This window comes from Ceratotherium simum, chromosome X, assembly GCF_057802395.1.
Source record: "Ceratotherium simum simum isolate JZ-2026a chromosome X, ASM5780239v1, whole genome shotgun sequence".
In the NCBI taxonomy this organism is placed as follows: Eukaryota; Metazoa; Chordata; class Mammalia; order Perissodactyla; family Rhinocerotidae; genus Ceratotherium; species Ceratotherium simum.
Genome location: NC_141940.1, coordinates 2,838,908 through 2,948,816, shown reverse-complemented (window position 1 = coordinate 2,948,816; position 109,909 = coordinate 2,838,908). Strand labels below are relative to the sequence as shown.

Sequence of the window (109,909 nt, the reverse complement as noted above, 5' to 3'; positions counted from 1 at the left end):
CCTGGCTTGGGGTGTGGGGCGTGCAGCAGTGGGAGGCGGGTTGGGCTGAAGAGGTAGGCAGGGCCCTGGATGCCAAGCCAGGGAGGCTTAACTTTATCCTGTAGGCATGGGAAACCAGTGACAGTTTAAGCAATGGAGGGCAAAGATCAAGAAACTCATTCTGGCCACCCTACTTAGAGCCTGGGAGAGCAGATAGGAAGTAACCAAAGTCCAAGCAATGATGCAGCCATGGCGATAGAAATGAAGTCTTGAGTGGAAGTGCCTGGACAGGAGTCAGAGCTCGCTGCCTGGTTTCCTATGGGGGTGAGAGGGACGGAGGAGGCCAGCACAAAAGGAAAAGACTCCGCTTTCAGAGCTGCTGGGAGGAGGGTCTTGGGCCTGGATGAGGGAGGCTGGCAGACCTCTCTGAGGAGTACCAAGGACCAAAGTGCCCTCAGCTTCAGCCTTCTAGCTTTCTTGGGAAAATGCTAGCAGCTGCCGCCACAAAATATGTCCCTCGTGGGACTCCAGACTATCCAATCCATTCCTGTCTTCTAAGAAGAGATTTCTCAGGGAATCTCTTCTCCATTCGCCCATTTTGTTCAGCCATTCATTCTACATAGGTTTGTTGGATGCTGCCCGGGTTTCAGTGGTGAATAAAACAGGCACGGCCTTGAGCTGACGTTCTAGTGGGACCGTGCAAAACAACAGCAATTGGAAACTGTTAAAAATTTCAAAAAGGAAACATGCGGGATGCTGTGGGAGGAAGAGCAGGCTGCGAGTGGACCTGGCCCGGGTGGAAATGGGGGCTTCCCAAGGAGGCAGTATCCGCTGAGATCAGAAAGGTGAGACGGAGTGAATTAGGTGGCTGGGAGAGCCCTCCAGACAGACCCTGAGCCTTTGGCTGCTGCTCCTTGCTCTGCCCTGCATTCCTGACCCAGACTTATGTCACCCCCTACCCTTTTGGAGAAAATCTGACCACTGGGAAACCACATGCTCCGCAGCCCCCTGGGAACTTGTTAGAAACTAGCCCCCCACCCCACCCCAGACCTACTGAAGTGAGCCTCTGGGGGTGGGCCCGGCACTCTGTTCACAAGCCCCACTGATGGTTCTGAACCACTGAAGTGGCCTTCCACCAGGTCACTGAGCCCAGCTGGAACCTCACCTTTGCCACTGCAAGACTGAACTTACCCTGCTCACACGCCCAAGTCCCCGGGCCGCCCCAAGTCGTTCCTCTCCTGCCAGCTGACAGCCTTACAGCACACCTCCTGAAAATGCCTCCCGGAGAACCACCCCAGGCCTGCACCTCTCCCCTGTGGCACATCCACCTGTAGAATCGGACCCAAGGGAAGGCAGTTCTCTCCCAGCTTGGGGACAGTTCTGCATGTTCACTGGGGAGAGCTCTCATTTCAGGCCCTCTTTCCTCCCCATCGGCGCTGACCTGGTTCGGCCTCTGGCCCCATCTGCACCTGGGTCAAGTGTCCTGGGACAGCCAAGCTGATCTGTTTGCCGCCTCTAATCCAGCCTCTAAACACATCCAGGGTGTCCTTCCTAAACAGACCTGGATCCTGCCTCTCTGCCGAAAACGCTTTGCTGAGTCCCGACTTTCTCCTGAACACTCTGCAGCCAATCCATCATGGCCCATGCCCAGCCCGCCTTTCTGGCTTCTTCCACTGGGCTTCACACCTGCTGTGCTCCAGCCAAACTGCTCATGCCCATTCATCCATCCTCTTGCTCAGGTTGTTCTGGCTGCCTGCAATATCCTCTTCCCTATATGTCCCCAGGTCCAGAATGGCCAGCTCCTTTTCCACCAAAAAGCCTACCCTGATCCACTTGGAAATCGTCTCTTTTCTCTGGGCTCCCAGCCTGTGGCTCTCCATCTTTGCCTCATTTAACATATTCCTTCTGTGTGCTTTCTCTCACCCCCACCAGGCCAGGGGCTCCTTGAGGGCAGAGCCAACCAGTGTCCCCACAGTACAGAATGGGCGCTCAGAAAAGTGGGGTAACCATCTGGCTGGCCTGGAATCCTAGAGTAACAGTGGCAACAAAAGGAAACAGCCCAATGAGTGGAGGACAAAGCTTCCAGGCCTGGCATTCGTGTGTGAATTTGGGAGGTCTGTGAACTCATAAACTAGACACAGCCTTTGGGTCATCTGTGAGTGTGTGTCTTTTGGCAGGAGAGGGCACATAGCGGTAATCAACTCTTCAAAGATGGCTGTGGTCCAAAATTTGAGCCAGTGAGGTGGGGGCCAGCAACTGTGGGTAAGTTGGCTTTGCAGGGCGAGGGCAGGAGAGACAAGCTGAGGGAGCAGAGGCCAGAGTGGAGCTCCTAGGCTTCATCGGCATCCCCATCTGTGTGTGTTCCTGGACCAGGGGGTACCTGTGGCCAGCTGTTCCATCTGTGGGGTTCGTGACTCCAAAACAGGGAAGGACTGGAACCCATGCAGAGGCTGGCTCGGCAGACAGGACGGGAATGGTTGAGGCCTTTGTCCATAGCCCTCCAAGCTCTGGTGTGCATTTCTATCCACTGACGAGGAGGTCTAGGCTTCCTCTCTCCTTGCTATGTGAGACAGCCCTTGCTGGTAGTTCTCTTCGGCTGAACTGAAATACCTCTTGCTGCGACTTCCCTTGCCTTCCCTCCCTCTACCCAACCCCAGTAAGCTAGCTTATAAGCTCCTCGTGGCTCCTCAGCTGCATTCTCCTCTGCACGGCATACCTCAGGGTATCTGGTTCTGCTGGGCCCACAGTCTCCTCTTCTTTCAAATCTCATCTCCGACATCATTTCCTCCTTGCAGCTTTCCCCCACAAAATTCTCTCTCTTCTGGCTTCCTACAAAGCCTGGCCCACATCACCATCAAAGCACTTCCTCAACCATATGGTAATCATTGGCTTAGCTGCCCAGCTCTGTTGTGAGCTACTACACTTGTCAAGGACTAGGGGCTTTTGATTCATTTCTCTATCCCTGAAGTCCTGTGCGATGCCTGCTCCTGAGAAGGTGCCCAGTAAGTGTAACCACACTGGAAGGGCATTTAGAGGAGAAAGCCACCAGCACCTACATTGACCAGCTGGGGGAGCCCCAGAGAGAAGAAGCCACGGTCAAAGGCATTCCTGCAATTAGCAGAGCCAGGGCTAGACCACGAGCTCCCGATCCCCCAGGCCAGTGCGCCCCGCGTTCCCCATCTAGATCAGACAGCCTAACACAGCAAAGGTGCCCAGGTGGGGAGGAAGGGACTCAAGCTCTGATCCGAGGCTCACCAACGTGAAGGGCTCAAAGAGCACAAATAGATAGTTAAGAATGGAGAAAAAGAAAAAAGGCATGTTGGGAGACACTAGAACCTTCCAACACCAGCATGCCTAGTAACTGATCATAGAAGACTCCAAATGATGGAAGACCCAAATTAGAGCCTTCCCTTTGTCTTACTGAGCACCTACCGTGTAACTGGCCTTGTGCTAGGGGCAGGGGCACCATCTAGACAAGAGCCCTCGTGGAGCTCATGGTCCAGCAAGGGACGGGGAGGTACTCATTAATGAAAGAATCACAATTTATTACAATTGGGCTAGGCAGTCACAGGGAGGCTGCAGCATGAGGCAGAGAGTGCCATCCCAGTTGGTGGTACACTTGTGCCCAAAGCAGATTTCACATCCTGTTCATGAAACTCGCATCCTTCCTTCGTCTTCCCCTCCTTTGATTGTGACCTTCTCAAGGGCAGATTTTCTTAGACTTTGGGGACTCTTCCAGATCCTACCCAGACGATGCTAGTCATGCTGTGGACACTCTGGGTTTGTCAAATGGTTTTGGTAGGAGGGGACTGGAGAAATGAATGCCAAGCAAGATGACAGGAGTAGTGTTGCAGGGAAGAGGGCAGAGGGTTGGCTTTTGTTCAGCCCCTCCTCAGCCAGCACATTCCCAAATAAATGGATGGACAGACACATGGACTGGTGCTTTCTCCTTTGATCCTCACAACAAGCCTGTTGATTATCATCCCCACTTTGTACAGAGAAGCCCAAAGCCCTGAGTGGGGTGGGGCTTTCTCAAGACACACAACTGGTTGGGGCAGAACTGGGTCTCGACCCCAGGCTGGCAGCTCTCTAGCCCAGCATTTTTTCCCCCAATAGCCTTCCACTCTCCCAGGATAATCCTGAGTGGCCTGAGCCCCTTACCCCTGCACTGGATGGGAATACTGGATGTATGAGTTTCCTGTGGCTGCTGTAACAAGTTACCACAAACTTAGTGGCTTCAAACAATGCAAATTTATTCTCTTACAGTTCTGGAGGGCACAAGTCCAACATCACTTTTACTGAAATAAAGTCAAAGTGTCAGCAGGGCTGGTTGCTTCTGGAGGCTCTGAGAGGAAAACCCATTTTCTTGCCTTTTTCAGCTTTGAGTGGCTGCCTGTAAGCCTTGGCTTATGGCCCCTTTATCTTCAGAGTGCATCACTCCAACCTCTGCTTCCATCATCACATCTCCTTCTCCTCAATATGTGGACATCTTTGGGGGCCATTATTAAACCTACCACAGTGGCCAATGAGGTACATGAGATCTCGAAAGGGACCCCTCTGGGCTGGTGGTCAGCAGAGCAGGTCCTCTAAGGCTTGCCTGGCAAAACCAGTTAAGCACAAAGTTCTATCTGAACCCAAGTGCCAGATAGTGAGGTGACTAGCTGAGGCGGTAGCCAGGTAGAGTTGCATCTGAAGCCTGGTCACTATGGGCAGATGCAGGCAGAGGAGGGTGCTGAGCAGGCTGCTAAGGCATGGAAGGTACTGGGACCTGGGTACGAGTCAGGCCTCCAGCTGGAAGGGGGGCCAAAGGGCAGGCAAGTTCTGACAGGCTCAACAGCCATGAATCCAGTGTGGGGAAGCTCCTGCTGAGCTGGCTGGGAAAGGCAAGCCCCTGGATAAAGTGCCCAAGGGCTGCCTACCCAATGCTCTGACCTACCTCGGACAGGTCAAGGGCTTCCAGCAAACCATGCTGGATCCCTGCAGCCCTGTCTACCAAATGCTATTCAGATCATTCACTGGGCTAGTTTGGCACCAAGTGATGATTGCAAAACCTGTACAGAGGTCACTAATAGGAAGATGCTGAGAAATGTGGGTGGATCTGCAAGGCGGGTTCAGGAAGGCCTGAGAATCCAGTGGCCCAAGTGAGCCAGTGTTTGTCCCAGCACTGCCTCCAAGCCCAGGACTGTGACCTCTGATCTCAGGACTGGGCCTTGGGTCCCTGTAGGGGAGGGACCAGGATTTGGACACGCCTCTTTGGGCCCTGTTTGGGGCTGGGATTAGCACTGGGGGAGTGGAGCTCAGAGGCTGAGCTAAGACCACCCAGCCAAAGGTCATCTAGCCATAGCGAACCAAAGGTGCTCCCAACATGGGCCCAGGTGGCACCCAGACCGACCCTGCAGAGACTAGGCCCTGCAAGAGAGGCAGGGACAAGACCCAAGGAACCAAGGCACTGCAGGCTATTCAGGGTAGGGCGCCCCATGCCACTGCAGAACGAAGGGCTCCCAAGGTCCCTGTCCTCTTAACATGATTTCCTAATTGCTCCCTTCTCCAAAACCAGTTCTGGCTCCAACCACTGGGTGCTGAGAGGCTGCTTTGAGTGTGGAGGGGCCCAAGATAACCTTTGACGTCTACAGCCCCTCTGGGCTAAGAGCTCCACAGACAGTCTGCTCAGGAGTTTTAGAGGGACTCTCACTAGACTGGGAGGCCCATTGCTAATGGCAGTGTGTAGGGATCTCTCCCTGGAATGCCTACTGCCCTCTTTGCCTGGCTGACTCCTGCAAGTCTCTACTGGGCTGGCAGCCAGGCCAAGTAAAGCTCCCGCTGTGCCCTTCCCTAGGCTCCCACTGTGCCTGCCTGGGGCTTCCTCCGCTGATGACACTAGCCCAAGATTCCTGGCTCTTGTACCTGCCTCCCTCCAGACTAAGGAGTCCTCCAAGGCAGGGCATGCTCTGAACCTCCCTGTGACCCCTGCAGTGCCAGCACAGGTATTGGCACCCTGGAGCCTGCCTCTTCCCCTCCCAGCATGAGTGCTACACAGAGCTGAGCTGAATGGAACTGAAGGAAAGGCAGCAGCTGCCTTGGGGGTTAGCCAGAGGGGGCCTCCACTGTGGTAGGCCACTGGCATGAAAACCCAGCAATAATGAGAAAACAGTAATGACCCAGGGCTGAAGGAATCCTCCAGGACCCAAGTTCCATGGGTCCATGTTGGCCTGGGATTGCCTGGGAACAGTCAGGCCCTGCCTAGCAGCCTTCTGAGACCAGAGTCCAGCACTCCCTCAGCCTGACCTTCCTTCTCCAGTTTTTGGAACTAAGTGAGGGCACCTAGGCCAGCCCCCTCATTGCTCAGATAAGGCGGTAAGACTCAGGGAGGGCTGAGATTTGTCCAAGAAGAAAAGCCCATTCATGAAAGAAGAGCTATTACAAGGACAATCCCCTCCTAGGGTCTTCTGTCCAACTCCTTCTTGAAGCCTTTGGCCCTCTCAGTCACTTCCAGGTTCCCGTGCTGAGAAAAGGAGTGAGGGAGAGAAACTCACTAGAATGAAGCACTCATTGGCCACTGGAGATCATATGGGCACTGTTGTGGGTTGCATTGTGTCCCCCAAAAAGATATGTTGAAGTCATAACCACTGGTACCTGGAATGTGACCTGATTTGGAAATGGGGTCTTTGTAGATGTAATCAAGTTAAGATGAGTCATTTGGGTGGGCCCTAGTGAATTCTGATGGTGCCCTTATGAGTAGAGGAAATAGCGACACAGACACAGGAGGGAAGACAGCCACATGGAGATGGAAACAAATTGCAGCGATGTGGCCACGAGCCAAAAAACACCTGGGGCCCCCAGAAGCTTGGAAGAGGCAGGAAGGATCCTCCCACGGAGGCTTCTGAAGGGGCACAGCCCTGCCCACACCTTGATTTTGGACTTCTGACCTTCAGAACTGGGAGAGAAGAAAGGTGTGTTGTTTTAGGCCACCCAGTATGTGGCAGCTGCCACCCAGTATGTGGCAGCTCTCGCGCTGCTCTCTTAGCTTGCCACTTCCACCCCAGTCGTGAAGAGACAGCACTCCTCGGCTTCAAAGCACTTTGGACATACTAAGTAACTCTCAATTAATTGGATGAAATAATGTGAAGCTTTAGTGACATCATCTCCATTCTGTGCCCAGATCTAGCCACAAGTGAATTCTGGTGACTGCTGGGCTATGAGCCTCGTCTTGTGGTAACATGTTGTGCATTGCACAACCGTCCCACAGAACAGCGGTCAGGAGGCCCCTCTACTCCCTCAGCTCCAAGGCCTTCAGAAAAGGGCCAGCTGTGGACACTCTTGGCGAATTAAGCATGCACAGCACAAACGGTTTCTGTGGTTAAGTGTGTGTGCGTGAGAACCACACACCCCTGCGCTGCCCCACATGACTGATATAGTCTTACTGGCCATTCTAAACAAAAGCCTACAAAAACTCAGATGTACTTTCAAATATTCCACAGAATGACCCTCTTGGGGCTCTGTGACCCTCAGAGCTGGTGTACCCCCTACCTTGTAGAACCAAGAAGAATCCCTCTGCCCTTTATGTTCAGGACCCCAGTGGGTGAGCAGTACTTGAGCTGGGCAAGAAGCTGCTTGCAAGGCCTGGAGAAAGGAGCCTGCCCCGAGTCAGAGTGGGGAGAGACTCAGACCAAGGCCCACAGGGCATGGCAGGGAGGGGCAGGGCTGGGGCTGTCTCCACTGCACCAGGGTCTGCAGCAGTGGGCACGCTGTGGTGCATGGAGTCAGAGGACCGGGGTTGGAGTCCTGCCTTCGACTCTGCCATTGATTAACCTGGATGACAGCACCAGCCCCGTCCCAGGTCTCCCTGATTCCATGTGGGCTCCCCTTCCTCCCCCACCCAGCGGCCAGCGGCTCTGTGCACCAGGCAGGTCTGTTTTTGCCACTCCCTGCTGAACGCCAGGCAAAGGCTGCCTGCTGCCCTCACCTGCATGTCCCAGTGGGTGGGCTGGAACTCCTTTGGTGGTACAAAGGCCATCATTGTCCAACAACAAAGAAAGGAAGGCCATCCCTCCTCAATTCTCCTCCAATTCTTCAGATTATGAGGGAAAAAAATAAATAAGGATAACTACTATTCTGACATCTAGCAGCAGAGGCTAGCTTTGGCCATTTTTATATTTTAGATAGCCACCCAGCAGGTGCTCCTACATGTCTGGCTTCTCGCCTACAACCTTATGTTTGAGAGCCTCTTCTACGTGTTTGTAGCTGTAGTTCAGTCTCACCGCTGTGGAGATTCACAGTGGGTGGAGATACCACGGCTTACTTCTTCCTACTCTGATGGGCATTGGGGTCACTTTGGACTGACAAATAGTGCTGCTATGGATATGCCTTGTGTTGAGCATGTATATGCAAGTGTGTTGAGTGTATACCTGTGTTAGTCTGCTCAGGCTGCCATGACAAAGTCCTACAGACTGGATGGTTTAAACAACAGAAATTTCTTGTCTCACAGTTCTGGAGACTAGAAGTCCACGATCAAGGGTGGGCAGGGTTGGTTCCTTCTGAGGCCTCTGTCCTTGGCTTATAGATGGCCATCTTCTCACATCCCTCTGTGTGTGTCCGTGTCCTCATCTACTCTTCTTATAAGAAGTCATAGTGTAATAGGCCCCACTCTACTGACCTCATTTTTATTTAATTTCCCCTATAAAGACCCTAGCTCCAAATACAGTCACATTCTGAGGTATGAGGGGTGAAGACTTCAGTATAGGAATTTTGGAGGGATACAATTCAATTCATAAACAATACCTGAAACTGGGATTGCTGGGTCAGAGAACACACATACTCAGCTTTAATAGATAAGGTCAGTTTTCCAAAGTGGTTGTACAATTTACCCTCCCTCCAGCAATTTATGAGTGTTCTAGTTGCCCTACATCCTTGCCAACACTTGATATTCCCTGTCTTTTTAATTTTAGATCTCATGGTTTTAATTTGCATTTTCCTGAGAACTAACAAGACTGAGCACCTTCTCATATGTTGAACCATTTGTCTGTTTTCCTATTGGGTCGTCAATCTTTCTTGTTGATTTATAGGAGTTGCTTATTTGTTTATTTGATATTTTCTGGATGAGTATTTTGTTGGATTTCTGTATTGTGAAGATTTCCTCCCACATTTGGGGTGCCCTTTCCTTTTTTAACAGTGTGCTTTGATGAACAACAGAAGAGCCTCATTTTCATGTAGTTCAATTTATCAAATTTTTATTTTATACTTAGCACTTTTTGTGTCATGTTTAAGAAATCTTTGACTACCCCAAGTTCACAAAGATATTCTCCTATGTTTTTCCTCGAAAAGCTGTGTTGTTGTACCTTTCACATTTAGATCTGCAGTCAGTCTGGAACTAATTTTTTTGTATAATGTGCAGTAGAGATCCATAGACATTTTTTTCCATATGGGTACCCAATTAAGTGATGTTGTGTCTTTGTAAGGTATCAGCTAAATGATGTTAACTTTGATCACCTAGTCAAAGCGATAGCCAATTTCTCCCCTGTATAGTTAACATTTTTCCTCTTACAACTAATAAGCGATCTGCAGGAAACACTTCAAGACCATGCAAATAATTTTCAGCAAACTTGCCCCCTGCCCTAGATTTAGCATCCATTGATGATTCTTGCAATGATGATTGCAAAATGATGAGAAAGGTGTGTTGAATGTCATGTTACAGATAATATTTATTGGAAAGCCCATCCTTTTCCTACTGCCCTGTGCTGTGGTGCTAGTGTTTCATCAGATCCTCAAACACATGGTGAATCTTCTATTTTAACAATAAGAGAGCAGGCCTCAGCCTTTAAGCATTCATCGGGGAACAATATTGTAGATAATATGTCATATTATTTCCTTTTTGTTGTAATGTTTCTTTTTACAGTTACCTTATATTTAGGACAAATGATACTAGTTTTCCATTTATAATGGTAATATAACATTTACCTTTTATGTAACTCTATGTGAGTTTGAAAGAGTTAGTCAATTTAAATAACACATTTTAAGTAAATAATTGTACATGTGGTACTTGGATATGGCAAAAATTGGTGAAGATAGCACACAAATAACTAAAGGGTAGGCAATACTGACCTTTAATAACATGTCCTAGTTCCATAGTGAGACATTCAGTATCCTCCACAGCTCAACTCTCACCACCTTCCTAGGCTCACCTGTGGCAGGTGCCCCCCAAATACCATTCCTCATCAGATACATACTATAAAAGAGCTACATTTACAGTCATGCATCGCTTACCGACGGGAATATGTTCTGAGAAATGCATCTTTAGGCAATTCTGTCATTGTGTGAACATCACAGAGTGTACTTACACAACCCTAGATAGTATAGCCTACTATGCACCTAGGCTCTATGGTACTCATCTTAGGGGACCACTGTCATATATGTGGTCTGTACTTGACTGAAACCTCATTATGTGGCACATGACTGTATTATGTTTAAGGAAATGAATGAAAAACAAAAAATATCTACAGGGAACAGGATTGAAATCATATAGAGTATGCCTTCTGATGACAATGTGATTAAGCTACAAATTGACAACAAAAAGATAGCTGGAAAATCTTGGTATGTTTGAAAATTAAGCAACATGCTTCTAAATAACTATAGATCAAAAAATCATAATTGAAAGTTGAAAATATTTTGAGTATATTAATAAGGAAAATACTACATATCAAAATTTGTGGGATATAGTTAAGGTCATGCTTAGAGGGAAATTTTAGCCACAAATATGTGTGGTTAAAAAAAAGAAAAGGCTAAAATTCATGAGCTAAGTATCTCTCTCAAGAAATTAGAAAAAGAAGAGCAAAATAAACCCAAAGAGAGAAAGAATGAAGATAAGGACAGAAATGAATGAAAAAGAAAAAATGCAATAGAAAGCGTTGACAAAATCAAAATTTATTCTTTGAAAAGACTAATAAAATTAACAAAACTCTGCTGAGATTAATCTAGAAAAAAGAGAGAAAGCACAGAATGAAGAAGAGGCCATCACTACAAAATGCTATGGACTTTAAACAGATAATAAGAGGAAGTTATTAGCAAAAACAGAAATTTTGAAATAAAATACAAATTCATAGAAAAAAAATGCAACTCAGAAAAGTCCAAATAGTCTTATAACCCTTTAAAAATTGAATCAGCAATTAAAAGCTCCCCCATCCCCCCGGCAAATGATGGTCAATTTTACATGCCAACTTGACTAGGCTACAGTCCTCAGTTACTCAAACACTTTCCTAAGTATTGTGTGAAAGTATTTTATAGATGTGATTAAAGCCCATAATCAATTGACTTTAAGGGAGATTATCCTGGAAAATCTGGGTGACCCTGATTCAATTTGTTGAAAGGCATTAAGAACAGAGCTGAGGCTTCCTTGATGAAGGAATTTCTCCTGCCGATGGCAGCATCAGCTCCAGCCAGAAAGTTTCAGCCCTACAGATTTCAGGCTTCCTAGCCAGCCCCCACCATAAGTAAGGCAATTCCTGGCAGCCAATCTCTTTATATATATCCTACAGATTCTGCTCCTCTGGTTGAACCCTGACTGCTACACCTCCTGCTGAACAAAACTCCCAGGCCCGGATGGTTTCAGTAGTGAATTCTACCAACCACTCAAGGAAAAGATTCCAGTCTTACAAAAACAATACTTTCCAGAGACTAGGTAAAGAAGGAAGGCTCCCTGATCAGAACAGAATGGAAAAGAAAAATGACAGACCAATCCAACTTATGAGCATAAATGCAAAAAAAAAAAAAAACAAAAAACAAAACTCAACAGAGTATTAGCCAAAAAACAACTCAACAGAGTATTAGCCAAGTGGCCATAGTCAAAGTATGTTATATCACAACCAAGGGTGTTGGCACAGGGGTGGAATTGAGAACTATGTCTTGCAGGGCCAACTCATATTAATATAAATGATGAAATTCAACTTGAAAACAGTAGCATACCAACAGTCAAACTTTCGAATGAAATGTATTTTAAATCAATGTGCACATCCTTCAGTTACCTTCATATCCTTGGTATACTTGACGCCTTCGTGCCCCAGGACCCAAGGCTGAGAAACCGGGTTGAGGAAGGCTCCTGGCCCCACAACTGTTTTGGCTCCGCCCTTGCATTAGTCTCCTGAAACTCCCCTCCCCACCCTGCACGCCTCACTGGAGAGAGCTGAGCCGCAGTCCTCAATCTTTGGAGCACACCTGAGTCTCCAGGGACATTTGTTAAAAATGTGAATTGTCAGGGGGACCGGCCCAGTGATGTAGTGGTTAAATTCGCGCGTTCCGCTTTGGTGGCCGGGGGTTTGCCGGTTCGGATCCTGGGTGCGGACCTACTCACCGCTCATCGGGCCATGCTGAGGTGGCGTCCCACATACAGCAACCAGGAGCTACAGCTAGGATATACAACTATGTACTGGGGCTTTGGGGAGAAAAAAGGAAAAAAAAAAGAAGAAGATTGGCAACAGATGTTAGCACAAGGCCAATGTTCCTCAAAAAAAAAAGGGGGGGGAATTGTCAAACCTCTTCTCTAAGCTAAAACTTAGGAGTTCTGGGAGTGGAGCCTGAATTATGTTTCAAAGGGTATCCCAGCCCCTCTTGCCCCACAGCTTGAGAAAGGGTCCTCTCAAGATAAGCTTTGACCTCCAGCCTGACAAGGGAAGTAGAAACTGTCAACCATAAAGTCCCTCAGCACCCCACCCATGAGGGTGGGCGGCATCCACATATGTGTACTGTCCCTGCTAGGGCTTTCAGAGCCAGGCAGCTGTGTCTCCTTGGGGCAAGTTAGTGGGACTCAGCAGACATACTTTCCTAAAGGGCTCTGCCTGCCTTGGATTGCTGTCGAGGCTCAGCCACTCCTCAGCTGCATGGCCTTGGGCAAATGACCTCTTCACTCTGAGCTTCAGTGTCCTCATCTGGACCACAGGCATCCTAGCCTAAAGGGGAGGAAAGGGTCGCAGCTCCTCTGCCCTCAACGCAGGGTGCCAAATGTTTTGACGACAGCAGCCGGTGGGGAATGAGGGTGGATATTCTTTGGGCAGCCTGGGGTCCAGGAGACCAGCTCTGCCTTGCTCAGTCCCAGGAGAAGCAATACTTCTGCCAAGGGGCTCAGCAGGGCCCCATGACCAAAGACAGCCATGGGGCATTTCCTGGTGGGGGGGGTTGGCTGGTGAAGTGTAGTCCTCCCTCTCCTTGCAAGCAGCCAGATATTCAATGTCAGGCTGCCCAAATGCAAGTCACCCTCTGATCTTTCTAGAAATATCCTGCTAAAAGCCAATCACATGCTTTCTTTCAAATGCGGCGCTTTGCACAGATGTTTAAACTCTGGCATAAGCAGCAGTTTGCATCAGCCTCTCTTATATTTAAAGCCTGCAGGATTACAATAATTTAATTTTGATCAAAGGAAGAAAGCCTCCTTACAAAGTGGCAGAAAGAAGGAGGGCCGAGACCCCAAAGAGGATATTCCCAAGACACCTACTAACAGAGGCACTTAGCATCATGCCTGGCACATAGTAACCCTTCAATAAATATTAGCTTCACTATTGGTGTGAATTGCATGGCTCCCACAAATGCCTCCAGATTCCTGATTCTGCATGTAACTAGCTAATTGAGCAGTCTGAACCCAGTGGGGCAACAGATGTGGAACTTAGGAGTCCAGGCTTTAGAGTGAGACAGCGCAGCTTCACCAAATCCCAGCTTCACCACTCGCTAGCTGCGTTACCTTGGGCCTCAGTCTCCTCATCTGTAAAATGGGGATAACCAGAGTATTTACCTCTTAGGGATGCTGTGAGGATGGAATGAGATGATTCAAGTAAAGTGCTTGGCACAGTGCCCAACATAAAAAGTGTTAAATAAATGTCAGCTACTGGTGTACAGCTAATCACTTCCTTCAACCAAAAATCTTGAGCAGGTTTCAGAAGTTTCTTTTCTCTCTTGGCTGTTGAAACTCAGAGAAGACTAAAACATCAATCTCAGACTCCACTTAACCCCCGCCCCAGCCCAGTGCAGCGTCCCTGAGACCCTGGCTGCTCTGAGTAGAAGGCGAAGGGGCTGCTCTGAGGCCCTCCTGTAACTGTGCCCTCTTCCGGAAGATTAAGGGACTCTGGCTCTTTCATGGGGGAGTTGGGAGCTCTTTTGAAGGTTCTTTGGGGGCCTCTCCACTGTCAGGGTCCTGCCTTGGGCAAGCCAGCCCCTGCTCTCCTTTCTCCCCTGGTTGGGAGAGGAGTGGGACTAGAGAGGGGCTGAGGCAGTGGCTGGTGGCAGTGGCAAGGCCTGTATTGCCACCTTTTGTACATCCTGGTGGAAGGTATCTGGCCATGACTGTTGGTGACTGTGAGAGCACTTAATGCCTTGTGTTTTTAGCAGGGGGCTAGAATAGTGTCTGGCTCTTAGTGGGGATGAATCGTTTGCGAATGGCCTCTGGTGCCATTTTGGGAGCAAGCAGGTCAAACCCAGTGGGCATTTCAATCCCCCTCTGCCATGCTCACTCCCTCCCTGCTCAGGCTGGCTTGAATAGGTTTTCACTCCTTGCTTCTGGATGAGTCTTGACAAATGTGACTGCTGATGCCTGATCTCTGACTCCTTCTCCTCAGGCTCCTTCCTCATGGGGGATCCCTTTCAGTGTAGCTGAGCAGGGTCCTCCCTCCCCTTCCTTATCATTCTATGCACACTCCACTCTTCCCATACTGCCTAGGTGATGCCTTGCCCTCTGTCCCCACACAGTTGGCCTCCACCCTAGAGAGTCCCTCTGAGGCCCAGCCCCATAATATCTTGGTGTCAGCTTGTCTTCTCCACTTGGTTGTTGCATGGGCCCCTCAGTCTCACTATCTCCCAAACCAATTTTATTACCTGCCCCTCAGGATGTGCAGTCCTGAAGACAAGATTCCTACCCTATTCTCTTCCTCAATTATTTCACGTGACTTCTCTAATTCCTGAGTAAGGGCTCTGTGCAAGTAACTGAAGCAAGTAGGCATCCTCTCTCTCATTCCTAGCCCAAACTCCCTCTGGGCTAAGCCCACTCCTTGCTTTAATGCACACCAAACACCTACCCTTCTCTTTGTGGATGGGCCAAACAGTTTAGCACCCATCAAACCAAGGGAGGAGAGGGCTGGTGGGGAGCCTCCCTTGTCAAAGCTGGGAGTGGGGACCAGGGAAAGGGGAGATGAAAGTATATCCCAGCCACATATGAAAGTTTCTTCTGGTGCAAGAAACCTACATCAAGGTGGCCACAAGATGAGCTAATAGGAGACGGATGAATGTGACTCCATGTTTCCTTAGCTTTCTGTGTAGTCTTGACATCATAGGGATGGGCCGCCCTTGCCATTTTCCTGATCCCTTCCCCTCCTTCTCAAGCTCCTGGGGCAGGAGCCCCCCCAACATCCTGTCCCAGTTTAGGGTTGGTTTATGGCATTTGAGATTCTCATCTCTTTCTTCCATTATTTTGAAGCACACGCTGACCCTTTCTCCCTCCCCTGCCTTTTTCCCTGGGGAACTAGTATAAAGGAATAAAGACTTATTTGTCTTGAAAAAACTACTGTGAGTCCAACTTTTACAGGTAGGGAATAAACTGCAGCAAACCTTGATCAGATGGTGGTGTTTCACTGACAGATTTCCTCCTGCCTTCCCTCTCTCCCTCTCTCCCTCTCTCCCTCTTTTGCAAACATTGACAGAGCAGCCTGTATCCCCCATGGGCGTAGCCAGGGGCCAAGACCTGTGACCTGAAGGAGCTCTCAGCCCCCAAAGGAAGACATGGTTTCCCCTTCCACCTCTGCCTCCTCTTTCCTTGGAAATACCCTGTGATTGACTCTCCTCCAGTCTACCCTTCCCAGGACCATCTCTTTAAATTTTCCCCCAACAGCCCTCTGCCTTCTCTCTACTGGCTCCCACCCCATCCCAGTGGCTCTTCCTCCCTCTGGCACCAGTTCTCGCCTCAAGACTCAGTGACTTGTTAACCTTCTTAGGCATTTTTGTCTCCCCTATCAGACAGAGCCACCTGGGCCTGGGGACTGGCTCAAGGCAGGCACTCAGGACATATGTGAGGGCCACCTCCAGATGGAAACCTGCCTCCGGAGGTCATTTCCTTCTGTCCTGTATCACAGGGAGAAGGGCAAAGGGTGGGGCTCAGGGAGTACTTCTGGGGGAACTTCATACAATCCTATACAATTTTGGTATTTTAGAGGAAGTATATATAATTTTTAAACTGTAATTTTAAAAAGCACAATTTAACTTGTTTTAAAAACACACGAAGTATTTACTGGGCTCCTACTTGTGAATAAATATTATCCCCAAACAAACGTTAAGAGTGGCCAAATGCAGTAATCGTGCAAGGACAGCTAAAGGCTGGTTCTGCCTGCTGTCCAGGGTCGGCGGGGTGCTGTGAAGTCCCACCACTGGGTTTCAGTTTTTGTTTTGTGTGGCTGTTTTATTAAAGAGAAATATATTCGAGAGAGTGTCACCTTCTCCAAGCCACTCCCTGGGGCAGGACCTTGAGTTTTGAAACATGGGCATTTGCAAAATGGCATCGCCATTTTCTTTCTCTACTGGGGACGATCCCATGCTATTGGCCTAGCACTTACTGAGCCCACAGTGTGTGCCAAGTGCCAGGCCCGTGATGAAGAGGCGAGGGAAGAATGGGAGCCAGTTTCTAGAGCTTCTAGAAACTCACAGGCTGTGGGGCAGACAGCGGAAAACCACATGATGACCACATGATGTGCTCCGTGAAGGGACTGAGCTACGTGTGTTGACGTGGCAGTTGCCAATAGCTCAGAGGGACTACTGTGAGGAAGAAGCATCCCCTTCTGGTGGCCTTTGAGAAATTACAACTGTAGACAATTCCATTGTACATCCAGTCCCTGCTGTGTGAAATCTTTGTTTGTTTTAGGTCAAATTAGTTCTTTGTCAATTTGGGAGGGACCCCTGATTCTTCTGTACAAGTGCGCTGTAGATGAGTTCACATTCACCGTCACTACACCTTTCTGATTTTGTCGACTTTATTTCTTCCTAGCTCTGACTTTTACAGACTTAAAATTGCTTCATTAGAAAGACAGGTTGTTCACTCTTGGAGCCTTCCCACCTCTGACAGCTCCATGGCTGTGTTAATGGTTTCTCTCGGGCCTCACTTGGGGGCTGGCCTCTCCTTCCAGCAAAGAGGGTTGGGGAGCCCACAGCCACAGGCTTTATAGGGGTGACACATTGCTTTTGGCTCAAGGCAGCACCTAGAAGCAGGAGGAACTCTCTCCTAGGCAGCCCAGCAACTGGCCCTGGCTCCACAGTTCCAAAGCTCCCTGGCCAGAGGAGGTGTGGCATGACCTGATTGGGCTTCTTGTGAAGTCTCTGGGGCCTCAAGCATAGCTAGGTGGGCTGGGCTGGGCCAGCAGCCACGTGGGCTGGCAGGGCTGGCTTGGGTGTCAAGAATAGCTTTTTTTTCTTTTTTGTTTTTATTAGTGTTTTTTTTTATTATGAAAGTAATACACTGTCATAAAAATTCAAAGAGTACAGAATGGAATAAAGAGAAAACTCAAAGTACCTTCCCACTCGGCCCACACAAACCCACTGCCTAGAAACAGCCACTCTGATCACTTTCATGTGAAACCTTCCAGCTACTTTCTAGCATATACAAGCAGAAATATAAGAAGGTATTTTTTAATCACCTTTTTAAAGAAAAAAGAGATATGCACATTTTTAAAAAATCAAACATTACAGAAATTACAAAAAAAGTAAGTAAAGGCAGCTCAAAACCCATCTCCTAGAGATGACAAGTATTAACATTCTCCAAGATGTTTCTCAATGCCTTCAGACAATTCTACAGAAATGAAGTCACACTATACATGCTGTCATGTATCGTATGTAAACTGCTTTTCCCCTCATGTTCAACATTGTATTATAGGTATTTTCCATGTCCACAACTAGACACCTATAAATCATCTTGATCAGCCACATATTATCCTGTTATAAAATTTGAACATACCTACTGATGGAAAACTAGGTTGTTACCGGATATTTAATATCATAAACAATGTTGCAATGAGCATACTTGTCCTTATGTTCCTTCTCAGCCACCCAATGCATTTGCCACCTAAGGATAAGTGCCAGTATTACAACTCAGAACTGCAGTGAGCTAACTCTTTGTATCCACTGCATTGGCAACGGTAACACGTCTGACAACATCAAGTGTTGGCAAGGATGTGGAGCACTGGGCACTCTCACGCATTGCTGATAGGAAGGGAAGTTGATGTTCTTTCTGCTGTCAGGTCACACAGGCTATATCCTATGACCCAGCATGTTCACTCCTGGGTATAATATTCCCCAGAATTGTGGATCTCCAAGTGTGATTTCCCCACCGGTAGCATCAGCATCACCGGGGATCTTGTTAGAAATGCAAATACATTCTGAGCCAAATTGGGAACTCTAGGGGTGAGGTCCAGCACTCTGAGTTTTAACAAGCCCTCCAAGGGGATTCTGATGCCCACCAAAGTTTGAGAACCATGTATCTAGAGAATCTCTCACCAGTATGGTTGAGAGATATGTACAAGAACGTTCAGAGCAGCATTGTTCTTAACAGCAAAACAACTAGAAACTCACCAAATGGTGGAGGTGGGGAGAAGTGGCTGTATTTCTGGATCTATTGGGAAGGTGGGGTTGAAGGATTTCCTGATGGATTGGATGTGAGAAGTGAAAGTGAGGAGTCAAGGATCACACCAAGGTTTTTGGCTCAAGGCACTAGAAGGATAGCATGGCTATCAACTTTGGGGGGGACAGCTGTGAGAAGAAGGGGTTTGGAAGGGCTAATAAGGAGTTTGGTTTGTGACACCAAGTGCACTGCCTAATAGCTATTGTGGGAGATCAAAATTGACCACCCTGAAATATATCTCATTACTTTGATTATTTTCTCTGACGGACATTTGACCTCCCCCACTAACTGCCTAAAGGAATTTAACTCTGGGTATTGACAGACTGGCAGGGTCCTTGCTAAGCCCATTCTTTTCAAAGTTCTGTTTACCAAATATTTACATTTGTAAAGGTATCTCCCTCTGTGTACTGGGAAGAGGGGTGGATGACCTTATCTGTGAAAACTCTTATCAGGACGGAAGAAGAAGACTTAAATCTACATACTCTTGATTACTATAATTCCTGTCTCTCCCTTCACATTCTCTATAGGTGGCTCTGCAAAGCGTTGTCTGACAAATATTTATATTTCCCTCTTCATGTAAATTGTCTTCTTCCCCTCTGAAATCCAAAACACCACCCACCCCCAACATCCTCCTTTGTCTTTAGCTGAAGGTATTTAAGACGAGAATCTCTGCTATTGTGTTGAGAAACTCAGTTTCCGTGGTTTCTCCCATGTATACATGTTATTAAACTTGGTATTATTTTCTCCAGCTAACCTGTCTTTTAATTATTTGGCCAGCCAGAAGAACCTTAACGGAAATGGCAGAGGGGGATTCTCCCTCTTCCCTGACACTATGCAAGTGGAGATATTGAATAAGCCTTGGGATATAGGAATCTGGAACTCAGAGGAAAAACCTGAGTTGGAGATGTACATTTGGGAGTCAGCAGCCTTCAGATGGTGCTTAAAGACACGAGATGGATAGAAATCACCACTGAAAAGAGTACCGTAGAGAAGAGTTCCCCAAAGTTAAGAGGTTGGACAGGGTGGGGACAATGAGAAGGGGCCAAAAGAGACTTAAAAGGAGCCAGTGAGGTAGGAAGGAAACCAGGAGAGCAAAGTGTCCTGGAAGTGAAGAGAAAAGTGTTTCCAGATGGAGTGTTTCCTGTGTCAAATGCTGCTGACACGTCCAATCAAATGAGAACTGAAAACTGACCATTGGATTTAACAACATGGAGAGCATGGTGGTCTTGACAAAAGCCATTTCTGTGGAGTGCTGGGAGTGAGATAGAAGGAAAGAAGAAGAATCAGAGACAGGGAGTGTAGATAATTCTGTCCAGGATTGCTACTGAGAAGGAGAGAAGGGGAAATAAATGGAGAGTAGCTGGAGGGGAAGACATGATCAAGTAAAAGCTTTTTTATGGTGGAAGGAATTACAGTGTGTTTACATGCTGATCAGAATGATCCAGCCAAGGGGAAATAATTGATGACCCAGGAGAAAGGAGAAATGTTAGCAGGATGTCCCTGAGTAGGTGGCAGGAGATGGGATCAGGGGCACAAGCAGAGAAGTTGGCCTTTCATCCCAAGCCAGGACAGGTCATCCCAAGTACCAGGACAGAAGGCAGAAGGTAAGGATAATGGTGCTGTCAGGTGGGTAGATGCTTAGATGCATCACATTTTGTATAATATACATATATACCATCAGGTAATAAAAAGAATGTTTAAATGTTGGTGTTGCTGGGTCAAAGGGAGTCTTCATCATTTGTTTTGTTACATATTTCTAGATCACCATCCCAGAAAGGTGACAATAACTAATACCCACATCCGTAGGGCCCCTTTCCCACACCCTGGGTAACCCAGGCTTTCGCAGATCCATTTAACTTTTACATATTTGAGAGAGAGGTGGGAATAGTTGACTGCATTTGCATTTCATTCTTATGTTAATAGGCCCATTTTCCTATTGCTTGCTTTGAAAGAAGCCCTTTTTTATCTTAGGAAGAGTAAGCCTTTTGCTTTCATATTTGTACAAATAACTCATCCTCGTTTGTCTTTTGTCTAACGACAGTTATGGTGGGTTTTGCCATACAGAAGTTTTTGATTTCTCTGTCTTTTCTTTCATGGTTTCTGGTTTTCATGACGTACTTAGAAAGGCTGTCCCCACCCCAGGATTCCTTCTAGTACTTTTATGGTTTCATTTTTTTTACTTTAAATTTCTGAGCCATCTGGAGTTTATTTCAATGTGGAGTGTGAGGTAAGAAATCCAGCTTGTTTTTCTGCATGGCCAGTTGCTCCAACATCATCTATTGAATGATACGCTTTTAATCTGCTGATTTGAAATGCCACCTTGATCATACATTGCATTTGAAATTAACTTTTATCCCTTCCTTCATTCATTTGGCAAATATTTCTTGTGTGCCCACTCAGGCACAGTACCAGGTGCTTGGGTGAGTGGGTGAGCATGAGATGTGTTTCCTATATCCAGGAGGAAGGGAGGAGAGAGACAGGAGACAGTGACTCTGCAGGTTCATGAGTCCTGGGGCAGAAGGGCAGCTCGAAAGTGACACTCAACTGGGTCTTGATGGTTAGGGACGATTTCCTGCTAGAGGTGTGAGCATAGTAGGAGTTAACCAGGGCAGGGGACCTCAGTTAATACTAAGGTTTGGAGACAGAGAACATGGCTTATGTGGGGATCCTCAAAAAGTCCAATATGGCTTCAGTGTGACGGGAGCTTGGAGCCTGAGATTTGGGAAAAGAGGCTGAAGCCACAGCAGAAACGACACCTGGAGTGGGAGAGAGAAAGAGAAGTCTCAGATGGCACCTTAGTTTCCAGTTTGGACAGCCAGGGGAATGGAGTCTTCTTATCACTCAGACTGAGAGCACAGGGGGATATGGCTCTGGCTGGTTCATGGGACAAGAGTGGAAGCCGGGAGAGCAGGGAGTGAGCAAGGATGCTGGCTTGGACTAGGATGGTGGTGGCAGTGGAAGCAGGCAGAGCTGGTCAGGCTCTGGGTATATTTTGGAGGTTGAGCTGCAATCAGGACTGGCTGATTGATTGGATGTGGGAGATGAGAGAAGGAAAGAAAATCAAGTTAGCCATCTAGGCCTTTGGCCTGCACATCTGGGAGATGCCACTGATGGAGACAAGGAAGACCTAGAGAAGAGAGGTTTGGAGGGTGTGGAGTAGGAAACAAAAGCTTTGTTTGAGCATGTTTAGTTTGAGTTGACCCTTAGACATTGTAAAGGAGGAAAAATATTTCCTTAACCCTCTTAGGGTCTCTGGGTAGGTCTGAAAATTACAGTGACAAAGACAGATTAACAGGAGAAAAGCATACACATTTATTTAATATAAGTTTTATGTAACACAGGAACCTTCATAAGGAAATGAAGACCCAAAAAAATGGTTAAACCTGAGTGTTTTTATACTAAGTTTGATGAAGAATGGAAAGTCGTGGAAAGATATGATTGGACAAAGAGTTTGAACTAAGTGTAGTAAACTGGGGCAAACTTAGAGAGGCCTATTTGCTTGGATTCTTCTTGGTGTCCCCGTATCTTGGAGATAAGGATGCTCCTTTCCTCTGGGTGTGAGGAGGGAACCTCTAACATGAGGGTCTTATGACCTGCTTCAGGGGAGAAGGATGGGGGAGGTCGCAGAGACCTTCCTGCTTCTACCGTTTTCTCAAACTCCTTCATCTTAAAACATTCAAGGTGCCATGTTTGGGGTAGTGTGTCCTGAACCCCATCAACATCCGTGTGATTTCATTGGGCATTTCTCCATTCTTAGTATTTCTATGTGCTATCCCATGTAACCTTCACAATAACGCCAGGGTATTCTCACCTCTATTGTACAGATGAGAAATGAAAACCCAGAGAGGATGAATAACTTGCCCAAGGTGACACCGCTATTAATTGACACAGCCAGGATTTGGACCAAAACAGTCTGGTTCCAGAGTCTGTGCTCCTAATCTTCAATACCTCCAGATAAGTGGAGTGTCAGGGAAGCCAAGAGAAGTGTGTTTTTCCAGAACGAAGGAGTGATTAACTGTGGTTAAGAGGTTAAGTGAGGGCAAAGGTGTGAGCACCAGCTTTGGCAACATGGAGATCATTGGTAACCTTAACAAGAATGATTTTAATGAACTGGTAGGGTTGAAATCCTAATGGGAATGGGTTTATGAGAGAATGGGAGGAGAAGAAGTAGAGACAGTGAGTCTAGACAACTTTTTCAAGTTTTGCTCAATAGAGGAGCAGAGAAATGGGACACTAACCAGAGGTGGGAGTGGGGTCAAGTGAGATTCTTCTTTTTTTAAGTGTTGATGAGAATGCTCCAAATGAAATGGACATTCTTATGACACAGAAGAGAAAGGCATAATTACAAAGAGAGCAGTCCTTGTGAAGGTGAGAATGGGTGGGATCCAGGAATTTATATTGGCACCATTTTGCACAGTTGTGTGACCTTTGCCAACACCTTCATCACCTTGGGGCAGGCATGAAGAAAACAGGTGTTTAGATTTGTCCAGGTTTGATGCTGTGTCAGGTGGAGGTGACAGAGCGACAGTGGAGCAAGGAAGATGATTAGGATATTGACAAGAAAGCTGTTCAAGTGATGGACCATTGACGCTAAGCTAGTTAAGGAGGAAAGTGAAGAGAGAAAAGGGCTAATGGATGGGAAGAAAGTAGAGAAGTCAATGGATGGGAGGTCCCCATGAGCTGGAAAGACAGTTGTTGCTTTCTTTCATCAGAAAGTAGTTCTACAAGCCCACAAGAAAGAGAGGAGGTAGGGGTCAGAAAGTGGAAGGCCTGCAATAGAGATTCTGGAGGTGATGACAGGATGCAGGCTGTGCTTGTGGAAGGAGGTGGCTGCAGTGGAGTTGACAGGGTCTTTGAAGATGTCAAGGTCAAAGAACAGGGAGGCCTGAAGGTTAGGGATGGATGATCCACAGGCATGGATGCTGAACTCAGACACTCACTCCTCCACCTCGTTGCTATCCTGCCCCATCATCCTAAACACTTTCTCACATCCAGTGAGGTCTGGGTGGAAAAGAATAATGAGCCCAGTGCAAAGACTTGCCTGAACGTTGGATGGAGCCTCAAAGGAGGAGAGGTTTTCATCCAAGGGCAGAGTAGTCTATCCAGAGGTAGGTGAGGTGTGGGAGAAGGAAGAGCCTTCCCTGGGTGGGGCTGCAGGGGCACCTTGCTAAGTGGAGGTAGCCTGGCTTCAGTTAAGGAGGAAGTGGAGAGCTTTCCTCTAAGGAGAAGTGGAGCAGCTAGAGTGGCACTGTCCAATCGAACTTTTTGCGATGAGAGACATGTTCTCTATCTGTGTTGTCACGACAGGAGCCACTGGCCCCATGGGATTATTGAGCACTTGAAATGTGGCTATTGTGACTGAGGAACTGAATGTTCAATCTTACTTAATTGTAATTCATTTAAATTTTAATAGCCACATGTGACCAGTGGCAACTGTAATGGCCAGTAGAGCTCTAGAGATATGTGCTGGTTAGGGAGCTGCAGTCCTCAAGGTCGCAATGGGGGCAGATGGGAGAGGAAAGGGAGGGGTGGAGCCTAGCGCCATTTGGTTGAGTTCATAGTCCCCAAGTACAGGTTACTGGGGCCAAGTGGAATGGACAGGGGACAGGTGCACCCCCCCAATCCAGGCTGCTCTGATCCCTTGTGGTGAGAGCCAGCCCCTTCCCTCTGTGCTGAGACTTGAGTTTCCACCAAGGGAGGCTTTGGCCAGCAGCTCCTTGGTCCTGCTCAGATGGACAAGGAGGCAGCCTCCAAAGTGTTCTCTCCTCCAGTCTTTCAAAGGCTGCTCCCCTTGAGGAAATCAAGGCAGCTAAACACCTGGGGAGGTTTCTGGAAAAGACTAATAGAGAGGCATATATCCTGCAGGAGGTGAGTCACAGTGACCTGGCTCTTCTGTGTGCAGGAGTTTCCGGGATCCCCTGTGTTGCTTCTTCTCAGGTGGACATTGCCCAAGCGCAAGGGCGAGGCTTAACCCAAAGGAACAAATTAGCAGCTCTTGGAGCTGGACAGATTCTCAGGTTGCTGTGGCCTCGGCTACCCCAGCCAGTGGTTTAGCCAGACCGACCCTAGCAGGGCCCCTGCATGAGAGCTCCCTCAGTTGCCGGACAGATCGAGCTGTTCAGAAGTCAGTTTTTGGTGCAGCCCGCGGCCCCAGTCAGGCCTGGGGGTGCCACACAGACCCCAACACCAACTCTGGCCTTCCTGTTTCTTGAGCAGGTGGTGTCTTCCACATCTTTCCTCTTCTGGGTCTGTGTTCACAACGTCCACTGGGCATCAGTCCCAGGAGCCTGGGCTGCTTCTGGGGCAGCAGCGGGACCTCTGGAGGGTGGGGCTTGGGCCTGGCTCAGGGAAGGGGCTCCCAGCAGGGCCAGACAGCCTCCGGATCCCCCATGCTGCTGACAGGCCCGGACCCTCATCGTGGCCTCTTGCCGGGAGCCGCTGAGCTTGGGGGATGAGGGGTGCTGGGCAGGGATCTCACTGTTTCCTCCTCATGACTTCCCTTCCTCCTCATCCCAGGAGCCTCCTTGCTGGCCAACTGTACTAAAACTCCGGAAAACCATGGCGGGGAGGTTTTCCAATTAGAACATTCTTTTTCCGATCTGCGGATGATTCTTAAAGCAGCAAAAAGCCATTCTTCAGGGCATGTGGGGATTATCTGCCAGCAAGGCCTTGGCTCGGCTCATGCACTCGTGCTCTGGAGGCCTGGCCTGGGGCTGCTTCAGATCCCGAGACAAAAGGCTGTCTGCGTTCTGGGGTATCAGGTCACACAGGCCGAGACTGATGGCCGAATGTTTGCTGGGCTTATTCAAAGTAGTAGATTCAAAAGGCAGCGAGGAGTCCAGGCTGCAGGGGTGGGAGATGTCACCGTGGCCGGGGAGAGGCCTGCCTGCATGACCTCCCTGCTCCCAGTGGGGCCACTGTCCACAGAGCAAGAAATCCCCAAGCATGGATTCTGTCCCTTGGAGCTGAAGTGGTCTGCCTTCCCTACCAGACTGGGAGCTTCTCCAAGCCAGGACTGGGTCTGACTGGTCCCTGAGTGGGGCAGGGGTGGCATTGCAGTGGGGGACAGGAAGCCCAAAGGGGGCATTTGGTGAATGACAGTATGTGTGTGCACCAGGGAGGGGGACCAGCCCCTTAGTCAGGAGTGTGGGCTGAGGGTGGGTCGGGGGCTCCCAAAGGCAAGACCAGGCAGGCGGGGTCTCACCCCATGTGCTGAGGGGTTGGACCAGCTCCCAGCAACCTGGAAAGCTGGTTACAGACTCAGATTCCTGGCCCTGCAGGTTTGGGGCTCCGTAGGGGCCACTGTGGATGCAGCCATGCCTGGGGACCCCTGCCCCCAGGGGACCCACCCTGCTTGGAGCCATCAGAGTCACCTAGCAAGTGTAAACTGGTTAAAGAGCTTAGGAGGATGAGGTGGCAGGGTGGGGCCCTGGAAGGAGGGACGGGAGGAGAGGATTAGGGTGCAAATAGGAGCCCAGCCCTCTCCACATGTGAACCTGAGCACCTCGGCCTGGCAGAGGATACATCCAGAGCAAGTGGAGCCCTGAGTTTGGTCCCAGCTCTGCCTCAGACTGGCTGTGTGGCCCTGGCTAGATGCTATCCCTCTCTGGGCCTCTGTTTCCCCATTTGCACAATGGCAGAGTTTGGGTCAGTTGTTCACCTTCGGTCCCCTCCAGTGTGGGGACACTCTGCCTAGATTGGTTTTGGGGCCTGACAGCTTTCAGGGCACACCCATTGTCCCCCTCCCTCGCCTGGGAACTCTTTGGCTAGACTGACTTGCCTGAGTTCTGTTCCCAGCGCTGGAGATCACAATGGGGCCTCCCTGGAGCTTAGGAGCCCTGCTGGCCAATTCTTTCCAAACAGACACCTGCCCACCTACTCATCTGCTTGCTTCAACCTGGCCTCCCAGAGACTCTGTCTCCATTGCCTACTCATGGACTATGGCCCCCCTTGGCATAGGGGGTCACCACCTGCCCACTCCTGCCTCTACCTTCCAGGCCTCTTATCTCCCTACTTAGAGGCAACACCTGCATCCTCTGAGCAGAGCCTTGCTGAGGGCCTGCTTGTCGGTGGGGAGACTGGGGGCCTTCAGGAGGACTCTGCCAGTGCCTGGGGGCTGGCCAGTCTTGGAGATGGAGATAGGCGCCAAGGCACAAGAAGAGCTGAAAGTAGGGAGGGATGGGGCCAAGCTCAGGCCAGGCAGGGTTAAAGGCCAATCTGGGGGCAGCCAGCAGCCACAGGGGTTTTGGCCATCAAGTTCTAAGCCAAAGAGAAGTTTATGAAGGAGTCAATGTTGTGACTGAGAGTGGGTAGGAAGGTCACCACCAAGGGGACATCTTGTGCAGGGGCCCTGTGGTATGAGAGCACTTGGTGTGTCTGGGTTCAGGTGCCTGAGGGCAAGGAGTCAAAGAAGAGGCTGATGAAGTTGGCAGGGGCCTTGAAGCCTGGCTGAGGTGGCTGGGGGTGGCCCTGACGGGGGGGTAGGTTCTGTTGGGGCAGTGAACAGGTGGGCAGGGCAAGGTAGGGCAGGGCAGTTACCATTCGAGTCAAACCCGTTTGTAGGCGAGCTCAGCTGCAGGACCTGGCAGCCTGGCAAGGCGGGAGGAGTCGAGGAAAGGCTGGTCCCTTTGGCTGGCTCTGTTGTGGTGGATCTGGCCTGGGCAGGGGCTGAATCACCTAGGGCGTGGGAAGAGCTCTGGACCCCACTCTTGCCTGTGCTCTCTAGCTGGCCTACCCAGACTTAGGGCTCGGGAGTGAGCTTGCCCTTTCCCACTGATGGCCTTGGAAGGGAAGGGCCACCCTCTTCCTCACCCTTACATTTAATCCATCACTGTGTCCTCTACAGTCTACCTCTTTAACCTAGGGACTCTCGAAGGGCTTGAAGGGGGCCCAGAGATGGGGTGTAACACACCCTAAGTCATATAGTAAGTATGTTTAGGAGTCAGGATGCCAAGGCAAATTCATGGCCACCAGCAGTGTCACCAGAAGGCATTAGATGCTGGCCACCAGACTGGAAGCAGAAAAATGCTTGTGGGCAAGAGACGGAGATGAACTGAAGTGACTTTGTACACAACCTCCCCCTCTACACCACACATATTCATGCAGACACAGGGTCACTTCCTCTCTACCTGACAAAGTCCAGGAAGAGAAGGACAAGGACAGCTTCCAGAGTCTTAATCCCCCCTCAATCCCCTCCGCTCCTCTATGCTGGTCTCCATGCCCTCCCGGAGCTCACTGTCTAGAACAAGAAATGGCGACGGCCGCTGTGCTGGATCGATGCCATCACAGAGAACTGGGGGAGCACGCAGACGGAAGTGATCCACTTGCCTGGGTGGCCCGTGCAATCAGGAGAGGATTGACGGACGCTTGAGCGAAGTTTTGAAGGATAACTAAGAGTTCACCAGCCAGGCAAGGGGACAAAGGACATTTTAGGGAGTCTGAGTGCCAGGAGCAAATGCCCCGAGGAGACAGGACTTGTGGTGTATTCAGAAGGCGGAAAGAGGCCAGAGAGGCTGCAATGTAGTGAACCGAGAGAGAGTGGCTGGCCCTGCTGAGAGAGGTGGTTGCAGCTGATCCGTGGGCTCCCTTAAAGAGTCTGGCTTTTATCCTGAGAGCAATGGGACACCATTGAAGAGCTGCAAGCAAGGCAGCACCGTGTAAACTATTAAACTGATTTCCGTGCAGAGGCTGGATGGGAAGGAAGGTGAGACCAGAGGCAGGGAAATCAGCAGGAGGCCGGTCCTGTGGCCCAGGTACAAAAAATAGCTGGTGGCAGTGGGCGTGGAGAGAAGTGAATGGATTGAAGGGCCCTTTGGGACATAGACTTGGCAGGACTTGATGAAGGAGGACCTGTTACCATCTCTGGAACTGGCTTAACCATCCCTCACCTGGGAGGCTTCCCCTGGCCCCACAGGCAGAGTTAGGGCTTCTTTTGATGCTTCCTCCATCCTAGCCCCTAGCTCAGTGCCTTGCACTTAGCAAGTTCTCAGTAAGCATGACTGAATGACGTAAGTACTCAAAAGCACGAATGAATGACACATCAAACTGCACCGGCCCTTGGGGTCTGGATGTGTCTCCCCGCCGAGCCAGTGAGGTGGCCCAGCTTGCTGACAGGTTGCTCACTGCTGTGCCTTGGGAACTCTTAAGTCCCCCTCAGATGGCCTTCCAGCGGCCAGGGAGCGGGCTCCCTCGTTTTCTTCTCCTTCCTAGCCTCCGGGACTTCCTGCATGATCTCAGCCGCCAGCACCCCTCCCTCCTCCCCACCCCTGTCTGGGATCTCCATCTGTAAAATGGATCTAGGAACAGTAGTTCTCGACAGAATTAACCCGCAGCGTCTGTGGAAGTCATTGGCTCCGAGCGGGGACCAGATCGCGTCGGGCGGGCGCGGTCAGGGGCACAGCTAGGCAGCCGGGGCCCTTCACGTGGCGGAGGCCTCCCGGCCCGGGGCCGCGAGCCCGGAGGAATTTGCCTGGAAGTTTTCCACCGCGGCAGAGGCTTCTGGAGCTCGCTCTGGGCTCGGCGCGGGGAGCCCCGGCCTTGATTTCTCCAGCAGCCCTGCGGGGCGGAGCCGGGAAAGGGCAGGCGGGCCGAGGACACTGGCGGGAGAATGTGCGGAATGTGCCAGGCGCATCTACCTACCCCAGGAGAGGGCAGAGGAAGGGGGCCGGCCGAGGGGAGGGGCGAGGGGCGAGGCTGCGGGCGCCCAAGAAAACCTGTTTGTTCTCCTGTGGGTGGAGACCAGTCCTCGCCTCCTCGCTGCCTTGCGTGCTCCCCGCCGCGCCCCGCGCCCCGCGCCCCGAGCTGGCAGTCCCGGCCAGGCGCTGCCCACCCGAGGGAGCCCGCACTCCGCACCCGCCCACCCAACCCTCTGCCCGCCCCCACGAGCCGGGCATCTGTGCCAGGTAGGGCTGTCGCGTCGCCGTCGGCGCGGCCCAGCAGAGAGGCAGCGGGGGCACCGAGGCAGCGGGGCGGGGGGTGAGGGGGGGGTGGGGGTGGACTGGCCCGTGCCCAGCCGTGTGACCAGGACAACTCGGAGTCTCAGTTTCCCCATCCAAAATCCTTATCCACTCCAAGCATCCTTCCTGGGCTTCCACCGGGAAGGCAGTGCACTTGGTTTTCTGGTTTTCACTGTGAGCTAAGAGACTAACAGGGAGAGGCAGAGAAGGCTGGCTTGGTGCCTCCGTCCTTACTCTTTCTGGAAGAGAGTTTGATTGTTAGTAAATGGCCTGGGGCCAGGGTGCTCTGAAAGTTGATTGCAGGCCGCAAGAATTGGGGAATCTCAGATCAGCTAGTTCAACCCGTGTCCATGTTATAGATGAGAAAACTGAGACCCAGAGGCTGGCTCATCCTGGGGTCCCAAGCAGGAGGTTTGCAGGTTGCTTGTGATGAGCATGTGCTGGGCACAGGGTGGTCTCCTGGTGGGCCACCAGGAAGGTAGCTCCTCAGACAGAAGGTGCCAAATCAAGTGTCACTGGATGTTATCGATGGACGGGATCTGCATGCAGTGAGCCCTCTGTAGCTGGATTGTTCTGATGAGGGCAGGGGAGCCAAGATCCTTGTCCTCTTTGGAAAGGCAGACTGATACCTCACCTGAGAGCTCAGCTCCTCTGCCTGCTCGGCTGCTTTCAAGCTGGAGACACCTGGGCAGCTCCATTGGTCCAAGGGGGTGACATGCCAGGCTGCCTCCCACCCAGGGACATCTGAGGTGCGGTAGGAATTGTGTTCTCACTGAGCCGTTTGCACTTATCCTTGACATTGTGGAAGATGATGCAGCCACATCTCAGGACTACACTCTGTGAGCTCTGAAAGAGAGAGCCCCTTGCACCCTACTCAGCAATGGTCAAGGCCTCTGACACCAGGACCCAGTCTTGCCTTCGTCTCATGGCCCTTCAAACTTCTGGTCGTGGTTACCCAGCTGGGGATGGGGGCAGGGTCCCATGGGCTGATAGGCCTGGACAGTGGGGAGCGGTCTGGGTTCCCGCTTTCTCCTCAGCAGCTCACATGGAGCTTTGAGGGAAGGCTGGGGATCCTGCCTTCCCAGGGCCTCCACTGCCTCATCTGAAAAATCAGAGGCAGCTCAGAGGCTCTGCCCACCACTTAGAAACAAGAGGCCAGGACACAGATGCACAGATCAGGGGCCAGCTGTTGGCCTCATCACCCCTGGGCCACCCTGGGATGGGAAGGAGCAGATACACTTCACCAGCCCTACCCCCTCCTTCCATCGATTCCCAGCCCTAGCCCTTGTGACTTTCTGGCCTGGCCTTCGAAAGCCCTGGCCTGGCTGGAGGCTCTATACTCAGCTGTGAGGAGCTGATGGAAGGTAGCCATCGCAGGGCCAGGCTTACAGCAGGTGCTCCAGATATGTTCATTTCCACCTTCTGGACATCACAGGTCAGCGAGAGAGGTGTCCCATGACCATATTGGGTGCTGTGGCTCTGAGTGGAGTAAGCACAAGGGGCTGTGTGAGCCTGGAGCAGGGGAGCAGCCCTGGTTGGGAGGCTTAGGGAAGGCTTCCTGGAGAAGGAGGGCTTGGAAGCGGGAGGAGAAGCTCAGCAGCTGCCAGGTCAAGGTCCGCACATCCTTTGGGGCTGCTTGAGTCTAGCCTCCCCCTTGTTCCCAAAAGACAAAAGCCGGTTCTTCTTAAGCCCCTGTATGTTCCACCCAGAGCTGGGCAGTGGGGGCCTGGAGAGAAATCAGATGCAGGCCTTGCCCCAAGGAGTCACAGTCTAGTTGGGGAGACAGGCCACTCAGTAAGGAGCTGCCACCTGCATAGAGATTGTCCACCTCACTTCCTCCTCAATTTGAGGCCAGATTCCAGACAGAGCTCCCCACCTGAGGGCAGTGACCCCAGGAGCAGCCAGCGCTTCACCTCAGCCTCCTTCAGCCTGCCTTATGCTCCTGCGTTTGTTTCTGTCTAGTGCTCCTGTAGCCTCCTGAGATCTAGCAGGGAGAGACTCCAGGCCCCCAGCAGTGGGCCCAGGACCTGGCCGCGGTCGGCATGGGCACCTGGTCCCTGAACTGTCCTCAGTCTCGTGTCAAGAAAACTCCCAAATTGGGCTCAATGCATTCTGGAAGCTGGAAGCCCACCTTCTTCCTTCGCCATTCAGCCTCCATGGGTAACCTATCCCTTTGGTTTGGATCTTGCTTCAAGCCACAGTCTATAAGGTGCCAGCTCGTGCATAATACCAGCTTGCTTTCTGCCTCCTGAACCCTGAGGCTGCCCGCACTGCCAGGCCCTCCTGGCATGGGACAGGACCATGGCAGGGGAAGAGGAGAGCAGCAACCCACATGGCACCCTGGACCTTTGGGCCCCTATGGTTGGGATCCACTGGGATCTGCATTCATTCCCACTGTGCCCGCAAAGAGCTGGCTGATGCCAGGACAAGGGCAGCGCACCCAGGAGACCCACATGCCCGCGTGATGCTCAGGAAAGGTTAGCATCATTACTTTCAGGGTTCAGAGATCTGGCAGGGGCTTGTGAAGCAGAGTAGGGTGTGTGGTGGGACAGGGAGGTGCCTCTACAGCCTACTGTAACTCGGAGGTTAGACTGGGTTCAAACCTCGGTTCAGCCACTGTCTAGTTGTGCAAACCTGAGCACATCACACAACCTCTGGAGGACTTGATCACCTGTACAGAGGGGTGGCTGCAGCCAGGAACACCTGTGGCATAGCTGCAAGTAGCTGGCACCTGGCACAGAGGTGGTGCTCTGTCAGGGACGTCAGTTGAGCCAGGACCAGTGTCCTCCTCCAGGAGCCATAGTGGCCAGCGCTGAGGTGGGACCAGGTTGGGAGGGGTGTGGGCTCTCCACCTGAGGAAAAACAGTTTAAAAATCACTGCTAGTCTGTGCTGATGATGCATATGGTGTCTACCCATAGTTAAGTGATTTGCCGCAGAACACTTAATTCTTAGGTCATTTCTGGATACCTACTAAAATCCAATTTGCTTTCTCTTTAAATTTTCACTATTTTTATTTTTAACTTTTTATATATATATATATATTTTTTTTTTTATGAGGAAGATCAGCCCTGAGCTAACATCCATGCCAGTCCTCCTCTTTTTGCTGAGGAAGACTGGCCCTGGGCTAACATCCGTGCCCATCTTCCTCCACTATTTTTTATATGGGACACCACCACAGCATGGCCTGACAAGCGGTGCGTCGGCGCGCGCCCAGAATCCGAACCCTGGGCCGCCAGCAACAGAGTACATGCACTTAACCACTACACCACGGGGCCGGCCCCTATTTTTAACTTTTTATCTTGGATTAATTTAAAACTCACAAAGATGTTGTAAGAATGGTACAAAGAACTCCCTCAAAGCCACCTCTGGATTCCCCACTGTTAACATTTCTGATCGTTTTCCTCGGGAAGGGGGAGCACTGTGTGATAGTAATCTTCCACGAAGGAGTGGCTGTGGAGGTCAGGAGGTGTGCAGGGCTGGTTCATTTTTCCAAAGGGAAACTGAGGCACAGAGAGGAACTCACTCAAGACTCATTTGAGGATTAGGAATGGAGCCAAGTTACCTTATCTCTTAGATAAAAACGTATGGATTCATTCGTGTTTTCTGATTACTTGCCCATGTTGGGTGCTGGGGCAGAGATGACTGAGAACTGAGAAGGGCAAGGGTGGGGGGGTGGGAGGGGCAGGTCTGGGTGGAGAAGGGAGTGGAGAATTGAAGGACAAGAGGCCCTATGGGTGTCATTCTCAAACTCTAGTGTGAGGAGGCAGGAATCTGCAGTTTAAGCGCACGTCCCTGGGGATCCAGAGGCCACTTTTGGAAACGCTGTCTAGGCCTTTCCCATGTGGAGCATGCTCACTTCCCATTTCAAGAAAGAGCCAGGAACTGGGGCCACTGGTGGTGGCTGCTGAGATGGCTGCAGAGCTCTGTGGCCACACCCTGGGTCGAAGAGGAGACCTGGCCTCTGAGGCCAGTGGTGGGCAGGCCTCATGGTGCTGCCGGTTGCTGCTGTGGGAACACCTCAGGCACTGGGTCTGGCCTCCTTGGGCTGGTCCCTGTGATTGTTGGCTCAGCACGCCACTTTCTGATGACTAGGTCAGTTTGCCAGAGACCTTGATGTGGCAAAGTGTTGCTATGGAGAGAGCAGGCACAAGGATTCCAATCAAAAGAACGGCCATCCCTGAAAATGCTTAGATCAGGCAGTGCCTGGTTTTGACTGAAAAAAAAAAAAACCAAAACAGGTCTTGCCTCACCCCTTCTACCTGACAATCTCCTACTCGCTCTTTCGTTATTTCCCAAGGGCCCGAGCCAAGGGTCCCTCCTTGGGAAACGCAGGGCTTCAGCAGTGCCTTACAGGGCTGCTCTAGGCTCCTGTCTGTCTGTCTGTCTGCCCAGCACCCAGCCTGGCGTCAACTTTCTGTAAAGACTTGTTGCATAAATGAAAATGTGGCCTTGGGCAAGTGCTTTCTCCTCCCTGAGTCTCCATATTCTTGTCCAAAAACGGGGACAGTGATAAGAGGTAGGGCTAGAGCTCAGGGGACTCTGGGTCTGGCGTGGACAGGAAGGTGAGAAAGTGGTCCTGGGAGGGGAGAGGCCCACTGGGGTGGGTGGTATTGGGTGGGGAAAGGAGCCTGGTCAGTTTCGTTCTTCTTGAGCTCACTTGTGATCACCTGTAACTAGGACAAAAAGAATTAGCTTTGGCCAATGTTAGTCAGGGGCAAATGGGGTTCTTCCCTGTCATGGGCCTGCTTTGGCAAAGGCTGAATGAATGGCAGCAGTGAGGGTACAGGGGTATTCATTGAGGGGGAGAATTGGTTGGGGTGGAGGTGGGCTCCATGACTCCTCCGTCCCTTTCAAACCCCTGGGCTGTCTGTGTGCAGGTGGGGATAGCATCTCTGTCACACTAGGAGGGGCTTCAGACCGCCTTGGTTCCCAGGCTGCAGAGACAACAGGAGTTCCAGGGGGTGGGGGACAGAGCTAGCCCAGGCCCCACAGGAGGGCCCCAGGGTTCCTCTGGGTCCCTTCTCGTGCTATAGCAGGGAGGCGGAGGCCCTGAGAACAACAGGAATAGCTCATGTAGGTGGCTCTGGCGAGGGATCCTGTTTGGGGTGAGGGCTCATGGGTCCTGCTGTCCCCAGCATGTTGGCCCTGCCCAGCCCCCTGGCCTCCACAGAGACATATCAGAGGACCCTGCCCAGAAGCTCTCAGTGGCCCTTAAGGCCAAGTCACCTTTGAAATTGCCCAGTTATCCCAAGCAGTCACTTGTATCTAGCCTCCGGAGAGCTGGAAAACGGGTGCAGGAGAGCCTGGAGGAGTCCCAGCTCCTCAGCAGTGGCCGTGGCTCACTTTGGCACCTTGAGAGGGAGCTGGCCCACCTCAGACGTCTGCCTCCCAGGGCCACTCCAGCACTGACACGGAGAAATCTAGATTGTGGGATGTTGGGGGTGGGATGGGGGAAGGTGAAATTCTAGACTTTCATGCGGAAGTCATTTACGTGTAAATGTCATTTACATTTACAAATACTGGCCCCCGCCATGTGGTCTTTTTCTATATTACATTTTTTCCCTCTACAACCCAAGTCTCCCCCAGCTCTTTTTTCCACGGGGTGCGCCTCCTTCCTGCTTTCCCATTGGCCTCCAGGTGGGAGCCCCTGGAGACTGGAGCATCACTGGCAGCTCAGGCGCTTTGCTCAGTGAAAGGAGCTGGCCACGGCTCCTGGGAGCTGCATGCTGAACAGCAGACTTGGGGGCTCAGATGTGCCCCAACTGCTCAGCCATCCCTCTGGCAGGCCTCTGAAAGGCCCCTTCCCCCTAGACTGCTGCTGAGACCCTCTGAATCCCTGGAACCCCTGGAGCAGCAGCAGCAGCGCCTGCTCCACCCCTCCCTGGAGGAGAGCAACCTGTCTGCTGACTGTCCTCTTGCCAGCTGCTGAGACCGGGAATCAGGATGTCCTCATTCACAAGACCTGGCCCCAGGAAGCTGCTTCATAAGATGGGACATTTGATCATTCCAGCCCTTTTGGCCTGGGAAATCAGGTCAGCCTGGGTTCAAACTTAGGAAGTCGGCCAAGTGCGTGCCTTGAGAAAGGACTGGATGAGGGCACCTGAGCAGGAGGTGGAGGTCGAGCTCCCTGACTTTTAGCATGCCCAGCCTCCTGCCTGGGGCCTGAGCCCTGCCTCCTTCTTTCCTCTCTGAGCCAGGTGTTTCTCAGCCCGGCATGTGGAGTGCATGCCAGCTCATCCTGTACTTCCTGCTGCAGCTCCCTATGCAGGCTCCTACCTTCCCACAGCCTGGGCTCTCCCTATGATGCTGGGCTCTCTCTATGTTGCCCTCCAGGGGATGTTCCAGAGGGAGGACAGCACAGGGAGGGAGGCTCCGAAAACCGCACTGCATGGGGTCCTGTGGCCCTGGTGATGAGCAGAGGGGCTGCACTGAATCCCACACCTTCCCCCCATGACCAGGTGCAGGGATCCTGGAGCTTTGAGAATGGGGCTTCATCTTCAGCCAGAGAGATTAAGTGACATGCCCAGTGACTTGTTCTAACAGAGCTAGGACTTGGACTCCTTGTCTAGTGCTCTTTCTTTTCACCTAAGTTGGAAGACACAGCATGGATGAGTGGCTTAATGGCCTTGATGAAGTCCTCCATGTCTCTGACAGCACCAGTGTGTCCCTCCTGTGAAATGATAGATGATGGGCCCAGCTAGCTCATCTCTGAGGCCTTCTGAACAAGCACTGTCTCCCATCGCCTTCTCAGCTTTGGTTTCTGCTGCCCACTTCACGCTCAGTGGGCTGCCAGGCTGGCTGCAGAGGGAAGCTCTCTAAGGAAGGACAGGCTGGGAGAAGGCACCTGCTGCCTTTTGGGTAGCAGGTGGGGCTCTCCAGCAGGCAGGCTTTGACTACCTCAGTGTCACCCTTCCCCTGGTAACCCTCATCCTGGGACAGCTCATTACCCTGAAGGAGCTTGAGAGGGGCCTCTCATGGGCATGTACACACAAGGGAGGACCCTTACCTTGATGCTCAAATGCATTTGCTTGAAACACACCCAAAAAGGACCCGGGTGTCTATTCCAGAAGGTGGCTCTAAGGCATGGGGTCTTTTTTTTGAGTCCTTTCCCCAATGCTGGGTCCACTGGAGCCTCTTTGTCCAAAGGGAATATTTACAGTGAGAATGGGCAGGAGTCTCACCCCCATGCCCATCCACCCCCCATTGCCAGGGCAAGTCTTGCAGCGAGTCGAGCTATCAGACAGGTGAGGAGGGGCACAGTCTGGGAGGGTCGTGCTGAGGTACCCTCACTGCCTTTCTCCCAATCCTTTGTCGCTGGTGATGGCAGGCCCCAGGTTGAGTTGGGCCAGAAGGGAGGCATGGAGGGACTGTGGTCAGGGAAGCTAGGGAGCTCTGGTCAGGCTCTGGCTGCTTGGAGCCTCAGGGTTGTAGAGCCCAACTCAGGCTATTATAGGAGGGCCAGAGTGGGCAGGTGTGACAGCTGAGGTCCCCCTTGCAGGCTTTGTTTTTCCATGGTTGAGTGACTGAAACCCTCACCCAATGGTGGGGAGCCAAGGCCCCATGGGACAAAGGAGTCTTCTTCCCGCCAGGCCAGCTGTCTTCTCTGAGACCCCCTGGCAGCACCCAGCTGAAGCATCAGAACTGGCTGGCTGCACCCATCTTAGGAACAAGTTGCTGGGAGACGGGGGCCTTTTCATCACCTCAAGTCTTCTCTCATGACCCAAATGGGAGCACTTACATTTCTGATGAAGTGATTGAGGGAGGCCATATTCTGGGGCTCTGCCTCTGTTAGGGCTCCCTGCCCCAGATCTCCATGAAAATGCTCACAGACAGAGCCTTACTAAAATGTAGCCTGAGGTTGGCCCAGCAACCAGCCCCTGCACTAGCAGCCCAAGGCCTCGTCACTTGCCACGTCTGTATTTGGTCACTGGGCAGTGCTCTGGGCTGTGCCCTCTTGCCGTGTCCCACTGCTTCCTCACGCCAGCTCCTGACCCCCACCTGAGGGGTCCACCCAGAGCCAAGCTGTGGGCTCTGCTTCCAAGAGACAGAACTGCGTGTGATCCCTGTGGGCCAGGAGGTCTGTACACGTGTCACAGCTCACCTCTGGGAAGGAGGCCCTGCCCTCTGCTCCTCCGCCAGTGGCCCGCCCAGTCACACTTGCTCACAGTGGCCAGCGCCCAGCACATACACTCAGACAAGCCCCAACACCCGTGCCCTCTGGCTGTGGCTCCTTTGTATGCAACAACATTCAGTGCTCCTGGAAGGCAAGGCTAAAGGTGCTTTGTTCCTCTTCCCTCCCACTTTACTTAGGAGTTCCCTGCCTGGCATCCATCAATCCCCATTCCCCTGCCACTCAGGGCGGGATAAGGGCAGTTGCTCAGCCTGCTGTCTCCTTTCACACAAGCCTTTGCCACAAAGATCCCAGACTGGGGGCCTGGGGGCTGGGGTGGGCCCAGCGGGACCAAGGGCCAGGCTGCCTGTGTTCTCAGGCCCAGCTGCCTTGCCCCTCCTTGGGGTTCATCCAGTTGTCCAGAAGAATCCAGCCTATCCCAGCTGTGGCAGAGGCAGCTGGGGAAGGGCACTCCAATCCTGGGGCAGGCTGGTGTGGGGGTGGCAACACCAGAGTGAGGGCCCCAGGATGGGGTGACACTCAGGGGCCAGAGGGGGCCCCCAGGGCAGATGCCCCTCCATGGTTGTACCCATGCCTGTGCCTGCTGCGGTCTCTGCCTGAGGTGAGCTCTGCACCTCTACACCTTCCTCCTCTCCTGTGGTTCCCTTTTCCTTTCAGGCTAGTGGAAAATGGAGACATTTTTAGTGCAGTGTGACCAAGAATGGGACCAGGCTGTATCCCTGAGCCAAGGGGATGTGGGACTTGAGGGCTCCTCTGGGCGATGCCTCTTGGGCCGAAGCTCAAGGCCATTCGGCAAGGAGGTATCTGCAAGGGCAAAGACACAGAGGCCTGCTTGGGAAGGGGGGTATCCACACATGGGGACTCAAGCAGGGTGGCAATTCTAAGAAACCTTCTCCGACTTAGTCTTCTCATCTTAGAGGCAGAGCATGTCCTCGTGGGGGATGGGGCACCCCCTCCTCCTACTGCTTCTCTCTCCATCTCTGTCTCTTCACGCATCAGCCAAGCATTTGCGTCACTGTCTTCCGACTCCCCCAGCTCCCTCCCTCCCACTAATCTGCCTGCATCAGCTCCTGCACGTATCTGCTCTGACTCCACTCCCTGAAGGCCTCTGATGACACCAGGCTTGCTGTGGCTGAGGGAAAACAGGCCCCTTGCACCCCCTTATTGGATGCTCTCTTCTCTCTTTCCAATCAGGGCCAGAGGCCCCTTCCATGGGAGGCTGCTGGGCAGCCTTGAGAGGCTGCTGCAGCTGGGAGGAAAGTGCAGAGGCAGCATGCCTATTGGCATTTGGAGGCCATCTGTATCAGGGAGGGCCTGACACCCTCTCCTCCACCCAGCCCTGCCAGGGACACTCCCCCTGCCTGCCCCAAGAGACATCTGTAGGCTAATGTAAGAGGGAGAAAGAAAGGGGTGAAGGGCCAGGAGGGTGGCTGGCTCAGAACTTGGACTTGGACTTGGTCATGAACTGCCCTGAGACAGGCTGGTGTAGTCGGAGTGTGGGGCCACATCTAGTGAGGCTCCAGGGGTGTGCCATGAGGTACAGCTCAGGTGGAAGGTGGCAGATAAGCCACTCGTTCCTTTGGTAGCCCAGGCCAAGTCCCTAAGCAGGGTGATATGGCAATTTCTAAGGAACCAGAAGACTTTTCCCTATCAAGGTAGAAACAGGGGCCATAGTACTGAAAAGCTGCACAGAGTGGCTGTCCTAACTAGAATTGTGCTCACATGGGCCATTTGGGAGGAGAGGACACCCACCATCATCAAGACACCAAAGCCATGAGATGGAAAAGGGATGGTGCCAAATTCCAGGGAGAGGTACATGCTCTGGCTTAGGGGTGTCCTGCCAGAAAGAGACCCAGCAGACGGGTCCACAGGCTTGGTGGCTCGGCAACAATTTACAGATGAGGAGATCTAGGCTCAGAGAGTGGGATAATGTCACAATCATGTGAGGCCACTTAGGGACAAGGAGAAGAGATGTGAGTAGAAGCCAGGTTGGATGGCTCTTCTAAATGGCAGGGCTCGTGGGCCAGGGGATTCTAGGAGGGTTTGGAAGAAGCCCATGTGCCCAGAGGAAGAGGAAGACTGGAAGGCCTGGGCAGGCAGGAGGTCTCCTGCCCCAGTTTCAAAGGTGGCTGGAGATGAAACATTCCAGCGATCCTGTGTCCATCTCACCTCTCTGTGGTGGCTCTCTACCTTCTCTGTGGGGTGAGTGAGGAGGTGCAGGGGCCCCAGGGAAGTTTCTCTCTTTCCTTGACTTCTTGAATTTTGTCTGCATCTTGCATCTCAGGTGCCAGCCCTGGAGCGTGAAAGATCTTAGGGTGTTGTTCAAAGAGGGGATAGTGAGTCTGGGGCCTGCAGGGGTGTGGGCTGCCCTCCTTGGAAGGGGTTCTGGGGTCAGGTGCTTGGAGTCGGTAGTGGCTGGACGGTAGCAGCCAGGCAGGCACTCTGTGTATGGCTGGCCCGAGTCCGGGAGTTCCCTCCTCCAGCCGTGCGAGTCGGCTGGTGGGGCCAACTGCTCAGCTTTGGAGGAAGCAGACAGGTGCTGGTGGTGGTGTGCCTGGGCCACCTGGACGCTGGCCCTTTGCTCTGAAGAGCACTCACATGGTGTCGTGTGTGGGGTCAGCAGGACTACTGCACAGCCGGGGCTCAGATTCCGGCTGTGCCGGCCACCCTCTGGAGGTGTTGGATGTCTGGCCTGGGGCCAGTAGTTGCCTGGCCTCCTGGGCTCCGGAGGGTTTGCTGTGCTCCCGATGAAGCAGGAACAATGGTATACTTACTGCCCATGGGTTGCAGACCTGCTGCCAGGCTTGTGCGTCCTGACACCTGGACTGGGCGCTGGCCTTGGTGTCCTGCTGGCAACTCACGTCCCGGGGCCCCATGGAAGGTCAGGGCCGAGGCTACAGTCAGCCAGGCCGGCTGTGTGTGGGGAAATCTTCCCCACCTGGCCCGAGTTCTGCTCTCCCCAAGCAGGGGGAGGGAGCGGGGCCTTCAGTGCCCACGTGTGCAAAGTACAGCCTTCTGTCTGTACTGTGCCCCTTGCGTTTTAGAGCAGAAGCCGGCCTCCTGCTCCCGGGGGTGCTTCTGCCTGCATCGTGCTGCCGAGGCAGCTGCTGCTATGACCTCCTGTCTGAGATCAGACCCGAAACGCACTGCCTGCTCTCCCTCCCACCCTAAGCTTGCGGGCAAAGAGCACGGAGGCTCCTGGAGGAGGCCGTGTGTGCCTGGGCACGGCAACGCACAGCGCGGCACAGCGCGGCACAGCAGATCCCTATAGGCCCAAGGTATCCCCCTGGCCCCTGGGGTGTCCACCTGGCTGGCCGGCAGAAGGGAAAGAATTCCCGGGGCTGCTGCATCCATTCACTCTCCTCCCTTCTCTGTCCCTCCTCAGCACTGCTCACCTGGCATCAACTTTTGAGGCCCGTCATTAGCTATTCATCAGCCTCAGCTCCCATTTCATTTGGTTAAACCATTGTTTACACTTCATCCCACAGGCAATACGTGTTCATGATAGGAAAATTAGAAATACACAGAGGAGCAAAAGACTTGAGTATATATATCCTTTCAGATGTTTCTCTGTGCATTTTTATGTAAATATATTTTAAGTAAATGGCACCATCCTGCGCATCTTGTTTTAAAAGCTGCCTTCACTTAATGATATATGGAAACCATATACGTGAAGGCTTGTTAAATATTGTATCCATCAATATCATTGATAATGGCTGCATAGTATTTGCTTGGATGGTGATAGATCATAATATGTTTAAATACAACTGTTGGGAATTTAGATTATTGCCAAATTTTCGCCATCACACTCAGCACTGGCATAATGCCCCTCTTGTACACTTTGTTCTACTTACCCAGTTCTCTCCCTAGGGGACATTGCTGCGAGGGGAACTGCTTGATCAAAAGGCTTGCCCTCTTTAAGGCTTCTGATACACATGGAGACTTGTCCTCTAAAAAGATGCCCCAGTTGACATGCCCACCAACAGTGTGTGAGGTCTGCCCAGGAAACGCCCTCCCGAGTGGTCTGCCTTCCATTCTCCAAAGCTGCTCCTGTCTGCACTGAGGGTTTTCCTGGCTGCCCGTTGACTGGGTGGCCATTCTGCCCTGTTCTCTGAGAAGGGTCAGGTGAGGGGAAGGTTGGTGGGTCTGAGAGGAGAACTGGGCCCAAGGAGGGGTGGCAATGTTTGGTAAATCAGAAGCATGGCCCCTGCCAGCCTCCAGCCCAGCAGCAGAGGTAGTCAATGTGGGCTGTGTGCTGGGGGTGCTAGGGGGGTACCTGGGCTCTGTCCTCACTGAGGCTGGTGGAGGGGGCAGGTCTTGTCTGGGAAGACTTGGGTTAACAGTACCAAAGTGCTGAGGTCAGATGAAGGGAGACCCCAGGAGGAGTAGGGGCAGGCAGGACAGGCAAGGCCCTGAGGGAGGGGCAGGGCTTAGCTCAGTAGGAGGAGTTGGATGGCATCCCAGGGGCCAGCATAAGCAAAGGCCACCTTCCAGGGATGCTGAGGCACATGATCTACTTGGAGCACAGTGTTGACATTGAGGGGGTTGGTGAGAAAAGTGGCTGCATCAGGGCACTGGGGAGTTTGCCCCCAGTCTTAGAGACAGTGCAGAGCTGGCGGAAGCTGAGTGAGAAGCCAGGGCTGATATGGGCCAAGTGGGATTAGGGGCCGATGAGTGCTGCTGGAAGGAGGCACAGATGAAAGCAGGTGGACCAGAGAGGAGGTCAGAAGTGACTGTGGCCTGAAACGGGGCTGTGGGTGTGGCGGGAGAGGAGGGAGTGGTAGAATGGAGGAAGAAGCCAGGTGTCTAGCTGGGACATAGATTCAAATCTCACGTGTCCATCAGTCTGGCTGGGACTCATCACTTGAAAGGCTCCTTGTCCCAAAGAGCTGCCTTCCTCTTCAGTCCCTGGGAAGATGCTTCTGCCTGATTCTTTCAGATTAATTGTCCCATCAAAAAAAGACATTTGATTTTTGAGATGAAGCATCGGCATTCCTGGTCTTTGCCTGGTGAGGTAGAACGTAAGCCCTGAGTCTTCTGACACTAAAGAAATGAGGCAGCATGGGGTTCCATGCCAACTGCGCCCTCCCTTGCTGTGGGCTCTTGTGTGTGTCTCTGCCCCTTTGGCCTGGGAGTTGCCAATGGTCCCTCTGTCTCTGTCATTCTGCATGTGAGTAAGTCTGTCATAATTTTGGAAGTGGCTTATTTGGTTCTGATTTGACAGAAAACTTCTAGGCAACGTGGCCAACAGGTTTGTCAAGGGAAACAGATGAGTTCCTGAAGGAACCTAAAGACCAAGTAGTAGAAGGTCTTGAGCTGAGGCCCAGAGGAGGTGAGGGACTTGCCCAAGGTCTCCCAGTCAGTCAGCAGCACCAGGAGGCCGAGGGACCAAGATCTCAGGTGGAGACTCTGTCTGTGTGACCCGCCCGGTTGGACCACTTCATGGGCTGCTGGGACAGGACAGTTGGGCCTGTACAGTCTGAGGATCACCTGTGGAATGAACTCTGATGTGGCAGCCTTGGTGCAGGGGCTGGGCATGTGGGGCTTCCATTCCTGGTGATGAGGTGCTGTTCCTGGCACACAGCGGGCTCGGGCCTCCTGGGCTGCTCGTTCAGTGCAGTTTATGGGAAAGTTCTTGCTGACGTGGCAAATTTGCTTTGATCTTGGCCCCCTGTCCTGCCTGTTTTAGTGTGCCCCTGACCTCCATGGAAACATGTCCAGGCCTTGCCAGTCAGCAGCAAGGCCTGGTTGCTCAGGGCCTGGCCCTGGAGGGGCCCAGAGGGTGGCAGGCCCCTAAGAGGGAGGCTGCTCTGCCTCAGGACTGTACCAGCAGATCCCAGGCCCCTGCTCCCTATCGTGCCCACTCCCCTCACCCTCCAGTGCCTCGCTTGACGCCCAAGGGGCCGGCTGTGGTGGTTCAGGGCTGCAACTAGACCCACGACATGGGCCTTCCGTCTCCCTGCAGCCTGGAGAGCCAGCTTCCTCACGCCCGCTCCTCCTGGGGCAAACAGACTTCATGGTGCTGTGAAGGCCTCAGAGACCTCACTAACACCACGGCCCACCCCTCACTGGCCACAGGAGGGCAGCATCTGGCTCGAGGGCAGTGAGGAGGCCAGGAGGGAGAGCAGGGCGAGAAGGCAGAGAAAGGAAGAGAAAGCAGAGCACAGACTGTCCCTCGCTTCCTAGATGCCCACCCTTGTGCGGTCCCTGAGGGTCACTAGGAGTTGGCAGTGGGGCTCCAGGCTTTCCCCACTGGAGATGGAGCCAAGCTCTGAACCACACAGGCCTGCACACCCCCAGCCTGTGCTTTCCTGATTGAGGACCACCGACAGTCCCCTCTCCCAGTGAGGGCAGGTTGAGAGTCACTGCTGCTTGGCTCCTATCCAACTGCCCTGCGATCTTTGCTGTGCCAGGTGGTTCTCAGCACTTGCAAGAACACTGGTGCATTTTGTCTTCACAGCAGTCCTGATGGGTAGATTTTTTTAACTCCTATTTTACAAATGAGGGCACTGAGGCAGCCCAGAGAGGTTAGCTAACTGGCCCAAGGTCTGTCAGACAGCTACTAAGGAGTAAGAAAGATGGGCTAACCCCAAAGCTTTTGGTCCCCCAGCCTCTGCCCTACCCCAGTCCCTCCTGAGTGCACCATGCTGGCCCCAAGGGAGCCTGCTGTCTGTCTGCATGGCACTTTGGAGGCTCCCCTGCTGCCACTCTCTCCCCCACACTCACCAGGGCCCACAGTCCAGCCATCAGAGTTCTCTAGGAGGGCTTATGGTCTGCCCTTCTCGGCCATCTCTTGAACAGACATCCCTTGGCAGTGCAGGCCGTGTTCCCCAGGAGAGTGGCCCTGGGCAGAAAGGGGAGGTGTGCCATCCAGTAGTGGCACATCCTGCGAGTGCTTGCTCCCTGGCCTCTGCTCACCACCCAGGACTCCACCAACTCTTGCTTCCCGATGCCCAAACAGACAGTCTGGATGGTCTTGGTGTGCCAGGGACCACGTGGTGACCCACAAACCATTATAAATGCATGAAGTGACAAGCCATGTGCTTGCCTTTGCCCCCAGGAGCCCTCTTGAATCAACTGAGAAGGGACCTGCAGAGCAAACGCCATGAGCATCTCAGCTCTTGGAGGCAGCACCAAAGGTGAGGCCTGGGCTCCCTCTTGTGCCGGGCTCGGCACGTGGCTGCCTTCTTCCAGGCCTGCCCTGCAAGGGCCACAAGCACTGCCTGGGCAGCAGAGTGAGAACGGCATATTGGGAGGGCTGGAAAGGAGGCCCCAGGATCCTGTAGCTGGGCTTCCTTTCTGAGGCTGTCTGGTCTTGCCCCCTCCAGGGAAGCCTCTCCCACCGGGGGAGGAGGAACGCAATAATGTCCTCAAGCAGATGAAGGTGCGAACCACGCTGAAGGGGGACAAGAGCTGGATCACCAAGCAGGATGAATCAGAGAGTCGTACCCTGTAAGTCCACGAGGCCAGGAGGACTGGCAGCAATGGGGTGGGGACGGGGTTGTGATCCACGGGGGCCTGTCCATACTTGGAGATGCCGAGGGGCTTCCACCATTCAGAGCTGAGCCAGGCCATGTGGCCTCAGGCCAGCTGGGGAGGGCAGAGCATGAGAAAGCAATCCAGGAGAGGGCGAGACTTGACCAAAGTCACAAGGTGGGAAAGCCCCAGGTGCGGCACATGCCTGTGGGGTGTAGAGGCTGGCTGGAGAAGGAGAAGGGGAGACGGCAACGGTGGGCCAAGTTCCTGGTGTGCATATACTGCACCCCACCTCACCTGCCTTGGGGCCCCGCAGACAGCCTCTAGGGTGGAGGCTGCAGGGTGGCAGATGGCAGGGAGCTTGAGAGCCACTCTTTTGGGACCCCTCTTTCCCCAGCGAGCTGCCCTCTGGCCGGAGCCGTGCCACATCTTTGTCATCAGCTGCCAGGTAAGAGGTGGTGCCCAGATGGCTGGTGGGCGGGCCTCTTGCTGAAGTCCTCAGGGAAGGGGGAGGGAGCCTGAGCCGAGAAGGTATATCAGGGTCTGCAGTGAGTCATCTGAAATCCACAGGGAGGATGGGCTTTTCCCGCTTTGCTCTCTCTTGGGAAGGGGAAGCAGGATTCACAGGATCCAGGTCCCGGGCCTTGCTGTGTGGCCTTGGGGCTGACTGCCTTCCCTGCTGGGCCTCCATGGCTCCAGCTGTCAACTGGGATCGAAATTGTCGTTGAGACTCCCCATGCAGAGAGTGAGACCATGTCTTTGAGGTGCTTTGGGTGGCTTCAGAGTCACACATGACTCCCTCCTGTAGGTACCCTGCTTGCTGAGTGCACTTGGTAATCAGCGTGCCGGGGGAGACTCACACGTTTGCTCCAACTGTCTCCCAATTCAGGATGACAAATTTTGACAGCTGGCTGAGGGGAACAGCCCATCCCCTCTCTATTTCAAGGACTTTTGCATAGTGGTGTCCAGAGAGGCTCTGAAGCACGAACACCTCCGGCCTGTATCTGGAGGAACTGCTGCTGAGGAGTAAGGGGATGGGGACCTCAAAGTGCAGGCTTGATTCTTGCTCCAGACAGCCGGCAGCTGGCAGCTGGCAGTGAGCACAGGGCCCGAGCCTTCCTCAGGTGATAGTAGAAGCAGTGGCAGCAGCAGGAAAGGAGGGACCAAGTTCACTCCTAGCACAGGGGCTGCCTCCAGTAACTATGGCCTTGCGCATCATCCCTCAGTGACTCAGTGCCCACTACCTGCCAGGTCCTGTGCTGGACACAAAGGACACAGCCCTCTCCTCAGGGGACTGACATCCTGGCAGGGAGCAGGGGCATGAGCCAAGTAGAGAGATGAACAAGAAAGAGAGTGGCGGGTTCCGAGAGCTGCAGTTGGCAAGGTTGGCAAGGGCCTGAGGACAGTTCAAAGAGAGTCTACACGTTAGGGGGCTTGTTTACTTTAGGGGGGATGCAGTTCTCACTGTGGGCTTTGGTTTGGGGGTGAATTTGGAAAGCACATTCTGGGATGCTGTGACTCAGGGCCCAGAGCAGGAGTGCCTGGAAGTATACATAAACCTTGGGTCTCATGTCTCCCAGAAAGGGTCCAGAGCCAGCCAGGGGCCATGGCCCAGCCTCCTCAGGCCATAGGTATTTCAGTCACAAGTGCTTGTGTGGCTAGAAGAGGGATAAGTGACCTTCATTTCCCAGGTCCTACCCCAAGTGTTCCTGCAACTTGGTCACCTCCAGGAGGCTGTCCACTGTTAAGGACAGGCTCTGTGGGGATGGAGAACACTGAGGCTCTGCGCTCCCCTTCTTGCCTGCCTGCGTGAGGTCCCCAAGCTCCTCTATTCCTGGACAGAAGGGCCATCTGCCAAGTCCTTGTCTCCTACCCCTGAGCCCGGAACTCACGGCCATGGCTGCCCCGCACTGTCAGCTCTTGGCTGTCCCCCCATCCTCCGCAAGTACTCAGAGCCCTCTCGGTTGCTTGGTGGCTCCCAAGCAGGAGGCATCTAGCATATGGAGCCTAATGATTTCCAGCCACTGACCAAGCCCTGGCTATGCTCTCCAAACTTCCATCAAGACTTGGGATTTGGGTGTCCCAGGAGCTGGAGGAGGGAGTCCCCAGAAGAGTGGGAAGGGAGGGGCGGTTGGCCTTGGTTGGCTCATGCCTGGGCTCTGCCCCTTGGGCCCTCATGAACCTTCCTGGAGGAGGCTGTGGGGGGCAGGGAGCAGGCCATGGCCTCAGCCCCAGGCCTCTGACCATGGAGCCTCCAGCCTGAGCTGGATCAGCTCTGAGAGTAGAGGCTGGGAGGCTGTCAGCAATTCCAGAAGAGCTCTTGCTCAGAGGAGTGCTGGGGCCTGGCAGGACAGGGAGAAGCCAGACTTTGGAGGGGACACCTCTGCAGCAAATGTCAAGCCATGGAACACACCTTCCTGGGCACCTGCTGTGAGCAAGAGCCGGGCCAGGCTGGCCCCAGAAGAATCAGCCACGGGTACTTTTCCTGAGGAGCATGAGGGAGACAAGCAGAGCAGAACTGGCAGCCCAGCTAGCTGCTCTTGCGCCCCTTGCTCTGACCACACTGGGACACCCACTAGCCAACCCGCTTTGCTGTCACCGGGAGCAGGAGAAAGTAGGGTAGCCTGGGCCCTCCAGCGAGGCCTCGTTTCACTTCATCCCTTCTTTTCCCTTGGCAGGCCTCCGAGCACAAGAGCTCCCACTGGCTATATCATCCGGTAGGTGACAACAGGACCTGCTTCCCCTGCTGTGCCTGCTTCCCCACACCTGCCCACACCAGCCCCTGGCTTCTCCCAGGGGAGCTCACCGGGCTGCTTATTCTGGGCTCTCTTTTAGGGGAGTGTTCACCAAGCCCATAGACAGCTCATCCCAGCCCCAGCAGCACTTCCCCAAGGCCAACAGAGCTCCGAAAAGGTTTGTCTGCGCAGCACTGGCCAAGCTCACGGCACAGAGAGCACTCTTCCTGTCACTGAGGGGTGGTGGGTGGCAACTCTCTTCCTACGTAGGGCAGGGCCCTGGAGAGCAATGCAGGAGCCCCCAGGCAGATGCGTGCTCCGTTAGGGCACTCTGGTCTCCCAGCAGCCAGGCCTCTGGGAGACCCTGGGCAACTACTGGTGCCCTGGCCCTTAGGCCAGTCCTGAGTAGCCCTGGTCACTGGAGCAGAGGTGCAGGGAGGAGGCTGGGAGGGGCTCACAGCCTTGACCTGCTGACTGACTGTGCCGAGCTGCATGCTTTAGTCTGCTTTCTCCCGGCACCTTGGCGTCAGGCTGCAGCTGGGGTCCATCAGGAAGGCAGGGCCCCAGGGGCTGGGTCTGCCTATGGTAGGATGCTGCCCTGCTCAGGGTGGTGCAGATGTTCCAGGTGTCGGGCAGGGCTGAGAGCAAAGAGGAAAGGCCACTAGTGCCCCCTCATCCACCTGCCACGTACCTGCTGGGCCTTGTGGGCAAATCTGGAAGCAAGAAGGGGCTTGCAGGTGGGCATATGGAATCTCCTTGCCTCTCCAGCACTGCAGGTCTGGTGAGAGCAGCTCCCGCTAGGCCTCCCCACCCCTCCTCCTCTGGCTACAAGATGACCACTGAGGATTACAAGAAGCTGTAAGTATGCAGTCACAGACTCAGCTCAGTTCCTCCAAGGGACGAGCCCAAACACCAGGCCCGCTGAGGGCATCTGGCTGCTTGCCTCTGAGCATGGCCTGGCAGTGCAAGTCTTGCTGGCCTGATATCCCTGCCAGTTGCCACTGTGGCCGGGAGCCTACCAGAGGATGACAAGCCCCAGAAAGTTGGACAGCTGTGCACATTGCACTTCTGATCGAAGGCAAAGCAGGGGCTGTAAGAAGCTTGTAGAAGGGGCTGGTGGGTCTGGAGAAAGCGTCATGGCTGTGTTTCTTGGGCATGGCTCTGTACCCTCTGGGCTGGGCCAAGCTGGGCTGGGGCCTGATGATCCTAAGCCTGCTGCTGGCCCTGACAGCCTATCAGTTATAGGCATTTTGTGCCTAAATCTGACCTGCTTCTTGGATATAAATCTTTGGGGTTCCCTCTGGAGCTCCCCCTTTGACCCCTTTCAAAGGCCCCCTCCTGCATGCGCATGGAGAGGGGCTCTGGACAGAGGTGTTGGTTGTGTCCACAGTTCCCAGGAGCCCTACACTTTTATATTGCTTGTTCCTTGTCACCATCATCCAGTGACACAGAGCAGCTAGGGAGTCTTTCTGGAGAAGGGGTGAGGCTTGAACTGGGTCTTGGGGGACAGTTAGGGTTGGAACAAGGAGAGAGAGGAAGGCTGGTTCTCGAGGAGGAAGAAGTGGCAGCGATGCCAATGTGTGTTATTTTTATAAGTCAGGAAGCTAAGCTGCTGAGAGTAGCAGCCTATGACAAGTAGCAGAGGCAGAGGTAGGGGGAGGAGGGGCCATAACCGCCAGCGTCCTCAACCCCTCCCCCTCCCCCAGGGCACCCTACAACATCAGGCGCAGCTCAGCATCAGGGGCCGCTGAAGAGGAGGAGGTGCCCTTCTCTTCTGATGAGCAGAAACGGAGGTAACAGCGCCTGCCGGGCATCCCATGGGCAGGGCAGGGTCTCAGGTCTCCACAGACCAGTGAAATAGAAATTGTGCCAGAGGGGGTGACGAAATGCACAACATATAGAATACATCAGCACTGGCGTGTTTGCTGGAGGAGTGGCTGCCGGCAACAGGTGTCATTCTTTGAGTCCCAGAAGCACCCATGCAGTGCTGGGCCAGCTCAGGGGACCCTCTTATGAACCTTCTATGGGGAAGAACCTAGGTCATAAGGGTCTAGGGGAAGCCTCATCTGTGGGTGGACAGAGGGTGGGGAGGGAGGTGCTTCAGGACTTTAGATCAGTTTGTTAAAAAGGGTCCTGAGCAAATTGGAGGAGCCCTCTGTGTGTGCTGTGTGTGCCTGGGGGGCAGGGCCAGGCTCCAGAGGTGACAATGCCCCTCGCCCCACAGTGGGGCCCTGAGGAAATGAAGCCCCCTTGGGCTCAGCCTGCCCCCAGTCCCAACATCTGCTGGCCCCTCTATGGCTTAGGAAACACAGCAAAGCCCCCGTGTGGAAGGCCCAGCAGATGGGCAATCCTAAGGGCAGAGGGCCCCGGGCCTGGGAGCTGCAGAGGATGAGCCAGGATCTCCAGAGCCAGGCTGCCGGGCATTGACTGCCTGCTCTGCCACTGGCTGGGGGTGTGGTCTCAGGCAAGTCACTAAAGCTCCTCATGCCTCAGTTTTCTCAGCTGGAAATCATGGGTGATACTGGCCCCTACCTTCCTGGATAGTAAGGAGTCAATGAGGCAGTGTGGATTGGCAGCAGCCAGTGCAGGGCTGGCCCCGCAGCCCTTCCCTTGGTCTCTGCATTTCCTTTGAATTGTCCTCAGAGCAGACACTAATCAGGCTTCACCCCCTTGCCTCCCTGGGGTGGCCCTGAGCCATCCTGAGTCCCTGCCAGGCTCGGCTGGCAGAGCGAGTCCCACCCTACGCCATCAGATGCCCCCTCCCTGTGCCACCCCAGGTCAGAGGCTGCAAGCAGTGTGGTGAGGAAGACAGCTTCCCGGGAGCACTCCTACGTCCTGTCAGCGGCCAAGAAGAGCCCCAGGTGAGTTGCTTCATGCTCTGGGACAGTTCCCTTCCCCTCAGGGCTCCCGTCTTCCTCTGGCTGGTGAGGGGTGGGTTGAGAGGGCCCTCCCAGCTGGACCTTCTGGGATTCTCACATGTACTTTCTGGAAAACTGAGAGGTCTGACTGCTGCTATCAGGGCAGGCAAGGTGTTGGGAATAAGAGAGAGGCCCAGGACCCTCTGAGGCAGAGTAGTCATCATGTCACCTGTCCACGGGTTCTGCCCAACACGTCGCCTTTCTGTCTCCTTTCTAGCAGCCCTGCCCAGGAGACACAGGCCCCATTCATTGCAAAGAGGTAAGTGTCAGCAGGGGAAGCCTTGGAAGACTGTTGCTGGCCACAGAGAAGGCCTCCTGTCAGCAGGGGTGGGGTGTGGGCACTGGGGAGAGCATGCTTGGGGTGGGATAGGGCCGCTGTCCCTGAGCAGTGGTAGTTGTGAGGGGGTGGTATCTTCTGTCAAGAGGCCAGGTGAGCATCTGGGTGCCTGTGGTGGCACATGTGGCCCTGGTAGCCAGTTCTGTATAGGCAGGAGCCTGGCTGAGAGAACACAGCTTGTGGCCAGAAACGTCCATTTGCCAATGGCTAACAGGGCTAGACCCCTGATCCAAGATGGAGCTGTAGTGTCTCCAAAGGCCTCTGAGGTTTTGAAGCAAAAGTAGCTACCGGGGTACAAAGGAGTTGTTTCCTTGCCCTCCCTCCCACCCTACTGGGGATGGGCTGGACAATGCCTTGGCAGGAAGGATCACTGGGCTGGGGCCCAGACGCTTGTCATTGGGAGCCCCTGCCTGGCCAGGCCCTTGGAAGTAACCATGACATTGGAGATGGGCCCTAAAGGGTGAACAGGGTTCAACAGGGAATGATCAGGACATTAGGACATTCTAGCTGAGTGAGGGAGGGGTGTCACCATTAGTTGAGACAGGACATCTTCTGGGAGAGGAGAACATTTGGGGAGGACAGGAAAGAAACTTCTAAAAAGTTGGATTTAGGGGTATTCTGTTGGATAGACAGAGAAGGCATTCATGATGTGGCATAGCGAGATGAGGACTGAAAAACAGGATGGAGCTAGCATGCTTAGTGTTCCAGGCAGAGGGCCCAGCTGGTGCAAAGGCCCAGAGGTGGGAAGATCAGAAAGGCTGACTGGAATACAGCCAGCAGAGGGTGGGGGCAGCATGAAGGAAGTGACAGATAATGGTGTGCTCTTACTGGCTATATTAGGTTCCTGGGGCTGCTATAACAAAGTACTGCAAACTGCATGGCATAAACCCCAGAAACGTATTGTCTCCCAATTCTGGAGGCCAGAAGTCCAAGGTCAAGGTGTGGGCAGGGTTAGTTCCTTCTGAGGCCTCTGAGGGAGAAGCTGTCCCAGACCTCTCTCCCAGCCTCGGGTGGTGGCTGGCAGTCCTTGCGTTCCTTAGCTTGTAGACGCATCACTCCATCTCTGCTTCTACCGTCACATGACCTTTCTTTTATCTATGTGTCTGTGTCCAAATTTCCCTTTTCTTATAATGACACTGGTCATTGGATTTAGGGCCCACCCTACTCCAGTACAACTTCATCTTAACTAATCACATCTGCAAAGACCCTATTTTCAAATAACGTCCCATTTCCAGGTTCCAGGGGCACATGAATTTTGGGAGGACCCTATTCAATCCAGTATGCTGTCCTTATCCCAAGCTGGAGTTGCTGGGCCCCCAGCCTGGGCTACCTCATGGCCATAGACTCCACTGAAAGAAAGCATGTCCTTCAGGGGGAGCAAGCTCCAGGGCAGCTGAGCAGGCCGTGAGCACCCCGGGACAGTCATCTGTTTCTCTTCTTGCCCAAAGGGTTGAGGTTCTGGATGAGGATGGGCCTTCTGAGAAGAGCCAAGACCCACCTGCTCTGGCAAGATCTACTCCTGGATCGAGCAGGTAATCAGTCACTCATCTGTGCATGGCCTCAGGGTCAGTGTCTCCATGTGCCCAGTGACAGAATGGGGCACAGAAATCAGTAAGGGCCTGTCTGGCTGGATGTCCTAGGGCTACAAGGAGAAAAATAACCTGGCCTCCAGGGAAAGAGCGGGTCGCTCTTGTCTGTTTAGTGTTTATCTGTGTCACTTTAACCCTTGACCACTGAGCCCAGTGGTGGCCACAGCATCCTGAGAAAAAGTACCAACTGTGGGGTTGGAGATGGCCTACTGCCGGGACACCAGCCCTGCCATTCTTAGGCCTGTTCACAGTTCTCCCGTAAGTTGGCCGGATTCAACCTGCCAATGCTGTGCTCTGCCTCCTGCCAGGGACGGGGACTCACAGTCCCCAGCGCTGCTCACAGCTGTCTTCTTTGCCAGTGTGGATGGAGGCAGAGCCAAAGTGTCTTGGGCATGTAGATTGAGCGCACACCGAGTCTACCTAGCCTGGGAGCTGGGAGCCCAGGTGGGTGCCGACAACTGGCTCTGGCCTATAAGCCGGTCAGGTGGGAGAGTCTGGCAGTAGAGTGACAGGGGAGGGGCAGGCTGAGTGCTGGTGATCTCACTCTGGATGGGGCCCTGAATTGCCCTGATTTCTGAGCCCTGAGTGTCTGGGCAGATAATGGTGCTCTCTTGTCTGCGGATGAAGAACAATCAATACCTCCTTGTACTTTGTGCTGAATTGTGCTAAGTCCTGCCGAGAGCGTCACCACCCTGTTGTCACTGTTTAAAGCACCTGCCTGGATTGGGAGCTTTGCCTAATCCAGATCTGCTAAGAGCTGTGCCTCTGACACTCTTGGAAGACCTCAAGGACAGAGGGGCAGAGCACCTGACCCTACAGGTCACTTTCAGGGGCTCTGGGGCTGTTCTGGCTCTTGTAATGTCACTTCAAGCCCCCTACTCCCCTCCCCAACTCAAGCCCCACAACCATTTGTATGTGACCATGGTCCTCAGGGCCACCTCCTCCATGCCGGGAGGGAGACAGGACTGCCTGCTGCAGCACAGACTGGTGGAGAAGAGCGAGGCTGCAGAACTTCTCTGCCCAGAGGGAGCCAGGAGTGCAAGGCCAGACCCAGGCCATGGCCAGAGCAGCAGGACTGCTGGGCTGGGGAGGAGGTGGCCGAGGCCTCTCTGCCTGGGATGCCCCTCCTCTTCACTCCCTCCCTCCCTTGATCCTCCTTGTTTGTCTGAACTTTTGTCTGTAAGAAATTTTGAACAAATGGAAAGATTTGAGAGCCCTTCACAAAGCAGCAATGATGGGACTCAGTGATTGCTGGGATATGGGGGCTGCCATAACAAGTGACCACAGACTGGATGGCTTAAACAACAGAAGTGTATTTTCTCCCAGTTCTGGAGGCTAGAAGTCTGAGATCAAGGTGTGAGCAGGGTTGACTTCTTCTGAGGCCTCTCTCCTTGGCTTGTAGATGGCCATCTTCTCCCTGTGTCCTCACACGGTCTTCCCTCTGTGCGTGTCTGTGTCCTCATCTCCTCTTCTTATAAGGACACCAGTCAGATTAGATTAGGGCCCCACTATACTCCATTATGACCTCATTTAACTAGTTACATCTGCAACAACCCTATTTCCGAATGTTCTGAGGTCCTGGGGGTTGGGGCTTCAACATGAATTTTGGAGGGGACATAATTCAGCCCAAAACAGTATACATCTCTGATTTCTCCTTATTTCCCTTTTAAAAAAAAAGGAATGAATAGTTTCAGATGCTTTTTAAAAGAGGACATAGGAGGAGAATTAGGTTGTGCAATGAGAGGGATTTTAACATTTATTCCAGAAAATTTGGGGGGATATTTTATACTCATCATGTGGCTGTCATAACAAGGTGGCTGTCTTAGTCTGCTCCGGCTGCCGTAACAAGTACTCCAAACTGGTGGCTCAAGCAACAGAAATGTATTGTCTCACAGTTCTGGAGGCCAGAGGTCCGAGATCAGACTTGCCTGTGAGGCCCCAGGAAACAGAACTGGGACCAGATTATGAAATGTTCCAGATACCAGAGATGTCTCACAATGGGGCACCTGCAGTGGGAAGGAAGGAGTGCCCTCATCAGAAGTGTGCGGTAGGTGCTGTCAGGGAGGCTCAGCAGGATGCTTCTCACAGTGCTGCTTCTCTCAGATTCTGCAGTCCCAAAATAGCTGGAACTCACCAGGCAGCTTCCAGGTGAGCTGCTGGCTGGTCCTGGGCAGCCTTCCTCACTGGGTCAGGCAGCCACCATCAGTTCCCCATGCCCAGTTCCTGTCTGCCTGGCTCTCTGAGAAATCCAGGTCTGGCTGTGCCCTTGAAGGAGCCCAGCCCCATGGTGGGGGGGGGGGTGACTCAACCAAACCCTGGGTCACGCAGCACCTCAGAAAAAGCTGGTTTATGGCGGAGTGGAACAGGAGAATATCACAGCCTTGTCCCCAGGCTTTGCCCTGCCGGAGCTGCCCCCTTCCCAAGCCTGCCCCTGCCCCGTCCCCCTTGGCTCAAGCCTGAAGGTCAGCTCCTTGCCTCATGCAGCAGGCCAACCAGGAGGGGCAACCCTGTCTTAGGTGCTAAACTCTGTAGGGACTTCAGGGAGGGCTGAAATTGTGGGCCAGAAAGAGTGCCGCACAAGGATGCACACAGGCTGTGTCCTCAGGGCTCTTCAGCAGGTTCCTCCTTCCTTCCACTGGAACTCCAATCCTGCTCCAGACTCCAGACCTGCCTGGGTGTCCCAGAGGCCCCTCAGCTGCAAGCGTCCACATCTGAGCTACTTGTCTCCACCGTCAACCCCAACCCGACACTGCTCACCAGTGGGAGGGACTCTCCCTCCATGTACCCTGGGGCCTGGTTTCTTGGGTTCATCTCATGTTTCCCCTCTTGTTGTGGGACAACTCCTGCCCACCTTTAAAACTGAGCTCACTGGGATACCCTCTACCAGAGAAGCTTGCCTGCTTGAGGGCCCCCAGGCCTGGCTGCTGCCTCCATCCCAGAACTGGTCAAGCTTCCTTGCCTCTCTGCCTCACCCGACCAGGGCAAGGCCTGTAGGCTGTGCCCAGCATGCTGCCTGGCAGAGTAGCTGGAGAGCAGTGAGTAAAAGCACACCTTCTGGCACAAGGCAGAACCCTGGCATTGCCCTATACTGGCTGTGTGACCTTGAGCAAGTCACTTCACCTCTCGGTGCCTCAGGGTCCTCATGTGTAAAATAGGGAGTAGTGATACCTACCTCCTGAGGCTGTCCCAAATACTAAATGGGATAATGCATATAAAGTCCTTCACGCAGTGCCTGGGTGCTGGTATCATCCAGTGTTCCCCACTACAGGCTTGCTGATTTGCAGGGCCCTCTTCACGTGAAGAAAGAGACCAATATTGCCACCTGCTGGCCTCTGAGGGACACGTGGCTGTGGGCACAAGAGAAGAAGGTATCCCTCCTCCCTCCCCTGCCACTCTCCTTGGTTTAGCGGGATGAGTCGTACACTCTTTGGCAGAGGCCACTGTCACTGGCGTTCCCACAGGCAGCTGGGGCCACACTGGATGAGTGTTCCTGGACTCTAGAAGCTCTCAGCTTAGCTGAGAACTTCAGATTGGACTAGAACTATCTGTGATTGGGGGTCTGGAGAGGTGGCAGGGCTGGTGGGGGGCTGCAGAGGGGGAGAAGCTGGAAGGCCCCTGTATGAATTTGCTGGGGTGGCCATAACAAGGTACCAGAAACTGGGTGGATTAAACAACAGAAATGTATCATCTCACAGTTCTGGAGGCCAGAAGTCCTAAATCAAGGTGTCAGTAGGGCTGTGCGCTCCCTCCTAAGGCTCTGGGGGGATCTGTTCCAGGCGTTCATCTTAGCTTCTGGTAATTCCAGCAATCCTTGGCATTTCTTAGCTTGTAGATCTATCACTCTAATCTCTGCCTCTGTCTTCACATAGCTGTCTTCCCTCTGTGTGTCTGTGTCCAAATGTCCCCTTTTTATAAGGATGCCAGCCATTTTGGATCAGGACCCACCCTACTTCAGTACGACCTCATCTTAACTAATCACATCTGCAATGACCCTATTTCCAAATAAAGCCACATTCACAGGTACAGGAGGTTAGGGCTTCAACATATCTTTTGGGGGACACAATGCAATCCACAACAGCCCCCTGGATGAGGTTCCATTTGAGCTAGGTCTTTAAGAAGGAATTGCTCAGGGGGATGACAAGGAGGAGGAAGGCATTGAGAGAGAGGCGTGAGTTTGGGCAGGCTGGGGCAACGATTGTTCCTTTTTCCTCTGATGTAACAAGAAACGCCAGTGAGAAAGTATGTTTTACTTGCCTGTGATATCCCCAAGTGCTTTAGATGGGGCAGAGTAGGGCCAGCGGCCAGGGGCCTTATCCTGTCATCATCGTTATCACGGGAGCAGTCAGGTGGAGAGCAGAGCTGCTTTCATGTGGGGAGAGGCCCAGTCCCTGGCAGCCCTTCCATTTCCCTCTGGTCATCTCTAGTGCATCAGGTCTCAGCCAGGTCCCAGGAGAGACCGAGATGAGCAGCCCACTGACCTGGCCTTCCACGGGCTCCTGGTCTACATTGGAGTCAGAAGCCAGGGTCAACCCCAAGGTGACTGAGAGCAGCAAGGCCACCTGGGCTCAATCAAAGCAGGGACTACCCACCTCCCACCTTCACCCTGGCCCCTCCAATCTCTCTTCCTCCTGGGACCCTGGAGTGGCCTCTTTACAGTGCTAGTCTGATCATGTCAAGCCCCTCACCCTCCGCTTCAAGCCCCTTCCCTTTGCCACACCAGATCTGGTCTCTGCATTTAAGACCCCTGCCAGCCTCCACCTCCTCCCCGCTCTCCCTCCAGCTGGCCTGGCCTGGGCTACACCTCCACAAAGCTGCTTGGGTACCCTTGGGACAGGATTAGTGTATGGTCCTACAGCTTTGTAGAGTCAGCACCCGTGCCACTCTGCCCCCATCCTGCCCCTCACTGGGCTGGGAGATTCACTAGGGCAGGCCTGGGGCCCACCCTGATCTCTACCCCAGGGCCCAGCTCAGTGCCCAGGGGCAACTGAAGGAAGGAGTGGCTGTATTGTGATCTGGGCTGGGTCTTGAAAGATGGCTTAGGCCTCACTCTATTGGCCTGGGGAGGTCTGGTTTGGGATGAAGGGTACCCCCATAAAGCCAGTGAGCTCTAGATTCTCTCCAGCCCTGGCCATCACCACAGCCTGAACCTGCTGGGTGTCAGGCCCTGCAGTGGGGCCAAAAAATATATCGGACTTGGCGAGATGTGTGTGGTCACCTTCGGGCCAGGCTTTGAGCACAGGAACCCTCAAAGAGGCCCTCTGAGCACTGAGAATGTCTGATCCTCCATGGGCTCCAGTTCACGGGCACCTGGTCACATGCCCTCACCCCCAGATTCTCCAACATCCTCCTACCACTGGCTCTCAACTCCAAATTTGGTCTGTAGGTTTCTTGGCTTCTTGTTCATCATCAGTCCCCATGAGCCTACGAACTCAGAATTCCCACTGGCCTCACAAATAGCCACTTTGGACACTGCAGTGGGACCACAGGCAGGGCTCGCCTCTGCAAGTGGTTGGCGACAGCTACAGACAGTGTGTCGGGGCTGGGCAGTCCCATTTCCACCCAGAAGGCCCCTCGCTGTGCCTGAAGGGGGCTGGGCTTGAGGGTGGGAGATTAGCTAAGGGGTCCTTCATTCCCCTTCCTCTGAGGCCTGGAGGTCAGTGGCTCAAGCTCAACTGCAGCACAAAGAAGGCTCAAGGCCCAAGAGGAGACAAAAGCAAAAAAAAAAAAAACAAAAAACAAAACCAAGCAATGGTGTGAGTGTCCTGCTGCACTAGCCAGGGAGCTCCTGAGGGAGAACACCCTTGGACCATCCCCACAGGTGGGGAAGGGGGAGGCTTTCCTTTCCAGCAGCTCTCCGGCTCTCTCCTTTGGCTGCAGCACAAGAGGCAAGGAGATTGTTGGCCTGCAGATCATGACGCTTTATGGGGGGACTCTTCCTCGTGGCCCCAGACTTGGAAGAAATGAGGTATGGGGGCCCTGCTGCTGTCTGGGCTCCTTCCACACCATTCTAGAGGCCGGGTCAGCAGGGCTGGGATGCAAATGATGAGGCTGGGAGCTGGTGGGTGGGAGACATGGTTGACCTGGTTTCTCTGCTCTTATCTTATTCTTTCACTCTACGACTCTTGGGGAGCGAGCGCTTGATCCATGTGAGGCCAGACCCAGCCCTGAGGACCCAGTGGTGACAACTCCCTGGCCGGAGTTGCTGACTGTCTGCCTGGTGAGGGAGGCAGATGCAGACACGAGTGAGGCCAGGACTGAGATGCTGACAGTGCAGTGTGCCAGGAACCACCTGGGAAGTGATGGTTCAGCCCAGCCGAGCTCTGAAGATGGGACCAGACAGCCGTTCTGGGTGGGGACACAGGGTCTGCAGAGGCCCCTGAGGCTACTGGGGCAGTTGCCCTGCTTGTGTGAGAGGGCCACCAGGAACTGAGTGAGGTCACTGGGTCAGCCTCGACAGCTCACGGTGCCATCGTCCTGATGCCGTGTAGGGCGAGGGACAGGGGGGCCGTGACCAGCAGGGAGCACGGCAGGCCCAATCCCTGCCCTGAGGTAGGGGGCAGACAGCCAGGTAACAGGCAGGCAGGATTCGGGGGTCTGGGAGCTGAGCCCCAGGGAAGCTGGGGTTGGGGCAAAGGGAGATCTGTGCAGGGCAGGCTGAGGGAGGAATGCCTCCCTGCTTTTCTGCAGCACTCCATCTCCTGCTTATTTAGCTATTCACTCAACTAACATTTACTGAGCCCCTGCTGCACACCTGACATCTGTGCCAGGGCCTGCAAGGCAGCGGTGAAGCAGCCAGACTGGGACCCTGCCTCGTGAAGCCCATAGTGGGGGGAGGGAAGCCAGAGTGTGTGCCCAAGATAATCCTTGGGGCAGTGGGAGCTCTGAGCAGGGGCCTCTCACTAGCATGGGGTTGGGACGGTTGGGAAGGCTTCCTGGAAGAAGTTACATCCAAGATGAGTCCTGATGGATCTCTAGGTTCCTTTACTCTGCTCCTCGGCTCTTCCCTCTCTATACCTCTGCCCTAGTCAGGCACTGAGCCTTCCATTGTATTTTAGAGATATTTCTGTTGCTACTGCCCGCCCCACACCACACCCGGGTCTGGACCTCCACCATCACTCGCCCAGCTATCTGCAACCTTCTCCTATTGCCCCGTCCCCAAACCCTCCTCCACATCTCTACCTGGGTGACATTTCTAAACGGCAGAAGTAGTCATGCCAGCCCCCTGGGGAAAACCCTGCAATGACCCCCCCTCCCTCCCATTCAGGCTTTGCAGCCTGAACTTGCCATCTTGCCTGGCAAAGCCCTTCCCCACGGGGATCCCCTCATATACCCTCCCTCCCTGGATCCTCCACTCCAACCTCCCGGGCCTCCATCTGTCCCCCAGTACCATTCGTCTGTGCAGGCTGTAGGCTCTGCCTGGGATGCCCTTTCCCTTCTGCATTTTTCAGTCCCACCTCAGATATATCCCCTCTGGGGCACCTCTCTCTCCTGCATTTCTTTCTGAGGCAGCCATCTGTGAGGGGTTTTCCTGGCTGAGCTCACACAGTGCTGTGTTCATACCTCCACCAGCGAATCATCCACACAGAGTCACAGTTGTCCACTCATAGATTGCTCTGCCCCAAGAACTCTGAGCGCCTGCAGGGCAGGGGCTGTGGCTAAGCTGTTCCCTACATTCCTTTTGGGCTCCAGCACAGGGCCTATCCCAGAACAGGAGTGCAGGAGCATTTGTTGCTGGAATGATCGAGAATCATACAGTGTGACGGTGTCTTTAATAAGGCAACATTGGAAGCTACTTTGTTGGTTTCCTTAAGGTGACTAGTCTCTGAGAAACGGGGGCAAAGTGACCTGAGAGATGCTGGAGGAAGCCAGGCTGCCTCCGAGGAAGGTCCCTGCTGTGTCCCCCTGCTTCCAAAACCCACAAGGTCCCTTCTGCAGATGAGGAAACTGAGACCCTGAATGGTTAAGTAACTTGCTTAAAATTGCACAGCCAAGAGCAGGCAGATCCAGGACTCCTACCCAGGCTACCTGACTCCCACTCTGCACCTTTTGTTCCCTAACTCACTACACTAGTGAGGACCGGAGGGAGGGGGCAGGGAAGGGTGATATAAATACTTAGTATTTTTCACATGAATATATGATGAGTTTATTTGTAGGCATCCAAGTGCAAATTACCAGGAGGCATTTAAAGGTTTTGTGGTTGAGGTTTGGGAGAGATGTCAGGGCTCAAGAGATTTCCATGTTATATGCAGACAGATGAGAGCTGAAATAATGGGGCTCAATGTTGATGTTTACATGGGGTACAATGTTGAGGGAATTGAGGAGAGAGGGGCTGGCAAGCTGGGCACAGACCCCAGTGTAGTGGTGTCAGCTGCCTGGTCATCCCCCTGAGGGCAGCTGGGGGAGGGTGGTCAGTTCTGGCCATGTTGAGTGTGAGCTGCCTGAGGGCCAGTCCAGGAGGCAATGGGGGTATGGGTCAGGAGCACAGAGGAGAGGTGGGAACAAGCAGAGGTCGTTGGCTCGAGTGTGGCAGTTGATGCCATGGAAGCAGAGGAGGTGGCCAAGGTGGTGGAGCATGCAGATGGAGAAGAACACTGGGAACACTGACATTTAAAAGGCAGAAGCGGAGAAAAAGGCGAAGGAGACTGGGAAGGTGTGGCAAGGGAGATAGGAGGTGGTGTCACAGAGTCTTGATGGACGGACCGGGGAGAGAATGCGGGAGTGGCCCACTGGGTCAGTGGTCTTGAATGGTAATAATCATGGGAGTGTCTCCATTGGGTTTGACACCATGGGGCTCCCTGATGACCTAAGAGAACCGAGGGAGGTTGAATTAGGAAATTAGGATCAGTCTTACGCCACGGAGGATTACATTCCAGAACTCTGAAACCAGAATGCTTGAGTTCAAATCCCAGCTCTTCCCCTTGTTACCTCTGGAACTTGGGGCAAGTCACTCGGGCTCTCTGTGCCTCAGTTTGCTCATCTGGAAAGTGGGCATAGATAATAACAGTGCCCATGTCCTGGGGTTGATGTGGAGAGTTAATGCATGCAGAGTCATGAGAATGGGGTCTGACCCTCAATCAACAGTAGTGTTATTAGCCATTAGTAGCATTAGCTAATACTAATTAGTTAGTAGCTATTAGTCATGAGATTTTGAGAACTGGCCAATCCTGCAATATCAGATTTTAAACTCCTTGGAGACATCTGGCATTTGGGGATGAGGTAAGTGCCCCCACCTGAGTGTGTGTGGCTGCTGGGTGATTAACTTATGTTTCTTTCCTCCATAGGTCTTCCCCGGGCTCCAAAGATAAGGAGGTCCTCAGCCCCAGAGAGCCCGACAGAGACTTGGCTGGTGAGGAGGCCTTTAAGAGCCCTGAACCAGACCCTGAAAGGTAACTCAGTGCAGGGAAATGGTGGCCATGTGGCCCCTGATCCAAGGTCAATGGATAAAGCTGGGACCAGGACTGTCCCATTCCCTGCTGTGTCCCCAGTGCCTGTGGCAGTGCACGTCCTCAATGAATATCTGTTGAAAGAATGAATGAAGGACTGCATGAGGCCTGGAGAGGGACAGGCTCCTGCCAATATCCCTCAGGGAGCCAGTTGCAGAGGAGGACAAAACTCTTGGCCCAGCCTCACTGTGGTTTTACTCCATTGAAATCAGCTCTGCCCATGGCCAGGGCAGGCAAGGCTGCCAAGCTGGCAGTTTGGGGAAGTCAGCAACCAAAGGATGCATGGGCCCCAGGAGAGCATCTAGCAGGGACTTCCAGGATGACCCGAGTACAAAGGGAAACATGGAGGGGACACAAGGATAGGAGGTGGAGCCATAGTGGGGGATTATAAGTCCAGATGGGATGGTTGTGCCCAGCCACCAGGGTGTGGTGAGCCGTGGCTGAGAGTTGGGCATTTCCTCAATGGGAAGCCGGCAGCCAGTAATGGATAAGAGCTCACAGCCTTGTCTGCCTGCCACTGTCTTCTCAGTGTGGAGCCCCAACCCCCAGTTGGCACTCAGCCCTGGGAATGAGGGAGAGGGCTCCAGGATGGCTGGGGAAGCCTTGTCTTGCCCTGGGCTCTGTGGTTTATTAGTGGCCCCAAATGCCTTGCCCCTTGTTCTGTTGGCCATTGGCCCCCCATCATGCCAACCTCCTCCCGAGTTGCCACCTTGCTCTGTTTCTTAGCTCCACTCTTGAGTCCAGCCCATCAGGTTTGGAAGAAAAGCAAAAATACTTGCTGATGTTGGCTTGGCTCCAATCGGAGGAGTGCTCGGTGGCAGCTGAGGGCCTGGGCTTCTGGTCCTTGAGGGCTGCTCTTAGGACATCTAAGTTAGATTAGATCAAAACCCAATCAGAGTCAGAAAATGCTTCTTTTCCCATAACAGGTCAAGTTCACAGTCAAGTGATGGAAATGTGGGATCTGGAGCCTCGGGCTCCCCACCTGAATGCTTGGTTGGAGCACATATCAGCTCTGGGAGAGGAGGGTGAGCTGCTTGCGGGAGGCAGGTGGCCCCAAGGTGTTGATTCTCTCATGTCCCTGGTGACAGCCCAGGGTCAAGCTGCCAAAACTGTTTGGGCTGCTGGGGGCAGAGCACTGGTCATTGCCTGTAGTCCTGTCTACTGCTTCTGCCATCTCCAGTACTTCTGCCCCCACCACATCCTTGTCCCTGGGCTTTCCACTTGTGGGAATTACCTATGCTTCAATCTTGCTCCTTCTCTTACCCTATGCCATTGGCTCTCAGCTCCTCCAGAGCTGGCATAAAGGGCCACTCACAGCTGGAGGCCCAGCCCTCGCCCAAGTGGGCTGCAGGCAGGTAGGATGAAAGTGTGGGGAATGAATGAAGGAACAAACTAACAAGTGAATGACCGAATGATGGATGAATTGGTGCCTTCTTCTTCTTGGCTGAAATCTGAAGACAAGCTAGAAGGAAGTCCTTCTTCCCTGCTTTCTCCATTCCCTTCCAGAAGCCCCAAAACCTCCTTTTCCTGCCTCACCCTCCTCCCCGGCCAGCTCTGCTTTGAGGTTCAGTGAGAGGAAAGGTAGCAGACCCAGTGAGACAAGCTAGGAGATAAGTGTGTCCAGCTAGGCTCTGAGTTCCTGGATCTGGGTGGAGTCAGGGGCCACTTTTTCAGGTGATTTGGGAGTGGCAAGGTCCCACCTGTCCCCAAGTGGTTCCAAACCAAGCATGAGTCATCCTTGGGGACAAAGGCTAGGCATGCAGATGTTGGCACAGATAGTTCCACTCTAAGCTGTGCTAGAGTCCTCATGGTTCCGAGCAGATGGCCAGAGAGGAATGGCAAAGCCAGGGTCTGCAGAGACCCGTGAGCACATGCTGCCACCCAGCATCTCTGCCCTCCAGCAGTCTGGCCAAGGAAGGAATCCCAAGGAGGAACCCCTGCTGACAGCTTTCCCGACTGGCCCTCCCAGCTTCCCCTGCTTCCCCAAGCCTATGGGGGGCCCCTTGCCCTCACTCAGTTTAGTACTTTGCAGCTGATGCCTGGACCCAGAGTCCCAACTTCCAAATCCAGGAGCACAAGCCAATACAGGAAGGGGACAGCAGGCCCCAGCCTCTCACCGCTGTGCCTCAGCAGGTGTGAGGACAGGCCACTAGAGGGGAGGACTGTGCGAGAGCCCAACACCTGCAGGCTGCATCACTGAGTGCTGGCCAGCACAGTCGTGCAGCTTGACTCAATTCGCTGGTGGCTGTTGTGGAAGACTTCTGGTCCAATGTGATTGGGTCTGGCTCTTGACTGCTTCATCTTTGAATATTCATCCAGATCATCCTTCTTGCCTATGCACTCTCATAAAATGAAGTCTTTGCTTTCCACTTTCAGTTTCTTATAGTGAAGTCAAACCTCAAATTAACTTGCAAAATAATCTGAAGAATCTTCTAGCTTTTATGATTTTTAACTCAGCCTTTTACGTTGTCTTATCTATACCTATTTTGATAATGATTTTTGAGAAACTTGCCTATATTGTTTTTCCATAGAAAAGGTTGTTTCTCTTGGAAAAAACAACCACTTTCCATTCATTTTCATGAGTTTGCTTAATAATTGAATTTAGCGATTATGGTTACAAGTACAACTGGCATAAATGGAGAATATGGCCTCCCCCTGGGAAGGCTGGGTAAGAGAGCACCAACTCAACTGGTGTCAAGTTGATGGATACAGATGGATGGCAAAGGGCCACAGGGCCCAGTAATAATAACAGGAACACTTTAGCAGGTACTAGGGCACAAGCATCATCATCATCATCATCATCATCATCATCATTATTATTAAAAGTATTTGGCATCTATTAACTCATTTGCTCTTCTCAGGAAGCTTGTGAGGCAGACACAATTATCACCCCCATTTCAATGATGATCAAACTGAGGCCCAAAGAGGTCAGGTGATGTGCCCAAGGTCACACAGCTGGGAGGTAGCAAAGCCGTGATTTGAATCTGGGCAATGTGCCTCCAGGGAGCATTCACTTAAACACTAGACCACACTGACCCAGTGTTGGGCAGCCATGGGATATAAGTGAATATTGTGCCCCAAGCATCCGTCAGGGACAGAAACCATCCTCTTGTGAAGGAGTAGACATACAGACACAAGTTCCTGAACCCAGACCAGGCTTCGCCTCCTTCCACAGGCTATGCTCAGCTGCTGGCTTCACCCCTCTCCCGGATGATCAGAACGTGCATGGTGCCAACTCTCAGCTTTGCAAGCCTGGACCAGCAGCCACCAGGTAAGGGTGGGGTGACTGCCGGGTGACCAATGCCATTACCAGACAGCATTCAGGGTTCAGCCTTGGCTCCAGCGCCCCAGGATCCCCCTCGCACTTCTCAGCTCCATGCCACCTTCACATCAGCTGATCACTGCAGGAGAGGGAAGGCTGGGAGGGGAAGAGGGGGAGGGGGAACAGGTGATAAGTCAGGGGACCCAGACAGCCCAGCACCTATCCACAAGGACTCAAGCTGAGGTGGCAGGGGGGAGGGCATCAGGAGTCAGAGCTTGGGAAGACACCCTGCCAGGAGATCTCAGTGAACCTCTCTTGTAGCCACTGCAGCCCAGCCCAACAAGCAGGAGCTAGGGGGAGGAATCCCAGGGACAGCCAGTTGGCACTAGAGGGCTCAGTCCCAGGGAGCAAGTGGAGGCAGATGGGGAGGGCACATGTCTCCAGGGGCACAAAGATGCAGTGGGAGGGCCATTTTGCTGTGAGTGTGTGGAGCGTGTAGTAAGGAATGATCTTTCTGGACTCCCACTGAGCCTCAGGAGGTAGAGGTCAAGCAAGGGTATTAGAACCCCAAACCAGGAGACTTCTCTAGGGACCCTGAGCTGGTCAGGGCCAGTGCTTGGTCTTGAGCTCAGTGTGCTAAGGACACAGCCAGGGCTCACAAGATGTTATCACACACAGTGGCATCTGTGCCACACTAATGGTAGGACTGAGAGGCCAAACTTTACTGACAGACGTAGGTCTCCCTTTCCTGCGAGAAGGCAGCTGGGAGGGGGAAGGTGTAGGACCCCAGTCTCCTTAGGTCTGAGGCCTCAGTGGACATGTGTGGTTCCTCCCTCAGCTCTGGTGCCACTTTGGCCTCTGCTGTCCTGGCTGACAGGAAGAGTGACAGCCCAGCAGACCTGGAGGACATGAAAGCAGACCCAAAGGGGTAAGGCATCAGCCAGAAGCTGCTGAGCTTCTGCAGTAGAGAGAGGCAGCTGAGGTGTGCATTAGCCTTTGGCTGGGAAGGTGAGGCCAGCGAGGCCTGTGAGCTGGCCTGAGGCACATGGAAAGGGACAAAGCCCCATTTTGAACCCTCTGGCCTCTGCCTCTGGAGCCATGGAGCCTTCCACTACTCCTTGTTGCCTCCAGCCAGGAAGTCCTCCATAATCAGGAAGGCATCCTCTCTTTCAGTCAGCAACCACTTGGACGGCACCTGTCCTGTGCTGCGGGCTGGAATACACAAATCAGACGTGGCTGATGGGGGGCAATGCCCCACCCAGACTGGAACATCCCATCATTGCTAGGGCAGGGGAAGCGGGTATCCAGGACAGCTTTGTGGGGCAGGTGGCTTTTGAGCCGAATCTTGAAAGGTGAATAGGAGTCCTCCAAGCAAAAGCAATAGGATATACAAAGGACTCCAAACAACCTGGTGTTTCCTGAGGGTCCTTGTGGGGAAGTGGTGGAACAGGAGGCTTGTCAACGTAGGCAGGGACTGATTGGCCTTTAACACGACATATTGTTAATGATCACAACAGCTACTTAGCTTTGGGGCATCTACTGTGTGCACAGCCTTATACTCAGTGTCTCATACAGCCCTCCCCACGCTCCTGTGAGGTTTTCACCTAATTACAGTGAAGAACAAAGGCCGGGGACCCAGGTCTCTGTGCCTCCTGGAAAGAACAGTGCTCTGAAAGAAATAGGCAGGGTTCTGAGATAGAGAGTGATGGCAGTGAGGAGGGCTACTACTTAGATGGGTGGAGGTGGGCGACTCAGGCAAGTTCCCCTAAGGAGAAGGAACCAACTCTAGGAAGAGCAAGGAGGAAAAGGTTGCAGGTAGGAAACAGCAAACCTAAAAGCCCTGTGGTGGGAATGCGCTTAGCATGTTCCAAAGGATAGAATGGTTGGAGCCTAGCTGGTGAGGGGGACCAGAGATGGAGGAGGGCCTTGGTAAGCCATGATAAGGACGTTGAATCTTATTTCAAGTTTTAAGCCAAAGAGGAACATGGTCTGATTGAGGTGTTTAAAAGGTGAGTGCATTTTTGTATTTTCACACCACATTGCAGCTACTTTTTCACATTTGTGAAATGTGAAATGCACTTAAACTGGGCTGCGGAAGGTTGGGGTGGGCAATGGACTTTTTTGTTTCAAATTGTACTGACAATTTTAACAGAGTGAAAACAACTGACACCTATAGTGCACTCTGCTAGGTGCTCTACAATCTTCCCAGCAACTCTGTGAAATGGATAAGATGGGGAAACTGAGGCATAGAAAGGTTAAGTGACTTGTCCAAGGGCTTACAAGTGGCAGAACTGAGTCCAGACACAAGAGGTTCTAAGAAAAACTTTAAAAAGCTAGTTTATGAAATTTGTCCTTTGGAGCCTATTCTCAAGACCCAGAACCAGTAACTCAGCTGGTTAACGTGTAAAGCATGCTGTCTCCGTGATCTCATCTAATATTCCTGAAACCTGGGGAACGATTTGGCTTATTATTCAATTTGACAGTAGAGGAAACTGGAGGGCTCCTGTGAGGAGAAGAGCTAGGAATAGAGCCCAGATCTGGCAAACCCTAAAGCCCAGGCTTAGAACTACTTTCCTCAGATGTTTAAAAGTTTGCAAAATCGGGGCTGGCTGGGTGGCGTAGTGGTTAAGTTCGCATGTTCTGCTTTAGCAGCCCAGGGTTTGCGGGTTTGGATCCCGGGCGCAGACGTGCACACCGCTTATCTATGTGCTGCGGCAGCGTCCCACATATAAAAAAAAAAATAGAGGAAGATGGGCTCAGATGTTAGCTCAGGGCCAATCTTCCTCAGGAAAAAGAGGAGAATTGGCAACAGATGTTAGCTCAGGGCTAATCTTCCTCACTAAAAAAAAAAAAATTGCAAAATCAATACAAACCTTCTTGATCACAGTGTTTCACTGTCATCTGGCTGCACTTGAGAATCACCTGGAGAAGTGTTAAAAAAAAAAAAAAGCTTCTTGAGCCCCACGCAGAGATTTATATTTAATTGTTCTGGGGTGAGCCTCCACTATCAATGTCTTTTTTTAAACTCCCAGTTTATTCTCATGTCCAGTCTAGGTTGGTAACCATTGTTCTAGGGTAGTGGTTCTGAACCAGGGGCATCTCTCCCATCTCCTCACGCCCTAGGAGTCACTTGGCAATGTCTGGAAACACTGTTGATTGTCACAACTGGGAGGAGGGTGCTACCGGCAAATGGTGGAGACCAGGGATGCTGCCCAAGGTCCTACACTGCACAGGACAAGCCCCCAACACAGAGTTATGCAGTCCAAAATGGCATGAAGGGCGAGGTTGACAAACCCTGTGCTGGATCTTTCACGATCTCCGTGGGGAGCCAGGAGACTCTGGATTGGGAAGAAAGAGGGGTAGGACAGATTCCATTTGTCTTCCAGGGATCTGGGCATCTGGCGCAGAACATGTGCGCGTGCGCGTGCGCCTGCTCCAGTGCACCCCCAACTCGCGCGCACCTCGCCGCGTTTGCGCCTAGTCGGGTGTGAGACCGGCCTGTATGCGCCTGCGTGTGCGTACCCCGGGCTCGTGCGCACTTGCGTCCGGCGTGTGTGCGCCTGCGCGCGCCGCCATTTCCTGCAGCCGCGAGCTGGGGTCGCAGTGCGTGTCGGGAAATGCGACCGTTTACAGAACGAAATGGCTGATCCGCGTGAGCGGGGCCTCAGCGCCTCTTCTCCTGCGGCCGTGCCCGCGCCGGCCGCCAGATGGCGTTCGAGGATCACAAATGGGCCAGGCTGCTCATTTCTGGCCGCTCCGGGCTCCTGCTGTCCTTCCCCTGCTGGGCTGGGCCCACTGGCCTTGGGGTGAAGCAGGTCCCGTGACCGCGTTCGGACCATCGCCATAGTCCAGACGCAGGCGGGAGAGAGGAAGGGAGCTGGGTGCTCGCAAGGAGCCGAAAGGGGCTCCTGAGGCCCGAGCCTGTTGGGCAGGGTACCCTGGCCTCAGTCGTGTCTGGACACTGGTCTTCAGAGCTGCCCGAGGGCAGGGCCTGTGGACACCGAGCCCTCCAACCGCGAGGGACCCCCGGGTGGACCTGCCTGTCCGGGTTCTGGGGCTCCGTGGAGAGGGGCTTAGTTCCTAAGAGTTGGGTGAAGAAGGGTGTGGGGGCTGGGCCGGGAGATCCTGCAGAGCAGTCGAAGTGTCCCAAACTTGAGGAACCCTGCCTTACTTTTAACTTTTTCTTCCTTCATCACACGTACAGGAAGAGGTGGTATATAGTATGGTGATTAAGAGCATGGACTTGGGTTCAAATCTAAGCTCTGCCACTTGCTGTGTGGCCTTGGGTGTCTTACTCATCTCCTGTGTGCTTTCATTTTCCTTACCTGTAGAATAATGGTATACATGCGTGTAGGACATTTCCTAGCACAAAGTACTATATAAATATGAAACTCTTCTTTTATAAAAATCTCAAGCTAAATAAAGCCGCCCCAGAGGAATACCTCCTCCCACCAGAACTATTCAAGGACACTTGCAAAGCTGGCCTCTGCTCCCCTTTACTAGCTTTATTGGCATGATTTCATTTAGTGAGATAACAGAGTAGGTCATCCCCTCTCCACTAAACTTTTATTAGACTTTACATCTAAAACATATGCTGTTTTCCTCTTTCTTATGTTGCAAGTCTGGGCTTTGGGGGTTTATGTTCTGTCTGCACGAGGAACAGGTGAACTTGAAGCACATTTATTCGCTGTGGACAACCATTGTCAACCAGTGGAGTCTAGTTGAGGTAGTGCAAGAATGGAAGGGGGTGTTGTCTTCCATGTAGAGAGTGTGATTTGTTGAAAATTGGAAGTAGCTGTAGTATGCTACTGGATCTTTGATCTAGTTACAGCCAGAAGTGTTACCTTGCCTGTCTCTGAAAACTTGACTTCCAGGCAATTCATTAGGAGCTTGGAAGACGTCTGGGATGTTAAATTGGTCAGCAAGGCTTCCTGTGACTGTTTTAGTAAGATTTCCTTTTGATAGGTCTGATGGGTTACACCTCCTATAATTGAAATGACTGCTCTAAGGCCTAGAGTGAAGGAGCCTTATTCAATCACTTGTCTCTGTATTGCAGTGGGTCCCTAAATTGCTCTTTGCAGAGAATCTTGGCTTTATTCACAAACTTGGTGAGGATAACCTCTATTACTGTAATTCTATAGAGGACATGGGATGGGAGAGGATTCTGATTAAGTCCATGGTAAAGCTAGCGCAGGGCTCTTCTAGGTTTGTCTTTAGCTCAAGTATATATGTCACAGGCAGAAGTGAGGTGGGTGTATTGGGGCATCCTGCTGGCTATGGGGCTGGCATTATCTGAGCAGACCACTTTTGGTATCTGGCTGGGCTGCAGCAGACCATCAGGGTAGAAGTGGCACAATGAGGCACAGCACCCCCTTGCCTGCAGATCTGCCAGATGCAGCTGGAGGCGGTGATCGCCTTGTTGTCCCTGCTGCAGGATTTTGGTTCCTTCCCCCTGAGCCTGAAGAATCACATTGCTTTCAGGACATACTCTCCGAAAAGTTTGGTCATTGCTCCTCTTGTTATTTCAGCTTGAAGGCAGGGAGACTGACTACTATGGGATTAACTTCCATGAATAAAGAGTCCCAGGGATAGAGGTAGCTGGTGGTGTGGGCTTCTTGTCCTGGGATAGACCCACCAGCAATTGGAGGCAGGCTGCTGATGCTGGGAGGGTTGAGTTCAGGAAGAGCCAGAATCAAGGAGATGATGAGCTAGATTTTCATTTTCTGGAATTAAAATGGCTGGGCTTATGCTGTCAGTAACCTGACTCAGTCTTTGCTTCTGGCCTAGTGGGCATATGACAACTTTGCTTCCTGAGGCTGCCAGGCCATCACCATCACCATCACATAGGATAGAGGTTCTGGAGGAGGCACCAGCAGTGAGAAGCACCTCAGGGTGGGTATGGAGATGGCAGGCCAGGGAGGAAGGAAGACTTCCCAAAGAGCTCAAGGCCTGGGACAGCTGGGAAGCCATTCCCTCCTTGTTGGATTCAGGGTGTGGCAAAAGCATTGGAGGCTCAGGCTTCATCTAGCACATGTGGGGACTGCCTTTGCTAGAGGGAAGGGAGCAGCGGTTCTGGAGCCCTCCCTAGGAGAAGACAGACTCTCCCCAAGATGGGGGCAATACCACGCTCCTCTCTGCCCCACCCTCCAGAAAAGGAGCGTGCTATAGCCACAGAAGGTGACATCAGTGTGTACTGGATGAGCAAGGACTGGTCCCACAGCACTCACTCCATAAGGGTGCTCATTCTTCCTCAGTGCCTTGGCTGGGTCTGAGGAGAAGATTGTGGCTGCCAAGGTGGGAGAGGCCTGGCAGGAGAGGCCCAAAACCCCGAGAAGTGACGAGGGAGACCCAGCTGCAGCCATCCAACAGCCTGCAGACCCCAGCACCTCCGAGTTGCAGAGCAGCCACAGAAGACCTGAGCAGTTTATGGAACTGGACAGCCAGGCCAGCAGGTAAGGACTGTGCTGTGCTGGGCCAGGCTCCTGCCTGCCCTAGCCAGAGTTTTGTCAGGGCCCATGACCCAGGTGGGACCCTCTTTCACCCCATGTCCATGCCAGTGCCTGGCACATCGTACACCTGGGTATTCATGTTTCTGTGTCATGAGTGGGGTTAGGATGGTGACTCCCTGGGCGTGGAGCAGTGTCAAGGGGCTTCCTGTGGTGCAAGGAGCTGGGATGGGGCCTGCGATGGGAGCATGTGTCTGTCACCAGAGGTAAGAAGCCCTGGCTAATTCCTGACTTGTAGAGCAGGAAGGAGGTCTCCCAGAGTATAGGTGCACTGCAGTTGGGGGTCCCAGGTAGGGTGAAGGCTGTTTGTGTGTATAAAATGGTGGTGTCAGAGAATGACAGAGAGAGAAAAAGTGAGAGAGTGCAACAGGGTGAAGCAGAGAGAGAGAGAAGGTCAGGATGAGAGGAAGAGAGCATGAGTGAGCAGGTATTAGAGAGGGTGACAGTGGCAGCGAGGGTGGCAGAGGGATTGTGATCGGTCATGTGTTGGTGTGTGTCAGTGTTCATGAATGAGAGGGCAAGTGTGACTGTGACTGGAGGTAACTGTATGGTGTGCATGTGAGGTGTTCAAGTCAAGGCTCTCCTGACAGCATCTGGCCTGCCATGCTGCATGCCCTATACAGCACAGACATGTCTACAGATCGTTAAAACGCAGAAGGCTTGTATTACTCGGAGATTTCAGGGAGAGCAAATGAAAGCACTTACCACTTCTGCAGATCCAAGCAAATGGTTTCTCGCACAGGACAGAAATTCTAGAAGGGGAGAGCTGAGATCCTCACTGCCCCAGGAGACAGGAGATGGTATCTTTGGCTCCTTTTGCAGGGATAAAATAAAAATGTCCATCTACCCTCACGATACTGGGATTCTTAGACCATAGAGGTTCCATAATTATTTAGGTAGGAGGCTATTTTTAAGGCCAGGCTTACCTATTAGATAAGACATTTTCTTATTTAAGAATATCCAACTCGTCCTTGACCCCTCTGCCCATCCTTGACCCAGGCCCTGTAAGGGCCCAGACCAAAGATACTGAGCAAACAACTTTGGACTTCCTGCCACAGCATGTGGCTTCCTATACCACTCAGCATTCCATCCAGCAAGAGGGGGTGTAAGAAGTGCAACCCATAGGTGAAGAAGTAAGCGATGGGGTTTCTTTTTGAGTAGAGGGTAGTGTCAGGAGAGGTTTTCTTTACAGGTGAGATGAGGTTGAAGCTGGAATATTTTGCCACACAGACACACCATGAAGGAAATATGGAGTCAGGGTGACTGCAGTGAAGGAAGGGTTAATTGGTGGCTTGGTAGGAAATGTTGAGAGGGGACTGGGCAGGCACCTGCTCCTAGGCTGAGGAGTGTGACCCAGCTTCTGAGGACCCCAGGGGCCACTGAGAGCTTTCACACAGGAGAGTGTGATGACCAGACATAACTTCTAGGGAGATTCCCTCCAGCTGCTGTGTGGAGGATCAGGCCAGGGGGTATACAGTAAGACAGGGCAGGAGACCAGTTAGGAGACTGTTTGCTCAGCCAAGGGAGAGGTGACGGCTACAAGTCTTGTTGCCTTACTAATGGTAAAGGTGAGGGAAAGTGGTAGCCAAGGCTGCTCTTAAGATTTCAGGGTTGGGCAACTGGGTGAATGGTGATGGCCCCAAAGTGTGTCAGGAACTAGCTGAGGGCTCGCAAGGAGGTTGAGGGCTGCTGGGTAGAGATATGGTAAGGTCATTTGGGTCATGCTGAATGTGAAGTGCCTGTAGGGAATCCGGGCAACAATGTCTAGTAGGCTTTTGAGTAAACAGGCCTGGAGTTGAGTGAAAATTCGACCAGGGCTAGAGAGTGGATGAGGTTGCCTGGAGAATGCCAGTTGAGCAGGGAGGTGCCGTTTCCCTGCTCTCTTGTTTAAACTGTCGGGGGAAGAGGGAGAATCTCTCTCTGCCCTTTCCCTTAAGGTTCTTCTGGCTGGCCAAATAATCAACAAGACAGGTTAGCAGGAGAAAATAATACCAAGTTTAATAACATGTATACATGGGAGAAAGCAGGGACACTGCGTTTCTCCACACAATAGCAGAAATTCTCATCTTAAATATCATTTTCAGCCAATGACAAAGGAGGATTTTGGGGGTGGGGGGAGTCAGTTATAGGAGATTACCACTAAAGCACAGTAAACAAGAGTAATGTTATTATGCAGCCCAAGGCCTCACCTTCCACATTGATAAGTTACTAGAAATGAGCTCACCCCCCACTTTTCCCAATACAGAGAGGGAGATACCTTTACAAATGGAGACTTCTCTTGTAAATGATTGTCTGACAACTCCTCGCAGGGCCATCCAAAGAATGTGGCCAGAGAGACAGAACTCCCGATAAGATGGGCTTGTTGGTGCCTTTTCTATTGTAACCTCTATGCTAAATTATCTTTTATAGCAGTCATGATAATAACCCCTTCCTAAAACAGATTTTTTGGTTTTAAATTCTTTAGGCAGTTTGGGAGGGGAAACTCAAATATTTTTCTTGAGCTCTCTGAGTCCTTATTGTCTTCAGCTCGAAATAATCTGCATACCAGAGTGGTGCTTCCTGGGGCAGCTTGCCCTGAGCACCATCAGTTCCCTCCTCTGAAACTTCCCTAGAAGTGTCACATATTAAAAGCTGAGCTGGTGACTGTGGAGAGAGAAATCGAGTTAGTACCCGAGTGATAAGAAGTCTGCAAAGAGAGAAAAGAACATAGATTAGAATGAGGATGAACAAGCAGAAAAGAACAAATCGGAGCACATTTCCCCACACTCCATTAAACCAGTCTCCCAATCCTGGAAATAAGTCAGTCCAATAAAATGTGTGAGCTTCGTTTATCTGATGAAAAATGTCAATCTTTTCTTTTAATAGATTTAAGTTAGATATTACTTGACCTGTTTGATTCACATAAAAGCAACATTTTTCTCCAATGATTGTGCATGCTCCTCCTTGTTGGGCAGTGAGTAGTCCAGAGCACGTCGATTTTGGAGCACCACAGATGCTAGGCTGTTAATCTCTGACTGGAGTATGTTCAAGGTTTGCATGGTGGTGTTGAACTCTTGCTCCATTACCATAGGGAGATTTAATATTGCCTTTTTCAACTCATAATCTCTAAAGCTGGGGAATAGGACTCTCAAGGCTGAAAAGAACTTGGAGTTGTGATACACAAATGGATTTTCCACGATTTCTCGACTGGCACCTTTATGTGGCACAATCTTATGAACAAACGAACCCAAGTTTGTAATTTGGCTAGCATTTAAGGTGGAGTGTTTGGTGACAGAAGGAGCCAGGTATCCAAGTCCGCATCGTCTTGACCAATTAGGTGGGAATCCTTTATACACTTTGTTGCCGCATAAAATGAAAAGACTAGTGTAGTTTAAAGACAAGGTTAGAATTGAGTCTGTAGTTTCCAGGATCTGGACTATTTCATGATCTGTGCCACTTGCACTGTTACTACCTAAACATCTCCATTTCCCATGAGTTTCTGTCAGTCTGCGAGAACAGAATAGATTGCGGAATAGCTGGTACAGGAGGCCTGTAGTCTGATTTTGGCAGCTATAAAGCCTGGTCTTGTCACCTGACCAGGTGAGTCCAGATTTTTGATCTACCCATATATAGTCTGTGGCATTGGGCAGCCTAACCATGCGGATAGCTGCGATACCCCAAGTTGCACACGGGTGTCTCGTAGGCCATCTAGAGCACTTGGTGATTTGGCAAATGTTTGTGCCAGGGGGAGTAGTGATAGAGTCACTTATAATTCCCTTGAGAGTTCTGAAGATGCCACCTGTGGAATCAAACCACAGAGTTTGACTGCAATATTGTCTCGGTATGTCACCCAGGAAAGGTCTAGCGCCATGTTTGCTTTTAATGCAGAGGGAAAAACTTTTACCTATTGCTTGTACTTGGGCAAGGGACAGTCCTTGACCTTTTAAGTAGTCTTTCTGGGGTCCAAGTGACTCACCAGGAGAAGAAGCAGAGTGAAGTTTCTCTTGTTGCGGATACCATACTCTGTTATTTATCCATTTTCCGTACTTAGTCTACCAGGTGTTCATATCAGCAGGAACAAAGACTAGTTAAGTTTTTTTTTGCACTATCTAGCTGTTGACATAACCAACAGTCAGATTGATTAGTTAGCGTGGCTAGGGCTTGGTAAACTGGCATAAGGGGGTGTTTGGTCTGTGCCCGACCTGTTGAAAAGGAGAGGGTTAGTAAAAGCAAGACACAGATCGGAAAAGAGCCCATAGCGGAGACTTAGAGAGGGAAGAGGGACAGATAGAGACCAGCACTCTCCAGTCAGCTTTCTAATAAATGATTTAAAAAAATATATATATATATCCACTAATAGTTTGTGTGTGTGAGTGTGTATATATATAGGGAGTTTTGAAGCAAGGGGGAGGAAATGGGTCAAAGTAGGTTTTCTCGATCCGTGATCTTGGGAAAAGCTGTCTACTTCGTGATGTCGGCTGCTTCTGGGGCCTGGGTTTTGGCCCTCGAAATCCTTAGTTTAAGGTCACCTGTGGGGATTATCTCCCAGTTGTCTTGAGAGCGATGTTCTGGGTCTATTTTGGCGTGGCTCCCATGGATCTAGGAAGATTTTTTCTTTATTTTGATGGCAGTGCAGGTCGTCAGTAAGACTTTATAAGGTCTTTCCCAGCGAGGTGACAGTGTGTGTTTTCTTCTAAAGACCTTGATGTACACCCGGTCTCCTGGTCGAAAGGGATGGCAAGGCTTGTCAGAAGGTGGTGGCCATGTCTCTTTTACCTGTTGATGATATGCTTCAAGTATACTAGTTAATTTTTGTATATAACAAGTCATAGCATCAAATTGTTCACTTAAGTTCCCCTAATATTCATTTAATCCAGGAATTGAAGGTTTAGAGACGCCAGTAGGCATCGGACGTCCAAAAACTATTTCAAAAGGAGTCAATCCATGCCTTCTATTTGGAGTATTTTGAATCTTCATAAGGGCCAAGGGCAGAGCTTCTGGCCATTTAAGTCCAGTTTCTTGACAGATTTTTCCTAGAGTTCTTTTTATATCTAGATTTTTACGTTCCATTTGCCCTGATGACTGAGGGTGATATGGGGTATGAAATTTTAATGAATACCCCAGAGTTTTTGCAAGCAAGTGGTTTATCTCTGCTGTAAAATGAGTTCCTTGGTCTGATTCAATCCATAAAGGAATGCCAAAGCGAGGAATAACTTCAGTTATTAATTTCTTTACCACTGTTGTGGCATCTGCATGTCTGGTCGGATAGCATTCAGTCCATCCACTAAACATGCAGACAATAACCAAACAGTGAGAGTAACCTAAAGCTGAAGGCAAGTCTATAAAATCCATTTGGAGTGCCGCAAAAGGCAGCGTGGGCCTGGGAGGACTTCCTGGATCACACTGATTTCTCCCAGAGACTTGGTAAGATTTGCAAGTTGTGCACTGGGAGGTGATTTGGTCAGAAATTTTATGGATGCCAGGGCAAAACCAATTGTCTTTCAGTTCCTTAACTATCCCCCGTTTGCACATATGTCCCATTTGGTGGGAGATAAGTGTAAGCCAAAAAGTCAAAAGAAAAGGAGCTACTGGAAGTCCATTTGGTCCAATGTATAATCTATCTGATAATTGTTTGGCACCCTTTTGTATCCAATTGTCTTTTTCAGATTGTGGGGCATTTGCCTGATAGTTAATAACATCAGTCAGGGATAAAGGCAGATTTAAAAATTGGGTGGAAAACGGATAAGGGGGTCCATAGTGAGCTGCATGTTTAGCAGCTCTGTCAGCCCTGTCATTCCCTAAAGATATGACATCAGTCTCCTTAGTATGGGCTGAACAATGAACAATGGCAATTTTTGAAGGAAGATGAATAGCTTGTAATAAGGCTGTAATTAAGTGTCCATTAGCAATAGGAGTTCCTGCAGAAGTTAAGAATCCACGGGATTTTCAAATTGTGCCAACAGCATGGCAGACTCCAAAAGCATATTTGTGTAAACGAAAGAAAAACAAGGTTAATGGTTAGAGCAAATTGTAAACCAGTTTTTGAGTTCAGAGGACAGCCAGTGAAGAAGAATTTTAGATGTCAGCGTCAAAGTATCTTTTGCAGTTTAAAATGTCTCTGATGGTGTCGTCAGGTCATCTCTTAAGTTTATATCAAGTTCATCAGCTTCAGTTTGTAAGGCTTCAGGAAAAAGGGCAGGTTCAGGTCTCAGTGATTTCAAATGAAAATGATGGAAAAAATCAAAAACGTTAGTTTGGACATCTGTAGCCAGATATTTTAGGAGACTAGAAGAAATCAGGATCCAGTCCCGTCAACAGATATAAAACAAAAACCTCAAAAGACAATTAACAAAACTAGGATCTAATATCCGCAAATGTATACTATAGTTTTTACTGAAACATAATTTTTTCTCTAAAATCACCCTCATTTTTATCAAAGATAGATAAATTAAAACTAACTAGTTTGTAAAATAAGTCTAGTTCTAATAGAGTTGGCCCAATTATTTACATAAGTACAGCAAGAATAGCAATTGATCACATAGGCTCTTTTAAATCTGCTTTGCTGGAACTTTTTATAAGGAATCTTACATTGAACTTTAAAGGTCTCTTGAGGCCAGGAAAGCCAAGCCAAAGATTTTGTCATCAGACGTTGCCTGCAATACCTACAGATTTGGGTGAATTCCTCTCTTCCGAGGTTTCCCCAAAATATTTTGAGGTTCCTTGTACCTGCCAGATAAGTGACATTCTTTACTTATCCTGGTAAGTGCTGCTTGGAACATAAGGTACCAGGCCAATATTTCCACGTGGCTTTATTCCATAAAGTCGAATCTTCATTGTTCAAAAGCTGTATGGTTATATCGCAAATATGATGTTCCAGTCACAACCTTGGTAATATAACCAGTGTTTCCAATTGTGTCCTGTTATAAGGAGAACAGATTCTTATTGAACTTATGCAAATAACTATATTGCCATGAAAACAACAATATTCACTTACTAAGAGTTTTTAAATTCGAGGGATCAGGTAGAGAGAAAAAGATAAATATTTTAATTTTATTTACAAAAGTATCATTTACCAAATTGCTATAAGTCATAGCTAGCTCAGGAGAAAAGAGAAAAAGTTTTCTTTAAATCTGAAAAAACAAAACATTAAAAATTCAGCAATACTTCAAATGAAAAATCATAAAAATTATAATCATCTTTATCAGTTCATTCAGTCCTGTGTAATCCATTTTTGATCTCAATCTTTTTGTTAGCAGCTTCATGAAGTTATCAGTCTCTCCATCAGATTTCTGTAATTTCTTTACCCAGTTCAGTTTTATGATCAGAAAATTTATCAGAAGCCTGTACTTTAGTGTAAATGTCCGAGTCCTTTCCATGAATTTTTTGAAGTTGAAACATTTTGCAAAAGCATTAGAGCAAAGAAACTTTAAGTCTGTAAACAACAAGACCTCAAAATGGCAATTGACAAAGAAATTTGGTTAATTTTGTGACATACAACACTTTAAAATAATAATAACCAGAATTATGACTGATAATCAGGACAGATCAGCATTTCAGTAATGTTATACAATTTTAAAACACCTATGTCAATAACATTTGCCCACATAATAGCACCTAAGCAGGCTTATCATCACTTGTCTGACAATGTTTTCTATGTAATTTAACATACTGAATAAGCCTAATAAGTTTAGTATCTTTTTCCTTATAGGAAGAGAGCAAATTTCTTTGAGAAGTTCCAGGGCCCTTTGAAAATTTTCAAAGAAAAAAAGTAAAAAAAAGACTTTATTTAAGATATGAATTTTGGGGAGCTTGTCAAAAATATAAAAAGTCAAAGCAAACAGAGCATTAACAGTCCAAAAAGCCTTAATAGAGAGACCTCAGTCTTTTGAACACAGGAAATTATTTTAACAGTTTTTTTTTTTCTGTCTTTTAGGTAGACTTACTCAAAGGTAAAGAAAAAATCTTTTGTAGCTTCTTTATCAAGTTTAAGCAAATTATCCTTTTAAGAGACAGAAGACCAAATTTTAATTTTGCACCAGCTTATTTCTGCTATTAAAACTTATTTACTTAATTAAATTTATTTCAATCTTAGGCAACTTGACCATTCATAAAACTCTTTTTCCAGAATTCCTCTTCCACAAACCTTCTATAACTTTCCTTTTACATTCAGAATTTGTCCCATGTCTTTCTTTTCCCTCCTAGTACTTGAGGACAAATTTGTCTTTCTTAACCAAACAAAATATTTCCATTCTTTGTACCTTTATACATCTTACTTCCCTTGTACACAGACATATTTTTCTTAATTTTTAGTAGCTTCAATCACATATATTAATTAGGAATTTTACCCCGTAGAAACCTTAATTTGTAAGTAAAAACTAAGTAAACAATTATAAACTTTTTTTTTACATTAGTATCTTGTGGCTTGGAAAATTTATAAACACTTCATAACTTCTGGAAACACATTACTTTATAGTACAATCTTTTAATAAAACACGTTTTTACCAATAGACCCAAAATATCTTTTAGTTTTCCTGTAATGAAAAGCCAAAAGTAGACAAATGTACATTTAGCAATCAATGTCTAATATCTTATCTTATTTGGAAATGATGATACTCAGAGAATTTTTATCATACAACTTAGCAAAACTCTCAAGTTTTAAGTCACCAAAAAGAGTTTGGAAGCTGTAACCACCATAACACATAATTATTGTTTAAAGTTCATCCAACATTCATCTTTTTTACAACTATTTAGTTACTTATTTCCAATAATTATTTAGATTGCCTACAAGACTTCATAAGACTTCAGATAAAATTAGCCATCATTTAAATTACTATTTTTGTTAACCAGTTCTGTAATAGAAATAACATTAGTTTTTTTCTTACAAAATTTCATGTAAATTTCGTCACCTCTTATACCTTTAAACATAATTATCATTAAGATTTTTATCAATAGGTCTTGGTCTTCTAATTTTGGACAAGAGAAGCATTCTCAGTCAGACATTTTAAAACATACTCAGGCAAAGTTGATGTAACCTCTTTGTATAAAATTAGCTCAAACATTCTAACCTTTATAATCTTATCAACACTTACACTTTTACATGTTCTCAATTCAATTGTAACCTGAGTCAAGGTCTTAAAACTAGTCAAATTTTTCCCTTCCTTTTTCTGGCCTTAATTCTTAGGTACCAATTAAGCAATTATGTGAGAGCTCTCAAACATTTTTTTTCCCCCAATTTAGAGGTTTTTCCAATTCAAAGGATCCGTCGTCTGGCCATTGACGAGTAGGATCTTCATTTGTATATTTATTCCAATAGTGACTCGAACCAATAAGCCTTTTTAAGGAAAGACCCAGAGGTAACTTTCCACGCTTAGAATAAATCTTTCCCATGGACGCACGAGGCGTCCCTGGTGAGGGCGCAGATGATGTAGCCCTCATGATCCACAGAATTCACTCCCAAAGATATTCAGACTCCCCTGAGAGCTTGGCACAGCCGGACAGAGACAGTTCGGAACCCCAGTCTACTCGACTGGCCACCAAGGTGCACCCCGGTAAATGCACCTTCCGTATGGTGGAGACCAAGGAGAATATTCTCACTGGTCACAAAGCCAAGTTTTCTCAGGACACAGAACAAGACAGAAGGAAAAACCTCATCCGGTTTTTTTTTTTTCTTATGTGCACAATGACAGCTTTAGCCACGCCTTAGGTCTCTTGGAGCCAGAATAATACCTAGCGGGGGAGGTGCCGCGGGGTCGGGGACTGTGTGCTTTACAGAGTACCTCGTTGTTGCACGGACATTTTCTTGCAGTTGGCGGGGGACCTGTGTCATCTACCCCGTTCCGTGATCCAACTTATCCTGTCACGGGAGTCTTCTGAAAGTGGCGAGCGCCCTAATGGCTCTTAACTGCTCGACCCGCGCCCACTTAAATTTGCGGCATTTTTGGCTTCCAAGATGCCCTTGGCAATGGCCTTCACTTCATGTGCATAATAACCCACAGCAAAGTTTGTAGACGCCGGTCTGGTGAGACCCGCAAACTCACCAGTCTGTGGGGCCGGCCCGGACAGCAGGCTTATAGGGCCTATGCCTGCGTCCTACCCTATGGTATTTCCTTCTTATGACAAAAGACACAGACAAAAGAGAAAAACAGAGACTACCTTTGGGAGGAAAAGGGATCAAGATCAAAAACCAAGAGTACTCTACCAAATTTAAACCAAGAGTCACTAAAAGCCCAAGAAACTAGTTTCCCAAATATTTTCTCCTGCCAATCTAAATTTAGAAAGAGAAAAATATTCTCACCACTTCCTTCCGCTGGACTCCGCAGATAGAGATTCCGGGAGACTGACGTGGTAAGAAGTCTTACCTTTTGCCGGCTTTCATCAGGTGTTCCCGTATCTCATCATCTGCAGCAGTCCAGGGAGAAGGCAGGTCTTCCAGCCAGAGAAGGCAACTTACCAGCCAGTGCTTCTCCTGGCTGGCTCGCCAAAACTGTCGGGGGAAGAGGGAGAATCTCTCTCTGCCCTTTCCCTTAAGGTTCTTCTGGCTGGCCAAATAATCAACAAGACAGGTTAGCAGGAGAAAATAATACCAAGTTTAATAACATGTATACATGGGAGAAAGCAGGGACACTGCGTTTCTCCACACAATAGCAGAAATTCTCGTCTTAAATATCATTTTCAGCCAATGACAAAGGAGGATTTTGGGGGTGGGGGGAGTCAGTTATAGGAGATTACCACTAAAGCACAGTAAACAAGAGTAATATTATTATGCAGCCCAAGGCCTCACCTTCCACATTGATAAGTTACTAAAAATGAGCTCACCCCCCACTTTTCCCAATACAGAGAGGGAGATACCTTTACAAATGGAGACTTCTCTTGTAAATGATTGTCTGACAACTCCTCGCAGGGCCATCCAAAGAATGTGGCCAGAGAGACAGAACTCCCGATAAGATGGGCTTGTTGGTGCCTTTTCTATTGTAACCTCTATGCTAAATTATCTTTTATAGCAGTCATGATAATAACCCCTTCCTAAAACAGATTTTTTGGTTTTAAATTCTTTAGGCAGTTTGGGAGGGGAAACTCAAATATTTTTCTTGAGCTCTCTGAGTCCTTATTGTCTTCAGCTCGAAATAATCCGCATACCAGAGTGGTGCTTCCTGGGGCAGCTTGCCCTGAGCACCATCAATACTATTGGCCTCCCTCCTCCTCTTCTCTTGGGGAAGAATGGCTTATTTGGTTGCCAAGTTGGGAAAAGGAACTGCATGGACCCCACTTGGCCCCTAATTCCCCCTGTCTTTGGAAGCAGATGACTTCAGATGTACAGCCTAGAAGGTTCCCCTGAATTCTCTGCTTCTCTCCACAAGCTCCCAGGCCCAGTTGTCCAGCCAGGCCCGTGGCTGGGTGAGTAAGTGCCTGTGCTTTGGAGATGCAAGGGAAGCCTTCCTTTTGGGCTCTTCACGTAAAGCCGTCTGCTTTATCAGCTGACATTTATCTCCATTTTCTGCTCTTCTTTTGTCTCAGAAAGAAAAAAAGGGAGGTATTAATTATTGGCCCCTAAAACTCTAATGGAGTATATAAAATGAAAAAAGGAAAAATAAGAAACAAAGGCAGATGGGTCGGAATTCTGGAAAATAATACTGAAGGGTCTTGTAGAGGAAGAGGAGCTCAGGGGGTGGCTACCTTGAGGGGGCAGGTTGGTGGAGCAGAAAGGCTATGGTTGGATTATGGTGGATTGAGGACGGAGTGGGGGGTGAGGAAGTACAATTGGTGGAGGTGCACAACTCTAGTTTCTAAAAAGTTGCCCATGAAGTGATGGATGTGAGAGGGTTGAGTGGATAAACAGCTACGAGATGATGGGGAGGGCCTTCTAGAGTGCGTGCTTATATGCCAGGTAAGGAGAGTTTGCTGTTCAAAAAGAGAGTGAGCAAGGCCAGCCCGGTGGCATAGTGGTTAAGTTCACGCTCCACTTTGTCGGCCCGGGGTTCGCAGGTTCGGATCCCAGGCACAGACCTAGACACCGCTCATCAAGCCACACTGTGGCGGTGTCCCACATACAAAATAGAGAAAGATGGGCACAGATGTTAGCTCAGGGCCACTCTTCCTCACAAAAAAAAAAAAGAGAGAGAGAGAGAGTGAGCAAACGTGAAGGTGAAGGGTCACTGAGGTCATGGTGGGAGCTGCGGGGTGGGAGGTTCCAGAGCCTTGTGCAGGAAGGAGAAGGCTCTGTCTCTGAGACAGGAGGGAAGGCTGAGTGTGCTGTGTTTCTGAGGTGGGCAGCAACACCCTGGAAACTCCTTTTCTCTCTTCCTCCTAAGTAGTCCACCTCCTGGAGCGTGCTGGGGTGTGGCTGTGGACAAATCCCCTTCCCAGACCTGGCTGGGTTCTCTATTTCCAGTCTTTGGGTCCAGTCACTGGCATGGCATCTCAGTAGACTAGGTTCATCAGGAATCTGTGAGTGTGAATTTTGGAGTCTGTGAGCCAAGGGATTAAGGACCACTTACTGCCAATAGTCCCAAGTAGCAAGCAGTCCCTCAGCCACTGGGCATGTGCCAGGAGGAAGGCCAGTTGGTGCACTCTGCTAGTGGGGGAGACTTGACTAGCCCAGGATTCTAGGAAGTGCAGAGGGAGGCAGAGAAAGAACTGTAAGGATGTAGGCAACAATAACAGCAGAATTGTGAGGGAGAGTCAATGGAGGATAGGAAAAATCCTTGTTAGTATTTTAGAATGTCTGAATTGACCAAGTTAGAATCTTCAAGAACCCAGACAGAATAGGGAATTCTCACATGTGGGCTGGTTATCATTTCACATGGGGACAGTTGGTGTGACCCAGCAGGAGAGGATCAGGTAAAACATTAGGCCATGGTAAATTGAGTTTTTCCATCGGTTTAGCAAGGTTTAAGTTTTGTAGTCCATTAGCTCTGTCATTTCAGATGACTGAGGACAAGGACAATATAATTTGGGGTAAGAGGAAGAACTTGCTGGATTTCTTGGATGACTTAACTGGTGAAATGGATTCCTCAGTCATTTGCAAGAGCCAGAATTCCCCATGTGGGGATACTTGTTCTAACAAAAGTTTAGCAACATAGCGGTTAAGTGCGCACACTCCGCTACTGGTGGCCTGGGTTCGGATCCTGGGTGCGCACCGATGCACTGCTTCTCCAGCCATGCTGAGGCCGCATCCCACATACAGCAACTAGAAGGATGTGCAACGATGACATACAACTATCTACTGTGGCTTTGCGGAAAAAAAAAAAGGAGGAGGATTGGCAATAGATGTTAGCTCAGAGCCGGTCTTCCTCAGCAAAAAGAGGAGGATTAGCATGGATGTTAGCTCAGGGCTGATCTTCCTCACAATAAATAAATAAATAAATAAATAAATAAATAAATAAATAAAAGTTTAGCAACAGTAGTGGCAATGGCCCTTTTAAAAGGGAAACCTTCAAGCCAATGAGAGAACACACATATGGTAGTAAGAACATATTTAAAACTATGAGATTTAGGAGTGGAATGAAACCAAATTGCCAATGAAGAAAAGGCCCTGAACATCCATATATTAAGAAAATTCCATGGGTAACTGATATGAATTTCAAATAGAAAACCACTAGCCTAGAATACACTGGATTTAAATTTTAAAAAGTAAAATTGCAACTAAGTTAACATTTAAAAATAATTGAAATTATGACTGACAACACTGTGCTGTTGTTGTTTAATATCAGGCAAACCAGCACCAGGACTCTGAGAAATAGAAGCATATCATGGGCAGTGAGGGTGATACTGAGCAAGGGCTCCATCTGCTCGCGGCAAGATAAAAGGCCAAGCAGGCAGTGGTGGAGAAAGAATTTGAATAAGCGATAAGCTAGCGTATCGGAAGACGGTGGACTACCATCCTAAAAAACCCATCTTAAAGGGGAACTGATTGGGGAGAGGGCTCAAATGTCAGGCGATGACCGCAGAATGTTGGGCACTTTCTGTGCAGCAGATCTGTGGAATGCAACATTCCTGAGGAATCTAAAAAACCTCAGTTACTTCTTTATCTGGGACAGAAGGAACAGTTTGGGCAGAGGACATAAATTTGCTGCTAACAAGTTATTCTTTCTACCGGTCACAGATTAGTTTGCCTACATGCAGTTCTAAGTGTTTTTCCAAAGCACATTGTGAGAATAAGACTGGGAGGGGAGCATGTGGCCTTGGGGGTGAAGTTCTAAGAGTCCTCTGCGCACAGGTGACTGTCTTTCAGATTTCTTATGACAGGCGAAGCTTACAGTCGGTCATTTTAGCTTCTCAATGCTCCTGTGTGATGCTTAGTCAGGTGGAGGGCTGTCCCAAGCTACTATCTTATCAGCGGTCCTCCTGCTGTTCTGCAAGGCAAGCTCAGAAACTTTGGTTACTTTGTTTCCCACGTTAACCTTGTGAGTACAGGCACAGTTTCATCCTAATTCAGGGAAACTTGAACTCCTTCTTCCTCTGTTTCAAGGGCACTGACAAATCTCTAGGAATTTTATATAATTTCTGAAATATTTATATAATTAACATTTTACCCATTAAATTTTAATTTAGGAAAGGCTCGGCATTATTGTTTTTTAGATTTGACAATGCTTCCCCTGCAATTTATACAATATTAAATAAACCTAATTATTTTTAGCACCTCTCTTATTACAAGATGAAAGAACAGATAAGTTCTTTGGGCCCTCTGGTAAATGCCAGTGTCAGTTTTAGGTGTAAAAGATATATCATATTTTATTTGGGGAAGGCAAAATGTCAAATGTTATCAGGAGGTTTGAACATTTGATTAAATAAGATTATGGGATACTGGGAAATAATACTTAGTTATCTATTGAATCAAAATGACAAAAAAATTAGACACAGAAGGTAACATGATTATAGAGCCTGTTAGCTTCTTTAAAATTAAAAAGCCTTTTAAAAAATAATTGAGGACATGATAAAGTCAACATAAGGGATAGGACATTAGGCTGATAAGACATAAAAGCTTTGCCTTTTAGACAGATTACTCAGGAGGAAAGAAAGACCATTTGTAACCTTTTATTAAGAGCAGACCAATGATCGAAGAAAATTTTATTTTAACAGAGAGAAAGGCAAATTTTAGTTCTGCGTCAGTATAATATTTGATACTAGAGCTCTTTTTTGAAAATCTTATAAATGGTCCCATTAAATTTTAGTCAGTTTTCACCACGACAAATAAAATTTCTTTTCTGTGAACGTTTTAGAATTTTTAAAATATCCATTTACATTTCATCTTACATATTTTTTGGAACCACTAGTTATTTAAATTTAGGACAAAATTATTCTCTTTTTCCTTAACACAAACATTTTTGCATACTTTGCATACAAAGTTGTTCCCCTTTGCCATTACCACTTTTAGTAGTCTCATTTATACATATTGATTACAATTTTTAACTATTAGTAACTTCTGTTTTACAGAGAAGACTAGGACATAGATCATTTTGAACTATCATATGCCAGAATTTTGTAGCAGACTAGTAAAGCTTATGAATATATATATCATAAAATTTTATAGTTATCTACTTTTTTATAGTACAATTTTTCAATGCGGACAAATGAACACATTTATTAACAGATCCAAATTCAGCTTCTCTGTACTATAAAAAATAAGAAGGAAAAAGTATATAAATTTAAAATTAGGCTTAATAACTAATGTTTTAGTATTTTATCTTAGAAATGATCTAGGTATTTAATGAATATCTATTAGTTAATTTAGCATAAGTCTAAGGTTTTAAATTACCAAAAGGATCTTGGAAACTGTCTTTAAGCTGACATATTATAAAACATAATTACTGTTGAAATAGTTTGTCAGAATAATGACTCAGTTTGGTTAAAAACAAATTTATACTTTTATAAGCTTAAATATCTAGTAGATATAATACTAGCTTATTCAACTAGTAAACCTGTTTAGGTTTAGGAAGAATAAACCCAAGACGAATAAAAATATATGCTTCTATTCTATGTAATGTTGAAAACTCTCAAGACATCACTGTTTTTATTAAACAATATAAAATTAGTCTTGTTTGCCAAAGATTTATCTAAATTCTTTGAACTAGAATTTTTAAAATATTCAGGTTAGTTTTTATAAGAATAATTTTTCTTTTTTACATTCAAAGTATTAGAAATTGTTTCTTTAATTTATGAGAGTTTTAGGAATATTTAATGTATATAAGTGCTTATTTATCTCTAAGTCAATTGGAATGGAGGATAAGGGATTTTGAAAGTTAATTTGATAATACTATCCAAAGGTAAGAAAATATTACACATATATTACATACATATATACATAAACATACAGACAGGAATAGAGATCTTATGGCTTTAATTCTAAATTTTCAGCCATGAGTCAGGTAAAACAGAAATACAAAACTCACTGGTTTATATAAACAGTTGGCTCTCCTCCTTGCCCCACTTTATATTTTTATCAGAATTGTGTTTCTGGCGAATGGGACAAGTTGAGGTTACCTGCTCAACATGAAGGCTAAAGCTTCCTACTAATATTTGTAGAGGAGGCTTTTAAGAATTTTTTTTTGCCCTGATATGTGATCTTTTGGAGACTGTAGACTAAATTTTGAGTGAGGGACCAAGGAGCAACCAAACAGCCATCGTGGTGTCTCCAAAGCCCATCTACCTGGATAAAATATCCAGAGCGTTTCCAGTTACTTTGTTTTAGCCTCAGATGGTTGTTTTTGGGATCCCTCAAATCCTGGAGAGCCCCCAATTGGAGCAGGGACCTAAAGGACCACTTACTGGTCCTAGACACATGGAGGAAAGAAGGTCTGTGCTGCTGGGGTCCTGCAGAACAGATAGTTTGGGATATTGGGAAGCAATAGTAGCTTTCGTGGAGAGTTGACAGGAAGAAGGGAACGAAGAAGTGACGAGTTAGTGTAGACAGCTCTTTCAAGAAGTTTGGCTGTTGGAGGGGGAAGAGAAGCAGGGGGGTGGGGTTGGAGATGGTGGTGGCTGACGTTAAGGCCCTTTTGTTTTAAACCGGATGTTTAAGTGTGAGCCCTTGCATCTGCTTCCACCCTACCTCCGTCCCAGATTTAGTGATGCTTAGTTTAGAGGCGATTACGTGATCAAATTGAGCCGCAGGGAAGGGGTTAAAGTTCCATACTGACTGCTATTTATGAGCTGCAAGCGGACCCTCACTCCAGCCTTTTCATGTGTAAAAAAGGGATGAAAATGCTATTGCCTCGTAATAATAGCTTTGACTACTTATCAATAAAGAAGACAACAAGGGCCTCGCTGCGAAAACAAAGCGGCCACAGCAATACGTGTACGCCCACGCGTGTGTGCAGCAGGATCCAACGCGACTCGGCGAGCGTGTGGCTCGTGTTTGTGCGCCTGCGCGCGCCGCCATTTCCTGCAGCCGCGAGGTGAGGCCGCGGTGCCTGCCGGGAAATGCGACCGTCAATAAGGAAAATGGCTGCCGTGGGCGAGATCACCTTTGGCAGGGATTATTCTGCAGCCTTGCCCACGCCGGCCGCCAGATGGTGCGCGAGGATCACAAATGGGCTGGGCCGCACATCTCTGGCCTGGCCAGGATTTGGGTTTTCATGACCCTCCTCCATTGTGGGATCACCAGCCTGTTTGAGAATCTAGCGAGCGTGACGGTCCTGTTACCTCTCTGTCGCCCCCACCCCGCCCGCCAGGGCAACCTCGGGGATAAGCCCCTTCCCAGAGAGCTGAGTCCCTGCTGGGCCTGGCTGTGTGTACAGGTCTTCTGAGCACCGTGGCCTGGGGAGAAGACAGGATGGTTTGGGGCTTTTTAGGCAGGACAGATAGACTGGGATGGGGAAGGCGACTGCCTTTGCTGGTGGGAAGGGAGCAGCGGTTCTGGAGCCCTCCCTAGGACAAAACAGACTCTCCCCAAGGTGGGGGCCATACCGCGCTCCTCTCTGCCCCACCCTCCAGAAAAGGAGCGTGCTATAGCCACAGAAGGTGACATCAGTGTGCACTGGATGAGCAAGGACTGGTCCCACAGCACTCACTCCATAAGGGTGCTCATTCTTCCTCAGTGCCTTGGCTGGGTCTGAGGAGAAGATTGTGGCTGCCAAGGTGGGAGAGGCCTGGCAGGAGAGGCCCAAAACCCTGAGAAGTGACGAGGGAGACCCAGCTGCAGCCATCCAACAGCCTGCAGACCCCAGCACCTCCGAGTGGCAGAGCAGCCCCAGAAGACCTGAGCAGTTTATGGAACTGGACAGCCAGGCCAGCAGGTAAGGACTGTGCTGTGCTGGGCCGGGCTCCTGCCTGCCCAAGCCAGAGTTTTGTCAGGGGCCATGACCCGGAACAGACCCTAACACAGTGGGCATGCCTGCTGCCCTCTACAGATGTGACTGGCTAGGAGCCAGTGGGAAGCTGACCAGCATGGAGTATCCCAGGGTTGGGTTGCCACAGGCTTCAATTTGGAGCCACAGCACTAAATCTGTTAGACCAAGCCTGACACAGATTAGGTGCACAGAGAACCATCTTGTCTGGCAGCCATTTGGAACTTGAAGACCTGGGTGAGGAAAGGGATATGATGTGCTTTTGCCATTCTTGGAGATCGAAAGTCTCTGAGGCACATGTGCTCTGGTGTGGATGGGACTCCCTGCCAGAAATTAAGGATGTTGGATGAATTTTTCCACTGCCACCACCACCACGATGGTTTTGCATGGCAGCATTTGGGTGCTCCCTTTGCTCCCCAGATGTCTTTACCCAAAGTGACCATGAGTTTGGGAATAACCAAGACCCACGGGCCACGGCCTAGAGATAATAGGTAAGTGCCTCCTGTGCGCCAGTTGTAGGTAGCAGTCATAAACACATTGAACAAGATGGCCAGGGTCCTGTCCACCCATCCGCCTGCCCTCAGGGAGCACCCAGTGTACCAGTGAATGAACACAACAGCGGTAACACTGTAGTGATAACCATTAGCATTTGCTATGTGCTAAGAATGTGCAGGCACTGCTCTTGTGCTTTATGTGTACTCACTTAATTCTCACACCAACCCTAGGGGGGAGGTACTATTATTGTCTCTGTTATACAGATGAGAAACTGAGGCAGACAGAGGTTAAGTAACTTGCCAACAGTCATCCAGCCAGACAGTGATCTAACAGGGATTAGAACCCAAACAGTCAGAGCCCAGAGCCTGTACTGCTAATCACCGTCCTTTATCAGCTGCTTCTCCATTTGTGATAAGCCCAGAAAAGAAGGAAACTGGGTGCTCTGATGAAGGGAGGCCAGGGTAGGGGGTGTTGTAGCTAGGATGGTCAGGGAAAGCTTTTCTGCTGAGGAGGGGACCGCTAAGTTGAGACCTGATGCATAAGGAGGAGCTAGCCTGGTAAAGAAGCTGGGAAGATGCAATGTGGGCAGAGGGAGCAGCATGTATGGAAGCCATGATGGGAGAGGGAGTCCAGGAGAAGGAACTGAAAGAAGGGCCCTGTGGCTTGAGGGTGGGAAGTGAAGTGAGGAAGGGATAGGAGACCAAGTGGGTGGGGCCAGGGCTAGACCTTGTAGGCTAGGGGAGGAGGCTACACAAGGGTGGTGAAATGTTACCCGATGAGGGATAGGGAGCTCTTTTGTTGGAGGTCTCCCATTGCTCACGTTGCAGTCCTGGAGGTATCCCCATGGGATTTTTTTACCTTCCTCTCTCAGCCCTGCTGTCCCCTCAACTATTGTGTTGGGTGTGGATCAGAGGATGCCAGGCACTTGCAAGTTGTTCAATCAGAAGAACATGCTATTTCCTTCCTCTTGTAGTCAATCCTCACTCTCTGGCTCTGTATTTTATCCCCCATCTGTCTTTCCAGGTTACTGTGGGGCCTCCCCTCCTAGCCAGTCCACTTTCTCCAGTCTCCATGGTGTGTTCCTGTGTCATAGAGTGACATAGGAATAGGCACAGGGTGACTGGGTGCATTGAGGTGAGGTACCTCACCCAGCCTGGGCAGGTACTCTGAAAGGGCTTCCTGGAGGAGAAGGTGGTGTTATATGCAAAGGTACAAGAGAGGTTGGTCAGTATGGCTAGAGCTTCAGGTACATGTGACATAGTTTGAGAAGATGAGGCTGGGGAGCTAGGCAGGTGCTAGATCATGATTGTTCTCCTCCTCCCCACTCTTAAAGTAGTTCAGGTTCTGGCCAGGGGATTCTCTGGCAAGGAGATTATACCCCAGACCCTAGGACAGGTGGAGGCAGCCACATCCAGAGTATTATCTGAGCAGTAGCACTTTGGAGTGTGCACCCATAGAACTGGCCTGAGGCCACTGGAGCGTGGGAAGACATGAGGTGGACGGCACAAATGGGGAGGGATCAGTGGTGATGCCCAACAGAATGCCATGAATTGCAGCTTTGGGTATGGGACTGGTGACCTGGCAGCAGGCAGAGTGAGAGCAAGTAAGGGCCTGGCCAGAGAAAGGCCTTGAGAACTGAGTAGGAGGTTGGATTCCAGGCCAAGGGCTGTGTGTTGCAACTGAGGGTTGGAGATTCAGGAAAACCATTATACCTGTCAGTTTCCTGCTTCTGCTCATGGCTTGTGCCTTCCAGAATGAGGTGCACCAAGTCTGTTCCTTCGTGATGCCTAAATTCATTTGTCCCTCTCTCCTTTGGCCTTGTATTCTCCAGAGAGTTCTCTGGAGGATGGAGGAGGTGCTGATCCTAGGAAGGGGCTGTCCCATCCAAAGAAGAGGTGAGCTGGGCTGGGTCTGTTAAGTCCCCCATAGCTCCGTGGCTCTCCTTGAACCAAGTGAGTCACAGGCCAAGGCCCTTGGCTGCAGTGGGAAGTTCTGGGCAGATACTGGAAGATTGGGGTCTTGCCACTGACTCACAGTGTGACCTGGGTCACCCAGCCTGGATTTTCTCCTCTGTAAAGTGAGTAGTTCCACCCATGGATCTCAGGAGCCTCAAAGAGCGAAAGCTATGATTTGCAAGGGTTGTTTGAAAGTCATTGACATTCTTTTCAACTCCTTGAAGTGGCAGTCTCGGGATTAAGCCCCCCAAACTCTGTCTAACCTTGGAAGGTATCAGCTCTCAGTGGTGACCCACTCGCCCCTCCCTCCACTTTTTTCAGGGTGAGAAACCCCTCAAGCTGTGTGGTCACTGTCACCGTCACTGCTGCTGCTGAGCAGCCTCACGTTTATATCCCAGCCTCCCCGAGTGAACCAGACTCCAGCTCAACCAGGTAAGAAGGGACTACCTGGGAGATGTTTGCTGGGCTCTTTCCTCCCTACAACTAAAGGTTTTTGTCCCATGTCACTTCCCTGACGTTAGTTCTAGTGCCTCCCCTAACTCCCAGCAGCCCATTGGTCAAGGGACGGCCTAGCACAGTCCGAGTCCCCCCAGTATCAACTCCTGTTTGTGGGCCTGGACAGAGTCCCATCATATACCCTCCCTATCCCAATGAGAAGCTGAGGAGGCACTTTCTAGGGCTCTGCCGTTCCTAGAACCTGGGTAATATCTCTTGGTGAACATGCCTGGGAAGGCCAAAGAAAGCCCTTTGAGGCCAGAGCCTGTGTCTGTCTCTCTCTCATTACCTGTTGTGAGGAGAGGTGCATACCTACTGTCTCATCTGCACTCCTGGAGCCACCCGCAATCTTAGAGTGCAGGAAGGGAGCCGTTGCAGGGAGGCTGAGTGAGGGGTGTGTATGTGTGGCGGGGAGATCAGAGGGGCCTCTGCTGACATCAAGCCAGCAGGCTGCAGTGCACAGCATGGAAATGGGGTCAAATTTGGGGTTGTAGTGAGCCCAACATGAGGCAGACCTTGTTTCCAGTGTTGCCAGGGGCCTGTCCGGGGTGAGTTGACTTCTAGGGCTCTAGAATTCCAGAAGTGAGAAGAGAGAGGTTAGATTGCTGATGGAGATTCTCACAGAGCGGCAAGGACTGACACTGTAGGATTGAGGCTTAGAGGCTCTCCTGGCCCTGCGTGGAAGGGAAAGAAAACACGGTCCAAGATGAGGATGCAAAGTCCACTGCACTGAAGTCTGGGGCAGGGGCAGGGCGTGCCCCCCACAGTATTGAGATCCACATGAAGGAGGACAGCATATTGCCATTGGCTGCAGGGAGCTTCTTTATAGGGCTCTCAGATCCGCATGCAGCAAGCTGAACCCACAGGCTTTGATTTCAGCCCGAGTCCACAGTGGGCTTAGCTGTCCAGCAGCTCCCCTTTGCCGCTTTCTTTGCCTGGAAGTGGCTGGAGCTAACCAGCACCTGTGCCCCCAGGCCTTCCCAGGAGATCCTTCACTTCCTTCAAACCAGATGGAGGTCCTTCTAGCCCTGGATCCCTCCTTGGGGTCACGCCCAGTCCCCTGGAATCTTCCAGTATACCTCTTTCTGTTCTACTCTGCTCCTACAGCAAAGGGATTCTCTTCATGAAGGAGTACGTGAATGCTAGCGAGGTATCCTCCGGGAAGCCAGTGTCCCCACACAGGTAAGAGCAAGTCCCCAATTCTGCCAGGCCCTGTGTCGTCATTCCTGCACTCCAAGTACCTCATCCAGGGTTTGGCCCAGAGTAGCTTCTGTGTAATCATCTATCAAATGGATGAACGATGTGATTGCCCACGGACATGATTTACGCATTTCCAGCTGTTCTACCTAACTCAGGGCCTTTGCGTTCCCCCTTTATTGTTACTTCATCTTGCACCCTATTTCATCCCTTTCTGCCTTTGTTTCTTAGTAGACTGCAAGTTTTCTTTTGAGAAATCCTGAGAGCATCACTCTTTACAGAGCTGGTGGGGCCCTTAGTTAATTCCATCCTGTTCCAGAACACAGGGCTTCTCTCTTCAGCTCTCACGCTCTTTCCAGCATGCCACATTGCCTCATTTGAACACATTAACTGCAGGTCCTGAGATAAGCATAACTTTTCATTCATCGGCTCTTCATCTACTTGCTTCCTGATGCCATACAGATGGGTACCTCCATGGCAGCTCAGTTAAAAACTAACCCATACTGACACAGTGACCCCCTGGGAATGTTTTTTATGACATATCATTCCCACTGCTAGGGTGAGGATGCTGTGGAATGATGCGCATGGGTGTAGGGGTCAAGTTCAAGCCCCAGCTCAGACCCCATTGATTGGGTCGTTTTGGACAGGATGCTCAACCTTTCTGAGCCTCAGTTTCTTCATCTGTAATTCCTTAGGGTGGTTTTTCTCAACAGCTTTATTGAGATATAATTCACATGTCATAAAATTCACTCTTTAAAGCATATAATCCAGTGGTTTTTAGTAAATTCACAGTGTTGTGTAGCCATCACCACAATCCAAATACAGAACATTTTCATCACCCCAAAAGGAAACCTCATACCCATTAACAGCCCTCCACTCCGCTAGCCACAGCCCTTGGCCACTGACCTATTTTCTGTCTCTATAGCTTTGTTCACGGAGGTTTTGAGATTAAAAGTAAAGTATGAAAAACTTCCATCACCCCGAGGGAGCTGTCTTTGCCATCTAGCTTTTGCCTCTCTGAGTGTCACTTGACTGAACTCTGTCCATCTCCTGGTTTTTCTTCTCCCAGTCTCACCACTCTGTTAAATTTAATTTATACATTTTGACAGATTTATTTTAAAATTGAATTAAATATTTAGTCAAACTATTACATCTTATGAAAAAACAGTAGACTTTCTTTATTGTATAGGGAAAATTGTGTAGTCCAGTGTGTTTTCCCCTTTTGCTTTACCTTCCAGGAGGCTTAGAGATAAGCTTAATACTCAGAAGAGATCAGAACCTGGGCTGAAATTCTAGTTCACCCCTTACTCTGAGCATGACCTCAGGCAGATCACTTCACCTCTGAGCAGCAGTTTTCTTAACTACCTCCTGGGGTCACCACATGGCTCTAGTGAGAATGGCAGCTTCACTAAAGTGTATCCCAGGGCTTGTAGCTAGTCACCCTTCCCTGCCAATAGTTAAAAAAAATATATATATATTAATTTTTATTATAAAAAGTCATATTATGAAAAATTAAGATGCAAAAAGGAGACAACCTCAACCCTAATCCTACCCTGTAACCCAAGCCCAGGTATTATGTTGGAATGTTTCCTTCGTTTTTTTGTTCCCATCACTAGTGCCTGATTTCTACTGTGAGTGGTCTCCTGGTGACTGTCACATTATAACCCAGACACATATGTGGGGAGAAAAGCCCTGCTCCTTTCCCATTGGTCAGTGAAACTGGGGGTCTTCCTGGTATACACAGCCTTAAGAATCCTACCCCTCGCTTGTCATCTTCCTCACCATGGCAGATCTTCTTTTCCCCCCATGCAAGGGCTCTGCTCCAAAAGAATTATGCCTCCTTGGCACCAAGTTCAAAGCTTCCTCTGCCATTTAGCATAACAGATGATGGTTGGCCATGCAGGTTCGTGTCAGAGCTTGTGGGCACAGTGTTAATCAGAAAAGCATTCCCCACTCATGACTATGGTAGTGATCTGGCTCCCATTTTCTGCCCTCTTCTCCCCGCTCACACTCCCTGCAGCATCAGCAGAATTGAGGACTCATTCAACATGGAGAAGAAACCCCCATATGACAGCATCCCATACTCTGAGAGGTAAGTTTGCTGCCTTACCAGGGAGTGGTCTGGCAGCTGATCCACTTGCAGATCTGTCACACCACTGCGTAGGGTGGTGCTTCCCTTATTGGGATGTCACACTTGTGGCAACTAAAGCCTTTAAACCCAGCTAAGATCAGAAGGCAAACACAAAGGCCTCTGAGAAGGTAGATGGTGGTGTCTGAAAGCCCAGGAGGCTCGTGTCCGCAGGAGAGACCCTTGGGATTAGAACCTAATTGATCACTTAATGAACCTGAAAATCTGACCAGAAGGAGAAAAAACTACAAAAGAGAGTGGTGGGTGGAAAATGAAGAAAAGTGGGTTGCTATCATCGAGAATTCAGAAAAGAGCCAGGAAGAGCCATTCATTTGGAATGAATGCAGGTGCAGAGAATGCGTCATTCAGCAGTTTCAAAACCTGTCACTAAATGACAGCAGTCACAGGATGGTCTTAATGATAAAGAAGCCCTGTTTTTAAATTCTTGGAATAGGGGAGAAAAGAGTCTTAGAGTTGTAGTTCATTCAAGTCACAGTGAAGGAAACAGCTCTGGAAGGAATAAATAACGTGCCTTAAGTCACACAGTGAGTTAATGGCAGAGCCAGGACTAAAATCCAGGTCAGGGGTGTTTCTACTGCCTGTGGACTGGAGCTGGTGGTGGTCAAACATGCAGGAGGAACAGGGCTGTGACAAGGGCAGGAGTCTTTAGCAACAGTGTCAAGAGACTGATCTCTGGGCCATCAGCAGGATGGAGGGACGAAACTCGAGACATCCATGGCAATTCTGGGCCCTGGAAATGAGCCAGAGTGGCTCTAGGTTAGTAGCACTGCTCCTGGCTCCTGTCAGAAGCAGACCCAAATCTCTGGAAGAAAGCAACCCCAATTTAGGCCTGAAGGGTCGGGGCAGGCAGGCACTTTCAGCATTTCTGTCTGAGGAGGAAAAGCAGGGGAGGCTTAGGAGCAAAAGCAGGGATCCTGGAATTGGGGAGATACTCAACCGAGAAGTTGGTATCTAGAACTTCAACCTGAGATCCTAGCAGGTTCTATAGCCAGACTGACTTTGTGAAAGTTTCTGCAGTACCATAGGGGCAGGGTGAGTCCAGGAGTGTAGGGTCCGAGAGGCAGGGCTCAGTGGTCCCAGGCATGAAGAGAAAGGCCATCAAGACAGGGGGCCAGGTAGGGCATACAAGGACATGTCTCCTGTAGGAGAAGACATGGGTCTTCCTGTTCTAGAAGGGAGCAGTCTCCCAAATTGATATGCTGGCAGGGGGGCAGGGAGAGGTAAGCTGCCTGGAATAAGAATCACATCAGTCTCCTCACATGTGATAGTGAGTAGGGTGAAGATACATGATCAGTTTCTGGAAACAATGCAAGAGTCTATAGTGGGCTGAGGCCTGGGCTCGTCCAGGGCTATGTGGCCAATTGCATACCACAGGAAAAGATGGCAGGCTGGGAATCCTGGCAGCAAACCTAGGCCTGGCTGTGTCAAACCAGAGGACCTGGCTGCATCACATCAGTAGTCTGCATGCCAACCTGACCGCCAAGTTCTTGTTTTTCATTTCACAGAACTGGAGGGATCTGTACTTACTGCAACCGGGAGATCCGAGATTCCCCAAAGATTACCTTAGAACATCTTGGCATCTGCTGCCATGACTATTGCTTTAAGGTAAGGAAGAGGGGTGGTGCTGCTGAGAACATTTTCCAGAGCTAGAGAGTCTTATGGATTCAGAGAGTGTGGAAAAGACTTGATCTCTGTATGATTATGCTCCATCTCAGAGACTTTGCAGATCTGGGAGCTGAATGAGCTCCCAAGTCCAAGGAAGTAAATGAGTGCTGGCAATTCTATGTGCTTAGTACTGTAGGGGAGACAGAAGTGGTCTTCTGGGGAAAAACTATTCCCAGCATAGGGCCAACAAGCGAAAAGGGCTTGGGGCAGGAGCATGGAGTATTGTAGCTTGCATGGCTGGAATGGCATGAGTGAGAGGTAGGTGGTAGAAGGTTAAGGTCACAGAGATAGCTGGGGGCTGGATCATGTAGGCCTTGGAGGACACAGAGAGACTTTGGATTTTATTCTAAATGCAATTGGAACCTACTACAGGCTTTGGGTCGGGAAGTGACAAGGTCTGATTCATGCTTTTTAAAGGATCCCTCTGGCTGCTAGATGCAGGAGAGACTAGAAGAGCAGGAATGGAAAAAGAGAGACCAGAGAAAACTGTTGCAGTAGATCAAACTAGGGAAAACAGTCACTTGATGAGAGAGTTGGCAGTGGAGATGACGAGATGGTGGCTGGATTGGAGATGCTGTTTGAAAATAGAGCCGGCAGGTTGTAGAGTGTGAGAGAGTGAGAGGAGTCAAAGGAAATTCCAGTTTGGGGCCCAAGCCATTAGTTGAAAGGATGTTGGTGCCATTTACTGCAATGAGAAGGACTAAAGGCCAGCAGGTATTCAAGAGGGAAGCTGGAGCCAGGCACAACTGAAGATGCCTCCGGGAGAGCTATGCGGGAGGTCACATAGTCATTTGGATGTGTAAATTTGCCTTCCAGGGAAAGGCCAGGGCTGGGAGTCTGCGGGGCATACATTTTTGCTGAGCCATCCCTGAGCTGTCGAACTCACCTTGGGTGTGAATAGGAGGACCCAGGGCTGAGCCCTGTGGCTTTCTGGCATTTAGAGATTGGGAAGAGGAGAGAGTCTACAGAGGCGGCTGAAAAGTAATGGAGAGTGTGGTGCCCCAAGTGACACAGTTTCTTAGAAGACTGCAGTGGTCACCCTGTCAATGGTTGCTGCAAAATTCAATGGTCAATTCTCAGGCTGTGCAGAGCCCACTTGAGATGAGGGCTCATGAATTCCTGCCAAGTCCAGACGGTGTGGTCCTGTGTGGTTCCCGTGCCAGGCTCTGGCAGGATAGAAGCAGGGGGAGTTGCATTTACCAGGGTGGAGATTTTGCTGGGTGAGTTGGCAAGATTGAGGCTGTGTGCAAGAGAACAATAACAGTGAGATGGTGTGCTGGTCCACGTATTGAGGGTCCCAGTGGTGATAGGAACCTGTCCAAGTAAGCTGGAGGATGTAGGAGTCAAAGAGTGGGACATGTGACTTGCAGATTTAGGATGCAGTGCACTTATTGGTAGTGACAAGGTCTAGGGCAGCAGATCTCACACTTGAGCATGCATCAGCATCCCCTGGAGGCTTGTTAAGACACAGAACGCTGGGCCCCAGCCAAGTTTCTGACTCAGTAGGTCTGGGTGGGACCTAAGAATTGGCCTCTCTAGCAAATTCCCAGGCAATACTGAAGCTGCTGGTCCAGGGACCCCACGTACAGTCTAGCCAGAGCAGTGGCTGATGTAGAGAGGGGTCCCAGAACATTGTAGGAAAGGAACAAAAGACCAGGTGGTGGGGAGCTCCTCCATCTGTGTGGATCCAGAATGTATTCAGGATAGTACAGGAGTAGTGGTGGAAGGAGGGAGAATAATCCAGATGTGAAAATCATTGACAGGGGCTTGGCCTGGAGAGCAGCAGTAGTTTGCAGTAAGAAGGGAGCAGGAGATGGGGGCCAGCCTGGTGGTGTAGTGGTTGGGTTCGAGTGCTCCACTTTGGCAGCCCGCGGTTCGCAGGTTCAGATCCTGGGTGCGGACCTACGCACCGCTTATTAAGCCATGCTGTGGCGACCTCCCACGTATAAAATAGAGGAAGATGGGCACAGATGTTAGCTCAGGGCCAATCTTCCTCACTGAAGAAAAAAACAAAAGAAGGGGGCAGGAGGGATAATTTGAGGGCCAATTGTGTTCCATGGACTCCAAGTAGGATTATATTTTTCAACCTAAAGATCATGACATGTGGTTTGGCAAAGAACATTTTGTTTTCCTGATTCCTGGACTTACATGAAAACTCCTAGAAGATTTTGTCAACTTTTGGTTATATACTTAATTACAGGGCACTGCTGTTGAACATAGAGCAAAAATACGGGAGTGTGAGACCTAAGCAACTCTTGACGCTAGGTGTTGGGGGAGGGGGCAGTTGGAGTGGGCCCAAGTCCCCAGGAAGGCTTTGTGAGGGAGGCGGGCCTGGAGTCGGGGGCAGAGGGGCACACAGATATTTTCCAGGTGGCTAAACATGAGCAAAGGCAGCTGCACTTGGCCGTGGAGCAGCTCTCCATGGTGCATGCAGATGAGATAGGAGTAGGAAAGCAGGAGGCTGTGGTGTGGGAGGAAGAGGCATGGAGGGGCAGAGATCTTAAACTTGCCCAGTCAGGGCTCACATAAGGGCTTTGGAAGTTGGAGTGTTGGCAAAATAGTGAGGCCTTGATATTCTTGGGGGATTCTTGGAAGGTTGGCCAGGATCACAGAAGTGGAGAGGGTGTCATTCCTCTAGGATCACAGAGCTTCTCAGAACTGAGGGTCACAATCCCGGCTCCGACATCAGAGCCCATGTTATCCCAGCCACACTCTGCTGCCTCCCAGGAAAGGTCATCCCCTTGCTCTCCTTCATTTGTACAAACTAGTTTGTCAATACCCTTAATTGTAGGTTTTTCTTACCTCTATTAAGTTGACATAACATTTTAAAATACTAGTTTGTGTGGTTACATTTAGGAAAAAAGAGAGGACACCCATGGCCACAGCATCATAACAACCCGTGAGGGGCCCTGTTCTCCACAGTGTGAGGCAAGCCCAGATTGTTGATTTTTTTTTCTGTGTTCACAGAGGTGACCCCCTAAATGGATCAGCACCATCAGTTGGCTAAGTTGAGGTTCAAGTCCTGGTCCACAGTGACTAAAATGACAGAAACATAATATAGAGGGCTGAGGGCTCTACCTTGGGCTATCTCACTAAATGTTCCTGATGTCCTGCCGGTGTGCCACTTTTATAGCTGAGGAAATGGAGGCGCAGAAAGCCTCAGTAACTTGCCCAACCTCACACAGCTAATAAGTAGTGTGGATTTAGGGCTCAAACTCCAGCCCAGTTCTGAAACCTGGGCGCCTAACCACTATGTGATCGTGCTGCCTGCTAGTTTTTGTGATTTTTTTTTTTCGTTTGAGTTTTGTCTCCATTTTCTGCCATTTTTTTATTGTCTACTTCAAGGTCCAGGATGTGCTGCCAGCTCACTGTCTGCCTGCCCACCTTGGTCAGGCACCCCTTCCCTACTCCACTTGTTGATGTTGCTTTATTTGTGTGTTGACCTCTAGCTTGCTTTCTCTTTCAGTGTGGGATTTGCAGTAAACCAATGGGTGAACTCCTCGATCAGATCTTCATTCACCGTGACACCATCTACTGTGAGAAATGCTATGAGAAGCTCTTCTAGGTGGGTGCTGGCACCCCAAGGGCCAAGCAGCCAGGAAACTTATTAGGGGAAAGAAATGTGCTCTGGTCTCTCCCTGAGTCTCGATCAGGACACTGCTATCTCTCTTAGCCTGTAGGTTCAGGGGGCTCAAAGTTTTCATGTCCCTATGCCTTATGATACTTTGAAGTCTCAGGTGGCACAGATAAAGACTCTCCCTGGGGATACTTCCAATTTGCAGGGGTCATAGTCTCTTCCTTTCAAGAAGTGCCATCCATGCAGCACCTCAGCTGAGCCCTCCAGCTGCCCTGGGATGCCAGCCAAGCCTGTGTTGTTAACCTCATTTGGGGACAGGGAAATAAAGACCTAGAAAGGGAAAGAGTCTGGGGAAACCCCTAGCTAGTGGATGGCAGAGTCAGGACCTCAACCTAGGACTTCGGATTCAGGTCCAGGGATCTCTGCTACAGTGCCTTGGACCACCTCCACCATTGCTCATATAGCACCAGATCAGGACTCGACAGCCAAAGTGTTGACTTAAACGAGATACAGCTGAGGGCCAGCAGCAGGCAAAGGCCAGGATAAGCGGGCATGCGTGGGAGTGGATGGTGCTGTCCTGGGGCTGGCCCAACCAGGAAGGGATGCTTGGGTAGCCTCTGGGCCACATTGTCAGCACTGCCTGAAGACAGGTTTGCCTGCTAAAAGCCAGTGGAATTAACCCCACTGTCTGAGCTGCGTGGGGCCCGGTGCTAATAGGATGTTGCCTTTCCAGATCCTGGCAGTCCCTCCTCCTTAGCACCTCCTCAGCTAGAAGCACAGAGGAGAATACCTCCCTTGAAGGCAATAGGAATGGGTAGCAACAAGGCTCTCCACCAGCTACAAGCCTCTTCCAACTCCTCTCCAGAAGATGCATTGACTTGGACTGTTACTCCTGATGTCTGGAGTGGTCAGCCACCCCAAGCGCCTCTGACTGGTCATTGGATTGGATGTGTATTTCCAATCTCATGGCTACTTCTATTTTCTTTTAGCTCCCCCAGGCTGAGAAGAAGCTGCTGACTCCTGGACAAATTTGGCTGTCCTGAGTTGCCCCAAGTTTCCTAACTTCATCCCTCCCCATTTGATTTCTTCATGCTTTTGCCCTTCTCAAGTTGAACTTGCTTACAGCCAGTAGTATATCTTAATGATGCTATGTTCCTTATTTGTGTGTGTAACTTTTTATAGCTTAGAAATCACTTCACATCCATGATCTCATTTCAGGCTCAAGCAGAAAGGATTGAACAAGAATTCCATCTTGGCTTCCCTAAGACAGGTGGCCTCCTGGTATGATAGGCATGGGCAAGAGCATGGGGTTCAGTGTGTTGTGACTCTTGGGACGGAGAGCATATCCCATTCTGGTCCACAGCTCTGAGTGTACCTTTGGGACTTGAGAGCAGAAGGAGACCCCCTGAAGCTTCTGAGGGCCAGGTTGAAGACTGTTGATGATCCCTGGTGGGTAAATTGCAGACATTGAATGCTAGAAATTGGCATAGGCTAATGTTTGGCTTGTCTATTTGCCATATATATATTTTAAACTTTCCATACACTTTTAAAAGTAGTTAGTTGCTTTTTATTGAGTTCTATAGCATATTTTAATTACCTCTTTCTACCCACCTTTCACTATAGTTGAGTTTTGTCCCACAGGCATGTAGTCATGTATTAGAAAGTTTACAGAATTAGGTTTAAATTCTGTAGGATGTGATTCTTAGGAGGCTACTGACCAAAGGGACATCTGTGTCTGAATCTTGGTAGGTGATTGATACCTTTGCCCTCAATTCCTGATCCCTAAGCTTTATGCAGAAATCCTCTAAAGTAGGTTTTAGGGTATATAGACTCCTGCAGGATTAAGAAGGGAGAAAAGCAGCTAACATTTCTTGAGGCCTTTCTACATACCAGGCATTATCACAAAGTGATGATGTTAATCCCCATACTAATCTTGTGCAGAGGGTATTCTTGTCCCCAGTTTACAGATGAGGATATTGAGGCTCATATATGAGAGATGGTCATTGCATTGTGCAGAACCATTGCTGTCTCTCCCTTCTAACAGTAACCACAACAGCGAGCACTGATTCAGTGCTGAGTATGTGCCAAACACTGTGCTGAGGTTACCTATCCTACCAGGTAACACCACCCCCTCAGGCCTCTCCTGAGGCACACTCTTACAAAGAGGAGAAGGTGTGAAATCACTCCTCGTCTGGCCATCCTGGGTCGCCCTGTGAAGTACCAGAAGGACCAAACTGCCCCCCTTCTCTCTCCTCCCCTTTCCCTGAAACCGCTTCTGAACTGAGATGCTCACAGCTGGCAAGAGATTTGACTCACAGACCTTCCAAAGAGGAGCTTGTCAATCCAGGGAAAGCTCTAGTGGGCTAGCCAATCTGAGCACAGCACCTTCAGTGACCTCCTATATTCCAGTCCAGACTCTGTCCCAAGCTAGCAGCAACTACTGGGGCCCCAGGTACTCAGAATGTGGAAACCTGTTGCTGGCTGGACAGGTGCAGGCCCATTCGTGTGGTCAGCTGACGCTCTGCTCAACTTCAACTGGGCTTCTCTACCTTTGGGACCAGCATCGCTGTGTAGGCTCCCCGAGAGGAGGAACAACCTGAGAGTTTTCCTGATGAAAAATGAGAGCCTCTTCTCTTGATTTAATTATAAAATATCTCTCCATCTCTCCCATTTCAGAGTCCTATGCACATTGACTGGTAGGCTTGTTCTTCCTGTCAAATGATCAGGGAGGATCCATTTATTTGCAAAGAGATGCATCAGATTTGCTTTGGAGGGAAAAAGTGGTACAACATGCCGTGTACTGACACTGAACATGAGCTGGTGTTCCTCAAGACTAGCCCTTGGCCCATGGTAGGCACTGACATGTAGGTGCTGAATGAATGAATGAAAAGAAAAGAAACGTCACTTTTTGGGCAGGAGGTGCCATCCCTGAGTCTTGGTAGTACAGGCCCCGCTGATGGAGTGCAGGATAAAAAGGTCCAAGATAGGCTGGCTTCCCCACCTTCAAGATACACTCTGCCTTTAAGGGAGTTTTAGAACCAACATGCAAGATATTGATAGAAAGCTTGCGAGATCAATATTGATTTCAATCCAAAACAGCCTCTCTCAATGGCTAAAAAGGCACAGAATTGTGCAGACTTAAGGAAAAGGGGTGGTTGCATCACACTTTTGCTTTTTAATTGCCTAGTGTTTTTAATCATACTTGCTTAACCCACATTAATGTACACAATTATAATAAATGTTAAGATATTATATATGTTAAGGTTTCCTTTTTTAAGTGTAATAACTTGGTGTAGTTGGCTGTGTGATTTATTTTCTCCTATTACCTGAAGCCATTCTCTCTACAAAAGCAAATAAATACTTTCAGAAGTGTCAAATCTAAAGAGAAAAAAAATAGCAAGATCGAGAAACTATGCATGCACAGGGAGTGTGGAATTCTAGATTTGTCAGATCTTAATGAAGAATATTTTGAAGAATATTTTATTCTTTTGAGTCCGTCCTCCCTTTCGTTACCATTGCAGACAGATGACCACCTAGTCCTTATTGCACACTTGCAGTGACCAGGAGCTCAATCCCATACAAGCCCATTCTGTCTGTAGATAGGCCCAGTTTTAGAAAATGCATTCTCCAGTTGAGTTAGAATCTGTTTTCCTTTAAGTGTTGCCCGCTGGTAATCTATAATCCCTCTCTTATATACCAGCACCTAAAATAGATGAAGATGCTTATTGGATTCTCCCTCCATCAACTCTTCTCCCATTTAAACACCCCTGGTCTCATCAAATTTTCTTGAACAGTAACTCTGAATGCACCTCTCTCAAACACCCTCCTCAAAGGTGCCCCCCCACATACCTGAAACCATTCCTCCAGATGTGTACCAATAGGCAAGACTATCTTGCTTATTAAGGCCAGTGCCCCAGGCTGTTAGAATCCTGTTGAATTGTCATTCTGCTTATCCAGTGATCCATGCTTCTGAGTTTGTATCCAAAAATACAATTCGCATGCCATCTATGTCTTGATCCAGCCCAGGGACAAAAAAGGATGATCAAGAAGTCAGTCCAAAGATAGAAGATATGACAGAGAAATCCCTCCACTACTGAGCAGGGACCTTGGGACCCAGTGTTCAAGAGCTATTGAGCTAGTGTCCCTGTAGCTACGTCCTCACCCAACCACAGCCACTATCTTGGCTACATGAGTACAGTTGGGAAAAGAACAGAGAAGTTTTACGACTTCAAAAGACAAGGACTGCAGCAGTAGCTTCTGACCAGATATTTCTAGGACTCTCTGTTGGGAACAGTATGTGACACAAAGACCTAAAATAAAAATAGGGTAGTGTTATTTTGAAAAGTCACTTAGCAGATCAGGTTCCCACCAAGTAGGTTGATCCCAGTACTTAGCCTCCTCTATTCTTTCTCCTCCTCCCCCACAGATCCACACCTGTGAGGGCCCCCAACCCACACACCCCCATGTAGTGTCCCCTCAGGACTCTGCTTATGAATATCTTCCACCTGTGAATCTCCACAGAACACATTCCTCTTGTGACACTTCTCTGCACATCTCCCCATGAAAGTCCCAAGGGAGGAAAGCTTCCACCAGGGCACTCAACACTGGTTCCATTGAATTGGAAGTTGAGACTGCCACCTGGCCATTTGGGACCCCTCATGCCACTGAACCAACAAAGAAGAGGGTTATTCTGCTGGCTGGCTGATTGCTCCTGATTATCAAGGGGAAATAGGGTTGCTGCTACACAGTGGGGGCAGGAGGGACCATGTCTGGAACCCAGAAGATCAATCCTCTGGGAGTGTCTCTTAGTGTTCCCACATCCAATAATATGTTAATGGAAAACTATAGCGATTCATGCAGGCAGGACCACTAAGGGCTCAGATTGGTCATGAATGAGGTTTGTATCTCCCTTACAGGTAAACAACCACAACCAACTGGATGAGATCATAGGGAGCTTGAAATACTAGTGAAAGAAGCCAAGTTATGAAATACCGAATACAACCTCATGGCCAGCTGCAGAAATAAGAGTTATAGAAGCTATGCATATTTTGTCTTGCTTTGTTATTATATGTTTGAATCTACTAAAGCATTTTTTTCTTTCTCCCATTTCCTAATCCTGTGTTTAAATTGTATGAGTGGTGCTTAATCTTTTAGTCTATAGATTACAGTATTTCAAAGTGTGATTGTGACAGAACTAGAAGAGGAATAGGCATCTTCCAGGGAATGGGAGTGTGTCTAATGGGACTTTCGATCCCCCCTTTTTGAAGAAGGTGAGGGTGTATTCACCTGTATGAGGGATGGGTGCATCATGCTAAGCAGAAGCATAGTGTCACTATTATTATCATTTGGAAGAAAAATATGGATAGAAGACTATTAAGGATGATGAGTGGTCAAAGAGGTGGACCATGCTGGATTGGCAGTTAGCAACTAAGCAGCATTCCTTCTCTTTTGTACATTCTCTCCTCGATATGAGGGAGAATCCTGAGAACTACATGTCCCAGAATCCCTCATCAGAGTGCTTCTGAGCTTGATTCTCCAGGTACTTGAGTACTCTGAGAGGTGCTCGTACTAGATTTGGAAAGCAGAAGAGAAGAAGTCCTTATTCTCTGGAAACAGCACTGGGCACTATGGGGTGGCAAAAACAGGGTATATGTGGGTTTTTTTCCAAGGGGCTTCTGGGAAACTTCTGGAGAATCATCCACGACAGTCCTGCAGGCAGCTGGAATCATTGGGGGCTTCCTCCTCGGGTACCAGTGGCAGCAGCCCTGACCTTTACTGCTTCTGCCTTCTACTGGTTGTGTAAGCTGCTGATTCCCTGTTCTCAACCCTTCCTGCTTGGGGAAGAGTGGTACCGCTTTCCCGACGGGCGCCCCTGTGAATGCTGTCTCCACCCTGCCTGTGAATGTTTCCTACCATAACATCTGGACCGTGAAAGACCCCTTCTCCAGACCCAACTCACCGTACCTCTGTTTTTAAACACCTTCTGCACAGCACTGTCACCCAAGGAGCACCTTGTGTGCCAGGCCCATTATCTAATGACATCTGTGGGATTTCTTTCCCTCTGAATGTCCTCTGAACACTAGGCTCTGCCCGTGAATGCTGCCTGTGATGCACAACCACCCCCCCCATCCCTGCCCCACTCCCCACTGCCCAGGAACAACTTCTGTCTGCACTCTTAATAATGTGATCAGCATGATTTCCTCCTCTGGGTGCCTTCTGCACCTACTCTCTGTTTGGGAATGTGTGAGTCTCTAAAGTTTCCTCTGGCTATGAGAGATTGCTACTGGCCATTTTTCTGTGAATACTGTTTGCACATTCATATTTTTAACAACTTTATTGAGATATATTTAACACACAAGAAACTGAACATATTTAAAGTGTACATTTTTATTAGTTTTGACACATGCATACATCTGTAAATCCATCACCCTGTTAAGATAGTGAACATACATATAACCCTCAAAACTTTCCTCATGCCTCTTTGTAATCCTTCTATCCTGTAGCCACTGATCTGCTTATTGTCACTTGGATTAGTTTGTATTTTTAAGAGCTTTATATAAGTGGAATCACACAGTATGCACTCTTTGATGGAGTAATGGAAACATTCTGAATTTTGATTGGCATGGTGATGATACAGATATATACATTTGTCAAAACTCATCAGACTGTACACTTAAAATGGGTGTGTTTTATTGTATGTTAAGTATTGTCAAATAAAAAACAAATATGGACTTAGTAAGGACAGACTTTTATTCAGAAGAATTATTATAAGGGGAAAAGAGACTATTGCAATAGGCAGAGGGGGGCTTTTGCAATAGGCAGAATGCTGTGACCATAAGCTCTGCAAGCATCTGAAGAGTTAGGCAAAAAGAGTTTCTTCCTTTATAAAGAGGAGTAAGCAAGGCCAGAAAGAATCAAATGTGGGAAAGTGGGGTAAAAGGGTGGCATGATCACACAGTAGATCAGCAAATATTTCCCCCTGAGGCTGGCCCAGTCTCAGGAGTGGTTGTCTGCTGGCTTAGGCTGGGGGTAGGCCACAGTTCTGAGTCCTGGAGGAAGGAGAGAAGTAGAACCAAAGTTTGATTAACAAGACTTTTGTTCCAATTTATCAGTGGGTACAAAACAATTTAGCTAATCATTTATGAGGCAAAGGATGGGAATTAGGAGGGTCTGTCTGGCCTTGTCATAGGAAGACAACAGAGGCACCCTTGAGTCTGATCTAAGTCCTATGGGGAAGGGGGCTTCTTTGCAGTAAGCCATTTCCCAGAACACAAAGTGGGGGGTTTCTTTGCTGCTTTCCAGGATCACAGGGCTCAGGTAAAATTCAACGTTGTCAGTTCCTCCTTTTGTTCAAGACAAACAGCATTCGTTCATCACTGAACAGCCTAGAGGGGTCATTGATCTGAGTGGGACAAAGCAGGCTCTAAGAAATAGTCTCTTGAAGACTCCTAGAGGCAGCACTCCTGCAAAATCAGCTGAACCATCTGTTGAGAGGTGATGGCACAGGGCATTTATTTTAGTGTCAGGCATCTTAAAAGAGGGATGCCTCTCATATAAAGGCCTTCATGAACTTCCTTACTAACCTAGTTAGTGACTTTTACCAGAGAACTTTGGCTCCTACATGGTGTGCTGGGGTGATAAGTCCTCTGAGGTATAGATCAAGTCATTGGTCTTTAACTCTCAGTGCTTCTTCAGATTCTGGGAGGGAAGGCCAGCTTCAAGGAAATCTAGAGTCTCCATAAGGATCTGGGCAGTCAGGTTTTAGGTCTCAGTGATGCCAAATCAGGAGAGAGGGAGAAAATTGAGAAATGTTAGTTTGGAGGGTTATAGTCACGTAGTGAAGGAAATTCAATACTGAAACTGATATTGAAGGAATATCAATTCCTTCCAGACACTGAAGGAATTCAAAACTGAAAATTTGTTAAGGGTTGACATTGTGTGCAAGATCACAGGGTTCATTTCAATTTACAGATAGGTAATGAAACTATGAAGTTTACAAAGAGGTGCACAATAGTTCAAAGACAATGAACAGGACCAGAAATACCTGGCCTCATTAGATTTTGCCTGATTATTTGCACCGGTGCAGCAAGAATGGTAAATAATCATACAGACCTTTTAAAGTTTGCTTCACTTGGAAAGTTTTTATGTGGAAT

At 50.1% G+C, this 109,909-nt stretch overlaps 1 protein-coding gene across 9 annotated transcripts; it reads left to right on the top strand.

Moving 5' to 3' along the window:
* Window positions 1–29,346: 29,346 nt before the first annotated feature.
* ZNF185 (zinc finger protein 185 with LIM domain) lies at window positions 29,347–105,162 on the top strand. 9 transcript variants are annotated; one of them, XM_087426642.1, is made up of 23 exons: window positions 29,347–29,508; window positions 44,755–44,833; window positions 45,023–45,146; window positions 45,568–45,618; window positions 47,849–47,887; window positions 48,006–48,083; window positions 48,674–48,763; window positions 49,612–49,698; window positions 50,683–50,766; window positions 51,044–51,082; window positions 52,609–52,692; window positions 62,031–62,135; window positions 63,119–63,217; window positions 65,368–65,463; window positions 66,293–66,382; window positions 71,709–71,906; window positions 89,975–90,172; window positions 92,995–93,105; window positions 94,276–94,350; window positions 96,386–96,457; window positions 98,020–98,119; window positions 101,646–101,744; window positions 102,490–105,162. In XM_087426642.1, exons 2-22 carry the CDS (start codon window positions 44,800–44,802, stop codon window positions 101,742–101,744), a joined length of 1,953 nt encoding a protein of 650 aa, XP_087282768.1. In that variant the 5' UTR covers window positions 29,347–29,508; window positions 44,755–44,799; the 3' UTR covers window positions 102,490–105,162. The 9 variants fall into 9 exon arrangements, with proteins under 9 accessions (XP_087282768.1, XP_087282762.1, XP_087282763.1 ...); XM_087426636.1 differs by lacking the exon at window positions 63,119–63,217 and having other exon boundaries at window positions 29,348–29,508; window positions 102,490–105,159; XM_087426634.1 differs by lacking the exon at window positions 63,119–63,217 and having other exon boundaries at window positions 29,349–29,508; window positions 51,041–51,082; window positions 102,490–105,158.
* Window positions 105,163–109,909: the final 4,747 nt, after the last annotated feature.

Bases quoted from the DNA above. Each gene is read 5' to 3' on its own strand.
- ZNF185 (XM_087426642.1), top strand. From the start codon at position 44,800: ATGAGCATCTCAGCTCTTGGAGGCAGCACCAAAG. The intron at 44,834-45,022 runs GTGAGGCCTGGG...TGCCCCCTCCAG, and splicing joins TCTTGGAGGCAGCACCAAAG to GGAAGCCTCTCCCACCGGGG. The intron at 63,218-65,367 runs GTGAGCTGCTTG...CTCCTTCCACAG, and splicing joins ATCAGCTCTGGGAGAGGAGG to GCTATGCTCAGCTGCTGGCT.